Here is a 144,179-nt window from a genome sequence, read left to right on the forward strand (position 1 = left end):
CCTTATTATTTCAGTCTTTCAGTTGTCTCTCACTCTTTGTGACCCCATTTGGAGTTTTCTTGGCAAAGATATTACAGTAGTTTGCCAATTCCTTCTCCAGATGAGAATACTGAGGCCAACAAGAGTTTAAGTGACTTTCCTAGGGTCCCACAGATTTGAACTCACTCAGAAAGATCAGTCTTCCTGACTCTACCCATCTAGCTGCAGTCTGGTCATTTATCCTATCACACTACTGAAATTTTAGGTTACCAACAATTTCTTACCTATTTTTTTTTGCTTTTCCAACGAAATGGGATTAAGTGACTTACTTGCCCAAGGCCACACAGCTAGGTAATTTAAGTGTCTGAGGTCAGATTTGAACTCCCCTCCTCCTCACTCTAGGGTCAGTGTTCTATCCACTTCACCACTTAGCTACCCCTTACCCGCTTAACTGAATGACCTTTTCTTTAACCTTTCCTTTACCTCTGTACAGCTTTTGGTGCTATCATTGCTTCTTTTATTGTCTTAACACTATAGTAAAGGTGTTTCAAATGCCACCCAAAATAAAAATACAACATAACAGATAATGTTATTTGTGGTTTTCTAATATAAAATCAGCAAAGATCCATTTTATATGTGAATTTGACACCACTGTTTACAACCTCCTTTACTGGATCATTCCCCCTCTGTCATCCCATAAGTTTGGGTTTTATAAAGCTGTATCCTGAACCTCTTTTCTATTTTCTCTTGGTTATCTCTTTAACAATCATGTCTTTAAGTAGTATCTTTTCATAGATGATTCCTAAGGCTTTTTTTTAATATATCCAGCACTATTCATTATTCTGAACTCCAGTCATGCCCGGTCAAATGGTTGATGAAGGTTTCCTCCTGGATGTTCCATTAGTATCTTAAATCCCTTTTCCTTAATACCAGCCGCTTCCTGTTGTTAGTTCTTTTTCCAACTTCTTTAGGGCAAGGAATGATTCATTTCCCTGGCTTCTAGCATAGTGCCTTGACAATAATTTGTTCTTAGTGAATGTTTGCTGAATTAGCACTAACAAGAGAAAAAATCTTTCAAATAGTGAGAAGATACTACCTATCAAAAAAAAGTCTCATGAGACTTTTCTATAAGACTCATAATTGGAAAATTGGAATATGTTAAATTTCGAAGCGTGGCCCTAAAATTCAGAATTAGCTTTCTAACAACTCTAATTATTCTTTGTCAAAATTGAGACTTATTAGTTGGTCTCTTAAATAATACATGGATAAACATAATATCCGAGATAAGAATCTTTGGCAATGAGATGAAAAAATAACTAAAGATCTGATGATTCTAAATAATAGCTGTATTTTAAATGTCAAATGAATAGCAACTTATTAATGATAAAAAATGGGCTTGGGAAAAATAAAGTAAAATATAATAAAGTATTATATGTTACATGCTCATTTTTCAAAGCAGCTAGGCAGCATAGTAGTTATAATACTAGATTTGGAGTTCTGAATTCAAATATGGTCTCAGACACTTGTGTGACCCTAGGCAAGTCACTTAATCCTGTTTGCTTCAGTTTCCTCATCTGTAAAATGAGCTGGAAAAGGAAATGGCAAATCACTTCAATATCTTCACTAAGAAAATCCCAAAGGGGGTTGCAAATTGAACATGTCTTAAAACAACTGAACAGGAGGCAGCTAGGTGGTACAGTGGATAGAGCACCAGCCCTGGAGTCAGAAGGCCCTGGGTTCAAATCCGACCTCAGAGACTTAATAATTGCCTAGCTGTGTGACCTTGGGCATGTTACTTAACTCCATTGCCTTAAGTAAAATTTTAAAAAATTAAAAAAAACAACTGAAAACAACAAATATTCAAATTAGAATAGATTGCTAAACAAGCAAGACAAAAAAAAAAATAAAAGGTAAAGTAAGGTGCTGGTAATTCCAGAATAAACTACTTTTACTGTTAGGGAGGTTGGAGATTTTGAAGTCTTATAGATATTTATAGTGCAAATAGCATACATTTTGGAATTCTACTTTATGATCTTTTATCAATTTTGTTTAACAATAGAAATAAAATAAATGTGTTATTATTTTATGAACAATCAAGTAACAAAAATGGATTGGAACTGATAATAACTGGCATTTACCTAGTACTTTAAGGATTCATAAAGCAGAATACATATTTTATTTCAGTTAGTTCTTACAACTTTGTAAGGCAAGGGCTATCATTAACCCCACTTGATAGGTGAGTAAATTAGGGTCATAGAGTTAGTAAAAAGTCTTAGACAAGATTTGGACTCAGGTCTTCCTGACTCCAGGTTCAGTGATCTATACTATACTATTTAGCTGCCTATTACTTACTACCCCATTTAAAAAAAAAAAAGGACCATACAATGGTTTAAATATAGAATCAATATGCTGTCTATAGGAAGAGTCTGATACAAAACAAAAATATATGTAAAGATTTAAAGTGAAAAAAGTAGATAAAAATTCTTAAGTCTAAGGCTAATTGAAGATAATATCAAAAAATATAATATTCAAGTTAGAAAGTATCAATAGAAATAAAGAAATTATACCTTTGAAAAGGAAATAACTTTGATTTTGAAGTACCTAATGGCATAGAAATTACATATAAAAAAGCAAAGAACCAGTGCTGATAGAAGAAATTGATAGGAAATTATAATAGATTATTTTAAGTTCCTATCAGAATAACACATTTTGAACAAGATATATAAAAAAGAAGTTTTAGACTTGAAAAGGATGCTCAATAAATTGGATTTAATATATATATATATATATATATTGTGTGTATGGAAATAATTTAATGGAATATGTAATTAATATGCATTTGCCCCCAAGTGCACATGAAATGTTCACAAAAATTATTCATGCCCTTAGATCACTCTTAAGTACAATTAGAAGACAGAAGTTTTAAATACTACATTTATAGACCCACAGCACAGTAAAACTAGAATTGTACAACTTTAGCATCACAACGTATAAGGTTACATAGAAATCATAAAATAATTTATTAAACAATGTGTAGGTCAAAGAATGAATTTAAAAACAGTAATAAATTACCTCATTACTAATGATAATATAAATAAAATACTATATAGCAAAATATATGGGCTACAGTCAATGAATTACTGAAGCAAATTTATAGCAAGAAATGCCTATAACAAGAGAAAAGAAGAAACAATAAGCAAGCCTGCATTTAAGGAAACTGGAAAGGAATTTAAATATATTAAATGAAAACAAAAAGGAATTGATTATGATGATGCAGAAATGATAAAAAATGGAAAAATAAGGTCATTTGAAATGTAAAATTAATAATTTTCAAATTGAATTTTTAAAAGGAGAAAATTTTTAAAATAAAAATAGACACAAAATACAGAAGAAATTGGAAAATTAGATTATGAACTTAATACTAAAATATTCAAAATATTTAAAGACTTGAATATCTACAGAAACATAAAATATCCAAAATATCAAATGTGAAATGAATAACCCTAAATAGATCAATGTCAGGAGAAATTCGACTATTACTAAACTGTCTTGTTAAAAATTTTGCTTTATAAGCAAACTATTCTAATCCTTCAGAGAACATATACTACATAAGATTATTTCTAAATAGAGAGAAATATGGTATGCTACACAGTTCTTTCCATTTGGAAAATATAGTTTCATTCCTCAATCAATTAAAGGAAAACTTGAGAAAGTAGAGACTAAACATTAATGACAACTGATGCAAAAATATTTAAAATTATGCCAACAAATAAGATATAGCAATATATATATATGTATATATTCATTATGGCAATGTAGGATTTATCTCAGGAATGCAAGGATGGTTACAAATACAATAAAGCATTTCAAACAGAAAAAATTATTAAAATTTTATCAATGGATGCAGAAAAGGCCTTTGATAAGAGAATATATTTATAATAAAATGTGATAGAAGAATAAAAGGATTTTCCTTTGCATAATCATTACATTATATAATAATGTAATTCTAAAAGTATTTAAAATTAAGAGGTAAGATTAAATGCAATGGAGAAAAGACTCATTTCCACTGTATGAAACATAGAATAGTTTTTGTTCATAACCATCCCTCCTATTTGACATCTATTAAGACTATAAAATATGAAAAATGAACAGGAATGATTTTCAATTGATCAATGATGATGATGTTGATGCCAATAAAAGCTAGCATTTATATAGCACTTCAAGGTTTGCAAAGCACAATATCTCATTCGATCCTTATAACAAATGGAGATCTATCATAATTCCCATTTTACAGATGAGGAAATTGAAACAGACAGGTTAAGTCAATTGGTCAGAATCACAGTTAGTAAGAGGCTGAGAAGGGATCTGAATTCATTTCATCCTGATTCCAAGTCTACTGCTCTTATCTATAGGTGTTGCCAAGAGACTCAACAAAATGACTTTGAAGAAAAATTGACTTTAGCAAGGTAGCAGGGTATAAGATAGATCCCAAAATAATCAACATTTCTAAATATTACTAAGAAAAATTATGAAACAAATGAAAAAAATAATTAAAAAACAAAATCTAATCAGACAAAAGTAAAAACCATTTGGACATTGAAGGGCATTATATCCAAAAGGAAACAGGATAGAAAAAAGAAGTAAACATCTAATAAAAATCTGACATTCATAAAAAATGGATGTACTGTTGTAAAAGTAATATCCATTTTCTAATTGACACATGATTAAAGGACATTTGGAAACACTTGTAAAAGTATTCAAATCCTCTAAATTAGAAAAATTCACGTGAAATTGACACATTAAAATTTAATGTTGATATGTGGAAAAAAGTAATTTTTATTCTATGAAATTTAGAGCCTTTGAGTTCATTTAGTCTCCCTTAATTTTACAGATGAGGAAACTAAGACCTCAAAAGATTAAATGATTTGGCCAAGGTCACAGGGTAATGTAATTAGTAGAGTAGAATTTGCCTATTCTTTTAATAAATTTAATTAATAATCTACAAAATATAACTAATTAAGAAAGGTAAGGTGTAATAGATTCAACACCAGCCTAGGAATCAGGAAGACCTGAGTTAAAGTCATTTACTTTCTTAGGGTCAAGGGTAGCTCTCTAAAACAACGCAAAAGCAGATGCTATTTGCTCTCTACCAGCATTGGTAGAATGGATATTTTCATCAAGAATCAGTCATCCAGTCACTAGGCATTACATGGCAGGCAACTGTGCTAATTAATAGTCCCTGTCCTTAAGGAACTTGAAACCTAATGAGAGAAACTAACTCACAATAAAGAAGCTTTAGAGATGGGAGAGGAGACAGGGGCATGACTGAGAAGTCCAAAATTAGTGAAGCTGGTGGGAAATGAGATGACTGGCCTAGGCACCTCCTCCTCTTTAAATGATTGGACCTTCTGGCTCCTCTAGTCAGAGGGTCCTTCCTAAGGGCAAAGGATATTGATGTGAAAGGTTGATTGGATCTTGCAGGATGATGAACTTTCTCAGGCATGACAGCATGTGGTATGATATGAAAGTCCAAAGACATCCAAAAGCAGAATTTGTCAGGGCTTAACTAGTTTTTCTTGGCTTTGGAGGCTGGCATTCTATTCAAAATGAAATGCTACCTCTCTATTTGATAAATATATGGGCAATTACCCTTGCAGCAAATTAAATTCTCTAAAAGCCAAGAACAAGATTAATTTTATATCCTTTGTGGTCAGAATAAGTTTGGGGAAATACTGAAATTGGTAAATAGAATATTTAGAGCTAATATTTTGTGACTAAAATAGAATGGTAATGCCAAAATTAATTACATCTACATTGTGGTAAACTTACCTACTGTGTAAGTTTCCCCTCAGGACATAATTTTCTGATCTCTATGATCAGAATATGTTGGTAGTAAACAAGCATTTGTTTCAGAATAGAAGTTGTAACCTGAATTACCTACACAGGTGTCTAGTCCAAAACAGAACAAATAAAATTTGCTTTGCAACTATTGACATTTAGATAGACGAGGGCCAGCTAGGCGGCACGGTGAATAGAGCACCAGCCCTGTAGTCAGGAGGACCCAAATTCAAATCTGAACTCACTTATTACCTAGCTGGGTGACCTTGGGCAAGTCACTTAACCCCATTGTCTTGCCAAAAAAAATTAAAGTAAAAAAATAGAAATAAATGTATCATAAAAAGTAGTAACTTGCATCATGTCAAGTTGTCATCAAGCTTCTTTTATTTATTCATTCCCACTTTCCTCTTCTTTGGTTGTCATTAACTTAAGAGTATACTGGTTTTGTTCTTCAAGCTGTTTTTGTTTTCATTTTCCATTATTTCAGAAAGATCTTTAAAGATTTCTTATATTCTTTAATCTTATCTTAATTGCATTGAAGTATTTTATTAGGTTGATAACCACTATTTAATCATTTTGTAATTGGGAATTTAGATAGCCACAAGCATTGGTTCATTATTTTTTTCAGTCTGATGAATATGAGGTGGTACTATAAAACTTTTAATTTGCATCTGTTTAGTAATATTTGATTTTTCTCCCATGATTATTAACATAATAATTAACATTACTAACATTTCTTTTTTTTTTAAGGTTTTTGCAAGGCAAATGGGGTTAAGTGGCTTGCCCAAGGCCACACAGCTAGGTCATTATTAAGTCTGAGACCGGATTTGAACCCAGGTATTCCTGACTCCAGGGCCGGTGCTTTATCCACTACACCTCCTAGCCGCCCCATTAACATTTCTTTTTGAGAAATATCCTTTCTATCCTTTTAATATTTATTCGTTGGGGCTTGGGACCTTTATATATTTTAATACTACTTTATACTGTCATTATATTTTGTCCAATTTGTTACTTTCAATTAAAAATAAACTTAATGTAATCAAGTATTTCTCCTCTTAATTATTCCTTCCATTTGTTTAATAGAAAATCATCTTCATTCCATAATTAAGATATATTATTCCATTTTATGGATCATTTTGTAGTTTTAAAAAATGTTTAAACTGATCATTCAGCTTGAATCCAGGCCTTCTGATTCCAAATTCTTAACACTTTCCATTATGACACAATGTCCTTTTGGAGAATTATAAATTGGTGCCATCTATTTGGAGTTCAGTCTGATAAAATATTATAAGATTACAAAAATAATAAGTTTTACCTCATTATCCCTTTTGTAGTCCTAGAGCATAAAAATGTTATTATAAAGGCTCAATCTGTCCAAAATACTACTTTATTTCTAATAGTGAAAAATTGAAAACAATCTATGAAACAAAAGATTAGAGTAAAAAAAAACCCTGTATAATAGAACTACAAAAATATGAAATATGAAAATTTAAGGACATAATGAATAGAATGAAATTAAGATATAATGAAATTTTATGAATACACAAGGTGGACCATCTCTCCCTTATCTTTAATTTCTTTCTATATACTAGTTCTCTATGGCCTACAAATGTGGCTAGATCACCATTCTAAAATCCTCAAGATTTTCCCTCCAAATTGTCCTTAAACTCCTCTTTGTGGTTTCCACAATTAGCATCTCTAAGTGTTTGGCACATAAAGGATTTGGTTAGTTGAATTTTCCAGGTCCTGAAACTTTCTTAATCCTTTGTAATTTGGTTTCTGATGTTATCATTCAACTGAAAATGGTCTGTCCTAAGTGACCAGTGACCTCTTCTATCCATCTTCATCTCTTGGCAGCAGTTGGCACTGTTAAACCATTTTGACCCTGTTCTCTTCTGGTTTCTCTGATTGCACCTCCTTTCAGATTCTTTTTTCTGACCATTCACTGATATTCTAAGCCCAAGGCTCCAAGAGTTATAGACATTTCAAGCTGCATGCCCCAGCTAAGTAACAAGTGAACAGTATTCATATTTTTCTGACACAATTAGTGGTGAAGTTACCCACTGCTTGACCTGGTCAGGAAGACTTGGAAATTCAGCTTCAGTTGCTTACCAGATGTGTGACCCTTGGCAGGGCACTTAACTTTTGTCTGTTTGTTTTGTCGGTTTCTTCATGTGGAAAATGAGTATAATAGCATCTACTTCCCAGGCTTGTGGTAAGGATCAAATGAAAATATATTTGTAAAGTGTTATGCAAACCTTAAAGAACTATATGAATGCTAGTTATCATCATCATCATCATCATCATGGTTATTACTTTTCTATCTTGGTCTAGGGCACCATTCTACTTCCATTCACTCAGATTTATATTCTTGTAATCCTCAACTATTGTTTCACTTTCTCATCCAGTATCTTCTCAGTTGCAAAATCATATTTTTCTTCAATATATCTCTCTAGGATCTATGTCTTTTTTTCACATACCCCCACATACCCAGTTCAGGTCCTCATTTGAACCTTCAAATTTCTCCGCATTCTAATCCATTCTTCACAGATGCATAGTTGAATTTCCTAGAATGCAGGGATAATTACTGATTTTGCCTCAATTAAGCCCAATATTACCCAACAAAGCTTTGGACATCCTGCTTGTGTTCAACTTTTCCAGCCTCATTACATATTATCCTACTCTATATACACAATAGCCAGATTGTCCTACAACCCTTCTCCCACTTCTTACGCCTTAGCATTGGCTATTCCTCATGTCTATAAGAATCTCTGGCTTTTCACAAGGCTTAACACAAACATGAACTTCTGATTCCCAGCTCTTTCCCTGTATCTGGTATGGCTAGGCCCTATACATTTAAACACTTATGTACATGTATAAATACAGGCACATGTGCCATCTCTCCTTGGTAGAGTGTAATCTTAGGGCTTTTGCTTTTGTTGACTATATCCTGGTACAAAATAGGTAATTAAAACATGTTAATAGGTTGAAAATAGCCAAGAAATACTCCTAACAATATTTAAAGGTATACTTTCTTAAATAAAAATGTGAAAAGTTCATATTTTATGTGTATTTGTAATGTTTTTCATTTTGTCTACTGGACTTTGTTGTGTCTCACTAAAAAGAATGATCTACCAGCAAGTCCTAAGTGTTGCTGTGTCCTTGGCTCACCTGCCTTGGACCCCTTATCCAGGGATAGCAGCAGTCCAATGAATAACTCCTGAATTGATTGTCTCTCAAGGTTCAAATCAATTACTATGTAGGTGGGTCACCTTTACGCAACTCCCTAGGACTTCTAATGGCATCATTGCAAAATAAAAAAAAATAATAGTGGTTCTTGTCCAATTTTTATTCACCATAGGGAACAGAGGATCAACTAAAATAAATGGAGGAGCATTAACATGGCAAGGATAAAGAACATGCAGATGGAGGTGAAAAGGGAAGTGGCCAGAACCAAAAGGTCCCTTACAGAATTATTGTGGACAAACTCCAGGCAACTCTTGTGGCCAAGAGCCACAAGTGATTGTTAAGTTTCAAACTGATGCTGAAAGAGGCAGATCTAAATGAAAAAAAAGGCTGAAGTTCTCATTTCTCTAAGAACCGATGCAAGATAATTCAATCTAAACCTAGGAGGAAAGAGGGTGAACTAACAAAGGTAAAGAACTAGACATTCAGGTTAGTTGGGATCTTCTGAAAAAAAGGAAACCAACAGGGAACTTCTAGTCTAGGGGAAAGTTCACAACTTGAACCAGGCTATAAAACATTTATTTCATCTGTATATGGCCCAAGACTTCCCCCACACATTAGTTAACATCAGTCATTCTCTTTGAACTTTCTGCAGTAGACACAGAAGACAAACTCCTGAAGAAAAAAAGCAGATAAAGGCAGGGATGTTAAGGGTCACAAAATTCTGTTACTTAGATGATGGCAATAAATGACATGCTGGAGAAGACACCTGGTTAGAGGACCTGTTTGCCCTGTTTTGTTTGAAAGCTATTTCACATATCAATCCACTAATTCTGGACTTGGTCACATTCATGAAACAAAAGATGACTTGAATTCGGTTGTCAGTGTACTGTGGATGACCTTGGAAGATCATGGCATGCCATGGCAGCTATTATAGTGCCACAGACTGAGAGCTGGAATGGATCCAACTCTGTCACTCTACAGATAAAGGCCCAGTAAAGGCAGCATTAAAATGTAGGTTTTCTGATTTCAAATCCAGCTTTCTGCTGTTCCATGTTGATGTATCAATATAAAGCTGTGCCCAGAACTTGTCTTCCCTGCCCCCATTCTGTTACTTTCCATTACTGCAGGAAATGTGTCACTGTGGCCACTAGTATGCCATTGCTACCTCTGGTCTATCACTGACTTTTCTGACTCTACTCATTTATTCTTTCTCTTCATGAAAATAATCTACTTGAGAAAAAAGTCCTATTTCCCATCCCACTAATCCCAATTTTATCATTTCCAAACAATTTGACATCTTAAATATCAATCCTTAGAAAACCACCCTAGATGAAGAAATGTGAAAACAATTTTGCAAGGGAGAGTCACTTTTGGCTATAGGAGCAATAGTTTATCAAAAATTTATGAAGCTGATTAGATTAACAATTGCCTGATGTGATGGGCAGGTTTCATATGAATTAACCATGCAAGAAAATAAGGATAATTGAGCCCAAATGCTTCCAGTTCTTACTGGGATTGCTATTTGTTTTAATCTGGAGCTATGATTTCATGGTGTTATGTTATTCCCTCATACATATCAGAAACCTAAGAAGAGTTGTCTAGGGCATTGACAGGTTAAGTAATTTAGCCATAGTCACACAGTAGTATCAATGCCATCATTCCCAAAGCCAGCCTCCTCCTATCCCTTACACCATCTGCTTCTAATACATGAACAATTGGCAGTTCTGCAATTGGAGGTCCTATAGTTCTTTGACAAAACCTGTACTGGTATTCTCATTACTCAAATGTAGGAGGTGAAGAGGAGAGGATATCCATTCAACAATGCTTGTTGAATTGGATTATTCTCAAAATGGTATCTGAATTATTTGCTATCCTAAGATGGAGGAGGGAAGGGTAGGAGGTAGAAAACCTTACAAAATTAAAGTCATTTTTACCTATGAGAAAAAATAGTTAACATAAAAAATGGAATGTAGAACATGTTCATGATTTGCTCTGGTAGCTGGAAATACATTTATCTAGATTGAATATGAAATGATCAGAATTCAACCATCTTTACTCCAAATTTTTTTTCTATAAAGGCATAACTACAGACTCTTAGCACTGATAAGAGGTTCATTCCCATCTCCAGTTGTAAAGTTGCCCTCACAGTCCTCCAATATAGATTTAAGTGTTGCATATACCACAGATCTACAATGACTGTATGAAAGCATTGTCCTGGCCCACTTTTTTCTAGGGGTCAGTACTAACAATTTAGGAATAAGCATTTCATGAATTCCCTAGTGATGCTGAACTGCTATATTCAACAAAGTAGAATGCTTTAATATGTTAAATGCAGGATGAAGAGCTCAGATCAAGCACAATACAACATGGCATATCCAGACTTCACAGGCCCGGAACAACGCAAATATAGTTAATGCTGAGAATGGTTTTGAGTTGAGCTTAATATGAGACTCAAGTACCAATGATTAAGAAATGCAATCTAGATAAAACTATGAAAACCATACTAATACACTGACCTGGGCGAGGATGTTTGAAGAAACCAGAAAATGATTTTCATCAAATTTACTGTATAAAAGGGAAATGGGAAATTCAGGGCTTGCTTGCTCTTGCTGCTGGGAATGAACAAGGAAAAATCACCCACAAGCTGCCTATCCAAGGGAAATCTTTGTGCAATACCCCCCACCAAAAGTAGCCATCACCACCAGTCTGCAATTTTGTAGTGCTTCTGGACACTTCTAGGCTGGAAGACAGAGGTGGGTATTGTTGAGTACCTACTTAGGTTCTGACTTTCTACCAAGGTATGTTGCCTCCAGTTCTTTGAGGAAGCTATCTTTTAATACCTAGGCTACTAATTGTTATTAGTATTATATCCTTTCTTGGAGAGTATTAGGCCTTTCCTATTAATACATCTTTCTTCACTTTGGGGATGCAGCTGCTTCTGCATTAGTCCCTGGCTGTCTTTAGATGTCTCCTAAAGACCAATTTTTACTTCCAAATGCACCAGTTACTATTTGAGTCCACTCTCCTCCCCAACCCTGGGTTAATCTCTGAAACTGAAGCATCCTGAGAAACTGCTTCTCCATCTCCATTAGTTTCCCCATCCTGCCTAAGTTCCAAAGAAACATGATCTCAGCACTTTTCCTGTTCCATTACCATCCTCTCCATCCTCAGGCTTTTGAAAACCTGCTATCCTTTTATCTTTCTGTCAGACACTGGTTTTCATAACTTTTAAAAGCCACAATTGGCCCTTCAAAAGGTATTGATGATCTCGAATTTTAGGTGCTTCTAGCTTAGTGCCATATAGTTATGCAAAAGCCTTTTAGGAAGAAATAAGGAGACAAGACCATTTTGCAACTACGAACAAGAAATATGATTAGACATTTCTTCTCCATTTTGGCTGTTCCTTAAATTAAAGCAAAAAGGGAAAAACTTTATGAAATTGTCTTTTGCAATAGCTTCATAGATTCTTGCTTCTAAATGCCATGACTGAGAACTAAAAGGTGATACTTTATCATAAAGTGCTGTAACCAATAGGGTTCTGAGTTCAAATTGCCACTGAGACTTGCTAAGTTGTATGAATGGGGAAAATGACTTAACTTCTCTGAAACCCAGTTACTCCACCTGTAGGATGCAGAAGAATGCCTGTAGTACTTACCTACAGAATTGTAGTGGGATTCAAATGAAATCATTATAAAGCACTTTGCAAACTTAAAACTATATAAATATCAGGCTTTATTAACTGTCAAAACAGGCTTATGTCCTATTAATAGTATCCAACACACATTTGATAACTGATTCATTCCATATTAATTATAACTAGAATATTCCTATCACATACTCTAAGGAACAGTAGAGATAAGTTGTGTACCTATGGGCAAATCACTGAACCCAAACCTCATTTTCCTTATTTGTTGAAAAAAGGATAACTGTAGTAATCTTTGCTCAGAATCATTCAAACTTTTTGTAAACCTTCAAAGTATTATACAAATGATGGCCATTATATAGCTCACTATTACATAAAACTTACTATACTGCATGTCTCTTGAAAGATATTGCACAAAATTATAAGCCTTTTTGCTGAAACCTCTGAAATAGGCCTTGCCTTTGGTTTCATTTTAATTCCCCTTGTTTTAAACATTTGGGGGGTGATTTGGCTTCCTACTCCTGAGGTTGATCAATCCAAAGCCTACTGTCCACAATTGTCAGCACATCTCCACTGGTTTCTTGAAGATCTCCCTATCTGTTGGGGTTTTCTCCCTTTTCTCCACCTCTCATATAACCTTAACATATTTTTTACTCAAAAAATACTTCCCATCACATATTTGATTTTAACATTTTATATTTGAAATAATTTGTCCTTTTTTTGATTATCTTAGAGACTTATCTGTATCTTGTTGCTTTTACATCTAGTAAGAAAGTGTTTTGTCACTAAAACAGACCCTTTTCATTAATGGAGGTTTTTATTATGCTAGCAAAACATTTAAGAGTGAATTTTGCTTTGATGACTCAAAAGCAGAGAGAAGCAATCTCATTAATTCCACTTAGGGAGGGGCTTATAATATTAAAAAATATAAGCATAATAAAGCAAAATGGTCCTAATGGCAATCACATGATTTTAGAGCTGGAAGGGACATGTCATATGAGGATCAATGGAAAATAGGGGATATTTAACTTGGAGGAAGACACAAAGACTTGGGGGGGGGGGAGAGATACAAAAGCTGTTCTACCCTACCACATTTGAAAGGATTTGGACCCAAAGGGCAGAATTAGGAGCCAAGGATTATAAAGCTACAGAGAACCTCGAGTTCGGTTGAGAGCTGTCCAAAAGTGGAATGGCCTCACTCCAAAGGTGCAAGATGCCCCCTCCTTGGCAGTCTTAAAGCAGAAGCTGGATGTTGACCACTTTCCACATGTGCTATAATGATTTAATTAGTTGTCCTAGATAATTTGACTGAAGTTCCTTCCAACTCTCAAATTCTGTAACTGTAGGACCTTTAAAGTCATCTCCTTCATTCCATCATTTTATAGATGTATAAAATGAAATGGATGCTGAGTTCTTCAAACTCAAGGAAGCCCTATTTGGTTACTTTTAGAAAGGAACTATTACCTATAAATATGGAATAGTAACAGGGCTCCTTGCAAAATCTAGACAATGTTCTTTATTGAACCATGCTGTTCTAGTGATGTTACAATTACTTTTAGAACTCTAGTTAAGTCAGATCTATGTAAATGTATGCACATAGATATGTAAAAATTATTACTTACCATACTACATGAAAAACATTTTTCATGTTGAAACCACTCTGCAGAAAAACTGTTTTATACTACTCAAGTCTCAGCTCAAGATGAACAGTACTTATCTTCTTCACTGCATCCAAAGAAGAAAAAGAACATGGCATACTTCTAACCTTAGAAAATCCCTTGTTAACATTATCCCCAAGCTCTGTTTAAATTTTGGTAATAATTTTACTCTAGTTAGCAAACTTAAAACTTGCCTGAAAGAAATGACAATAGAAGAGTTAAAGCATTATGTTTGAAGGAAATTTGATTTTGGAATATGAATTGTTTGGGCAAAAAAAAATCACTGAGAGTTAGGCTTTCTACTAATTCAAACTATGCCTTTAAAAAGATTTTCAGTTTTTCAGGTTCAGATCAGCTAGCTTATAAAGAAACAACTCAGTAATGTCACCAAATAGGTGACTTTTCCATGGCATGCAACTAAGAGTAAATGAAAACAAGGACAATGAAAGAGGAAGCAGTGAGTGATTAGTAATGATGAGAGAATTTCAAAGATTCATGGAAGTCTTATTTTACTTTTCCTGTCTACATGCACCATGTTTTCCCTGTTCTCTACTATTATAATCTTCCCTAGTTACAAGTTTCTCTAGATTATCATTGATATTCTCTCCATCTTGATCCTCACAATAAAATCTAACTGGAGTTATTCAGACCTGAAAGTTTGGGAAAAATAAACTTTCTTTTAAAACAGGGATAACTTGTGCCCAGAAGGATAATGTTGAGACTGGAGTCTTTACACAGTGTTGAAATGAACATACTTGGGTCATTCAATAATACATACATCAGAAAATAAAATTAATACATATGCTTCCTGTGACAGGCACTTTGTGGCTGGCTCAAAATAAGTGAATTAATGAAATGGTGAAATTACAAACTTTAGAAAACAAAAGTAGATCATAATTACCTCATTCATACCAACAATTACATATTGGTCCAAATATAGGCCAACTTTAAAAAATGAAACCTTTTTGAAAGGGAAAAAAATAACCACTGAAAAAAATCGCACAAAATTACTATTGAAAATGACTTCTTTGGAAGAAAATAAAGTACATAAAAAGGAGTCTTCATGTAATAACAAAGCAACACATCAAATTAGAAGGAACTCAGAAGAGTGGAAAACAGAATTGCAAACACTGGCATCTTTCCATTGGTGAGAGGAAGCAACTGCTATAAATAAATCATTCTCAGCTGTCCATTCTTTCCTTTTTCTCCTCTATACAACCCTCCCCCTCCTCTCAGTGCAGTCTTAGTTTGTTTTAAATCCTACTGTTTCATATGAACTACTATTTTCCCTCCCTCTCTTGACTATTTTACTCTAAACTACTGAACTCCATAGGGCCACCTCTAAACTGCAAGCCAACAAGCAGTGAAAAAATAGAACTTCCATCACAGGACAAAATTCAAGTTTTTCTTTCTTTCTTTTTTCTTTTTTTAGCTAGAGGGACTCCTATTAGAGATATCCTCCCACCATATTCTAAACCGTCCCCTCCAGCCTTGGGGATGTAGGGAAGGGAGGAAGAATTTCTGCAGTAAAATAATTTCTTCAAATTTATACAATGGTAATTTTGTTGTAAAGAACCTGAGGTAGCCCACGTCATAATTCACAAACCTGCTCCATTTCAGGGAAAAGAAAAATTCCCTTGTTTTGGACAGAAAGACGGAACACATTTTAAATGGACTCTTTGTTTTAATTCACTCATTTAGGCACCTGCCATTACTAGCAAAAATTCCCAACATACACTATTCTTACTAACTTAGGGGAAACAACTTTCTGCTGTGCTTTATATATATATATTTTCCATTCAAATTGGTTTACAAAATATGCTGTATTTTTGTACTGTCCAATAAAAGGTACATGATTTAAAACAGATCCTATAGAAATGACATGTTATCAGTAATTTACAATTTAAAAAAATCCAGCCACAAAAAAAAACGTCAAAGCTAAAAACAAGATTTTGCTACGAATCAGTGCTTCTATCACCCTTCTGAAAGAGAAGTTATTTTTAATGTGATGTAAAGGCAACATTGAAGATTTTCTTTAAATTAACCACCTAATTTATCCCTAAAATTACAAAGAATCAAAGTCCCTTTACAGGTCATTGCAGTAAACTAGATGTTCTTTCAGCACAAAGCAGCACTAGAGGAAATAACAGCTGTGGATGGAGTGAACTAGTTTTTCAGGGGCTGCTCCAAGATGAACATACACATATCAGACGTTATCCATCCAAGAGCACAGACACAAGTACAAACTGGATGTGAAAGAAGCCACGTGTCACACTTGGAACTGATAATGTCCACTGTCTTTGCATCTTTCTGGTCTGGATGACTTTTCAAAAACAATTTTTAGTCAGGTCATGTCAGGTAGCTGCTGTTGTTGGCTGCCAATGGTGAATAGCATCACGATGAGGTATGAAAGCTCTGCACATTCCACACACCCAGCAGAGCTCCCCCAGGGATATAGGGAAGCTCATCAATGGTAACTTTTGAAAATGTTTACTTTGGGGGTGACTATGAATCCTAGAAAACAAGAAAAAAATCCAAAGCTGTGTGAAAGGGCGTGTTCAGAAAGAGAAGTGAGCAGCTTTCCTTCAGAACCCATCGGCACAGAGGGGCAACAGCAAGTCTTCTCTGATGGCGTTCCAACACTGTATATGGATGGCCAACTAGCAGTGAGAAGAAACTATATTCAATTGGCGTTGGCATTAAGCTCCTTAGTTTTTTCATCCGAAGGTCCAGTTCAAACATGCTGTGGACCAGCTGAGGTACTGTTTGTTGATACAGATGGGGATCATCATACACGAAGCAGCACCTCACCAACACAGCCAGATATACATTAGCACTAATTCAAGGATTGCAGTACTAGTAAGGGGATGGAATAAAATTATCAGTGAAATTACAAGACAATCCATGCCCCCTTTCCAATTAAAACAGTGTTATGTTGAGAAAGTGGGTTTGTTGATTTTTTTTTGAGGGGGGAGGAGGACATAAGACTTAAGCTGTGGTCAGAACTGTATTTCACAGCTGGAAGAACCATAACACTATCCAGTTTTCCTGGTTATTTCCTTATTATTATTATTATTATTATTCCTGGTGTTAACATTAAAACAGATTAAAGATGGTCTAGGCTAAAAGAGTTGAATTTACAGCATGAATGTGTTAAGATCAAGCTGCCTAAGAACAATAACAACAAAATAATCCTCAAGCAATTTTTAAAAGAATGTTTTCTGACAGCCACAGAGAGTGAGAGCACCTAGGGAGAACTTCAATACCTTTAAGGACCTTAGTCAGGACCACAAAGCCTGAAACATTTCTTCATTAATGCAGAGACACTGCTTCTAGTCACATTGTGTTCAGGTCTGGGGAGATGTCATATAGATTTTAATTCTGGGAGTTCTCATAATAGCATTAAAAGTTAGCCACTTCAAAATCCTAAAATGTTCATGACCAAAGGGGAGCAACAGCCATATATGCCCCTTTATCCCTTTTCCTCTATGGGGTCCTGCAACCCAGATTGTGATATTTAGACTTTCTAGAATAAAAATGTCAATTCTTCATCACTTTTGACAACCAAAAAGCACATTCACCAGAGACTGAAGAAAAGGGGGCGCTGATGGCTTACTTTAATATCTGAAGAGTTGTATGGATGGGGGGGGTAGTAGGGAGTTCATCAATCTTAGTGAGGATTAATGCCAATTCACCAATATAACCAAAGGGATACGGTGGAAGAGCACAAGAACAGAACTCTGAAGTACACACAATGTGTCTACATCTCCTTTGACTTGCAAGCAAGATGTGTGGAATAAAAGATAAATGTTAGTATTATCTTTTGTCAGTATAATTTTTTTTCCATTTAAAGGGGAACAAGGGGGCAATATTTTTTTTCCAACAAAGGCAGGGATCCATATTAATTAATATAAATGTTCCCACACAACTCTTGTAAAATGTAAATGCCAATATCCAAAGCCTATGTTTTCCATAACAGGGTGGGCCATTCTGGTTATCCCTTTGTTAAAAGGGCATTCCACCACAAAGAGCCAGAGGTTTTCCAGATGTGTGTAAGAGAGCAGGTGCGCAAGGCAAGCAAATGAGCGCAAACAGTAAATGGAAAACATTGAGAAATTAGCTCCATGAGGGCTGTGGGCTCCACAAGAGGACTTGATCGAGTAGCCTGATCAGACACAGGAACTTAATAAGAATTTTGCTTCAAAGTTGGAAACCTTCCATGGGAGCCTCACACTGCTGGAAAATGTACTGCTGCTGGTCAAGATCAACTGAAGGTGCAATGCTGCTGTCCTCATCCTCTGTCCCAAAGTAATGCTCAATGAGATCAAAGGCCTTCTGATAGATTTCCTGGTTTTCATGACTCTGGAGGAATTCAATTTTATCCAAACCTGCAAACATTAAGTACAACAATGGTGAATGTGACAAGTGGATTCTATGAGACTATATGCTCCCCCAAGACATATCTTTACATAATATTAATATGTAATGTTTATATAGTATTAAAAGTGCTTTTCATATATTACACCTTATCTGATCCTCAGTCTCCTCACTGTGAGAAAACAAAAGAGGAAACAATTTTTTTAAAAAATGTCTACGGTGTAACAGGCACTGTTATATCTCATTTGAGATGTATTATTATCCCCATTTTTACAGATGAAAAAACTGAAGTCCAGGAATGGTAACCCAAAGTCATACACAAGAAACACTAGGTAGAGGAACTAGTATTTCAACCCAGGTGTTTTGAATACAGCATGCTCTACCTGAGCTATCTCTATTAACTTTTATCTAGTAGTCAAATATGATTTTCACTGGTATAATAAAATACTTATGAGGCTAATAATTGAGGGGTTTTTCTTGATATTTTGTATTATCCATCTGAAAATCACAGAAGAATAAATATGCTATGATACACAGAGTTCACTTGATGTAATTCCAGACCAACCACTTGGGAATAACATAGATTTACACAAGTGTGTAACTGTATCTGTTTACTAGGTCATTAGTCAAAAAAGGAAATGTACAGTGTCCTAATTTCTAACTAAGACTTCTGCTTATCATAATACCGTGCTGTTGTAGGGAATAGGAAGCAAAACTAAAAGCAAGTTTAACATACATGGTCCGTCGCCCACTCCCCCAAACCAGGCACATATATTATTAAGTGCTACACATAAACCAATTCTATACCAATTGAAGAAAAACATCCTGAACATGTATGGAAAATTTTTAAAGATTTAAGTTTTATTAAGCCTACAAACTTTGAAAAGACACAACCAATATCTGAAAAGATTATCTGCACAATGTTTATCACAAGTGATGTGTGACATAACATTTCTGCATTTAAATAACTATCTTCACAACAGATAGTATACTTAGTACCACTTCACACCTATCATATTAGTTAAGATGACAAAAAAGGAAAATGACCAATGTTGGAGAGGTTGTGGTTAAGATTGGGATATTAATGCACTGTTAGTGGAGTTGTGAATTAATCCAACCATTCTGGAGCACAATATGGAATATGTCCATAGAGCAATAAAACTGATCATGCCCTTTAACCCAGCAATAGCAATACTAGGCCTAAAAGCAAAAGAAATCATAAAAAAATAGGAAAAATTCCACATGTTCAAATATAGCAGTTCTTTTTTGTAGCAGCAAGGAATTCATGAGGGGATGCCCGTCAATTGGGAATGGCTGAACAAGTTGTAATATATGAATGTTATCAAGTACTACTGTTCTATAAGAAACCATGAATGGTCAAACTCTAGATAAGCATGGAACAAATTACACAGACTGAGCAAAGGGAGCAGAACCTAGAGAATACATTAAAAACAACACTGTGATTTGACCAACTATGATGGATGCAGCTTCTCTCAGTAGTCCAGAGATCTAGGAAAACTCTGGGAGATCTGTTAAGGACAATGTCATCCACATCCAGAGGGGGGAAAACCCAACGAAAAAAACCTCAGAGACTGAATGCATACTCTGTTCACTTTAAAAAAAAAATTCTCAACCCCCCCCCAAAAAAACCCCGTCTTTTATGTTTTCCTTCCTATCCCATAGTTTTCTTTCTTTAACCTTGGTCTTCATTCTTCATACACAAAATTACTAATATGTAGGCATATTGAACATGGGTATACATGTACAACTTTTTATTGGACTATTCTCTGCTGAGGGGGAATGGGAGGGTGTGGGAAAAATGTGCAACTTATGAATATGCTGGTGGATGAAAATTGAAAGACTATCATGACATGACATTAGAAAAATGAAAATAAAATAAAAAAGAGCACTCTTTCCTAATTATCACTGTAGAATAACATAAGATTTAAAGAGGGAAGGGACCTCAGAGATCATCTAGTCCAAAGACTAATGTTAAGTTGAAAATGTAAGACAGACAACACTTATGATGAGGAACTCAGAAACAAAAAAATACAGAAATGAACATATACATCAATAAAGAAGAATTTTTACTACTCTTTATGTTCTAGTTCAAAGGGTTATGTCCAATATTTCACAGTAATGTAGGCCTGACAGGTAATTGGGACACTCTGCCTTCTCAGTGACCCAATTATCAGAGTTTAAGGTAGCTGTCAGACTGATAGGCAAGTGTTAGGTATCAGAGGAATCAAAATTGGTCAGGAAATAAGATGGAAAGCAAAGAGCAGGATGAGCTATCCATAAACTATATAAGTTTCCAAGGACTATGATTGAATTTATGATTTCACTGATCCTAGAAACCATTTTATAAAGTCTGAGTGAGAAATTAAAGCTAAAAACCTGAGGAAAGTGTGGCCTTGGACAAAGTGAATTAATCTCACTGCCTTGCAAACAACAACAACAACAAAAACAGAAACAAAAGTCTGAGGTGGGTTCCAACTGTCAGAACAAAGAGTTGGCAAAAGGATAGGCTTGCCTTGTTCTTCTGGAAGGCAGATACAAGCTATCCAAATATCTACACTTGTTAAGAAAGCAAAACAGAAAGCAAGATAAGAAATAAAGGTAGGTTACAGAGTTAAGAGGTTAGTCAGAGAGGAAACTATGAATGTACTGCAAAGGTTAGAGACAGCATCAAAAGCAATTTCAAAGTCATCTACTACCAAATGATATCTTACCATATGCTTCCTCGATCAATGCACAGTAAGGGTTAATGCCATTGCCATTCCTCTTGGCTTCTTGCTCCCCAAGCCTCAGGATGTTTTCTAAGCCATTCAGGGCAACTTGTACAATCTTAGAGTCCATGACTGTGAGGAGATCACAGAGTGGTTTGATACAACCAAGTTCCACTAGGTACCTAAAAAAAAAGTAAAAAATACATTATTCAAACTAAGAAAGAGCTCAAAGCTCAGTTTCTCTGGATAATGTAATGCCTACACTGAGGGAGTCTTTAGTTAGACTAACTAAAAGAGATAAATAGATTATTAGTCATTATTTATCATATGAAGGCTTTGTTTGGTTTCTTAGCAGAAAAAACAACAAATACTTTTTCTGTTTTCCTGTTAACACTCTGAACATTACCATTTCTTTACTCCAGCTGTAACTGAAATGGTCCTTCAGGAGAAGAGTTGAATAAGGAGAAGGAAAGTGTGTAGGTGATTTGGAGGTGTTTGGATTAGTAAAAAGGAAGACATAAAGAAGGAAAAAGTATTGTTTGCAAGACAAAACAAGGTAAGAAAGAAAAGCTAAGTAACACAATTAGAGGGTAAAGTAAATTCTAAGAATGAACTGGTGGGTAGAGCAGATTGAAACAAACTTGGGAAGGTTGGGAAGAGGGAGGTGAAATAGACACAGACACGCAGACACAGACACACAGACACACACACAGAGTGTATAAAAATAAAAACAAAGTAATTTGGGGAGAGAGGACTTGCAGAGTATTGAGCAAGGTTTCCTGAAAATATAGAGTATCTAGATAATTATGCCATCTGATTCCTTCAGTTCTTTAAAAATGCACAGTATTAATCTAAGGTGACTGGACACCTAGTAGCAGTATTTGATATTCACTGAACTAAAAAAAATTTTGACTATGCAGATAGTTATTTCTTACTGTACATCATACACCCTCATACTTCAAGACATTTTCAATGTTTTACATGATTGCACATATATAATCCATATCAAATTATTTACTTTCTTAGGGAAGGGGGAGGTGATGGAAAGTGAGAAAAAATTTGGAACTCAATTTTTAAAAAAACTGGTCAACTTTCTGGAGAGTAGTTTGGAATCATGTGAAAAGGGCAACAAAAATGTGCATACCCTTTGATCCAGCAATACCATTACTTGGGTCTATACCCTAAAGAGATTATGAAAAAGAATAAAAACATCACTTGCACAAAAATATTCATAGCAGCCCTGTTTGTGGTGGCAAAAAATTGGAAATTAAGTAAATGTCCTTCAATTGGGGAATGGCTTAACAAACTATAGTATATGTGTGTCATGGAACACTATTATTCTATTAGAAACCAGGAGGATTCAGGGAAGCCTGGAGGGATTTGCATGAGATGCTGAGTGAGATGAGCAGAACCAGAAAAACACTGTACACCCTAACAGCAACATGGGGATGATGATCAACCTTGATGGACTTGCTCATTCCATCAGTGCAACCATCAGGGACAATTTGAGGCTATCTGCAATGGAGAATACCATCTGTATCCAAAGAAAGAATTATGGAGTTTGAACAAAGACCAAAGACTATTACTTTTAATTTAGAAAAAAGTGTTATCTTGTGTAATTTTGCTATTTCTTATACTTTATTTTTCTTAAGGAAATGATTTCCCTCTCATCACATTCAACTTAGATCAGTGTGTGCTATAGAAACAGTGTAAAGACTAACAGACTGCCTTCTGTGGGGGGGTGGGGGAGGGAAGCAAGATTAGGGGAAAAATTTTAAAACTCAAAATAAATAAAATCTTTCTTAAAAAACTGGTTAAAAATATTAAAATGTCTTATATGTAATTGGGAAAAAATACTTCTAAGAATTCTTCACTACATTTATCCAAGATACATCCTTTTTTCCTTCCCCCTTAGTAACTAATGTACCTCAAAAATCTTTTTTGGACCTTCTGGCATTGTAATCTCCCTTTTCCCTGAACTACTCTTCTTAGGTAATGATTAAGTGTCTAAGGCCAAATTTGAACTCAGGTCCTCAGAACCAAAAGGCCAGTGTTCTATCCACTGTGCCACTTAGCTGTCCTGCATTAATTCTTTTTTTAAAATTTATTTATTGTTGTACAGATTTTTTTATACATTACTAAAATATTCTTGTTTAAGAGTAAACATAATACCCATCCCCCCCCAAAAATAGAGACCCTCATGAGCAATAAATTAAAGAGAAGAAAATTAAAATTAAAAAAATAATAATAGGGGCAACTAACTAGGTGGTGCAGTGGACAGAGAACCTGTCCTGGAGCCAGGAGCTCCTGAGCCCAAATCCAGCCCCAGACAGCCAACAATCACCCAGCTGTGTGGCCCCCAGGCAAGCCCACCCACCCTGCAAATCCTCCCAAATAACAACAACAACAACAACAATAATAATGTGCTTCAGTCTGTGTTCCAACACCACCAGCTGTCGCAGGTGGATCACATTCTTTAGGATAAGTTTAGGATAAATCCAGCACAAAAGCTACATCCATATTTTTCCATCGTTACCATTGCTGATCACAACAAAAAAGACACTGTTTTAAAAGTACAAAATAATAAATGGTACAACTGCAATTAACATCTTTGGAAATCAAATTGGACCAGAAAAACAGGAAAGCATAGTTCTATTTAAGCAAAGATGTTCCTTCCCCTTATTTGGATAGCAGAATATCTGACCAAGATACAATGTTACAATTCAAAACGGAAGATACATGTGTGCTGATCAGAATCCATGAGATGAACGACCTAAATTATAAATGTAGCATCTGACTTCAGACTACTGTTACTTCTGTTTTGGGTTTCCTAACTCCTAAACTGTGAACTTATTTTCTTTTTTTTTTTTGGTTTTTGCAAGGCAACGGGTTAAGTGACTTGCCCAAGGCCACACAGCTAGGTAATTATTAAGTGTGTGAGGTTGAAGTTGAAGTCAGGTCTGGTGCTCTATCCACTGCGCCACCTAGCTGCCTCTGAACTTATTTTCAATCACAACATTACTACTAAAACCTAAAGAACTATAAATAAAATGAGACAGGCTTTAAAAGCTTTTCAAAGGTTAAGTTTCATATATTTTCATTATATTTCCAACAGACTCAAAACTTTCTTAAGTCTCCAGAAAAAGTTGGGCAATTCCTATGGGTATATCCCTTGCAATGATTCCAAACTATACCCTAATAAAATAATCCCCCGCTCTTCTCAAATGTTTTAAGTTTGTCAGGGATTGCGCTGAGTAATGGCTTTGATCAATCCTAGAAGAAGCATTTACCTAAATTTAGCTAGGACACAGTTGAAATGTATATTTAAGTACAGAACTGAAGTGACAATTCCCCTGAAAGTTAGGGATGTTTTGTTTTTATCTTCTTTTCTCTTACCTGCTGATATATAAGCCAACTCATTCACTCCCATAGAAACAGTGAAAGAGTAATTTCTTAAAATATAAAATACATTCCTATACAAGTACTTACTTTATCTGTTCGGCTGAACCCCCAGAAGTCGCATTTGTAATAGCCCAAGCAGCTTCTTTCCTTGTTCGGAACTCAGCAGTTTGTAATATGTTAATGAGAGCTGGAAAAATGTTGGCATCTATCACAGTCTGCAAAATAAAAATTGCAAGGATAAAAGATCACTGATGTCTATAGGAAAACTCCTTAATTATAGATCTTAATAGATTTTATAGATCTTACAGATTTTTAATGCCAACTACATCAACTAATTCCTTTTAGCCAGAAAAAGTGACTTTGTCTTAACCTTCTTCAAAACAATCCATAACATAACACTCTGAAACTTGTCTTTTTTTAGTATTCCCAGGGCTTATCCAGCATCATGCCTCATGTGTAGTAGGTACTTAAATCAACCTTGATTGGATTACACTGAGTATAACATTTTTTTCTTCCATTCTCTTCCTACCTCTCTTATGCTTACTTTTCATTTATTCATTCTTTCTTCTACTTATCTCTAAAGTAGGGAAGAGAAGGGGAAAAATAGCATTTATATAATGCTTTCTCTGTACCAGACACTGCATTAACTTAAACGATTTTTACAAATATTATCTCATTTGATCCTCAGAACCAGCATGGGAGGTAGATGTTAATATTGTGTTCATTTTACAGATGAGGAAATGGAGGCAAATAGAGGTTAAGTGATTTATTTAGGATCTTATATAGCAATGAGTATCTGAGAGAGACTGGATTTGGACTCTTTTCTTGACTTCAGGCCTAGTGCTTTATCCACTATACTACTAAATGCCTACAAACATTTTCTAATTCAAATGGACTACAAGATTAAGTTCTTTGTTCTTTCCCCTTACTCTCACTCTTGTTTTTGTTCATTCATTCAGTTGTGTCTGACTCTTTGGACCTTGTGGAACACAGTATGCTATTACTATCCATGAGGTTTTTCTTGGCAGAGTCCCACTCTATTTTAACATATTTGACTATAATCACTATTCATTTTGATTTTTCCCCAAACCTATACCTATACTCCTAGCCTTTTACATTATCTGCCTAATACAATGTCAAAACTATCATCTTTTCTATCCCTAACCTTCCAAGCCAAGCTCTTACTTTGCACTCAGCTTTACTCTAATAACCTAATCTGTCTCCCTACCCCCAACTCATCCTGTATGGTATATATCCCTAAAGTACTATTCCTAAAATGATATTCTTATCATGTCACTCCTTTATTTAAGAACTTAAAATGTCCTAAATGTAACTAAGTCTTACATTTATGGTTTTTCCATCAATAGGTCTCATTTTTATCTATTCAATCCTATCAATTAAAGACCCTCTAAAATCAAAAAATCATGGATTCCAAGGGTACTATACAGACATTCCCCCACCCCAAAAGAAATTTGCAAAGGAAATCTTCAAAAGTCTTGAATTCCACAGATGACAGGATACGAAGTGAGATATAATCCCTAAAGGAAGACCAAAGTTTCAAAAAAGGGCTGGAACATTAAACATTAGGTATATGAGAATAAATAAAAGCATGTTATATTTATTGTTAGTACTCAAGGAAAAACAATCATTTAATATTTATTTATTCTCATTAATGAACCTTGGTGAAAGCTGTGAAATTTAACTTGTGATTCCTGGTATTACCTGGATCTGAGCCCTGTTTCCAGCTGTTATATTAGATATTGTCCAACAGGCTTCTTTTTTGATAGATTCCTTTGGGCTACTGAGTAAATGCAATAAACTCTGCAGAGCTGAGCAATTCAAAATTACCTAAAAAAAGTCATTTGGAAATATTTTTTATTATAACATACAAATACAAGTGATCCCTTAATTTTTAGGACTAACCTAGGTGAAATTAGACTAAGATAAGTCTACTTCTCTTCATCTAACATTTCAGATAATGCTTTTAAAACCAAATATTTACTCAAAACTATTTCAAAAAAGTATTAGTTTTGAATATTATTTCATTGTAACGCATTCTCCACTGGTAAAGTTATGCTTAAGAAAATATAGGAAAGGGGACTAACAATATAAAATATAATGTGAATCAATCTTTATCCAAAGTTCACAAACATGGATTTTATATATGTGAAATAGGAGTGCCCTTCAGCATGGTGGCAAATATTATTTATAGCTAATACATTTATTAATTAAGATCAAGTCACCTACCTGCCCCTGGCATATCAAAACAGAATATAGCTGGATATATAACTTGAGCGGTCAGAAAAGCTAAGACTTTTTTTTTTAAATAGATGGTTAGTCATCATATGATGAAGGAAAATTAACCCACAAATCAACCAATTCAATGACCACCTAGCAGGACATTATGCTAGATTAATGTTTGGAGGATATGGGGAGGCAGGGAATATAAAATATAAAGATCTATTTAAAAGATAGTCTCTTCTCTTAAAGATCTTACAAAAAGAATTTAGATGTGCCCATTTAAAGCTAAACAGCAATACAAAGTTTTTACGAAAGTTGTAAACATTTTAAGGACTGGTCAGAGAAAGCAGAAGAGGCATTATTTATAGTATCAGGGGATTTTAAGAATTGGAAAATGCCTCAGAGATTAGTTCAATTCCCTGATTTTATAATTGAAATTAAGGTGTCCAAGAGTTAAGGTAATTTGTTCAGTGTTATAAAGCACACAGTAGATTCTGGATTCAAAGCCAGTTCTAACTCCCAATCTAGTGCTCCTTCTAGATTTTTGGAGATTAACAAGATTTCATAGGTAATCTTAGGGAAGGTACTCCATAAAATTGAAAAGACCAAACAAAGGGAAATAAGGTAGAATGGCATTTTCTGAACACGCTGACAACAAAAAAAGGTTTTGTAAGGGAATCAATCCTTTTGCTCCATTATCTTCAATCTTTTACTCTCCAGTGGCAAAAGGAAATGCTGCTGCCATAACTAGTTGAAGTACATAATTGAGTGCTTTTAGCTTAAAAGAGAGGTTGGCTACCCAAAGATGAATTTATATAGGAACCAAGAAAACAGCAAAAGATGTAGCCACTAAAACAGAATTATTAACTATGATGGAAGGCTTGGAAAGCAGCTTTCTATACTAAACCTTCAATGTAGCAAACATAAAAGGAAAAAAGCTAGGCATCACTACTACAACAGCATAGGATTCATTATACATTACATTTGTGTAAATATTGTGCAAAAAAAAGGGTAATTTTTACTCCATTCCCCCCAGTAGAATGTAAGATCCTTGAGGGAAGGGACTTGAATTTTTTTGCCTTTGCTTCCCCATTGCTTAATATAATTCTTCAAATAAATAGTAGGTATATAATTATTTCTCATTAAAACTGGAAGTGTACATGGCTAAGTTTGATCATACCTGTGTCTGAACATCATCACCTGTAACAATATTTCCTACAGCCCGTAAAGCAGGGGAAACCACCTTGTAGTCATTATGCCTGCAATTATAAAAAGATTTCATTTTCACAACAATTTTTTAAATATGATCCATCCATTAATGTTTCGTATTGTGCAATCTCATCATGAAATTAAGGTGACCCTTTGCTCCTGAAACTGTCAAGATTTGTATAGGATGGATCTAGCAGCCTTTACCTATCTGAAAAGGTTTAAATCACAGGCCTAAAAGAGATTTGCCCCATTTAGCACTAAAGGACCAGAATTTAAGAATATCTTCAAGGTTTAACCAAGCTGCCTCAAATGACACTGCATTTTTAAAAATTAATAAGGCAAAAAAACCCCTAAAAACATACTGATGAAATGTTTATTTCAAAGAAAAATTCTAATATCTGCTTGTAATTGCTCTTAAAATACATTTGCAGAGATAAGAAAAATTGTAGCAAAGGGCTAGCTAAGTGGAGCAAGTTTTACCACCAGAAGACTGGTCACCAAGTGAACTTCTTTTGGTTTCAGGTCCTCATAAAAGCATTAAGAATGGAGTGATTATCTGTCTACCCCTCCTCTTTCCTATTTTTCTTAGGGCTTAATTCCCTAAAGCACTGTAGAGATTAGAGAAGAAAGGGCCCTTTAGGTCACTAGGTAATTCCTAAAGCCATGATGAATGCTTATACCATATGGGTTTCAGTTTTTCTTCATCTATAAAATAAAGGAACTAGAGCAGATAATCTCTAAGGATCAGTTCCAGCTCTACATCCTAGTCTCTTGAATATATCTGAAGAATCTATCATTTCTCTCAATAGCCTATTCCAGTGTTTTAATAACTTTAAGTGAAGGTCCTTATAATTAAAAATCTTCATGCTTTAATTTAAATCTATTTTCTCCCATTTAGTCCTTAAGGTCTGAGGAATGTTCCCCTCATAAAACTTATGTCTGATGACAGTAACTGAATCGTCTCTTAATTTTTTTTTAGAAAAGCCCGATTCTGTGAATCTTCTGTTACTTATCTTCCCATTCATTTAGTTATATTTATAACCCTTTTAGAAGCATATAGGAAAAAAACCCTCAGATTATATTGTTTTCTTAATCCTCGACTATAGAATATAAATGAAAGACTAGTTCCTATACACTGAGATTTATAACCTCACATACAGTAGCACTATACTGTTTCAAATGTAGCTTACAGTCAAATATGCCTAACAGGAGAATTTCATATAGCCTTGTAGGGTAGTTTCTTAATTGTTTAAGTCAAGAGTATTAGCAGTCTAGATCATCTACAAATTCAAAAAACACATTCTCAAATTCAAGTGATCAATAAAAACAGCAAACAGAAATGACAAATACATTTCTTATGTCTCACTAATTAATGAGTAGCACAAAACATAGATTAAGACAGAAATAAGATCTAATATTAGTTACCAGTTATAACCAACATCAAGGCACCTATGCTTTGTGTGAGATTAAAAAAAAATGAATGTTCACTTTTTAGTGGTATCATAGAGGGGTTGAGTTGTCTGGTGAGTTGTTTTTGTTCACCCTACTAGGATACACAATTACTCATATGACATTTTTATTTCTTATAGACTGAAGTCCTGGCAAAGCAAGAATATTTAACTGGGTCCAAACAACCACAAATAAGTACATGAAATTTTCCCCCTTTTGTAAAAGCAGATGTGAGGTTTGCTTTTACTAAAAATTTTCAGTACACCCACAGTTCTTCATCAATCAGAAATACATACTATGGGGATTATGAACATGTCATTGACAATAGGGGATAAGGAATGAAAAATGCTCTCTACTATATAAGTAACCTTCTCTGAAACATCTAGTCTTAAAAAGAGTTGCCTGAACACTGAGAGATTAAAGAAACTGCCCAGGTACACAGTCTATACATATACAGGACGATCAATGTAATCTTTTTGTTTTGATTTATTTTTAGCAAGGCATTGGAGTTAAGTGACTTGCCCAAGGTCACACAAGTAATTATTGAGTGTATAAGGTCATATTTGAACTCAGGTTCTCCTGACTCCAAGGTCAGTACTCTATCCATCGTACCACCTAAATGCTCCTTTCAATGTAATTTTAAATTTATAATTGGACTAATCCACTGCACCACCTAGCCACCCCAAATATCCCTTCTGAAAAACGTCAACTGAATCTAGCTGTATAACATTCTCTGGAGGCAAAGCTTTAAAAGAATCTTAAGCATAAAGAGGGCTATAAAATAGTAACCACCATGAATTTTCTGCTTTCCCTGAAAATCAAAAACTTTCAGAGTCATGTAAGAACAAAAAATATTCCCTAACAAAGCTGTAATAGTGATGTTAATTATTTCAAGGTGACAGTTGTTGGAAGAATAGGATATCCTATGATATTAGCTTAGAATTCTCTCCTACCTTCTACTGATCTTTGAAATCTTCAGGAAGGGAAACAGCATGTGAGAGCTATAAGCTGAATGGTGATGGCTAGAGAGTACACTCCTCTCTCTGTGTTCTTTTGGGGAATGGCACACCCCTGCCTCACTGCCTGGGTCTATAAAATATGGCCCTAGGGCACAAAAGCATGTAGCAGTCCTCTTTTTTGACCCTACATCCTACTAAAGACAACAAATAAGGGCTTAAAGGTTGTAACCATGAACAACCCAAGGATGGAGCACACATATAAACAGGGCAAACAAGAAACTTTCCCCCCTGAATTAATAATATACCAGTACTTGCAACCAAATAAAAACTTCTAAACATTAATTAAAAGATTAATAGATATTAAGTTCTTACATCAGTAGCTCCACTAGTCTCCTACATACTCCTGCATCAATTACTGCTTGAATTTTATCATTGGGTCCATCTGATAGATATGATAGTGCCCAGCACGCGTCGGCTAGCACATCAGTGTCATTAACAAAGAGCAACCAAGAAAGTACATTCAGACAGGGGGAAACCTGCAAAAAGAAGATGATGTGAGTTGTGAAAATTCAATTTCAAGTGTAAGTCAAGAAGAATACTCAAGAAAGTAAACTTCATGTACCTGATCAACTACAGGGCAAACTGTGCTTCTAAGTCTAAGAAGCAAAAGCTATGGCCTTTTCTCCCTTGAATGCTACACAGTATCCTGGCATTATAAAGCTTGCTTTTTGGAAGCAGAAAAACATCATGTGGTAGAAACTCACGTACCTCAACTTTAGTGACATTTCTAGAAAGCCAAGTTATTTTCAAACTTAAATTTCTGAAAAGGCTTCAATGAGGACTAGAGCCAAGAAACTTTACATTTACGTTAATGTACTTATAAAAGACAAAAATAAAAACCTCAAAAGTTTCTAAGGTTTCTAATTAAGAAACCGTAAATAGAGGTTAAATTCACTTGATAAAAACAGTAGTCTTGCAAAAGGGAAACTCTCAGTTTTCTTTACAAATAGGTAATAGTATAAAATATTTTCAAATGATTTTTAAATGTTGATCTCACACACACACACACACACACACACACACACACACACACACACACACACACAATCACTATTCCTTTCCTCTTTCACATATGAAATTGGTCTGTTTTTTCTCTATGAGCTTTTTCTGTAATTCTCAATTTTTCACAAATATGTACCTTTGCAAAATCTGGAGATGGATTTTTCCCTCTGCAGAGATTAGACAAGGCCCATACTGCATTCCGAGTCATGGTCAGACGGTTCTGCTTTGAAAGCAGCCTACAGGAACACAAAAAATTAAAATGTAATTCTTGGTCAAGGAGGGGAAAGGAAAATTTTTGCTTGTATTGAATAAATAAAGATTTGCTTCTCTACAGCAGTGAAATAAACTTCATTAATTTGGACTATATAAATTCAGAATTCAAGGTCACAGTATTATAACAGTTATAACAACTACTACTATGACAAAGCACTTTAAGGTATTAAAAAAACACTTTATATACATTCTCACATGATCTATAACCCTGAAGTAGATACCACAATTCCCGTATGTACAGATGAGGAAACTGAGGCTTAAAGAAGTAAAGTGACCTACCCCTGGTCAAAGAATTAGCACCAAAAGTCGGACATGAATCTAGGCCTCTTCTGCCTCCACAAACAGTACTCTTTCCACTATCCCATTATGCCTCAACTAGAAAGTAGGAGATCTAAAATTATTTCCAAAGCTATGGTGGATTGTGGGCACACAGAAATGTTTTCCTTCTTTCAAAACTTTGAACTCAAGCACAAATGATACTCACTGCAATAGAGGGGGGAGAATGTTGCAGTCTAACACATAGTCCCTACACATGGTGCTGTCTCCAGCGATATTACCAAGAGCCCAGACTGCCTGTGAAAGAAGGATTGGTTAGTAAAGAGTTTCACAGAAGATTAATTCCATCTTAATAAGAGGTAGATGCTACCATTACCTATTAATGTATCGCTCCTATGTTAGCCACCTATTACATTACACTAAAAATACATGATGACATTCATTTCATGACTAGCAAGTGGAGGACAGAAGGGCCTGGCGTGCTATGGTCCATGGGGTCACGAAGAGTCGGACACGACTGAACAACAACAACAACAAAGTGGATCTGATGACAAAGATTCACATTTCTAGGGGGAAAGAAGAAGGAAGGAAACAAACAAGAATAGATTGAGCACATTCCGTGTGCCAGGCATTGTTCCTAGCACTGGGGATACAGATACAAGCAAAACGACAGTTCCTGACTCAAGGAATTGTATTCTATTAGGGAAGGATAACACACAAAAGGGAAATGAAAAGTAGGAATGGGAGATGGAGGGAACAATAATAATCAACCTACAGTGTGAATTACATATTAGTACCATATAGTTATTAAAGAACACATTTCTTGCTTCTATTAATAATCAATGTTTTCAGAAAACAGATTTTTGTAATGGGATTAAGAAGTGTCTTTTAAAAAATCAAAACATAATTGTTTAAATTATTTTAAAATGTCTTTAAAAACAGGCATTAAAGAGATAGCTAAAATTAAAAGTATTCAACCATTTTTTAAAAAACTTGAATTAATTTGACCATGGTTTAAAACCTGAAGGAATCTTTTTTTTTAACAAAAAAGTACATTTTTAATGTGTTTTCTCAAATTCAAAACTTACCTAGTCTCTCTTTCTTCCCTTCTGACTCAAAAGGAAAAAAATATTCCAATATTTAGGATTATTTCCACCATTATCTTAGACTTGATTCTATCCTTTCCCCTGCCTCCCCTCAGAAACTTGATTCAGCATTCATTTCTTTCTTGGACATTTTTATTATACATCCTGTAATACCCCAATAGTCAGCTAAAAATTCTTGAGAAAAAAATAGTCTACCCTTCATATGAAATGATGAAGACTAAAGGGAAAGAATAACAGAACTAAAAGAGAAATATTGACACGAGCTAAAAAACAACTGAACTAAGTCTAGGGCAATAACTAAAATTATGGTCCTATACATGAAATCATCTCACTAAAAAGGAAATATGTTTTAAGTATAATATGTTGCAAATGCTCTGTTGGTTAGCTTTTATTTTTTTTGCTAAAAGGGAGGGAGAGCTCAAGGAAGGAGATGAACAGTAGGAAATGACTGAAATTATTTTAAAAATAAAAAGCAACAATAATACATTTTTTTCTAAAAAAATAAAATCTAAATTCCATGCCTTCACTTCTCTACCATTCAACTCTACTCATGCCTAGTTTTCTTCCATGCTCCTTTTACTGAAACTTGTTCTGAACCATCAAACTAATGACATTCAAATGGGCTCCTTCTGCCTCTCCCTGTCTCCCAACATCTTAAACTTATTTTTATTTATTTATTGTATCTTCTTATCAGATTCACCTCCAAATATATTGTTTCTCTCTGTTATGCAAAGAGTCTTTTATGGTTTAAAAAAAAAAGAAAGAGGGGGCGGCTAGGTGGCGCAGTGGATAAAGCACCAGCCCTGGAGTCAGGAGTACCTGGGTTCAAATCCGGTCTCAGACACTTAATAATTACCTAGCCATGTGGCTTTGGGCAAGCAAAAAAAAAAAAACCTAAAAAAAAGAATCAACAAAAACAGCATATCTGCTGAATCCAATGGTGACAATTTCCATTTTATGTTATATTTACCAATTTGCTACATTTCTCTTGTGATTAAGTTTTGGGAGCAATTTTTCCCATGGTGCAATGCTTTGGTCATTTTTCCCTATTTTCCAACGACATCTTTAATTACTACCTTGCAAGGAATTTAGTCTCTTCCGAATTCTTTGTTTTTTTGGCAAGGCAATAGAATTAAGTGATTTGCTAAAGGTCACACGGCTAGGCAATTGTTAAGTATCTGAGGCCAAATTTGACCTCAGGTTCTCCTGACTCCAGGATATCCCTCCAACTAATTTTCACAAGGACAAGAAACAACAGTTCAAAAAAACTAAATTTACTCCTTATGATTTTTTTTCTGAATTTCTATCAATTTACACTTTTAACAGAATAACCCAGACAACCAGGTTTAAAATCTTTGATTCATCCCTGTCCATCATCTTCCACATCTAATTAACTGTCAAGTACTGCCAAACACCATCATCTTTCTAGTATCCTTTTATTCTCTCCTCTTACTGCCACCATTCCAGTGAAGGTTTTAATTCAGTTTAATTACTTAACCTTCCTGATTCTCTCTCCTTTATAATAAAGTATATCATTTCCATATTTAGTATTCTAACACAAAGATTTGGTTATTTTTTTGTTTGCTTGTTTTTTGTTTTTTTTAGGTTCTTGCAAGGCAAATGGGGGTTAAGTGGCTTGCCCAAGGTCACACAGCTAGGTAATTATTAAGTGTCTGAGGCCGGATCTGAACTCAGATACTCCTGACTCCAGGGCTGGTGCTCTATCCACTGTGCCACCCAGCCATGCCAGATTTGGTTATTTTTGTCCTCTGTTCAAAACTCTTCAAGGTCTCCAACTAAGCAAAACCCATCTCCTCACAGTAAGAAAGACTTGAAAATACTTCACTGCCCAATTTATGGCCTTTTCTTTGCCATCTGGTTTTCTTCAAGTCTTAACTAAAGATCCTCTACAAGAAGCCTTTCCAAGTATCCTTAAATATAGTGCTTTCTCTGAGACTATCCACAATTCACCTGCATTTACCTTGCTTAATTGTTATCTGTATATTGTCTCCTCCATTAAACTGTAAGCCCTTAAGAGGAGGGGGTTGCTTTGCTTTTTTTTTTGTATCTACATTCAACCATATCAGACATTCTTAACTAGAAGGACTGGAATTTAAGATTACTTCAAAGGACCAAAATGTATCAATTAACAATGCATGTAATGCATGTTTACACACACACACACACACACACACACACACACACACACTCTAACACACAGATAAAACAGTAGTATGAAAATTTTTATTTCAAAGTAAATATTTTATATATTATTTTAAATTATATATATTTATAATATTTTTGCATCAATTAGTCATAATTGTTTTTTAAAGGTCAATTTTTTTGGAAGACCAGATAATTACATAAAGGTCCCAATATAATAGATCTATAATTCTGTATAGGTACTCTATATCTACTACATAGAATTCTTTATAGGTACTCAATTCTAAATAGTATAACTATTATACATAAAAATATGAAAATGAGAGCATTTTTGCTAAATTGGTTGAAACAATCAATTTTATGTTTCATAAAATTTTTTGCTCAAAAGAATTCAAACATTCCAGATCTGAAATAGTTTCTATTGTTTTGTTTTGTTTTTTAGGTTTTTTCCAAGGCAAATGGGGTTAAGTGGCTTGCCCAAGGCCACATGGCTAGGTAATTATTAAGTGTCTGAGACCGGATTTGAACCCAGGTAATCCTGACTCCAAGGCCAGTGCTTTATCCACTACGCCACCTAGCCGCCCCTGAAATAGTTTTTAAATTGGTAAACATATTATCATTCATTCCTATTGTGCTTTAAGTCTTAAGTTTTCATTTCAGCTAATAATGGGTTTATAAAACAGCCACCTCTAAGAAACTGAGTTGATGCGGATTTTATTTTTATAAAATTCCATTTAAATAAGGTTGAAGGGAAAATTTATTCCAGGACCAAAGCCTGATTATTTTTTTAACTAAACAATTTTAATTCTTTTATTTTATTTTTGTTTTTTCTTTACCTGCTCCTGTACATCTTCAAATTCGGAGCTGAGCAGCTCTATGAAGATTGGCACAGCTCCTGCTTGAATCACAATTCGAGTCTGAAGAGAATTCCCTGAAGCAATATTTGTCAGCACCCAAGCTGATTCAAACTATAAAAATAAAAATTTTTTTTCATTGGTACAATTCACAACTTATACAACATGTAGAACACTCAAGAGCTTCTTTACAGAGAAACAATAATAGGTAACATTATTAACAATGATTTTCAGCATGTTATGGGTATTATACAAACAAAATGATATTCTAAAACTAAGAACTCACAAACTAAAGTAACATTGTGGTCTTTCATACCATTTCAATGAATTACCAACTATAATTTTGCTGGATTCAAATCATCTGACTCTATGCCATTTGGTCCATCAGGATTTTCTACTCACCCTGATGTCGACTCCTCCAATTAGAATGTTAGTTCCGTGACAGGCAGGACAGCCTGTATTTTCATATGCCCCACACTTAGCATAGTCCTTGGCATACAATAAGTGCTTAAAAATGCTTTGTTCATTCATTCAACATATAGGATGACTTAATTTTAAGATTAAGAAGGAGTTAAAACTAATTCAAAACAAGGGCTTGGGGAGGGAATAGCAGTGTAAAAAGTTTAAAGTAATGGCAGCAAGAAAAAACATAAAATGATAATTAGGTTAAAGATAACAATAACAGAGATGAAGTGAAAGAAAAGGATGGCCTTCTAGTAACGAGAAAGTTCTGAAATATGAAATATAAGAATAAATTAAGACAAGAGTATATTGTATAAATTATTACAGGGCAAAACTCCTGGTCTAAATAGATTTGAATTCTTTCAAACTTTAAAGAACAATAACTATAGTGCATAAATTATTCTCCAAATTCTTGAATGCTCTACCAAAATCCTTTTCATGAGACAAACGTAGTCCTATTATCTAAGTGAAGTAAAGACAAAGCAATAAAAGAGAACAAAAGATCATATCATTAATGAATAGCAAATGAAAAATTTTAAATAAAGTGTTGGCAAAAAGATTAGAGTTTCTAATCCAAATGAACATCTAAAATCAAATTAGATTTATACAAGGACACAAAGATGGTTCAATATTAGGGAAACGATATAACTAATCACACTGAAAATAAAACCAACCCAAACCTCAAGATTATCTCAATATATATGTGTATATACACACACACACACACACACACACACACACACACACACACATATACATATATATATATAAAAAGGCCTATGACAAAGTATACCATATATTTATAAAGTAAGTTTTAAAAATGTTGATTACATGTATCTAACTAAAACCCAAAGTAAGCAGAGCAAAAACGTTTTCCCAATAAATACAAGAGAGAAGAAATAAAGTCCACTTTCCCAGCTATTATTTGACATAGATCTAGAAATAACAACAAAAGGCACAAAGATAGGCAAAAAGATGTCAAAACTATCTGTTAGCAGACATCAGTTTATTTAGAATACTAAGAAACTGAGACAATTAGCTTCAGTAAAGTTGTAGATTAAAATAAAGTAGTGGCGAGGCAAGGAGGGTTACAACTAAAGCAGGGTGCTATGGATACAAGGATGAATTTGGAGTCAGAGGATCTGGAATTGAATTCAGGTTCTGCCACTTAGCATCTGTGAGACACTGATAAGTCAAAAGAAGATCCACATATTCAGCATGATACAATTCCAAGAATACTGGATTTGGCATCAAAAGTATCTGGCTAAAAAAAAAGAAAAAGAAAAAGTATCTGGCTTTGCCACTACTTACTACCAATGTGACTTTGGCCAAGTCACTTAACCTTTCTGGGTTTCTTCGTCTGTAAAATTGAGGGAACTGGCCTAGACCAATTACATCAAGCTGAAATAGAATTGGATCCTTGCTGGCTGCAAAATGACTTAGAAAACCACAAATAAATATGTTGTATTATATTTTATTCATCTTACTAACTGTTTGCCAATTACATTGTTTTTAGGGTTTTTTTTGTAAGGCAAATGGGGTTAAGAGGCTTGCCCAAGGCCACACAGCTAGGTAATTATTAAGTGTCTGAGACCGGATTTGAACCCAGGTACTCCTCACTCCAGGGCCGGTGCTTTGTCCACTACGCCACCTAGCTGCCCCTGCCAATTACATTTTAATCTAGTTTGTCCAATGGGATTGTGAACAACCCTCAAACTTGAAACCTCTGGTCTAAATGACCTCTAAGGTCCCTTCTTGTTCTAAATCTATGAGCCTATTATCCTGAAATAAATTTATCTAGTAGATATAATAGAAAATAGGATAAGCAGCCTTCTCCCTGACTAGTCAATTCAATTCAATTCCTCTGCTCCCTGAAAATGGGGGGGGGGCGGGCGGGGAACATGAGTCTTAATCGATTGGTATAGCTGTCATTTCCTTTTAATAAAGGGTATGGTTCATTCCATCCATAGAGGAAATCTGTTATCACTGGGTCATCTATATATCTGTAATGGAGCATATATTTACTGAGGATGATAGGCTATTCCAGCCAGTATATAACCATTTCATTATCAAAATTGCTAATGTTTGGGGAGTACATTTATTTGTGTTCAATCACATAACATCTCCACTTTATCACTCACTGAACATGTCTAACCTTTGAACAATATGGCTTTCATTCTGATTCTTAACCCAACCTTGACTGAGTTTGTCTTCTTACTCATCTATCTTTTGACACTTCTTCAGCAGCTGGCAAAGCTAACCACCGACTCTTCTTGGATTAATGCTACTCTTACCTTGGTTTAAGGAATCACTGGACTCTCAAGTTTCTTGCTTCTTCTTAGGTGGACTCTGTTGCCCTATCCCTCTTATAGTGGCATTCCCTAAGGTCTTGAGATTTCCTTGCTCTCTCCTTTTTTTCTCCCCTCTAATCTACTGTTCTCCCCTCTTACCCATTCTTACAAATTGACTTTAATACAGATGATTCCTAATCTTTCCTCTGGTCTCTTGAATAAGACAAAAATTTACAACTATGTACTCAATCACTCTGCTTGGATGTTCTAGCAACATGCAAAATCAGTATATTTAGAACCAATTCCTCGTTTCCCCCAAACCTGCTTTTTCCTTCTAGTTATCTGTTTTTGTTAATTACGCTTTTTTAAAAAAAAATAGTCCTTTACAGTTTACAAAGACTTTCCTTAACACATTTTTTAAAAGGCAGAAATTGAAGCTCAGGAAAGTAAAATGTTCATGTTCACATAGCTAGTAGAGCAAAATCATTCTCTAAGTTTTCTTACTGCCCAGTCAATCCCAGCCATTTTAGCCTTTAATGCTATCCTTGCTTCTTCTTCCTATCTTGCATAATATTTTAGTCTCTAAGATTTTTCAATTTTTGCATATCGACAGGATGCTCATCAATTGGGAAATGGCTGAACAAGTTATGGTAAATGAACTATAGTTCTATAAGAAATTATGAGTGGTTAAATTTTAGATAAACATACAAAGAATTACATGAACTGATGCTGAGTGAAGTAAGTAGAACCAAGAGAACATAGTGCACATTAACAATAACACTATGAGATGACCAACTATAATATTTGCAGCCCCTCTCAGAAGTTCAGAGAGCAAGGACAACCCTGAAAGACCTGCTATGGACAATGCCATCCACATCCAGAGGGGGTAAAAACCACAGAATCTGAATGCATACTAGTAAAACTTTTAAAATTTTCTATTTTCCTATCTCATAGTTTTCTTTCTTTTCCCTTAATTATAATTCCTCTTATACAAAATGATAAAAGATATAAATATATTAAACATAAATGTGTACATGTACAACTTATAACAGACTGCTCACCTCTATGGGGAGGGTGGGAGGGAAGTAGAAAAATATGTACCTCATAAATTTGCAAACAGATGAATGCTGAAAAACTAGCATAATATGTAACTGGAAAAATAAAATAAAATTTCAATTTCTTCTTTGTGGTATCACAAGGAACTGTCTATTTCTGATAGTATTGTCATTACCCTAGGTTCAGGTATTCATTATCTGTTATCTAGTAGATTACTGCAATAAACTCTTGCTCTGATTCCATACCTACAATCTACAGATTAATTTTCCCCATGTCCATATCCAAACATGTTAATTTTTGCCTGAAAACTCAAAAAAGACTTAACAAAATACAAACTCTATAGCCTAGCAATCAAGGCCATTTATAATCCAAGTCCAATTTACTTTCCCAGGTTTATGTTATACCATACTGTGTTATAGCCAATACATCTCATTCTCTAAATTGACCCGAAATTTCCACCCTGATGTCTTTATTCATACCATCCCTTTAAAAAGAGAAAAGTACTCTACTCCACCAATTGAAATCTTACCCATCATTCAAAACTCAGTTCAGGGTTCTCCATCCTCCAGAACTTCTCGATTCCTGTAGCTAAAATTAATCTCTATGTCCTCTGAATTCTGTCTGTAATTCTTATACACTTTTATAGTATTTATGAACATATCCTACTAGACCATAAATTCCTTAGGCAGGGAGACAATGACTTATTTATTTTCTCTCAGTGTCTTCCACTTCATAGATAGTCAATAAATGTGTTTAAATTATTCATGTTACTAATTTTTAAATGGGAATAAAAATTAAGTAATATCTAAAAGTAATTCCAAGATTCAACTTTTTGTACAGTGACAAAGCAATTAAATCAAGTACTATTTAAGTTTAAAAGCATTTAAGCATTGAACTTCCATTTAAACAAAGAAATAGTCATCTGCAGAAAAAAGTGGCAGTCCAAGTAACTTTTTCTTATTTTCTCTTTTGATTATTTTTTTCTTTATTTCCATAGGGCCCAGTCTCAAACTTTTGCAGTGTTCTAAGTCTGGCACCATATGAAGGAGAACTAGACAAGCCATCAAGCAGTAAACATTTCCATAGGTTTCACTTGCCCTAACTCCATCTCTCATCATGATGAGGTTATTAAAACCAGATACAAGTGGAGAATTTGTGGGACAGTCTTAAGAACTGATGTTTTCTCTTTCCCCGTCTCAGTTTCTACCTTCCAGTGATGGTTTCTTTTGAGAGGGAAAATGAGAAATCCAAAGAAGATGGAGTACTTCTGACCTCCCATCAAGTTTCCCACTCCATGCTGAAGTACGCCTGGTCCCCCTTCTCCATTTGGATCAGGACTCTTGCTGGCCACCTTGCAGGTTTCACTGTTTCCTAGCAAATGCTAGGATCACTGGTCGCCCATTTTACATCAGGCTTACCTAGAGAGCAAGTGAAAAAGAGAGGCTCATATCAGAAAAGTAGACCTAGATATCAAAACCCTGCAGAGAACAAAGCCTGAGCTCTAAGCAACCTTCCAATGAAAGCAGAACAACCAACAGGATGGGTAAGAGAAGACTTACTGCAGTTTATTGCATCAAGTCAGGAAGAGGGTGAGAACAAAGGAAAAACAAATCAATTTCATTAAATTCATAATTTTAAGATACAGCACCTCTGTCCAATGTTTGGGGTTGTAAGATAATTTATTTTTGTTTTTAGATGCCTTTAAAAAGTAGGCCTAATGATATTAAAACACCTCTGTCTGGGAAGCATTTACAAAGAGAAATTATAGAGATCACAGGTCCAAACTGACAGAGCAATTAAGAGAAATGACTTCAGGAAACTTAGAATGAGACAGTTCAAATTCCATGACTATGGGCCAGGCGCACCCCCCCCAAGCAAAGAATGCTCTACATTCCTAGTACCATCTGCATTTCTTAAAAGGGGTAGATTAAATTGAAATATTCTGACTTGGCATACTCCTAGATGCTGTCCTCAGAACTATGAGCTCTTAGTGCCACTGAAATGGAAAATACTCTCCCATATATATAGACAATAATGTCATGAAACCTCTAATATGGAAGATAAGGTAAGCCATAGACTAGTTTCTCTGGGGTAACAAAAAGACTGGAAATGTCCAGAGTAATTGTGTCTGTCCCCTGAAATGCTTCCCTCTTAGATCCTATTTTCACTGACTTTTAAAGCAAGAGTGATTCCTTTTAGTGTAAGTTAAATGGGCAGGGAGAAACATTTCTTCAGTGATGTTGTGTCCCTGTTTCTTGCTCTCCAATCCCTGACTGGTTTCCTGCATACTGGGGATAGGTTTTATCAATAGTACTAAAAGTAAAAGTAGTAACCAAATTCTCTTCTGAGTTTGGTCAGAGTGCAACTTAGCTTTCTAGCCAAAAGAAAATCAAGGACTAGTTGCAGCCTAAAGCCAGGGGCATATCAACCCTATCTCCCTTTCCCCATTCCCACATCCTAAGTACTTTAGAGTTTCTCCCTCACTTGAATAAACGGCAAAGCATGATGGTTCTTAACTTCAAAGTATCCTCCCCCTCTACTGACATGTTTTTCCAATCTAATAATGGTCATGCTTGTCCACATGTTACATCATGGAGAGAAAAATTTTGTGCTCTAGACACAAAAAGGAAAAGTGGGTAAAGTTCATTTCTAGTACAACAAATAATGGTCCCCTATGATTCTTAATTAGGATTCTTTGGCAGCCAAGATGATACAATATATCTAGAGATAACAGCTGCCCGACAAGTCAAAATTCATCTAGTAAGGATTCTCTCTTGCTCTTCAAACTAATGGAGTACACTTCATGGATCAAAGATTGATGTGGGAAGTGAAAATATCAGTGTAACTCTTGCCTATGCATACTCTCCAGAATAAAAATTTTTCTGTAAGGTAGATGCCTTGGTCATTCATATAATTCTCAAATATATTTAATCTAAGGGAGGAATCTGGGTGGTTCCTTAGATGAATAGCATATATAAATAGGTTGGATCAAATTTCTGGAGGAATTTTTCTAGAAGAGCAGATGATTTTAGAATGTTATAGGATTATGTGATCTAGCTGGGAGAAATAGTTGATAATAGCATTATGCTATATACTTCTGGTATTACTAAAATCTAGTTGTGGAGTTTGAATTGTCTCACTCTGAGATTACCTGATTCATGTTTCCATTTAGGACTATAAAATCTTTATGTCACATTATGGCACTGAATGCTAAACTAGCTTATATTAGATAAGTGAATTAGGATGAATTCCACAGCTCTCCCCAGCATTCTTACCTCCTAATATGGGGTAGAGATGTTTTTTCAAATATAATTATGGACAAATAGACTCAGTTTTTCCACTTTCCCTATCTCCCTCATGCAATTAAAAATATCATACAATAGACTACAGTAAAGTTCATCTTTTGATTCCTTTGGTTTCCTTCCCAGAAGGCTGTTTGAAACTCAGACTCTGTTCTCTGCAGTATGGGTTGTCTGGATTTACTCTTCTGATAAAGCCTTTTCCTTGCTCTCTAGGTGATCCTGATACACAGATGGCTGATGACCATCCTGGTCTGCCAGGGACCAAAATATAACACAGGAATCATCTAGTGAAACAGTTCTAATCCAAATGGAGAAAGGGGATAGGATGAATCTCAAGCTGGAACAGGGAAACTTGATGGAAGGTTGAAGTACTCTACCTTCTCTTGATTTCTTGTTTTCCCTTCTTGAAGTAATTCATCACTGAAACAGAGTAGATGAGAAGACAGAAAGCAGGAATGGGAAGACATTAAAAAGAAGAGATCTTAAACATGTACAAATTTCAAAATCATAGTTCCATGAATATATACTATGGTCTGGAAAGTGAGAAATGTGGAGACCAACAGCAAGTGAAACTTACATAAATGACTACCATTTACCACTCCTTTTGTGACAACAGTCTTAGATCAATGCAGAATTCTGAGACCATGGATTGAATAGTCTAATAACAAAACTTATCAATCATTATGCTTAGTTTAAAAAATAGCCCAATATACACAACAAAGACAGTAAAATAAGGGAAAGCTATCATGAATGTCACTTTTTGCTCTTTTAGAAGCATGTTTAGTATGTTCTTAATGAAATAATCTCAATATAATTCAATATAAAAATATATGGTAATTTATTTGGCATTTCACTAATTGTTTTTAATGTAATCAGCAAAAATTCCAAAGACTGATTTGAAGACCTACACCAAATTAATTTCTGAAAATGATTAAAAGCAACTCCAAAGGCTATTAAGATTTGTGGCATTTTGATCCCATTTCTCTTTGTGTATTAACTGGCAATACATTTGATGGTGAAATATGTCACTCCAAAATAAATTCAACATTAGTTGATCATCTAGTTTGTCACATTAATAGACAGTTAATGCCCTGGATATATATATATGTGTGTGTATATTTATTATGTATGCATGCATGTATAAATGAATGGGTTGAGTTCAACTGAGAATTGGTATTCTTTCCTCCTAAGTGTGTTATTCCTTATAATTAACTTTTCTCTCTTTCTCACAGTAATTGTGACCTATTAGTTACAAGAGTCCTGTGATCTCTCATAGCCAAAATATTTCTTGTATCCATCCCATCTTTGGTCCTACTGTCATCATTCTAGTATAGTTTCTTATTACTATCTGCCTGATCTACTTTACTATCTTTTATATTTTCCTATCTTTATATTTTCTTCCTTCAAATACCTTTTCCACATCATTAACTGAATAATCTTTCTTATGCCAAGATGTATTCAACAATGAAAAATTTTCAGTGACTCCCTATTGCTTATTAAGTTCAAATTCTTCTACTTCCAAAATCTATCACTATTCTTTTTTAAAATTTTTTCTTATTTATTTAAAGCAATGAGGCTATTTGCCTAAGGTCACACAGCTAGGCAATTATTAAGTGTTTGAAGCTAGACTTGAACCCAGGTCTTCCTGACTCTGGGGCCAGTGCTCTATCAACTGTACCACCTAGCTGTCCCCACTATCCTATCTTTTGATGTTTAACTTGGGTGACTCTCTTCTACTTGGCTTCAGCTCAAATGACCTATTTTCTACTCCCTAAATTTGTGTTATACTTTTATACTTCCAGGACTTTGTACATAATAATGTCTATTCCTTAACATTCCACAACAATGCCCCTATTCATTATCTTATCATACTGTATTTCTTTCCATTTTTTAAAACTCTAATCAAATAAAACTCTTTTAGATAGTCAATAACAATCACCTTCCTCAGACCTCAAATAACACTTTTTTAAAAAACAATTCTTATTGCCATGATATTGCATATTATATATACCTGTGTTGGTGTTTTAGTTCACAAAGTTATGTGTTCCTTAGGTTTCTGAGTCACATATTATTTAAACTTTGTAACTCTTCTTAATCTCTAATACACAGTGGGTACTTAATGTTACTGCTCTTGTTTTATGCTTGGCCTGTGAAATCAAGACAAATTCTATGAATTATTCTTTCAAAGAAAAAATAATCCAATATAGAAACCACAGACTTTCTGATGTTGCTCTAACATGGTATTCAGATCAAGAAAACTAAAGTAGTCACTAGTGAACTCAGCAATAATTTTAGACTTTTTATATCTGTGACAACTTTTTGTGTCTTGTTATGTCTGTAACAACTATAAATCAAAAGCAAGGCACAATGAACATCTTCCACATGGCGATGGTCTCCTCTGCTACAAGTGCTTCCTAAGGATTTAGTCTTAAAAAGACTAAAAGCAAATACTGTACAAAATGATACATTATTATCAACATAAAAAGTTAGCTGCAATAACAAACTAGAGTGTGAATATTAGCACGCAGTTTTCAGTGTATCAAAGGTGCTCTTTCACTCCAAAGTAATATGCAAAATAGAAAAGAAAAATCTGTACCTGTAATGTACAATTCTCTTTTCGTTTGAGGAACTCCACAAACCTGGCCACCACTCCTGGTGTACTGATAACTTCATCAATTGGAGGATTAGGTTCTGTTTCCCACACACAAAAAAAAAGGGGGAGGGAGGGGAAAAGGGAAAAAAAGTTTAATCTTTAATTTTAACATGGTTCCAAATTACTCCATACTGTTTGCCCAATTCCTTTGTTTTTCCCTTTATGCCAAAGGATCACTACTAAATAAAATAGATATATTTATACCAGTAATGCATATTTTTTTTACATTTTTTTATTTAAGGCAATGGGTTAAGTGACTTGCCTAAGGTTATATGGCTAGGTAATTATTAAATGTCTGAGGCCGGGTTTGAACTCAGGTCCTCCCTACTCAAGGGCTGGTGGTCTATCCACTATGCCACCCAGCTGCCCCTCTAGTAATGAACTTCAGTATATTTTTATCTAATTTCAAAATCATAATTGTATAAGAATTATAAAATCTTAGCACTAGAAGGAAACTTAAAGGTAATCTATTCTAATCTCTTGATTTTATAAGTAATAATGTTATTATTTTTCTTAGGAATACAGATCAGATCTAGAATTAGAAGGGACCTCATAGACAATATAAACTAATCCCTTCATTTAACAAATGAAGAAATTGAAGCCCAAGGAGATTAAGAGATTTGACCCACGGTCCCAAATCAATATAAGTCTCAGACAGTTTTGAAGCCCTAGACTCTAGAAACTAGTTATTCCACTGTACCAGGTTATTTGCCAATATTAATACTTTGGTATTTTTATTTGAGGAAACTGAGGCTTGAGGAGGGTATGTGACCTGGGTTTCTCCTTCTTTCTGATTGGAGGGGGTGAGTATTGGAAGAGTTCCTCCCAGATCCTCTGCTTAATAATGGTACCCAAAACAAACTCTCACAATTTCTCACCCATGCAGCTGGACTTCATCATGGTCTCCAGAAACTCATCATACCAACCCTGCAACTCTAACTTACTTCCCTCATACTGGAGAAAGTAGAGGGCAGCTATCAGAGATTTCCTTCCAGATTTCACCTATTCTATGATTAATGATATCTTGTTATAAAAGGCATAAAAGTTCTTAGTGTAGTTCTTAGTGTCATCCACTAACGAGTATTTTCTTCTAACATTGTCTCCTTGATCCTGAACTATATGAGTTTATTCTCAATGACTTCTAAAGTTCCTTCCAACTCTCAGATTCTTTTTTAAATTTTTTTATTAAAGATAAAATTATTTTTATTTGAGTTTTACAATTCCCCCCCCATCTTACTTCCACCCCCACAGAAGGCAATCTGTCAGTCTTTACTTTGTTTCCATGTTGTACATTGATCCAAATTGAGTGTGATGAGAGAGAAATCATATCCTTAAGGAAGAGACAAGAAGTCTAAGAGGTAGCAAGATCAGACAAGAAGATATCTGTTTTTTTCCCAAAATTAAAGGGAATAGTCCTGGAACTTTGTTCAAACTCCATGGCTCTTTATCTGGATACAGATGGCACTCTCCTTTGCAGACAGCCCCAAATTGTTCCCGGTGGTTGCACTGATAGAATGAGCAAGTCCTTCAGGGTTAAACATCTCCCCCATGTTACTGTTAGGGTACACAGTGTTTTTCTGGTTCTGCTCATCTCACTCAGCATCAATTCATGCAAATCCCTCCAGGCTTCCCTGAAATCCCATCCCTCCTGGTTTCTAATAGAACAATAGTGTTCCAGGGCATACATATACCACAGCTTGCTAAGCCATTCCCCAATAGAATGACATTTAACTTGATTTCCAATTCTTTGCTACCACAAACAGGGCTGCTACAAATATTTTTGTACATGTGATGTTTTTACCCTTTTTCATCATCTCTTCAGGGTACAGACCCAGTAGTGGTATTGCTGGGTCAAAGGGTATGCACATTTTTGTTGCCCTTTGGGCATCCAATTCTCAGATTCTAAGACTTATTTGAGTCAAGTTGATTATGTGGAACTGATCAACAACCACTCAAATCATCTCAGTTCTACACTAGTTATTATAAATTGGGAACATAAAAATTGGAAATTATTTTCCTTTCATGTGAACTCATTTTTCATCAAAAAAATTAATGAAGCTAAAAGGAGAGCCAGGATCTCTCAATATGAGTTGTTAAATACTACTCCAAGTGGTCTTGTATGCAGTAGAAATGAGACAGAAACATCTTGGTTCTTTCCTAGTCAAAGTGTGAAAAGGAAAACTGCAATCATGGATTAAAATGATGTGTTTTTTCCTTTTGATAACAGGACAGCTCAAAAATACACTTTCTATAGTAAGAAATATGTACTTTGTGGAAGCCATACAATGGAAATATATCCATAAAATACATACTTGTAGATTCAAAACTTACCTTTTGAAAGCAGCTTTCTAAACTTCTGAGTTGCTGAAAGTTGCTGCTCTGGGCTATTGGAGAATATCATTTCAATCATATCAGAGGTTATGACACCACCCTGGAAAAAACAAAATCCAAATATAATCAAATAAGTTTTCAGAGGAAAACTAAAAATAAATATTAGTATAGGTTTACAAAAATAATTTTGTTTTTTGCAAGGCAATGGGATAATGACTTCCCCAAGGTCACAGAGCTAAGTAAGCATTAAATGTCTGAGTCCACATTTGAACTCAGGTCCTTCCAACTTCAGGGTCGGTGCTCTATCCACTGCACCACCTAGATGCCCCAACAAAAATGAGCATTGAGCAAATACATGAAGCTAAGTTTAATTTAAGGTATTTTAAATTAAAATATATATTTAAAAAAGATCCAAACCACAAGTCTTGCAATGAATTGGTTATCTGGACAAATCACTTAATCTTTCAATGTTCTAGGTATCTCTAAAATACTATAAATTATGGAGAAGTTGATTTCTATTGAATTTCCTTACTCAAGAGTTTTCTTTATGAATGAAATCAAGGTCTTACCCCTATCCTTATCCTTTCATTTAGAAGCTCCAGGAACCATAATGAAAAGATAAAATTGGGAAATGACATATCAAGAATACTATTGCTAAACTCTAGACATTGAAAACCAAAAGAAAGAAAAAAGATATGCCCCAGACCCATCTCTACTCACACCATAACCTACTTAGCAGATTGTAACAAATATTTGGTTCATATCTCCCCAATTAGAGTGTCAGCTCCTTGAAATCAAGGAGTACATATCCTACTCATGTTTATATCCACTAGCACTAAACTCAATACCATGAATGTAGAATATGCTTGACAACTGCTTGCTAGATGAATGGTCCCTTGATGACCTGTGTCAAAAGTTTAATTTGAGTATTTATCAGGTTGACATGGATAGTCTTTGCAAAACATATTATTAAAGATAGTTGTGAAGGTTTCAGTATTCAGAACTTCCAAATGATCTGACATATAAAGTGACTGACTATGTACAATTAAAAGCCCATCAAGAGCCTTGGAGTCAGGAGGACAGGAGTTTGAATCCAGCTTCAGACACTTTGATACTCATTTGATACATTAGTTGTGATACTCATTGGGTAAATAACTTAATCCTGATTGCCTCACATCCAGGGCCATTTCCAGTAGTCCTAATTCATATCTGGCCACTGGACCCAGATGGTTCTGGAGGAGAAAGTGAGGCTGGTCCAGACTAAGCACAGCACCTCCTCACTCAAATTCAATTCAGGTGCTTACATGGCATCACTTCACTGATATCATGGTCTTCTTTGAGAATAAAGTTCAAACAAAAACAAACATGATTTGGGTACTACACATCTCCTGTAGTTCAAGGAAATTACCTCTAGATGGTGGTCTTTTCTGTATGGTGACACAAATAAACAGGCTACTTAGAATCCATGGAAATCAATGTTGAGGAAGCCTCTTTTAGAGCGTAACAGGAGAGACACCCTGTTGTAGGACAGCTCTCAAACCTGCAATTTGTTCTATTCAATATGTATTAGTAGACAAATGTCATCCATACAACGATCTATGATATTTTGAAGGATTTAAAATGCAAAATGTATATCAAATGTATATCAAAATGTATATCAAAAAATGTATATTAACCTTTAAAATTTTATTTTTCTTGGGTTTTTTGTTTTCTTTCACAAGATGATTAATAAGGCTATATGTTTAACCTCTATCAAACTACTTGCAATAGGGGAGAAGGAGAAAGAGAGAAGGGAGAGAATCTGGATCTTGAAAAAATTTTTTAATTAATTAATTTAATTAAAAATTGCTTTTTATATGTAATTGAGGAGAGGGACAAAACAGTAAATACTTTAAAAATAAACAGTAGACAACAAAAAGTTAAGGAGTGGTCATCAACATGTTTGGATGATTTAATCCCAACACAGTAGAGGCTGAAGAGCTACTTCCATAAATACAAGATGACACAGAGTGAAAATACCTTAGAAAGTCCTAAATCACTCACAGATGCTGTAACTAGTTCTTTTATGAGATGAAAAACCTTTTTGACTGGTTGCATAGTCATAATTTGAATGCATTCTTAAAATTATCTAGAACTTTAAGTATCTTTTGACTCCTTCCTTAGTGGTACTATGGTGAAACATGCTATGAAGGGAGAGATTTTTCAGTGCTTCCTATATGAGGTCAATATACAGACCAGGAATAAGGACCTTTTACTCTTTAACACTTTCTACTTAGAAGTTAAGAGATGCCTATGATCCTTATAAGCTTCAAAATGTCAGGGGTTAAAGCCACCAAGAGGTCCAAATCTGGGTTTATCAGAAAATCATTTCATCATGGTGAGAACAAGGAATAATGCAATAATGATGAGACATGCAGGTCTCATCCAGAGGCTATGGCATCTTTAGAATTGAACCTGGTGGGGAAAATGTTATGTAGAAATTAATTTGGAAATGACTCTGCCCAGGAACCAAAGTAGAACACATAGGGGATAGTAAGGGGTGAAAATGTGTATATTCTTGATCTTGCTATCTGTAAATTAAAGGCCTCCTTGTAAAAACTAATTTATGTTAATTGATTAAATGTAAATGAAGCATTAATTGCTTAGCAGCTAACATGGAGGATATACCAAAAATGGGAACTTGAATCAAAAATATCAGAGAAACTTCTAGGGGTATCCTAAAACTAGCAGGAGATATAGTTAGCATTGCTCTGGAAGAAAGAGGTCAGAGGTTTAGTAAGTAAAAATGAGGTCATATCTGGGATGAAATTGTGTCCTCTGAATTTACTTATTTGCAAGGACCCCCTAGGGAGAAATTCTTCATCCAGGACTTAAAATTTTTGCATGCCCTGGCTTTTGAGATTCACTTGAGAAAAATCTGTCAATTCCCCTCTTCCCATTTCAGGCTATAATTATAGTGTTGGGTTTTTTGCCCCCCAAGTGTGTTTCCCTTACAAGTCAGATTCCTTTGAGACAATCTGGGTACACTCTGCATTTGTTGCTTTCTTAAATGTTTAAGTACTTCACTAGTTGTATCAATCCTATAAGCAGTATTAAAAATAGGGCCTTGGATCACTAAAATTCCGGCGCCTTGTTCCAAAATATTCATATTTTCTTTCTATTTATCCATTAGTGGGTATTTCTGATATTCTCTAGAAAAAGGACCAGGGTAAATCTGCCTAGATCTCTGGGGAGCATCTCTGGTTGTTGTTGTTTATGTTTCTCTTTCATTCTCAAAGAAGACCAGGACATCAGGGAAGTGATGCTGTGACAAATACATAAATTGGATATATAAGGGGGGGGGGGGGGCTGTGCTATGTCATCACCAGCCTCACTTTCTCTTCCAGAATTATCTTGATCCAGTGGCCAGATATTAATCAGTATGACTGGGAGATGGCCCTAAATGTGAGGCCATCAGGATTAAATGACTTGCCTTAGGTCATACAGCTAGTAAGTGTCAAGCATCTGAGGTCTAATTTGAACTCAGGTCTTCCTGACCTCAGGGCTGGTGCTCCATCCACTTCCCCAACTAGCTAAAAAAATTTTGCTGTGTTCTGCACAGAGAAGCCAAGAAATACCTACCCAGACTCCCACCGGATGGTCTTATATAATAAGAAAAATCAAGGAAGAATTTACATACAGGCAAGTTAGTTTCTTACCTTAAGAATTTGCAATCAATTATATAAATATAAAAATGTGGTCTCTTGTCAAAAATAGTTTACAAAAGACTATCTGTTCCCTTTTCATACCATAAACAAAAAATATTCTTCCTACACATGCCAATTATTTTAAGAAAGATTTTGTTAAGATAGGAAACAGAACTATGGGTCAGTAGTTACTGCTGTTCTGGCTTGCACTGTTTTGGTAATAGTATTCAAGAGAATTTCAATTGTCTGGTACTATCTCCTTCAAGGTCTCTTAAGACTCAATCCCTCCAAGTTTTTACAAGGAAAGGTCTCTTTCCCTTGTATATATGGTCCAAATACTCATCTTTCTAAGGTGCTACTTTAGATTCCTCAAATAGCAAAAGAAAGATGGAGTGGTTTCAATGTCAATGATAAGAAAAATAATTGGTTATAAAATTGGTAACTTTTTTTCCATTCGCAAATATTTCACTTTTATCTTTGAAAGGTCTCTAGGTGATCTAACTCGCCTGGATCTTTGAACAAGTTTCTTAATAAGCTTGTATTTTCCTTTACTGTTTAATTTTTATGAACTTTTTTATTATTATAGTTTCTACAGAAATTTGTTCATTTCTAAAATTTCCCTTTTTATTTATCTTTCTGTTAGGCTTATCCAAACTGAGAAAGGAGCCTGCCACTACCGCGTTAATCATCTCTATCTCCTTATAGTTCAATTCATGTTTCCCTTATGAATTTAGATGCAAAAACATTTTAAATTTAATATCAATACTGATTTGTCTATATTTCCTTTCTGTATAATATAGTTCCCTTATTTATCCCTTTTTGCTTTGAATGTTTATTGTTACTTGTCAGATTAGCATTGATGAAATTTCTGGTTTTTAGTTTCATTTGATTAATAATTTTTTTCTAGCACCTCAGTTTTATTCTGATCTTGTTTTTAAAATGTACTTCTTGTAAGCAATATATTTTTGGAGTTTTGTTTTTTTTTATTCAATCTGTCTCTCTTTCTTTTGGGCCATTTAATCATTCACATTTAAAATCATGAAAAATGGGTTTATATTTTTCACCATATAATCTAATATTGTTTCCTCCATCCAAATTAGGAAATCTTGGGTGGCTAGGTGACACAGTGGGGGTGGCTAGGTAGCGCAGTGGATAAAGCACCAGCCTTGGAGTCAGGAGTACCTGGGTTCAAATCCCGTCTCAGACACTTAATAATTACCTAGCTGTGTGGCCTTGGGCAAGCCACTTAACCCCGTTTGCCTTGCAAAAAACCTAAAACAAAACAAAAAACAAATTAGGAATCTTACTCCCTCACCTTCCTCACCCCATCTTCTGCTGGAAACACAGCAATAATCTATAATTTAAGTTTGTCCCACTGGCTCTCCTCTCTCCTTCACCTTGGAGGCCCTCCAAATCCCAGTCTCCTTTTACTTCCTTTTTTGTTTGCTTTTACTTAGCTATTTTTTCTCTTTATTTCGTATCAATTAAGTATTCAAGAACAATCCACCCTGCTTTTGTTCATTAAGTTTAAAATTTTCATTGAATACTTTTCTATAACTTTCCTTCATTCTTTTCATTATTTGTCTTCCCTGTCTATTTACACTTATTCTTTGTTTCCTAGACTTATTTGCTTCTAGATTTATTTAGTCTTCCTTTACTCTTTGTATTGGGCAGATAGTGGCACAATGGATAGAGTGACAAACTTAGAGACAAGAAGACTCCTCTTTCTAAGTTCAAATCTGGCCCCAGACACTGTGTGACCCTCGGCAAGTCACTTAACCCTGTTTGCCCCAGTGTCCTCATCTGTAAAATTGAGTGGGACAAGGAAATGGCAAACTACTGCAGTATCTCTGCCAAGAAAATCTCAAATAGAATCACCAAGAGACAGACCAGAATAAAACAAGAAAATGACAAATTCTGTTCCTCATGGAATATCATTTTTGAGCTAAGGATTTTGGATACTCTTTTCTTATCAGTTTATAATATCACCTTGTAGATCTTCCTCCTTGCCTCCCCCCCAAAAAACTTAAATGAATTCTTCCAGGTGGATACTTAAGCACCAAATCTCATTAGATCAAACCTACTATAAATTCTCAGATTTTCTTTCATAGAATATTTCCTTCATATAAGCATTTACCTGTAGAACCCTTTCTACCACTAAAAAAAATTTTCCTCCTTTGTTTCTTGCTTTTTCAATCCCTCCCTTGTTCTCTTAAACATTCCCCTATAAGCCACCTCTTTCCTGAGAGACTACAAGTTATTTTCCTTTCATTAATTCAGGCTTTGACTTGATTGGGCACATCTACTTTCTCCTTCTTTCCCCCTTTAAATCACATCAGTATAAATCACACACACACACACACACACACACACACACACACACACGGGGGGGGGGGGGCCTGATTTACTTGTTGGCAGGTTATTATGAGATTCAATTCATGATGTTTCAGATCTGCTTCCCTTCACTTTTATCTGACCTTTTCTTTAATTCTTGCCTACTTATGTATGTGTAGAAATATCTTCTTGTGTAAGTATAGAAAGAAACCTTTAATGGTCTATTTTTATTTTTTTGCTGTTGTCCTTGGTTGCTATATTTGTTTACTCTTTGGGTATTTCTGGCATCGAGGTTGCATATTTTCAGGTCTAGTTTCCTTTCTTTGAATGCTTACAATTCTCTTTCAAATAGAATGTCTATTTTTTTTTTCATTCATGGTCAGGCTCAGATTTACTAGTAAGGTCACCTTGGGTTGCATTTTGAGCATCATTGCTCAGTGAAACACATTACTTCATTTCCTTCTGCATTTTCTAGTGAAACCAAAATAATCTTGTGTTAATCATATTCCCTTTCCTTTATATTCTGGCCACTTTCAGAATTTTGTACACATAGCACTAGGTGTGCTGGAGTTTGGAGGCTAAGGATTTGATTGGGGTGTGTGTGTGTGTGTGTGTGTGTGTGTGTGTGTGTGTGTGTGTGTGAATGGGGAGAGGTGATCTATAGATTCTTTTGATTACCACTCTCATTTTCCATGTTCAGAAGTTCTGAGTAGCTTTCTTATGTTATTTCTTGCAATATATTCAGAATTTTTTTGGCTTATGTTCTTCTGAAAGACCTACACTTAAATTAAATTGTCTCTTAAGTACTACTCTGACTTCAAAGTCAATATATTTCGCATGCATGAAAATCAAGTTTTCTTTTAATAATAAAGATTTTTGCCTCCCTTCTTCCAGATTATCTCACTTTCATATTTTTGCATTCCCAATTATAGTTATCCTTCTTTATGTTTCTTTGATAATATTTTGATAATACAGTGGACCAAGTTTTTCAATTCTGTTGTGAAGGCAATAAATTCTGCTTTCACAATTCTTAATATTCTGTGGTAGCTACATAATTCTCCTCAAAATGCACAGGGGCTCCTCTGTCTGATCAAGTGTTAATTCATTTCCCTTTTTATTGTCATATTTATTCATAGTTGGCTAAATTCTTTTACTTGTTCCAGAGTTCACATTTTCTTCTGCTATTAGTACCTTCCCTGTTGATTTATCTGCCTATAATCAAGATCCTTGAATCCTCCTGAGAGCTTTGATAACTGCTCTTTTATTCCCTCCCCCATTGCTCACTTTCTTACTCTCTCCTCTTTGATGGCAGTTTCACTGTCACTTTGGATGTCAAAATCCCTATTTCTTCCCATACTGGTTCACTAGCCTTGGTCTCAGTTCTCAAATAATTTCCTGACAAAATTGGCAGCAGCTGAATATGCTGGGCTTTTTTCCTCCTATACAGTTGCTTGCACATACAATCTTCCATCTCCTTTTCCCTCCTTGTTTTTTTAGTAAAGTAATATAGAACACAGCCATGCTACTATCACAGCAGGAGTAAATTTCTGCCATTTGGAACCTGAATTTCCCTGAGTCTGGGAGAAGAGGAGATATAAGTAATGGTATAGAGATGTGTTACAAGCACACTGAGCTTATGCAAGCATGGTGCCAGAAAGGAGTGAGTGGTAGAAAAGAAGACTGACTAAGCAATATTAGGATTGAAGGGTTAATGGTCTTTTTTGCTATTCATTTGAGTTTTTATTTTGTAGGGTTCTTGATGTTCTACATCATGGAAACAGCTGGAATGGTTTTATGTATAGCCCATAATTCATATTCTGAAGAATTTTGAAAGATCACGAGGATTGGAGAAAAAGGCTAGCTCTCCATTTTGATGATCACATGACCTCTTCACTCAACTATTATTTCCTTTTCTTTTTTTAAGGTTTTTGCAAGGCAAATGGGGTTAAGCAGCTTGTCCAAGGCCACACAGCTAGGTAATTATTAAGTGTCTGAGGTTGGATGTGAACTCAGGTTATCTTGGAGGGAGATTAGCTTCCTTAGGATAAGAGGAATCAAATCAATTTAGTTACAGTTTTAAAAAAGTTTTTAAAAAGTACTACTAGTTTTTTGCTAGTTTTTCTCCTTTCTAGTGTGAGGTACTAGTATGTTTAATAATGGGGTTTTTTTCCCATGTGATTCCCTAGGAAATTTTTTTTTTAAGGAGAGAGTTAAAATGTTTTTGAAGTCACCTTCAACTAGTCCTCAGCTTACAAGCACTTAATTCTGTTTTAGATAGGCAATTAATTCCTCTGATAAAAATTTCTGATCTATACTATTTTTCTGATTGTATATGGAAAGAAAATAGTTTAGGAACATTTCTTTAAAATATAGTAACATCCTAAGATTTGCATGACTTAAAAATGATCTTTTCCACTGACTTAAAAACAGAGAAATTTGGATGCTTATGAAACAATGAAAATACTATCTATGAATAATCTATTAAAGAACAATTCATTCATAAAAATCACAACAATTCCACCTCTACATCAAAGTTTTCTGGGAAGTACTCCATGTGCCTTGCCAAAGTAATTAATGACTTTAAAGAATAAGCTGAGGTTCTAACCTTCCTGATTTAAAACCCTTTACAACTATCACTATCACCCACATATTGTACATATCTTAAATAATTCCAGCTGGGCTATAGGCAATATACTACTGTAATGCAATTATCATAGCTAAAGCTTTGATTTACAAATTCAAAGGGTCAAAAACATAGTTTTATCAATTAATCAGAGGCTTATCAAACCTGACCCTAAGGAAATTACACAAAACAGAGAGATTTTGGATCTGTGATTTAATTTGTACAGAGAATTTCCAAATGAGGAAAAACCCTTGATCAGTATAGTTGATACTTCATAATTTATTCTCTTAAGAGATATGCCTAGAGCATTGAAAGGCTGAGTAATATATGACCCTGCCCGCCCATTAATGTGTCAAAAGTGAGACCTGAACCCATGTTTTTCTGGTTCTAAGACTATCTACTAGGGGTGGCTAGGTGGCACAGTGGATAGAGCACCAGCCCTGGAGTCAGGAGTACCTGAGTTCAAATCCGGCCTCAGACACTTAATAATTAACTAGTCGTGTGGCCTTGGGCAAGCCACTTAACCCCATTTGCCTTGCAAAAACCTAAAAAAAAAAACTAAGGCTATCTACTATGCCACACTGCTTATATGAAATGGTATATGAAATATTAATTTATATGAAATGGTATAAGGATCATAGGACACAGGGGACACCAATAATTATCTTATCTCACCTTCTCAATTTAGCATCAAAGAAACCAGGACCCACAGAAAAGCAATTTGTCTACAGTTACACAACTGAACACTGAACAAAATGCAGTCTAACTTCCAGGCCAGTACTCTTTCTACTAATTTGCTATAAAATCTACCAATTTGGAAATATACCATCTTTCTTCTATTAAACTCCAGTCAGCACATGAAATAATAGATCTAAAGATTGCTTGGAAAAGAAAGATTTAGTGCAAAGTGAGCTGCCCTTATGTGATACTTTATGAAACTAGGAAATCTAATGAATTGCTCTTCTTGAGTTTGCAGGGATAGTTCAGTTATCCAGAATGATCACATACAATCAGAGTTACCTTGATCAAATCCTACTATTCTACCTCTCCTTTATCTATAAATAGAATTATCTATTATTATATCACCTTTCTTCATTTCAACACATTTTCATAATGTATTATAACCTTCTAAAATAATGATAATTTTATTATTATCATCATTCAGATGACAAAAGATGACACACAAATCCTTTCCAGTCTCAAGAGTCCAAGTAATAAGAATTTTTGTAGGTATCTGGTTATTACTAATCCAAAAAGAAAAAGCTTGAGAAATACCAAAGACCTAGAAGACTATATATATATATATATATCATACAGTATTTACAAGCAATATATCACCCTTTCCTCATCTCTTATTATTTACATATGTAGAAAAGTTTGAATAAGAATGTGGATCATATAATCATGTTCTAAATCTTTTTATGATCTCATAACAAGCTCAAAATGGATACATTTACAACATACATTAAACTTTATATTGCCAAAAACTTTTAGAATTTCAGTAAATCTTACTGAACTATTTATTCTTACTAATTTTGTATGACATATTATTCTATCTTTAAAGTTCTTCAGTATGTTTTGGAGTAATTTTTTTTGAACCATAGGTATATATTTCAATTATTCACAAAAGGAATAAGAACTGATGATTTGTTTGAAGAGAATTAGTCAATTTTTTTGGTTTGTAGTTTTCTTATGAGATTAAAAATTTCCAAAATAATTACATTATAAAAGTACATCTGTTTAATTTGTTTTATTTAATGTTGATTACTTCTGATAAATCATAATCAATAAATCAATATTAATGCCAACATTTTAAGGTTAGCAAAGCAATTTATTTTATGTTTCATGTTATCTGATTTTCACAAAACTCAAGAACTATTCTTATCTCCAGTTTAGACATGAGGAACTGAGAGATTAATCAAGTAACATGCCCAGGATCACACAGCTATGAATTATCCAAGGAAGTCTTCAAAAACTCAAATCTAAAACACTAGAGATCTGGTACTACCAAATACGCTTCCTTGGGGTGAACTGGGAAATTGGGGAAAAGGGCTATTAATATATAATCTAGATACAAAATACAATCTAAGTTATAAAATAAGTTTCCTAAAAGTTAAAAGATAGGTAACACTCATGACTTTGCCTTTCACATTGTACTTACTGATGCCATCTCCATGTTATTGATTTGGGCCTCATGAAAGCCTCCATCTGACATAACTTCCTCTTCTGCTTCTTCTTCTGCTGTGGCAACATTTCTTCGCTTGAACAACTAAAAAAGAAAAGTCTTTTAAGAATAGCATTCTATTAGCTAAGAAAAGTGTCTAAAATGTTAATTTACTTTAACCCAAACATCTCAAGGTTAAATATTTGCCCCAAAGCACTTAAATGAAATCTATTTATCAAGCAGCTATTACAGACTAGGTATATAGATTAAAGGCAGAAAGAAAGCTCTCATATACACCAAAATATCCATAGAAGTATTTTAGTAAACACTCAATGCCTAGAGAATGCTACACAAATTATGACTAATGAATATAAAAGAAGAAAACTGAAGATTTTAAAGAAAGACAATTATGGAATGGAAGAAAAGCAAAGGAGGGAAGGAAGGAAAGAAAAAAAAAAGGATGAAGGAAATTAAGAGGAAAAGGAAAACTAATAGTGACCAAACTAGACTCAGGAAGATATTTGAAAAAATTTACTTTATTCTTCTCAACACAGAGGCTACTGGCTATAATGGCTAGTATTACTATTAATCTCTGTTACTAGGAATGGTTGTCTGGGTAGGGATGGGAAAGGATATATTTAGAAACAAAGGTATTATAAAAGTAAACTATTAAAAAGTAAGATCAGACCTTTTTAATGAAATTCCTGATGAATTCTTCATTTTACACTGTGTTGTTGAGAAAAACTTTTGGCAGAAATTAGGTCTAGACCAATATCTTACTCTATACATCAATATATCCTCTAAACAATTATGTAAACATCAGATATATCATAAAAAAAATTAAGAGAGAACAAAATCAGATGTATTTTATGAGGTAGTGTGAATTCTTAGCCAAAGAAGGAATAGAGTCAATCACAAAAAATAAAGATTACAAATGAAGGAAATATTCAATCTATAGTAGAGATATAGAGATATAGAAAGTGAAGCACAATAGATTTTTGGGGAGTTCTGAATTAATTTAGCCATTCTGGAAATCAATATTAAGGCCATGCTTTAAAAAGTTTAAAAAATGACAATATTCTTTTGAACCAAGAATTCCACTCCTAAAGATATACCTCAAGGAGGAAAATGACAAAAAGGGAAGGTGGGGGTACATAAAACGAGCATCATAATTTACAATAGTAAAGTGTTGGAAAATAAAAGTTTATCCTCAGTGAATAAGGAATGATTTGACAACTGTGGTATGTGAATATAAAAGAATTTTATTACTATACTAAGAGAAATGGTGAATATAAAAAATGCAAATGCATTGGTTAATTTTGCTGAGTTGTCTAGTTCGGCAAATATGTGTAGTTAAGAAAAACACATACCTACAATGGTAATGATGAAAAAATGCATGCCTCACTCTGCATTTTGAGTATTACCTCTGCCAAGAGACAAATTAGTACACTTTATCATTAGTTCACTGGAATTGTTGTTTGTCAATACATCAATATGGCCACTCAGGTCTTGCAAAGTTATTTTCTTCATACTATTAACTGTATAAATTGCTCACCTTGTTTTGCTCACTTCATGTCATATAGGTATTCTCAAGGCTTCTCTGAAACCTTGGCTTGGTTATTTCTCATAGCATAATAATATCCCATTATGCTATTTCTCTTAATTTGTTTTTAATTTTTTTCCCTTAATTTCCCAATGGATGAGCACTCAATGAGTTCTGAGGGGGTTTTTTTTTGCCATACTTTTTGAACATGCAAGTCTTTTTTATCTTTAGCTAGTCTCTTTGAGGTATAAATAGTAGTGTCTAGGACAAAGAATGCACATAATTTATTAACATTTTGATCATAATTCCAAACTGCTTTTCAGAATGGCTGTATCAATTCAGAGTTACATCAACAGTGGATCAATTGTCTATTTTCTTATAATTACTCTAAGAGGTCAATTCCTTTTTTTGTTTCTCATCCCCCCCTTTTTAAGCTAATTTGATGAGTACAGCCTTGGTGATTCTTTATAGTTTTTCCTCTAATGTTCTTTTATTTTAAAAAACGCAACAATATAAAAATTTCTTTAAATGCAACTAATTTTTTCTTGTCCATTTTTAATTTGAGGGATAGACTTATAGAGATATGTTTGATAAAAAAAAAGTACTAAAACAAAAAACAAAAGAAATATCCCCAAAAACGAACACTTCAGAAATTAACATTTCAACATAACAAAGAACAGGCACTCCATGTGAGACTAAGGCCAATGACCTTATGGAAGAGATTCTTCAATAGTACTCCATAGGGGCGGCTAGGTGGCGCAGTGAATAGAGCACCAATCCTGGAGTCAGGAGTACCTGAGTTCAAATCCTGCCTCAGACACTTATTACCTAGCTGTGTGGCCTTGGGCAAGCCACTTAACCCCATCTGCCTTGCAAAAACCTAAAAAAGAAAAATAGTACTCAATAAAGATGATAATTTTTGGTGACTACTATTTGTTTTTACAACTTTTTGGCTTAACTTGTTACTCCATGTAATGAAAAATTAAATAGCACACATCTTCCATTATATGACTTTATAATCAGTAACAATATCAGCAGCTCACCCCTTAAAACACTGACATTTTCTTGATTGTATCAGAGAAGTAGGAATGACCTTCGTCAAATTTAATTACCACAGGTTATAATACAGCACTGATTTGGTCTTGTGACCCATTTATAAAGCAAGATGGCAATCATTTCAAACTACTAAACATGTGGATGTAATAAGACAACTTTAACATTCAAAAATGTCAACTATAAAACATTAAAAGTTCTTCCTCAAAAAGATACTTCTAGAAATGGTGCTAGAACATAGTGGACGGAGATGAAGATGAAAATTTAAGAGGAAATGAATATTCATAACTTCAGAAAGTAAAAAGAAAATGATTTTAAAATGTAGAATGTGTTATTAGTTCAATAATACATATTACATTTACTAATAAGTTTTCTTTTTTAAAGCTAGGCAATGTGTTCAATTGAAACATATTACTTAAAACTTCAAAAAAGTTTTTATGAGATGACATTCAGATCACGATCACTCTACATTCATGTCTCCTAAGAATTCTATAATTCATTTTTCAAAGATAGTATAGTATTGGTCAGTAGTAAAAAATGAAGGGTGAGCAAAGTATATTAAAGCAATGATTTTCCTTGTCTAGGAAAACAACTCTTTATGTACAAGTTATTCCCATTCCATCCCATCTTTTCAGTTTTCCTCCTATTCATCATCATTCTCACTTTCTCATTAACTTTTAATCTCTCCCTTTTTACTGGCTGCTTCCCTAATCCTATCCACAAGCATGCTTATCTACCATCTTCAAAAAATACTACTCACTTGATCCATCCATCCCTAGCTAGTTATCATCCTATCCATCCTCCCTTTCTAGGCTAAAGTGCTTAAGAAGGCCATCTTACAACTGGGGTCTCCACCTCTTTCCCCTCACTTCCAGTCCATCACTCAGCTGAACCTGATGATTTCAGTTACAAATGATTTCTTAATTATCAAATCTAATGGGTTTTTTCCCCTCAATGCTCATCATCCTCTTTAACCTCTTTGCAGCCTAAGACATTGTTGATCCCCCTTCTCTTCTAGATACTAGATTTTCAAGTCCCTGTTCTCTCTTGAACATTACTTTTGTCTCCTTTGCTCATCCTTCACCTTGGTAATGTCTACCTGGTCTACTTCTCATTCAATATCATCTCATTCGATATTCTCATCAGCTCCCAAAGTGATGTCATTATAGCTCACACGCCCAGCACCTCCCTCTTGAATTCAGGATTGTTTCATTAATTGTTTCGACATTTCAAAATGGATATCCTATAGGTATCAAACTCAACCAGTGCAAAACAGAATTCATTATTTTTCTCCCTGAAACTTTTGGATCTCTTAAGTTTCCTACTATTATCAAAAGAGTACCACTATCCTACTGGTATTATCATCCTTCCAGATATCCTAAATGTCATCCTTGCCTCCTCTTCTCACACTAATTCCCCATAACCATCTGTTGTCAAGTCTCATTATTTCTACCTTCATAATATTGCTCATATATATCTATTCTCTATTCACACGACCACCACTCTGATTATGGGTACTCATCATCTCAAACATGAAACAGATTTCTGGGGGGGGGGGGGTCTTGTCCTCTACCCAGGTGCCAAAGTAATCTTTCAAAAATAATTCTGCCCATGTTATCCCCTTTCCCATAAACCCAGAGTTTCCTATTATCTTTACATAACAACACTTATAAAGCACTTCAAAGAACACCAAAATTCAAATTCTATCTCAGCTACTTAATAGTTTTAAGACTGGGCAAGAATTTAACCTTTCTCAGACACTGATTTTTTTGTTTTCGGCATCCCCTTCACAGAATTATTGTGAAGATTAAATGAGATTTTTATCTGTGTGTTTGTGTGTGTACACATATTTTCTTTGTATAGTTCTACATAAAATTATATGTAAAGAAAAATTTGTATACATCTATATTTTTATATAGTGTTTATATATAAATAAAATCTGAATGTGTACATATACATGCATACCTAGAATTCTTATGTGATCTTCACAGGAATACTATGTAGTGAGGGCTAACAAAAATTAAGTGACTTGCTCAGTCACTTTATTTGTTTGTTTTTAGGTTTTTGCAAGGCAAATGGGGTGAAGTGGCTTGCCCAAGGCCACACAGCTAGGTAATTATTAAGTGTCTGAGGCCAGATTTGAACCCAGGTACTCCCAACTCCAGAGATGGTACTCTATCCACTGAGCCACCTAGGTGCCCCGTTGTTCAGTCACTTTGACTATTAAATGCCTGAGAAAGAAGACAGATCTAAATACACACACACACACATATACACATGCACGCATATATACATACACACATCCTCTCATACTACCATCAACGTAAGATTATATGAATATATGTGTATATGATTTTATATGTATTAAAGATTATAAATATATACATATGTATTTTGTGTGTTTGTGTAAATATACATACATAAATTTTATCTTCACAATAACCTGAAAATAGATGCTATTTGATATCTCCATTTACAAATGAAAAAGCTGTGACTTTCTAAAAAAGGTTAAGTGACTTGTCCAGAGTCGTTTATAAAACTAAGTATGTGAAGCTGGATTTGAATTTAGATCTTTCTGATTATAAATCCAATAATCCATTCATTAATACCACTTAGAAGCCTCAAGTAAGATTACTTAAGGATCTCACATTTGGAGTACCAATAGTTAAATAAATATCTGTAGCTTGTCTAAAAACTGTGTATCTTAGTATCCTCTGCCCCTGTCACTGTAGACATTCATAGGGAAAAGACACTCAGAACTGAATGCCACTTTGGGTTTTTGCTAAACCATGACAACCTAGGAAATAAAAAAAAGATCACCTAGAGGTTAACCTAGGTTGATTGGAATGAGCAGACTCGAGCTCTCATTAGGACTATCCTCAGAGCTATCTCAGCTCAGTACAACTCATTATAGTTTGTTTCATTGACAAAGTTTTCTGGAATCCATTATTAATTTTACTTCTATTCCACGATAAAGCACTTTTGTCAAAAGTTGAATTGATTTTCCTTCCTATCTCATGGTTTTCATGCTTTCCCCTTAATCCTAATTCCTCTTACACAAAATGACCAAAATGTAAATATGTTAAAACAAAAATGCACATGTATAACTTTCATCTGACTGTTGCCATAGGGAGGGAGGAGAAAATTCATAAATGGATGAATGCTGAAAAATAAAGAAAAGGAGAAAGAGAAAGAGCATGATTTAAAGGGAGGAAAAAAGTTGAACTGATCAAAATAATTGATGGGAAAGGGAAATTATAGAAATATCTATAAACATCTTACTCATTACAAGACATATATACAAAAGAGAGAATTACCATGAATTAAACAAGCCTATATATTTCTGTATTATAGTTTACTATCTACTTTTCAACAATGTTATGTTTGTCTTCAAAGACTGCTATAAGAATGATAGTTTACAAAAAAAAGACTGGTCAAAGAGCAATCAATGCTTTCAGGTCAAAAAGTATTAATACATCTTTATTATTACAAATATTACATGCTTTGGACAATCAGGAAAACAATGAACAAAAGTTAGAATCATTTACCAAAATCTTATTTTGGTCTAAGAGTCCTTGCTTTTCAGTTTCATTTTGTTAAATGGTTAATCACAGAAATCTCTGCTAACTTTGAAAAAATCATCTCTCTCACAATACCCTCAATACAAAAAAAAATAATGGTTGAATTCAAAGAAGAATGCTATTTTCAGTTAGATGATAAAGTGACAGGAAGAATCATAGAATTAAGTTCCAAACAAAACATTTATTGTGCCATGATGCTCAACACTTTGAGGCTAGAAAACAAATATATGCTACTCTATTGCAGACATATTAGAAAGCCTAGACAATTTAATTAGTTGCATCTGTAAAGATAATAAAAACAAAGTAACTAAATTTCAAACAGAATTCTAGCCTCAATAAGGAAGGTTAAACCATACTATGAGTAGGTTTAATAGTAAGTCATACCTCACAAATCAATGGTGTTAAGCTTTCAAAAAAGAATTATTTAGGCAGTTTTAGTATAAAGCATGTAATTTCATTATATATTGCAATGATTCTAACAAATGTTGACTATTCTCAAGGAATTTTAGAATTCTGTAATGCAGTGGCTAACAACACTGCATGAAACTAGCAGTGATTAAGTGAATAGTCAGGCAAATCTAAGGGTTTAACTTTCTGGGATTATCTCCTATTATTCATATAACTCTGATACACTTAAGGTTCAAATTGCTCCCAGTTTTAGGTAGAGCTGACTCTGTTAAAAACTCTAGCAATCTTGTGGATGTAGCAAAGTTATGATTCCACCACCTTCCTCATCCTAAGTAAACTTTAATAGAAAGCCTCCCCTCCCTAGTGCTTGGTCCCATCATTCCAATGGGCAACATGATGGCCATCAGAACAAGACCCTTGTCTGAAAATTCTATGTATACCTGGGCACCCAGTGTATCTGGGCCTTCAAACAAAAAGTACATATACTGCTTGTCTTATTCATTACCCAAATGCTGCTTCTAGGACAGTGGGGAGGCAACAGAAGCCACCCTACAATGCTATGTTTTGCTTTGAGGAAAAAAAAAACTATTCTAATGTTTCAGTGCTAAATTTGTATAACACCAAACAATTACATTCATGTGCAATAATCTGTAGGTGAAAAGATAAGTAATTGTCTATGAAAGTAATACCTGAGAAACATGCTCTGCTTCCATGTGATTGTAATTTTTCATCATTGTATTTTTAAAAAAATCAAATCAATGGAGAAAAGCAACTGGGCAATTAAGTATTTGATCATAGTTAGTTATTGTTTTGTCATACAGTAACACCACTATTCTTTCCGCTTACAATGTTGCAATATAATGTTGATGGATATGAACTTGAAAATAATTTCCTTCTCCACAAAGAATCTAGTTAAGTATGGTTGACACTTAAAGTTTTGTTTTTTTTTAAAAAGCTTGTCACATTGTACATGGTAACAGCAAATGTGGAACTGTGAAAGATTTCACTACTTTGACCAAGACAGTGAACCAAGACAATTTCAGGATGAAAAATTCTATCTACCTCCAGAGAGAGAATTGATAAACTCCAAAGGAAGAGTCAAATACACATTTTCAAAATTCCCCTGGACTTTCTTGGACTTTTTTGCATATGTTTTCTTTCACAACATGACTAATAGGGGAATATATTTTGCATGACTTCACATAATACTCTATATCAAACTGTTTGCCTTCTCAGGGAGGAAAAAAAGAGAATTTGGAACTCATGATTTTTAAAAATAATCGTTAAAATATTTTTACATGTAATTTGTAAATATTTAATGCAATAAAATAATTTCTTAAAGTATATTATGTCACTATAATCATAAGTAAGTCATGATTAGTCTTTACATTCCTCACATGTCACTATCCTTCCTCAAACCATTCTAGGCCTGCCAATGGAATAACATAGCATCAATCTGTTTCCTTCAGCCTTCATCCTTCTCTCTCTTGAGTAATGAAACTTGGAATTCTCTCCAAAGAGTTATTCACAATTATTCTAAAAAGAAACTTAGTAGAAAGATTTTTCTAGATGTTTAAAGATAGAAAATATCGAGAAGTATTATTCTAATAGGCACTGTGGGGTTAGCAAGAAGTCGGATGGATCTGAAATTCAGAGGTTTGGGGAGCTCACAGTGAGGAAATTACCTCCACAGATAACTGACTTTTGAGAGTACATAAAACAAGTATCTACAACCATGAACAAAGTGACAAATTGAATCTGCTTTCTTTCAGGTCTACCCTTTAACATTAAACAAACAATAACAAATTAATAAAGATAAAATACCTGCTCTTCTCTCTTCTGCTTGCGCAACTGAAGTCCTTCTTCTTCCCTCCTCCGGCGCATCTCATCAGGATTCAGAGACTTGTTCTTGTAACTCTTTAGGCGGAAGTTCTCTTTTCCTGAGGTGGTCATGATTGCTGAAATGTTATATTGAGATAATGAGTCCAACATGGAGGTTTCCCTGGGAAAGATTGCTTTGTAGTCTGTCTTCTATACTGAACTATTATTCTCTACTATACTGTAGAACAGCTGTGCCAAAAACTGGGTCTAAAATTATAGTTTATTTTTATCCATAAAAGGTGCTTCCAATAAAAGGATAGGCAAACTAAGTTTCCAAGATTTCTTGAAAACTAGTTTCAAAGGGTTCTAAGCATTCTAAATGAATATAGCTTAAAAGAAGTAAGGATCTCTTCAGATACCCCACTTTTTCTGAATTTCTCAAAGCAGTTTTCTTAAAACCTTTTCAGTAAAAAGGTAACTTCCAATTTGGGGATTTTATTCATCGTTAATTATCTGATATTAAAATATTTATTTAGTATACTTAAGCTAATATCAGCACATACTTAATCAGACAATTAATAAGTACTATCAATAAGAAAAAAATTTTTAGTTTGTTTTTAAAAAAAGGAATTTTGGGGGGGAAATGGGGCAGAAGACATTAAAAATTAGATGAATAGGACATGAAACAGAAGCAAAGGGAAGCCCAAAGTAAAGACTGCAGGAATCAATAAGAATTGTAGACCAAAAGAAATCAATACCATTCTTCAACTTAATGGATAATAGTGATGTAAAACTAGAAAAATAACTCTCTTGGAAAGGCAAGGAGAAAAAAAAAATTACCTGGACATTTGCAAGTACAGACTGACTCTCTAAGTCACTTATTCTAAATCACTAATTGTAAGTGTACACATACTTCTTTGCACCTGTATATAATATGTACCTTTATAAATCCTACACTCATGATTGATTAAAGTCTAAAATTTACTTTACTGTAGACAGGCTATGAAAAATACAGAAGATATAGGGATATCAGCCATCTGTTAATCACTATAAATTCAGTTTATAGTTTACACCATTATAACCTCAAGCATTTAAAGGGAAAAAAAAAACAACCTCAGAACTTGGGTCAATTTTCCAAAATTTATTTTCTAGCAAACTCAGTGTTTGTTCTCCAGAATTACTGTGTTCAAATAAAAATTATATTCTAATAGGTTAACCAAATTAGTGAAGCACCTATATGGAAGGATCTGGCAAGAAATAAAAAGGCAGAGCTTTCCTCATCATTTCAATAAGTAAATTTAAGATTATGAATAATTTTGATAGAAATATACCTTCAAAATAAATCAAATTAAGATGTTAAATTATTGGGATTTCCTGAGGTAGGTTGCATTTAGAGTTTGAGGCACTCCAAAGTAGCAAATCTAGATCAGTATCAAAAGAAATTCAAAAATCGGGATTCTGATTAATTATGAGAAACTAATCTCTGAAGGGGAGGAGTGAAGTAAAAAAGAATCTATGTGATAAATTTATTATATATTTAAAAGGAATAGCAAGTTGTATATAATAAATTTAAAGTTTCATCTTTTTTTATTATATTGTAATTTAATACAGAAATGTTTTGGTCCAAGAAAAAGAAAAGAAACTAATGACCAAAATGTAAATCATGAGAATCTTGAAAGGAAGTTTTAGAGCCTGTGATAAAAAAGGTGAATCTCTACAGAATGGAGCTTGGCAGAAGCTGAGTTGCAAGACATTTCCTCAGGTACCCTATTCTGGTTTTCTGAATCCCTTAAAGCCATTTTTCTTTAAAGCCTTTTCAATTAGGTAATCATGGTTACTATCAACTTTTAGATTTAATTCAGCTTTGACTATATTCTATTAAAATATCTATTTAACATACTTAAGCCAATTATCTGCATATACACTCACAATCCTAGGACTATTAACATATTATTAAGTGATTCAATGAAAAAAAAAAGGCTTTAGGTCCTGACCCAAACAAAAGTAATCGAGAACTACTCTGACAACTAATAATAGTACAGAAATGACTGACTTCTCAAAGCCTGTATATCAATAGGCTTATACTCTGATAGGTCCTATACCAACTGGAAAGGCTTCAAGGAAATTTATCATGACAAACTATATGCCCATTGTTAAGAATAAGCTTTGCCAAATCAAAGGGGATTACTTACTAGATTGGTTTTCAGGCTTATAATTTTGTTAGGCAGCACTGAGTTTCAAAGTACTAAAATAATGAGGGAGAGATTTGAGTATAATCTGACATACACCCTGGATTTGAGAAAAGAAGATTTTCAAAGCACTCAAAGAATAGATCCCCTACCATAGCCTAATATTCTTAGAGAAGTCAGCCCAAAGGGAAGAACTTAATAAGAACCAAAATGTAATGATTTAAAACTATTCCACTGATGAAAAAAATTCTAACAAAAACATGTAGAATGTATAGTGTATCTACTGACCAAAAGAAAAAGTGTCAGACTACTTTAAGAATAGCACCAGGATAAAGGGTGGAAGGATATAAAAAGACAATTTTTAAAGAAAAAAAATCTAAGCTATCAATAATCATATTTAAAAAATGCTCCTACACCCAAAGGGCAACAAAAATATGCATACCCTTTGACCTAGTAATACCACTACTGGGTTATACCCTGAAGAGATGATGAAAAAGGGTAAAAACACCACTTGTACAAAAATATTCATAGTAGCCCTGTTTGCAGTGGCAAAGAATTGGAAATTAAGTAAATGTCCTTCAATTGAGGAATGGCTTAGCAAACTGTGGTATATGTATGTCATGCAACACTATTAGAAACTAGGAGGGATTTGCATGAACTGACGCTGAGTGAGGTGAGCAGAACCAGAAAAACACTGTACACCCAACCAACATGGGGGCAATGATCAACCTTGATGGACTTCCTCATTCCAAATGTGCAACAATCAGGGACAATTTGGAGCTCTCTGCAATGGAGAATACTATCTGTATCCAGAGAAGCAACTGTAGTTTTAACAAAGACCAAAGAACCTGATATCTTATTGTCTGATCTTGCTATCTCTTATACTATGTTTCTTCCTTAAGGATATGACTTCTCTCTCATCACACTCAATTTGGATCAATGTATACCATGGAAACAATGTAAAGACTGACAAATTGCCTTCTGTGGGGGGAGGGAAGTAAGATGGGGGGGGGGAATTGTAAAACTCAAAATAAATAAAATCTTTAATAAATTAAAAAAATGTTCCAAATCACTATTAAAAAAAATTAAAGCATCTCTGAGGTTCTATCTTACATCTATCAGATAGGGCCTATATGTACAAAAATAAAGCAATTTTTTTTTGCAGTGGCAAAGAACTAGAAACTGAGGTACCCATCAACCAGGGGACAGTGAAACAAATTATGTTTTATTAATGCAATGGAAAATACAAGATAATAGAACCAACAAGATAGAGAACTAGATATTTACTCCAGACTTTATTCTGAAAAATCCCACAAAAGACAAATCATGTGTGGGAGATAGAACAATTACAGCCTTATGAACTAACAGTGGGGAACACTAATTCATTATCCTCCCCTTTCCATCCAAACTTCAGATTGAAGGCAGAACATACAACTTGATTCACAGTCTTTATGTTCTGTAAACCCTAAGAATTTTCATCTGCATGAAGTTTCTGCTGGCATACTCTATTCCCTGCCCTTCCCCTTAGCATCCAGCTTTAATAAAAGAACTCAATTCTGCCTAGTCATATGGGTATGGGGAGAAAGTCATTATTCCACCTAAGGTAGTCAGTCCTCAGTGTAGGGATCTCTAAGGTGGCAATTGGTATAATCCTCCCCTAAGTCTGACACGGAACTAGTTCATCTATAGAACTAAAATATGGAGAGAATTAGGTTGGGAGGAGGGGAAAGTAGCATGTAAGGTTGTAATGGATTTAAAGGAAAACTGGAATCTAACTGGGTCAGTCCTATCCGCTTAGAAGTTACATGAGTCAGGAACTGAAGCAATGAAAAGGAAATTACTTAACATAGAAGAAAGAGTTAAAAAAAAGTTTCGAGAGCCAGCAGTGGTGGGAGAGTATAAACACAAATATCAAAATAAGTCGTAGAAAATATAGAGGGGGGAAAATACTAAAAATACCAAAGGATCTCAGGAAAAAAAAATTCAACTGAAAATCTAAAACACAAGCAGATATATCAACAGGGAAGATATAAAAATTAGAAATATGAGAAACAAGACATTTAAAAGATTACATTTACTTTAAATAAGCACTGTAAGAAAAATAAACCTGATGAAACTCAACACTCTGAGGAATCCCAAGAGAGTGTGGAAACACAGAAAAATCTTCCAGAATGATGGAAAAAGAGAAAATCAGAACCCTAAGAGAAAAGTTAAGACAGAAATAAACGGCAGTTTATCGCCTGGATAGTAGAAATAAAAAATCCTTAAAACAATGTATTAGTACATCTTGCAAAAATACAGTAATATTAAAAAAAAAACATGAATTCTAGTCAAACACAAAGCAAAACACATTCATCTGAAAGACAGGATGCCTAGAAAGCATTTAAGAATCACAGGACAGCCCAGAAAAACATACCAAGTCGAAAAACCTGAATATCTTAAAACAAAAAATAGTAAGAAACCTTCCTGGAACACCTCTTATGAGAAATTATAGGGTGGTTGGTTTCTACAGGACCTAAGAGGAGACAGTTAATAAAATATACATTACAAAGACTGGGGGAGGGGGAGGGTCTGTCTATGGCTACTGCTTAGGAAAGACCAACCTATCTTCAGGAATGTGAGAATAAGACAAAGGGGGAAAATAAAGGAATTGATCCCACCAATCACTGAAAAATGGGAGACATCTTCCAGCCTGATCTAAAGCCTGGGATTAGACTGAGGCCTGTTCCAACTAGTCTTGAGTTGACCTGCAAGTACACTTACTTAATGAGGTCCATACATATTTCTAAATACTCCCCGTGTCCACTGAGGTTCAGCAGCATAACATACTTTGTGTGACTAGGGCAGGGAAAACATTAAAGAGTGGTATGGGGTTAAGTATAAAGGGGAGGAGAAAGGTCTTTCAAATTGTATATAAGACTGGCTGTTGTCACAATTCAGGGCTTTTCCCCCCTTGTAAGGGACCTTTCCTGCAGGAAAGTTAATAAAAGTCATTTAATCACTCCAGGCTAAGTTTTGATAATTATAAACCATTTCTAACACTGAATAAGAAAAGAAAACTCACCAGATCAAAAGAATCTACAAATCACATCCAGGAAAAAAAATACTGTTTCAAACTTCAAGACATATAAATTTAAAGATTTTAAAGACAAATAACATGCTCTTCAAGTGACAAGATAAACTTCAAATACAAAGGAATACAAAACTATTTTACTTAGACTAAAAACCATTTAAAATGTAAATCTGTGCCTTATCATCAATGAAAAGATGACATTTAAGTATTCCTTACAAAAAAAAAAAAGATTGAACTGGGGTAGAACACTCAACTGCAAATATCCTCCCCCACCCCAACCCCACCAAATTCAGGTAAATAAATACAACTACCAAAGAAAGCACAATGAAATAATCACCTTCTCTCTAGGGATTATTAAAAAAAAAAAAATCAAACAGCTAAATAAAGACCCCAATTGATTTAAATAAATCAATAAATAAGAGATTTGTTTCTGTAAGAACCACAAGGATTAGGAAAAGAGAGTAATTTGAGGTAACAGAAGTTATTTTGCATGCCTAAAACCTAGGCAACCACTGCAGGTTATGTTCAACCATGTTGCAGTATTGAGTGGAATATCCCCAATAAAACCATTTCGGGGTTAATATTCCTGGTGAAGTCCTCTCAAGGTTAAGAAATATTAAAAAAAGAACAATCTATTATTCTTAAACTATTTCTGGAAGAAAGCCCCTTGTATTCCAAACAGGTGACTACAAACATTTTCCCATAAGAAAAACTGCATTCCAAAGAAGCTCATAAGACTCCTCTTGTTTGATAAGTAGATAGTTCCTAGACCTTGCATTCTAAGACAAATTACATTACTTCAATAAGATAGTTATAATCCTGAAGGTTATTCTCACCATCTGGATGGTGAGATAATATTTCATGAAAACCTTTCATTGTTTTCTTTGTTGCTGGGGTAGATTTTCACAAGTAGAAAGTAACTCTGAAGATTAACCAATGAGTTGACAGAGAGGGATGATAGGGAAGAGATTACTTAGGCCATATAATAATCTTGCTTGACTATCAATTCAGGGCAGCTCCTTGATCTTCACTACCTCTGTGATACTTGGAGTGTGCCCTTTTCTAGAGAAAAGCCAAAATAAACTTTGGCTCAGAGAAGTCTATATGTTTTAAAGTGGACTTTTATTCCACTGTTTGGTGCATGGCCTGGGAAATTAACCCCCTCAAGACTCTCCTGGGCACAGACACAAGCAGGTGCCATGCTGGATACTGTCAGCAGCTTGTGATTTAGTGCCCAGGCAGATCCCTTGAAGAGCGAGGGAAGAATCCCCAAGAGAGACTTAGTTTGAGCAAAATTGAAAGTCAGGACCTCTGGAGGCAGCACTAAAAGGGAGATCCGCCCGCCACGGAAGAAGCCCCAGAGACCACCAAAGTCTGTAAGTTTATGTACACGAGCCCAGGGGTGTAGCCCTGGGTGACCTAACCCCCTTGTGCTCCCACACAGCTCAAACGTGCAGACTGAATTTGATAGGAGCAAAAAATTAGGGCAGGGGTGGAAATACTCCCCAACAATTAATACAATTTTCAGGGAGAGATTCCAAAGAAGTCCAAGCAGTCAGAGGCCACAGGGAAAAGACAGAATAGTCCAGAAATGTTGGCTGAGAGCTCTACAGTCTACACTTAATAACAAGGAAGAAATCCAAAGGAAAAAGGGAAGAAAATGATAAAATGCTGTGCTGTTGACTTTTTCCTCTTCCCCACTTCCTCACAGTGATTCTGTGTTGCCAGAATGCTTTTGCCTCCTCTCCCTCCTACCCCTCCCTGCTTCTTTTCTCCAGGGCACTTGCCTGGTTTGGTTTTTTTGTTTTGTTTTGTTTTGTTATCTCTGGACCTTGGGAGGGAAATGGGAACAAAAAGGGAATTTATTAAGAAAAAGGACTAAATAATGGAGAAAATTGTTTCATGAAAACTTAGTAAAGTAAGTGTTAAAAGGGACCTTATTTTGAAATTAAAGTAATAGGAAAGACTATTACCAAATAAGCTAAATAAAGAAATCATAGAAAGAAATGTTATTTTAATTTGAGAAAGTTTTGGTGAAGTAAATTCCAGAAAGACAAGAGAGTCAAGGTTAATTCTAAAGTATATAATTTGGTTACATAGAAATGCCAGAAAAGCGAAACTAAATAGTTAATCTTTTACCAGAATGATACGGTAACATAATTTCAGGAGTTTATTAGTATTGATTCTGGTAATGTTAGTTATTACAGAGAGTAATGGAACAAGTGGGATTCTGAGAACAGAAGAGCCCCCAGGAAAGATTTTGGACCTGCTTCCTTATGAGAAAAGTTATGTGGTTTATTCTATCTTAAGACAGGAGCAGGGATATTCCAATTAAGTTATGAGATTTTTTTTTAAGTACCTGTTTGCCTTCTCAAAAGTTTTACCAGTTAAAAGCAAGAAGTGTTAAATATTAAAATCTTTGACTGGAAAATTTATTGTGAAAAGTGGAATCATATATATGTGGGTTTTATAGTTGTAAAATAAAGTTTTAACAAAGCTATGGGAATCTAGTTCAGAACAGTATTAACTACAGTCAAAAAGAGTTAATGAAAAAGAATAGTGGAACAGAATATTAAGGGAAAGTGTAAGTTGTATAGTCTGAGTAAGAGGTTCCAAAAGAACTAGGAAGAAGCATAAAGACAATTTGGGTTTCTGAACCATTTGTTAAGTATGGAAAATTGGTTAAAGCATGTAGTCAGAAGGTTTGAGCAGGTTTGACATTGTATAAGTAAAAGGACTGATTTGGGGATTTTGGGAGCCTTGGGAAGTGATTTAAAAATCAATGCAAGCAAAAACAAAAAGTAGTATAGAAAGCTAAAAGTTCAAATGGAGCTATATGTTTAAATAAGGTTGGGGTAATCTGAAAATTGCATTAAATTGCCACTTTTGCAATATCTGGTTGTGAATTGACTGGAAAAGTGATTAACCCAAAAAGATGAAAAGTTTGCCATGAAAGCAATTGCTAGGTAAATGTTAATTTTTTATTATGTTATTATAGATTTTATAATTATATTTTGTTCAAAGTAATCTGAAGGGGGCAGCTAGGTGGCACAGGGGATACAGCACTGGCCCTGGAGTCAGGAGTACCTGAGTTCAAATCCAGCTTCAGACACTTAATAGTGTGGCCTTGGGCAAGCCACTTAACCCCATTTGCCTTGGAAAAAAGCCTAAAAAACCCCAAAGTAATCTTAAGACATATATATGTAAAACAATTAAGGGGTTTGTAAAGAAAAAAAAGTTTGGGTTTTTTTTTATTCTAATGTTTTATGGCTCCTCCAGAGTCATAGGTGGAAAAAGAATTAATGGAAATGTTTAATAGATATGGATAGAAAGAATGGCCTTGGTGGAGGCTAGGAGTCAGACAAAACTATTGTCAGGACTTACTGTGAGTTATCTACTGTTTATCAAGCTTTAGAATTACTAAACAAGGGGAAGGTAATATTTTACACAGATTCAAAATATGCTTAGGGTATAGGGGTTCATGTATCTAGGAAAAAAAATCTGGGGTGAGTAATGATAAACAGCAAAGGTAAAGAATTAGTACACATTAAATATCTTGATTTGAGAGGAATCTCCAATTCCCAAAACATAGAATGTTCTAATATTAAGAAATATTGGTCATTGAGGATAAAAAAACCTCTTATAAGTTAGAGCATTGAGAAGTTAGAATTGCACTGATAAAGATAAAAAGAATTTGTGAACTTTGAAGGCTTTGAAAAGAAAATGATTCAAGGTTATTTTGAATATGAGTTTTGGAATTTAAGAGAAGTATAAAGAAAACCTTGTAATTATAAAAAGGGATTTTTAGCAACAACTGGTCTTAAGAATTTTCCGTGTTGCAGATTTCTAGGGAGTAAAGGGAATATACATAAAATTGAAATATGTAGAGAATAATTAGTAAACTTTGAATAAGAACAGATCCAAACAACTTTTTTTGAGAATTTAAAATTGTCTTACAATAACAAACAGTAAATGTACTGAGAGTTAACCTATCACATTTGTAAAGATCTGTTATGGGAAAACTAGAGAATACCTTGCCAACAGGTCATATCTCTCAAAGTGTTTTTTGTCCAGAGAATTTGTGAAAGTCTTTGTTTTTTCACCTCCTGTTTATAATGTTTATAAAAGGAACTGTGTGTGTGTAAGATCAATGTAGTATATTTATTATTTGTTATTTAAGAAGAAATTATATATATAAATATATCCTTGGCATGGGTAAAAAGTGCACACTGGGCTTTTGAAATTATATGTATAAGACAAAATTCATGAAGAATCTTGTTTTCATTTTGAAATTAGAAGAATTTGGAAGAGATAAATAACCTTATGAAGCACAAATTTAGAAGAGATTTCTGTGTAAGATACCTAATGATAAGATTAATTTAAAGAGAACCTGTTTTGTTTTGCTTTAAGGGAATGAGATGTCAGCATGAAAACCTTATGTTCCATGCTGGTTAAGAATTTAATGTTTACATTTTGAAGTAAAATTTTTGAAGTAAAATTTCTTTCCCCACGTTAAATGCAGATTCAGATAAGAGATTGGGAGGTATATCTTAACTGCAAGATACCCTTTTCAATAATGTTGAATAAATGTGAGGGGCTTTGGAAAAGATTAGGAAATTAAAAATTATGTAACCCTAATTAGATAACTTATCAATGAGTAAGATGTTGAAGAGTGTTATCAAACATGTGATCTACTTTTGGAAATATAAATTATTTTATTGTAATGTTGTCAAACATGGAATTAAAGACTGCTTTGTAAGGATAATGAGGGAAATTATCAAAAGTCATGACCCTCTGGAATCCCTGAAATTTTTTAATGATGTGTCGAACCTTGTTCTATATCTGTACATTCAAGTATAAATGTAATAATGGAAAGATTGTTTTGTGAAATCTAGTTCTTAATGTGTTACAATTATTGTTATAATTAGAGACCCTTAAATTATTCTAATGGACTAAATGAATTCTGAAAATAATTTATATTTCAAGCATGGCTAATAATTAAACAAGTTTACTATAGAGAACTGTGCATAAGAACTTGATATATATATATATATATGTATGTATATATATATATATATATATAAATTTTTGTAGTTATATGTGTATATACATATTTATATTTATAATCTCAAAGTTGGGGCAGCGTAGTGGATAAAGCACTGGCCTTGGAGTCAGGAGTACCTGGGTTCAAATCTGGTCTCAGACACTTAATAAATTACCTAGCTGTGTGGCCTTGGGCAAGCCACGTAACCCCATTTGCTTTGCAAAAACCAAAAAAAAAAAAAAATTAAAAAAATATAATCTCAAAGTTGTAGTTGTTTGCTTTGAAGTAAAATCACGTGAGCAACATGGGAAAGACACCGATAATTTGTGATTTTTTTTCCTGTGACAATCTCTGGCTAATTATTATGTGAGACTTCTTAGAATAATCTCTTAGCCAAAGGAGGTGGTTTATTTATTGTAACACAGCAGGCTAGCCAAGGGGCCTCTAATATACCATCTTTATCCAGAAATAAAATAGATATGATTTCAGACAAAGGGATATGGGTCTGTGGATTAGAAGTTAATGCCATCAGGAGGACAGACCTTCTAGTTGAATTATGATATTAAACATATTTATGAAGAAGGAATATTCCAGATGCTGGGCGAACTTGATTGCTTTTTGAATGTTTAGAAAGTAATCTTATTTAATGTATTCTTTTGACAGGGACACTCAGAGTAGATGTTTAGGGAAGGAGGCTGATTGATGGTGACCCCTCCCCCCAATCCAGATTAGAATTAGCATTTAGTCCTAGTGAGAAGTGGATTCACTTAGAGATCTAATTAGATGGAATTACTATTTTAGATCACGGGACTTTTAATTGGCTTGTTCTGTGTCTGAAATTAGGTACAATCAATAAAGGAAGTGCTATTGAGTCAATACTCTCTAAAGTCTGGAAGCCTGAAGGAGGTTTGGACACTACACAGGTGACAAGTATATTGGGAGGAAAAGTTGTAGGAGCCAATTTCAGTGCAACCTGAGGTTGGATCCTTTGGACTTGACTTCCCCAAATGTGACATTTGAATAATGTCTCACTGGATAAATCTAAAATTTGATTTAAGGCATTTGACTATCCACATGACCTCTGCCTGGAAACTGACACTCAAAATTATATCTATAAAGGAATTTTCCTTTGAGGTCCTGGATCTTCATAGTAAATTGCTAAAGGTCAATCTGACATAGAAATTTTAGGCCAAGTGGAGTTAGATAAGCCAGCATGTGATTTTTAACCTCTGCTATTAGCTATATGTTTTGAGAAGAATTAAGATTCTTTGATTTGATTTGATTTTATGTTAGGAAAAAGGATATTTAGGTAAGAATAAAGAAGGTTATATACTCTCAAGATACACTTCTGTGGAGTAGCAATTTCAAGTTCTACTTTGAGAAGGGAATGTAAATCAGTTGAGTAGAAGAATCACCGATAGTTTAGTTAGAAACATTTGGGAAAGAAAGAAGAATTTATTTTAGTTAATGATGCTTGAGTTATTTTAATGAAGAGCAAGAGATTAAGGCTATTTGTTATGTCACTTGTTGGACACTTTGTACTAAGATGGTCATCTAATGTAAATGTTATAAGCTTAACTTGATAATTTTCAACACTCACTTGTGAAGTGAACAATTATGAAAGCTGTATTTTTGTTAAAGTATGTATATCAATGTGACAGTAAGGCAAAATGTGAATTTTAATAGCTTTAGAATTTTATGGTCTAATGATGAAAATATGAATCTGTCTGATAAGATGATGTGTTAAGAAGTTCCTTTACCAGAAGAAGAAATATCTCAACAAGCATCAGAAGTGGAGATTGGAATGGACTCTGCAGATACAGAAAGATATTGAATGTCTCCGGGGGAACAGAAAGAGAGAGAGACTGGATGAGTTCATCTTCCTCCATTATGTCTATATGATGCGTGTATGGATTCTTTGATCAGGGTTCCAAGAAGATGGGTCCCAAGTGTTATCAAAGATAGTGTGAGAGAACTTCAAATGCTACTACACACACACACACACACACACACACACACGGAGGAATTGAGTGGAATATTCCCAATTTCAGGATAAACAATATTCCTAGTGAAATCCTCTCAAAGTTAAGAAATATTAAAGAAAGAATAATCTATTATACTTAAACTATTTCTAGAAGAAAGCCCCTTGTATTCCAAACAGGTGACTCACTCTCCTACTTTTGATAAGACTACTTTTACTGGCTACTAGAAGGATAGCAGACATTTTCCCATAAGAAAAATCTTGCATTCCAAAGAATGCAATAAGACTCCTCTTGTTTCATGATTAAGTAGATAGTTCCTAGACCTTGCATTCTAAGACAAGTTACATTACTTCAATAAGATAGTTATAATCCTGAAGGTTATTCTCACCATCTGGATAGTGAGGCAATTTTTATAAAAACCTTTCATTGTTTTCTTTGTTGCTGGGGTAGATTTTCACAAGTAGAAAGTAACTCTGAAGACAACCAGTGAGCACAGGGATGATAGGGAGGAGGAGGGGATTACTTAGGCCATATAATAATCTTGCTTGACTATCAGTTCAGGGCAGCTCCTTGATATTCACTACCTTTGTGAGACTTGGAGTGTGCCCTTTTCTCAAGAAAAGCCAAAATAAACTTTTTTATTTTTGCTCAGGAGTCTCTGTATTTTTTAAAATGGATTTTTAATCCCACACAGCATTATAAACCAACTTAACCTTAACTAACACTTCTCAACTTTTTCATGTAACTTAATCATTGCTATCAGACATGTAACTGAAAGAAAAATGTATTCAGGTGTCTTTATTAGACTTTTCTAAGTTGTACCTGTCTGTCTAAAGAAAAAATCTTGCATTTTATAGATATGTCTTATTTATTACATTGTAGTCATAAATATTAAATTCTATCTGTAGTCTTTGACAAGTTTTTGTTGGGTAATGTAGCCCCAAAAGAGCTGTAAGCCTGCACACAGTATTTTGTGGGACTAAAAGCAGAAACAAGAATTAGAGGTCAGAGGGAACAAGTGGTCTAATCAAGTGGTCTCTTGGCAAGGAAAGAAGTAACAGAAGGAGTTGGGAGGGGGGCCAAAGGAGAAACTGAAAAGGGAGTGAGTGATCTTGACTCATTCAGTTACAGGGTTCCTAATGAAGTGCATTCTCATGGAAAGAGGTATATTTTGTAATGGGAGGGAAATGGAGAAGAGGAAACTTTAAAATGGTTTTGTTAGTGTACAAGGAAGCCCCTGGTGCTGAGAGCTGTCTCCATAGGCAACATTCTACTTGTAAGTATAACTAGGAGAACAGGGTGGAGTGAAAGAAATTAAAAAAATACCAAAAAAGTAGAAAGGCATGGACCTAGAGAGAAGATTGCAAAGCAAATGGGAGAGGATGGAGAATGGAGGAATAAACATTTATATAGCAATATTATCCCCCTTTTATAATTGAAGAAAGGCAAACAGTGACTTGCCCAAGACCACACAGCTATCAAATGTCTGAGGATGGATTTGAATTCAGGTCTTCCTCATTTCAGTATTAGCATACTTTCTACTGCACCATCAGCTGACTCTGAAAAAGGGGAAAAGAAAAAGATCATGGGAAGGGCAGAGACCACAGGATTAAGGACACTTCTATGCAACAATCCTATCTTTACTACCTCTTTCATGAATTGATACTGAGTGAGACAAAACAGAAAAAGGTGACACTAAGGGTGAGGGGAAGAAAATCTAAGAATAGAATTATCTTAAGAGTACACATCAAGTATTGTCTTAAAAGAAATGCAACAACAAAAATAATTTTTTAAAATACCAGAGAAACAAATGTAGGAAAACAAATTCAATTCCCATAACTTTAAATTTGATTGAATTAACAAGAGTGATAGTCTTGATAAGAAAACAAAATCATACAATTTATTACTCATGAGGAACACAGTTAAAAATCAAAGAAAAGGGGCAGCTAGGTGGCACAGTGGATATAGCACCAGCCCTGGAATCAGGAGTACCTGAGTTCAAATCTGGCCTCAGACACTTAATAATTACCTAGTTGTGTGGCCTTGGGCAAAGCCACTTAACCCCAACACAAACCTAAAAAAAAAATCAAAAAAAGGTATACACAGAATAAAAATGAGAAGATGGACTAAAATCTGCTAATTATCAAGTAAAATACAAAAAAGCTTAAATTGAAATCATCAAAGAAAAAACAAAAATATATACATAAACAGAGACAAACAAGGAAGTTGCAACAAATATACAAGTTCTTGAATCAACTAGATTGATATACTAAGAACAACTTATTCTCAACTTTAATTTAAATTTCCTGTTTATACATAATTTCATCCATGAAAAATGGTGAGAGACCTGCAACATTTCACAACTCATAACTCTTTTGATACCCACTTCTATGAGCATACTTAGTGTCTTTTTCAAGATAAAGTTCCACAATTAATGAGCCCACACATCCTCAAATTCTTTTCTACTACAAAGACTGCCAACCAGGAGTCTGTAGAAATCACAACCCAGAGGTCATGCAGCAGCTCAAGTTCATGGGCACCATTAATTCTTTTTATTTGTGATATTTATATATTTTCTTGTATTTATGTGTACATATAAATTTGTATATTCTAATCTTATATTTATATATTTCTTTTTATTAGGTTTCTGTCTTCTTTATTTATCATTGCTGAAGTTTTTGAGTACTGTGCCTCTAAACCCTATTATCCCAATATCTGTATTTTTTTTAATTGCAAGAAACACAAGTCAAAGGGGGGAAACCCTACATATTCATAGCAGTTTTTTGCTGGTGATCAAGAATTGGAAATTAAGGGAAAGTTCATCAATTAGGGAAAGACTGAACAAGATGTAGAATATGAATGTAATTAAATACCTTTGTACTATAAGAAATGAGGAGTAGGTAGATTTCAGAAAATCACAGAAAGACTTACATGACCTGATAAAAAAGTAAAATGAGCAAGACTATTGTACACTATAACAACATAATACAATAATCAACCATGAATGACTAAGCTTCTCAGTAATACAATGATCCAACAATTCCAAAGGATTGGAATTAAGATAAAACAATTCCAATTAAGATGAAAATACAATCCACACTTAAAAGAACTGATGTAGTCAAAATGCAGATTAAGGCTTACTAGTTTTATTTTTTTTTATCTATGTTTTATATGATGGCACACAAATAACCTCTATCAAATTTTTTACCGTCCTAGGGAGGAGGAAAGGAGAAAATTAAGAACTAAAAATTTTAGAACTAAAAACGAAAATTTAGGGGGCACGTAGTGGATAAAGCCCCGGCCTTAAAGTCAGGAGTAACTGGGTTCAAATCTGGTCTCAGACACTTATTACCTAGCTGTGTGGCCTTGGGCAAGCCACTTAACCCCATCTCCCTTGCAAAAACCTAAATAAATAAATAAAAATTTAAAATTGTCTTTACATGTAATTGGAAAAATGCACATCATATTATAGAAGTGATTATCAAAATGTTATCTTATACGTTTTTATATGTTTAATCTTATACGCTTAATATGAATACTTAACTTATATGCTCCAAGCAGTACAGCATCTAAATTCAGAAAGGAAAAATGAACTGGCATAGATACTTAACACAGTAATAAGAAAATATTAATCTTCATTTCTGAGAGATGAACAAATTTAAAATATCACAATAAGGTAAAACAAAGATTTTAAAAAACTACTGAAGAAATTAAGAGCTAAATTCTGTCATATGATCAGTTCCAGGAGTACAAACAAGATGAAGACTTTAAACAAGAGATTAAAAAAAACTCAAAGAAACAATTATGTGAAAAACAATGATGAAGATGAAATAACAAAATTTTCTGGGATAAAGCTAAAGCAGTCCTACAGGAGAAAAAAAATTATACCACCAAAAACATATTAACAAAGTAGAAAAGATGAAAGTTAGTAAGTTTCAGTTCATTAATATGAATTTGAATTTAAAAACTAGAAATCCAGCAAATGAACTCAAATGTATGCACAAATGAGGAAACTTTGAAAATTACAAAAAATACAGGTCACCCCACAAAAGCCATTGCTTTGGAGGGCTCCACGCCTTACCCACCACTGGGGGGGGGGGACTTTTTTAATGTAATATTTAATGTAATATTTTATTTTTTAATGTAATATTTTTTGTGTAGTAAAACTTTTCTTCACAACTTCATGTATAGCAATGTAAACTAACTCTGGCAGGTAATACCTAAAAATAATGCCTGAATCCCACACTGATTCCTCCACTTCATTTATGAAAAAATACACAATTCCTACAACTACCATTGATAACATCCTGGCCTTGGCAAAAATGACACAGGCCATGTACCATGCCTTCCTACCCCTACCCTCATGAATGTTCCATGTCATTGCTCCCTCCTTAGCGGAGAAAAGAATTTTTAAGAAAGGGTTGGGGGTGGAGTGGGGCTTGTAGTTTTGAATGTGTCTCAACTTAAGTGCTCTTTCTATGTGATTGTATTGCCTTGTGAAGTTGTACTTGACTGTAAATGACCTTTCTTTCTGATTGTACCCTCTCTATACCCTATACTTTAACCCTGTTCTCTGGGGAGGTGGGGCAGCTGGTTCAGACTTTTGGAGTTTGTTCTTTTGATTTATATGGGCTCCAGTTTTCTTTCCAGTGAAGGTTGTTTTAGCCACAAACCGCTTTACTCCACTGTTTTCATTTTAAAATAAAAAGAAACTTATACTGACAAAAAAGAAAGAAAATTACAAAAATAATTTGGAAACCAAAAAGCTATAACAATTACAACAAAAAAACCCTTAAAAGCTAGCTCCAAGAAAAGAAAACTAAAACATTAATAAAACTTTAACCAATATGATTCAAGAGTACAGAATATAATGGAATACTATTTACTTAAGAAATGTGGAAAGGTTTCTGAGAAAACCTAGAAAGACTTGTACGAAATGAAGAGTGAACAGAAACAACTATATTGTAAAGACCCTGAAAATCCCAAAATTCTAATCCCTGCAAAGATCAATTATAATTTCTGAGAACTAATAATGAGGTTATTACAAACTTCAAAGTTCAAAATAAGATACATTTTTGGATAACTAATAGGGAAATTTATTGTAATTGTCTATGAATATTATTTTACAGGATTTTTCTTTTCTTTTTTTAAACTACTATGGAAGTAGAGAGATAAATAGTTAGGTGGAAATAAAGTTTTTAAAATACAGAGGTTTTTTTAGGGTGGCTAGGTGGCACAGTGGATAAAGCACCAGCCTTGGGAGTCAGGAGTACCTGGGTTAAAATCCGGCCTCAGAGTGCCTGAGTTAAAATCCGGTCTCAGACACTTAATAATTACCTAGCTGTGTGGCCTTGGGCAAGCCACTTAACCCCATTTGGCTTGCAAAAAAAAAACCTAAAAGAAAAATAAGAGTTAAAAAAAAAAAGAATAGCAACAAGGGAGCTAAAATTCACCTAAAGCTGGCAATAAATATCTAATGAAAACAGCAAATTTAAAGATATGGGGCAGGGAGAACTTAGAACATAGCTTATCAACTCATTTCCACCCTCCCTTATACAAATTCTCTCATATAATCACAGAATGTATAAGATACATAACAGAAAATGTTACATTTTAAAACAATTAAAAAGAAAAGTATAAACTTCATTACCCTTTTATTAAGTGTTTAGACTATTCACTCAAGTTTAATGGAATTAGAAGGGCAACTTGCCACCGACTGCCCAAAGGTTGGCCATCTCCAATGAGTGAGGACTTTATAAGCTAGCTTGCCAGTTCTAGGACAAAAACTGGGGCAGGAAACAAGGAGTATGGAAGCTTAGAAGAAAGCCAGTTATAAAAAGGACAGATACTTCCTGAGAAAGTTGCCTTTTTCCTTTCTCCTTTTTGGGGGGAGGGGGAGAAGATAAGAGAAGAAGAAGAAATTTATTCCCCTCACCACCACAGTTAAAAATCTTCCTTAAACTGTGAACTACCTGTGAATCTGTGGATGGATACACTTTGATCAACAGAGAAAGTTAAGAATGTCAATGAAAAAGCAGTTTTGAGAAGTTTAGACCCTAGTGACAGAGATGAGAGCTATGAACTGAAGTGAATAGTCGGTGACAGTTGAATTCTAGTAATAGGCAGATCCAGAAAGATAATATGCCCAGAGGGAGCAGAATGAAGATTCAATGAGGAAGGACAAAGGGCCCAGCACAGCAGTGTTTAGAGCAAAATGTTTTTTCCACGTGCCCACTCTTCCCACTGATGCTAAGTGTATTTGTGGGACAGTGTATCCAAGGTTTAGGGAAGGTAGTCTGTATCTGTTCTTCTTACTTTGCTATCTTAGATTTTCCTTCTTTGAGCTAATTTGTGGTTAGAGCTATTAAAAGTATCTCAGGGGAGGTACTTGAACTACAGAGTTTTAAAAGTGGGGACCCAACTCATGAGAATGTGAACTAAGGAAGGTAGCTACTGGGAGGGGCACTTCAGAAGGAACAGGTTAACTGTTCAGAGTAGACAGGAATAATAACAAAAAAATGGAGAGGATTTATTTATTTATTTGTGTGTTTGGTTTGTTTGTTTATTTATTCTTGTTAGGGAAAAAAAAACACTTCTTTAGATTTCAATGGGTAGAATTAAAAATGCCTAACAGGCAGCTGAAGTCCAAGATAACTGAAGAGAGTCTTCTGATAGTTACTAGACTTAAAGATCATGAGAATACCATAGAAAATTACATGTGGATTTTGGCAAAACCTGACAAATCTGCTCATGTATCATTGTGAATAAGATATAGAACAGGAAGATCTATACACAGAAAGAGAACTGGTTCTGTGTATAAATATGGGGTACTTAAAAAAAGAATTGAACTCTTTAAAAAAAAGCTATTGGGGCAGCTAGTTGGTACAGTGGATAGAACACAGTACCTAAGTTCAAACTTGACCTCAGACACTTAATAATTACCTAGCTGTGTGGCCATGGGCAAGCCACTTAACCCCTTGCCTTGCAAAAAAAAACTAAAAAAAAAGTTATTAGTCAGTCACTAGGTTACATTAGAACAAGTACTATGTGCCAAATGGTAATGAGTCTTCGAGTTCACAATTTTCTTCCACATAGATCCTTTACAATTTTTTATTAACTACAAGTTCATATGATGAACAATAAATTTCTTAAAGGTTTCATTTTGAATTACCTTTGTGTGTCATTTGCTCTAGGCTCTCTCAAAACCCATAAGCATGTCAGGTCCCTAAAAAGTCACTGACATAGACAATGTTATAATCATTCCAAGGCTCTTTTTATAAAAGATCTCTTACATATCTGAAAATAAAAGCATTTCTATGCTAATGAGCCCATGCCCTCATCAAAGTCAGTATTCCTACTATGAATGCAGATCGCAGTCCATCTCATCTTTTGTGAATTGTTCATACCCTCACACGAATCCTCCAAAAGGTTTCTACAGACCTCCCTTTTTCTATCTTGGAATTGTAGGCATACAATGGAGCATGTGTGCTGTTCATCAAATATTCTTTCTTCTGGGACCTGAATATTATCCATTTGAACCATGTGTTCAAGATAAATGGACTAGGTCTACTAGCAGTCAATCCAACTACATATAATATTAGGGTAACTTAGTTTGTCCCACACTTTCAATCTCAAAAAAGACAGTTGAATGGCTGAAAGAAGGAAGACAAATTCAACTTCAGCCTCAGAAAAAATTTAGTAGTTATGTGAGCTTGGCCAAATCAATTTAACCTCCATTTTCTTGTTTCCTAAACCATAAAAAGTATTTAATAGTTGCACCTTCCCTCCTGGGGTTGCTGTGAAGATTAAATGAGTTTTTATAAATGCACAATGCCTGGCATTATAATGGGTGTTATATATACTGTTACAATAGAGACAATGCTGAGTTCTGATATGGATCATGATTAATTATGAGAATGCCAATAAGGTACTATGACATGCTAGGCTATGACATGCTAGGCCATCTTTTCTATTCTTTGTTAAAAAGGGGAGGAGTCATAAGCTTCTATGAGTTTAATTGTCAACTCCAAGATCTATAGATACTGTCCTTGTCTGAGCTCCAGTACAAATCGCCATCTGCCTATTGGATGTGAATATCTTGCAGAGAGCTCAGACTCAACATAATCGAAACAGAACTCAACTTTTTGTTCAAAATCCATTCTTTCAAATGGTTTTATAATTACAGCGCAATGGTACTTAAAATGTGGTCTTCGGGGACTACTGAGATTTTCAGGGAATGTAAAGCCAAAACTATTTTTAATAACAAATCTAAGCAGTTATTTGCCCTTTTTCACTCTCATTGTGTCACAAGTTAAGTATTTCTGTTTAGTCATTTTTTCAGTTGTATTCACTTCTTCATGACCTCATTGGGGTTCTCCTGGCAAAGATATTGGAGTGGTTTGTTTTTCCTTCTCCAGCTCATTCTACAAATGAGGAAAATAAGACAAACAGGATAAAGTGACTTGACCAGAGTTACATAGTTAAAAATTGTCGGAGGCCAGATTTGAACTCATGAAAATAAGTCTTTAGCCTCCAAGTCCAATACTCTATCCACTATGGTACTAGCTGCCATTAGTTTACAAGAGGTTTTATGACTTATAAAGATTTAAGTTGCAAATATGAAGGCTGAATTAATATCTCATACGTAAAACTGAACTTTTCTCTTACAAATGGACAAATCTATATGTGAATTTGCTGTTTCACTTGATTTCATCCAAGTTCTTCTTCGAATGTCATGCTTTTCCTGGAGCAACTGCTGATATTTGCAGTGATGGTACAAATGCTAAGATAGGTGAAACCATTTGCAGCTTACCATGAATCAAGACAGTTGCACTAAGCTGTACTGATAGTTACCATATTCTTTATGTCCACACAGGCACAGGAAGAAAAAAGTCAGTTGTTTCAGAATGTCCTTGATGAAACAATGAATATTATTTCATTTCATTAAGCCTCAGCCCAAACTGAATATTCTGTGTAATGAAATGGAAAGGACCTGCACAAAGGACTTCTGCTCGAGACTGACATACAACAGTTATCTTGAGGAAGAGCACTTATGCTTTTATTCCTTAAATCAAGTGCAAACTGAACTAGCTAGCTACTTTTTCATGAACATTATTTTTTATATGAAAGAATAACTAGCAAATTATGCTTAATTAAGGTATGTGGATATTTGGCAGGCATTTTCTCAAGAAATGAACAAAGTGAAGCTGTTCTTCAAATAAAATAATTGACAACATTTACTGCAACAAAAAAATTCAAGCATACAAACAAAAATGAAAATTTTGGAAAACTTGTGTCCATCATCATGAACTTGACAATTTCCCATATTTAAAAAACTTTTCCAAGAACATCAATGGTAATTTTTTTTTTAATTTAAGGCAATGGAGTTAAGTGATTTGCCCAAGGTCACACAGCTAGGTAAGTATTAAGTGTCAGGCTAGATTTGAACTCAGGTCCTTCTGACTCCAGAGCTGGTACTCCATCCACTGCACCACCTAGGTGGCCCTAAACATAACTTTCATATTGTGAAGGACAGAACTTAGAAGGTCAGAATAATGTATTTCAATGTACTAGAACAGGAAAAATTCATTGATTTGAATTTAGATTTTACACAGCAGCTAACCTTTAAAACCTACCACTTGGCAAGCTTTGAAGAAGTATCAAAGAAGAATATCCACAATTGTCTGAAAAGACTATTAAAATATTCCTCTCTCAAAAAAAATAACACCCCCCCCAAAAAAAATTCCTCTCTCAATAAAATCCAGTGGCTTCCCAAGGCCTCCAGCAACAAATACAAAATGTTCTGTTTTGGCATTCAAAGCTCTTCATAACCCAGCTTTCCCCTCCCCATACCTTATTTCCAGTCTTGTTTTACCTTGACTCTGGAGTTTTCTTTGTAAATATTCTCCTTCTTCCATTCTGGTCTCTTTTAATTACCAACTAAAATTCCACCTTCTCCATGAAGCTTTACTAGCTCCTCTTAAGTCTAGTGCTTTCCTTCTTTTAATTATTTCCTATTTACATTGCATTATATTGTTTACTTTGTATATAAGTGATTGTGTGTTACCCCACCCCCCTAGATAATTATAAATGCCCTCTTTTTGTATTTCCAGTGCTTCCCCACAGTTCCTGGCACACACAGTAGGAGTGCAATGAATATTTACTAAATTGAATTGTAATCCTTCAGTTGCCAGGATCTTCCAGGATCTTCTATGTTGTATATACTGCTATGGATGTTTTGTCTTCCTTAACAGAATTATAAAATCCATGAGATTTGAAGTGTCAGGCACATTACATTCAATAAAATAAAGGCTTATTAAATAACTGGGAGCAATTTCTCCTCTACATTTTTTTTTATTTAGCTAAACAATATTAAAAGTTAACTAGGGTGATTTAAAGAGAAAACAAATTTGATGATAAAGACTCATAATTATAAAATTATTAGATTCACTTAGGGAACTATAGAAATAAGGTTACCTATTTGTTCATATCAAGTCAAATAACAAGAATTAAGTATGTTCTATGTGCTACTGAGTAAATAAAGTAAAAAAAATCAAGTCAAAAGCTTACTCCTGGGCGGCTAGGTGGAGTAGTGGATAAAGCACCGGCCTTGGAGTCAGGAGTACCTGGGTTCAAATCCGGTCTCAGACACTTAATAATGACCTAGTTGTGTGGCCTTGGGCAAGCCACTTAACCCCATTTGCCTTGCAAAAAAAAAAAGCTTACTCCTAAAATGCTAAATATACCTTAACTGTGCTGTGTCTCATCTATTTTCACCTTAAATCAAAATAGTCATTTTAAATGCATCATTAGAAATTGAAGAGTGGAATATCATCCTTATACTAATGTTAGGGAGGGGGGGGGTCCTTATATTTCAGTTTTACTAGTATTTGACCTTAGACACAACTTTCCCTAAGTTAAATAAACAGCTAATTGCCAACATGTCTCCTATTTCTGAAATTCTGAACTTTGAAAATCCCTAAATTTGATTTAAGAGTGACTTTTCAATTCAATATAGTCTGAAAAACAAGCAGAGACAGGAAAATTTGTCTGAGGCAAATAGCATTTGATGACTGATTCTTGGCAAGTGCTTTCCATGTGACTCAAGCAACTTCCAGTCAGCTACTAAATCATAATTGTGATCTAGTGGGAAGAATTTCCCAAGCTGACAAAATCACATGCTCTCTATTCTATAAATTTATATTGTGATGTGATTCTTTTGTTCCTGAAATCTTGGTTTAAGTACACCACAAAAGTATAACAATGTCAACATAAAGTCCTTGATGTTCAGAGGCAGGACAAGTGAAATCAAGGAAAAGTTGAGGATTAAACAAGGCAGCAGGTCTTGCCCTGAGATAAAACTAACTTGGACTTGGTCAAGACTAAATTTCAATATTTGAATCCAGACTCAGGGAATACCAAAATAAGAAAGTTAGCAAGTTGAATCCAAACAAGAAAGAAAAAAATCTGTTGAGGTGGGGGAGAAAAGGAGAATGGAATAAGTATTTATTTAATGCCTACTATGTAGTAGCCACTATTTTTACAATTATCATCTCATTTGAGAAAACAATCCCTTTTTACTCTCATGCCCCATTCTCTTTACTGCAGTTTACTCTATCTGCTAACCAGTCTCTATGGGTCTCACAATGACCTCAATTTTAATTCTAAGAAATATACTTTGGCTTAGCATCCAAGCAGCTGTGTGACATTGGGCAAGTCACTTAACCCCACTGACTCACTGATTTAGAGAATATGCTTTACACATGGGGAGCAGCCAGTGCAAGGGCACTGAGATAGGAGAGACTTTGTCAGGTTATATGTAAAGAACATATAGTGATAAATGTAAGGAAGAAGTAGTAGTTCAGTGAGGTTGTAAAGGACTTTAAAAGTTATAACCACAAAACAATTTAAAATGAATATGTAAAATTCCAAAGAATAAACTTGGCTCTAAAGAAGAGATATGAGAAGACACTCCTTACACATATACTTTTGCAGAAGTGTCCCCCATAGATGAGTGTGGAATATTGCTAATAATGTCAGGCTTTTTTGATGTACTAATCAAGATTGCTGACATTTTCTTTTTTTTTTTTTAAGTTCTTTTGTCAGAGGAATGACTTTATGGGAGCAGGGAGGGGAAATGTCAGGAGGAAATCTAAGTGATATGAAAACAAAAATATCAATAAACTTTTTTAAAAAGTCAAACAAATTTTATTTGCTCTGATTGGCACTAGTAAATCACTGGAATTGACAGCAGAAGAGTGATAGGGTAAGAATTGTATTTAAAATGTTTCGGCAGCCACAGTGATATGATAAATTGGAGTAAATGGAGATTTGACAAAGGGAGAACAAGACTGTTGATAATACAGATAAGAGGTACTGAGAGACTGAACTAAAGTAATATGTTTCCCCTATCAGTTACCTGATCTAAGTCTGGCTTCAGATCCTTATTATTCTGATACTTAGTCTCTCAAGGCCTGGATTCTAAAACTTCTTTATATATTTCTTTGTACTCGATCATCCAGTTTCTTTTGAGTATAAGATGTTCTGAAAATTCAATCTTGGCCTCCAATTCATGCTGTTGAGTACTTTTGTGAGAGAATTTCACAAACTCGCTGCCCAGTTTGTTGGGCTCATAACCCAGGAGTTATCCTGAACTCCTCACTATCTCTCAACTCCCCTATTTGTTCCCAAGGCCTGTTAATTTCACCTTTGCCGCCATCTCTTGCAATGTTCTCTCCTTTTGATACTGTCACCACTCAATTACAGGCACTCACCATTATTCCACACCTGGACTAGCCTAATTAAAGATCCATCTGTCTCAAGTCTCTACCTACCCCAATCTATCATCCAGTCAGCCATCAAAGTGATGTTCCTAAAGCCCAGATCAGACCAGGTTCACAAGTTCCACCACGTCCCCTGCAAAAACACACACAATTAAGTAAATCCAGTGCTTCCCATTGTCTCCAGGAGAAAATACCTTATACTCTAGCCTTCGAAGCCCTTCATAACCTAGTCCCCCCTCTACTTTTCCCATTTTCTTACATCTTACTCCTCCACCATGTACTTGGGCTCTTGGCTATTCCACAAACAAGATTCTGTCTTAGTTCTAGACATTTTCTCTGGCTGTCTATTATATCTGGAATCCTCTCCCTGCTCCACTCTAACCTCCCTTGAGTCCCAACTAAAATATCTTCTAGAACAGGTGTGTCCATCCCACTGCCTGTGCATGAAGCCTTCAGTCTATTTATGTAGCTTGCAACAAGTAACTGGGAAATGATGAATGGTGAGAACATGTGCCAATGCTGCAACATCACAGACCAGTTTAACTTTTAACATGACTTAACTTTTTCAGGTAATTCACATTATGCAACCTGACAGTTAAAGTTTTGTTTTGTTCATAGGAATTAGGATCTTTATTTTAAAATGTTCTGTGAATCATCTGAATTGCAACAGATAACTTAATTGTATACTGCATTAATTTCCATTTTGTCACTAGACATTGAGGATAGATTTCAAAATTTTGGAAAACACCAACTGTATTTTCAGTGTATTTGTTACTCCATTCTTATACTTTCAAATAAATAAACAACTTAAAGAAAAATGTATGCAAGTATCTTTACTGGACTTTTTAAAGTTTTACCTGCCTAAAGAAAAATATCTGACATTTCATGAGCATGGCCTGTTTATGACATCTCTTTTGAGGAGCAGATGTATTTGAAAGAAACTCCTTTTCTATGTAAAAAATACAAAAAAGTAAAAATGTAACTAAAATTTCAGATAAGCATCATGAAAATATTCTTTGCATAGCTCTATCAAACCAGATAGAGATGAATTGATATTAAAAAGCAGACTCAGTGTTAGCATTAAAAATGGTATGTTCTTAAGTTTTTGTTTAAAAAAGTTTTATTATACTCATTTTATTATCATTCTTTTAATACATTATTATAATATGCATTGGTAATGAGTCATATTGCCATCATAAATAATAATCAAATTCTATATGTGGCCCTTGACAAGTTTTTGTTGGGCAAGTTGGTCCAGAAAAGATAAACGGTTAGACAGCCAAATCTATTTTTTTTTCAGCCTGTAGAAATTCTGTCATATTCTCCACCACAGAAAATAACCTCTAAATTTATCTTGGCTCCAAAAAACTTAGTCAAAAATCACTGAAAATTTGTGTAGATCAAATCTATCCAAAGATAAAACTCCTCCTTTATCTTCTGGTTTCTAATCCATTCTGTAATCTCCTTCCATGTTATGAATTGTTTTGTCACATTTACAATAATGACTGCTATGCATTTCTTTCCATTCTCTTCTGTTTATCCTATCTCTTTTACCTTTTGATCACTGCCTCCTTTAATCTATACTTCTTTATCACCTTTCCCCTTTTTCTTAATCCCTTTCCTACTTCCTTGTTGGGTAAGATGAATTTCTACTTCTTTGAACCAGTGCAGAAGGGAGGGAGAGGGAGATTCCAAGTGTTCCCCTTCCCCCTCATTTTCCCCTCCACTGCAAAAATTATTCTTATGAAATAATTTATATGAAATACTTTATATGAAACAATTTCCCCACATTCTTCATCTCTTCCATTCTTTTTTTTGATATCATCCCAACTTAGAAATGAAACAGTTTAACCTGTTAAGTCCTTTATGATGTCTTAATTCATTTTATGCTTTTCAAGAGTCTTTTATGTTACATTTTTTATTCAGATCTAGTCCTTTCATCAGAAATGTTTTAAAGTCCTCTATGGCATTAAATCTTTCTGGATGTTTGCTTTGTTTTATCCTTAACCTGGGTATTCTAGAATTTAGCTATTTATAATAGCCTGGGAATTTTCATTTTGGAATCTCTATCAGATGACCCATGGACTCTTTCAATTTCTACTTTGCCCCCTGATTTATGATATCTGGACAGTTTTCCTGTATAATTCCTTGAAATATGTTGTCTAGCTAATATGGAAATAAGTTAAACATGACTGTACATGGATAACATATATGAGATTACTTATTGTTGTGGAGAGGGAGTTAGGGAAAGCAGGTAGAAAAATGTGGAACTCAAAATCTTACAAAAAAGATGAACGTTGAAAATTATCTTTGCATGAAATTGTAAAAAATAACTTTAAAAAAGAAATGTGATGTCTAGGCTGTTTTTAAAAAAAAAATCATGGCTTTCAGGTGTTTCTTAAATAATCATTCCTTGGTCTATTTTCCTTAACAGATTTTCTGATGAAATATTTCACTTTTTCTTTTAGTCTTTTGACCCTGTATTATTGTTTCTTGATATCTTGTGTCAAGTCATTCGCTTCCACTTGACCAATTCTAATTTTTAAAAATTATTTTCTTCAATTAAGTTTTATACTTCCTTTACCAATTTATTATTTCTCTTTTCATAATTTTCTTGTATTTGTTTCATTTTTTCCTAATTTTTCCCTTTACAATTTTTCCTTGATTTATAATTTTTTTTTTGCTATTAAAAAAAATTCTTTAACTTCTAGAAATTCTTGCTGGGCTTTTCTCCAATTGGCATTTTACTCTGAGGCTTTGCTTGTAGATAGTTTCAAACTGTTGTTGTCTTCTGAGTTGATGTCTTGAACTCTCCCCCAACCCACCCCCAACGCCTGAAAACTTTTTATGGTTTGGGTTTTTGTTGATGTTTTTTTCTAGACTTATGGGTTTGTTTGGTTTTTTTTTTTTTTTGCTTTGGTCTTTGGCCAGTCTGTGGCTTCATCTGAGAGTCTGTAGGCTTTCAGTGCTTCTGAAGTGGTCTAAACTTCCAGTTCTGCACTCTATCCTAACCCAAGTAGGACCCCAGGTCCCTTGTAACTGTGACTGCTTATCTCTGTCCTGGGAATGCAAATTGGCATAGAGACTGTCATATGGACCTGGACCTTCATCCACTGCAAGCACAGTGCTTGACCTCTAGAATCTCTTTCTGATCAGGTGTTTAGTCACCTTACTATCCCTGTGTATTGGATATGTCCAGTGCTCCCCCTGCTGTTGCTGCTCCTGGGCTAGAGCAACAAATATTGGCTTTTCTGCTTCAAATTCTATAAGGTGTTTTCTGTAGTCATTTTATAGGAGATATTATGTGAAAGTTTGCACTCTTTTCCCTTTAACTCAGTTGGGTCCATACTGTTGCACATCATTTTGCTTACTCTTCCCTGAAAACCTTCTATCCTGTTGAGTAACCAACTCTTTTTCCTCAACAAAAGATTCCACATCATATAACAGTGAAAAATTAGTATCTCCATCCTGAGCTCCCTCTCTTCTAATTTCACACTTCAACTCACCACACTATCACCCCCATTCTTTCCACCTTTGTTCTATAAGTCTGAGAATTAAGTGATTCTAGTCTTTTGCCAGTTCCAACTCCTTTAACTTCTGCTCTTGATCTCCTTTTCACCTGTCTTCTCTTAATCATTTGCAACTGCTTATCCACTTACCAAGTTCCTGGCTGTCTATCCACTCCCTAATTAAAAAAAAAAAACAAAAAAACACTTCACTTGATCCTATCATGCTCCATCCACACTGTCAAGTTATTACATTATATTGCTCCTCCTAGTCACAACAAAACTTCTGGGAAAAGGTTGTCTAACTCATTCTAACGATTCTTCACTCCCAATCACTATAATTCCTCAAAGTCCAAATTCTAACCATATCATTTCACTGAAACTTCCCTTTCCTATGATCTCTTAATTGCTGAATCAATTATTACTCATCTTTTTTGACCACTGGAGCATGACACTGTTGACTATCCCCCTCAAGATATTTTGAATTTTTGGTGACATATTTTGTCATGAGTCTCTTCCAATATGACTCAGTCTGTATTTTATTTTTTTTTAATTTCTTTTTTTTGCAAGGCAATGGGGTTAAGTGGCTTGCCCAAGGCCAGCTAGGTAATTATTAAGTCTCTGAGGCCGGATCTGAACTCAAGGACTCCTGATTCCAGGGCCGGTGCTCTATCCACTGCGCCACCTAGCCGCCCATCAGTCTGCATGTTTAAATCATCTTCTATGTCCTGAGTCCTCTCCTCTTCTACCTCTATACTCTTCGATGGATGACAATCATCTTCATATAGATAGACTTATACCTCATCTTCTCCTAAGTGCCATGCCAAATTCTCCAACTGACTTCTAATCTCTTCCTAGATGTCCTATAAGCCTTTAAAATAATTTATCTTTCTTTCTTTTAATCTTTCAGGTTTCACAATATCAGAGAGTTTATCCTTACTCTTGACTCCCTTTCATTCCTAATATACAATCAGCTGTCACATCTTTCTCTATTTTCCTCATCTTCAACTCTTACCTACCCTTAATCACTGACTGAGTATTGCCTCAGTCACATTTGAAGACCCTAGCTAAAAAAGGCCAAGGTCTTTCACCGCATCCAGGGCTATCTTTGATGACTTGACCTATATCTGGTCATTGGACCCATTTGGTTGCAGAGGAGAAAATGAGACTGATGACTTTGTACAGCCCTCCTTCACTTAAATCCAATTCATTTGTATGTCATGGCATCAGATCTCTGATGTCATGATCCTCTTTAAGAATAATGTACAAAGACATTGACACATAAAAATACTTGATTGATTGATGGAGTGTTATGATGAAACTCATAACTAGGAGTAGTGTTCATTGAGTCTATAAAGATAGGTTAGAATCAAATTGTAGGGGGCGGCTAGGTGGCATAGCGGATAGAGCACCGGCCCTGAAGTCAGGAGTACCTGGGTTCAAATCCGGTCTCAGACAGTTAATAATTACCTAGCTGTGGGGCCTTGGGCAAGCCACTTAACCCCGTCTGCCTTGCAAAAAAACCTAAAAAAGAAAAAAAGAATCAAACTGTAACATACCAGAAGAGTTTGTATTTGATCACAGAAGTAAGAAGAAGCCACTAGACAGACTATATTCACGGTCCTCCATCCCTGTATCTCTTGCATTATTCTGTTTCCATCAGTCATGCTCAACCAATCCTCAGTCCTGAGTCAACCCCATCATCAATGACATTTTTGCCTTGACTACAGATTAAGTCACACAACCATGTTAATTCAGTTCCTTTGCAAATTCTTTTCTGAGTTCAACTGAACACTCACTGCTAAAGAAAAATCCTATAAATTCTTCCCTGATTTGATTTTCTATCAATACTTCCCCTACAGTTATAATCTCCAAAATTTCTCCTTCTCAAGATCCCTAAATCACCCCATATTATCTCCTATTAGATATCTCACCTCCCTTATTTTTCATCTCTATCTATGGGCTCCTTTTCTGCCTTTAAACATCCTCAATCTTTAAAAACTATCATCCAATGCTGCTTTGTCAGTTCCTAAGAAGTTTTCTGTTCCCTCTCCCCATTCCCTCAATTTATTCAACTTCCTCACCACTGACTCTTAAACCCTTAGCAATATGACTTTCCATTCTACCATTCAACTGAAACTTTTCTTTAAAAAGTTAACAAGAATCACTTAAATGCTGACTCTAATTTGGAATTCATTCTCTTTAAATTTTCTGTGCCCTGTACAACTACTGATCATTTACCTTCTCCTTGGATACTCTCTCCTCTTAAGAGGTTCTGAAACACTGCTCTCTTCAGGTTCTCCTCCCATCTTGAAATCAATGTTTCTGCTCCTTTTCCCGATTAACATCCAGTTCAAATCTCTTAAGTACAATTGTCCTTGATCCTCTTTTGCTCTCCCTATTCTCCCATTTGTTGATTTTATCAGCCAACATGAATTAGATGATCATGTCTATATAACTCATTCTTAAGTCTATATATTCATTTCTCTCCCCCATCACCATCTGCTGGGCTTCTCTAGCTGGATATATCACTGGAATCACAATTTGGCATAACTTATGATTGAATTGCTCACCTAACACTGCTTCTCCAAACTTCTCTATTTCTGTTGAAGACACCCATAATTCTTCTAAGTAATTATGTTCATAACCTTGGAACTCATTCTTGACTCTTCACTCTCCCTTACTTCTCCCCATAATTAATTATTTTCCAAGTCCTACTGCTCCTTCTGTTGAAAAAGATTTCATAATTTATCCCTTTCTCTCCATTTACAAAATCAAAATCCTAATTCAAATCATCACCACTCATGGATATTTTTGGTTTTTTGTGAGGCAGTGGGGTTAAATGACTTGCCCAAGGTCATACAGCTAGTATCAAGTATCTGAACTCAGATCTTCCTGACTACAGGGTTAGTGCTCTATCCTTCACTCTACCTTGCTGCCCCTCATGGATTATTTTAATAGTATCCTATCCATCTGTTTACCACTATTCTCTTTTCTCTACAACCCATCTCCAAAAATAACCTTACTAAAGTATATATCTGACCACATCACTCCCAAGCACTGTCTTGTCTCTAGCATGAATGCAAATTCCTCAGCCTAGTGTTTAATTTTGCTAGTCTACCACTGTACACTTATTGTTCCCATTCATGCATTCTTTATTTCACTTATCATTTTTACCTTCTTCTATGCATTTCATATACCATTCTTTGTCATTCCTAGAGTCTGCACCCTCAACTCAACTGAGAAAATTCTTAGCTTCCTTATGATTTAAGACAAGTACCACTTCCTGCCTAAAGTAAAGTCTTCTTTTAATTTCCCAAATTGTTAATGTTTTCTTTCTATTTGTCATACTGTCGGGGTGGCTAGGTGGCGTAGTGGATAAAGCACCAGACCTGGAGTCAGGAGAACCTGGGTTCAAATCCGGTCTCAGACACTTAATTACCTAGCTGTGTGGCCTTGGGCAAGCCACTTAACCCCATTTGCCTTGCAAAAAACCTAAAAAAAAATTTGTCATACTGTCCCCTCCAAAAAAGAATTTAAAGAACCTTAAGGACAGGAGCCATTTGTTCTTTTGTCTCTTAACTCTAGCATATCTTTGCACATAACAGAATATAAATGTTTGTTGAATTAGGTATATGAAACACAAAAAAGTAATAATGGTCCCTATTCTGGAAATAGCCTAATTGTAATAGAGAAGACAAAAAAAAGACAATGAAAAAGTCAATTATAAATTACTTAAACTTAATGTTCAAAATAATAAGGCAATGTCTAATTACCAAACATACAATGCAGAAACAAAGAAAAATACAACTGATCTTCATGGTGCTACATAATCATCATCTTATTCAGAAATGGTAGCATAAAAGTGTAGGAAAAAAAAGAAGTTGCTAAAATTCACAAGTTTTTAAACTATAAAGAAACACTGAGTTATCAATGCTGTTCTAATTATATTGACATCATCTAATAACCAGTCAATGTACTAGTGTAAGGACTGAATTATCTCAATATTGCTATTCTTGCCATAAACAAAACCAGAAGATATAATTAAGTTTAAATTAAAAGGTTCAACTATTGTTCTATTAGAAACCAGAAGGGATGGGAATTCAGGGAAGCCTGGGGATTTGCATGAACTGATGCTGAGCAAGATAAGCAGAACCAGAAAAACACTGTATACCCTAACAGCAACATGGGGGTGATGTTCAACCTTGATGGACTCGCTCATTCCATCAGTGCAACAATCAGGAACAATTTTGGGCCATCTTCAATGGAGAATACCACCTGTATCCAGAGAAAGAATTGTGGAGTTTGACAAAGATCAAAGACTATTACCTTTAATTTAGAAAAAAAAACCTGTTCTCTTATTATGTAATTCTGCTCTCTCTTACACTTTATTTTTCTTCCTTAAGGATTTGATTTCTCATAACATTCAACTTAGACCAATGTATATGATGGAAACAATGTAAAGACCAACAGAAAGCCTTCTGTGGGGAGAGGGGAGGGAAGGAAGACTGGGGGAAAAATTGTAAAACTTAAAATCTTAAAGAAAAAAGAAATTAAACGGTTCAATTAATTAAGTTTTATTAAATACATCATGTTTGGCACTGTGCTAGATGCTGAAGAGAAAGACAAGAGTAAAAACAGTCCCTATCTCAAGGAGCTTACTAATCCAATCAAGGGAAACAACAGGTACAGGTAAATATATGCAAAAATTCTCACCAAAAAAAAAAAACCCCACAAAACCTAAAGCCAGTCTGCACTCTGAACAGAGATATCCAAAATCAATTATTTCTACTAAAGTCCTCTGTAATTTAGAACCATGGGGAATCTTTTTTTTTTTTGCCAAGGGCCATGGATTTATAACAACTTATCAACTTAAAATTAGCCTGCTATATTTGGTCAAACATTTAATTAATTCACCCCTAAAAAGTTCCTAGATTTATTTGAATTTCAAGTCCTGCCATAACAATACCAGATCAAATGATTTCATGGTTCTTAACCCAGGCCATTCCTGCCTCTAGTTTTGAGCCTCAAGAGTCTTTGTAACTTAGAGAATTGACTGGAAGCACTGAGAGATTAAAGTGACTTGCCCATGGTCACACATCTATTAAAAGTCAGATGTTGAATTTAATTTCCTGACACCAAGGCCAGTCTTCTATCCACTAAGTCATGTTGCTTCTTGAAAATTAACACATGGTTGAAAAAAAATTACATACTTTACAACTACTAAAAGATATCTAGAAGTTATCAACCTCTGACTATCTTCTATGAGGTCTACCTTCCAATTACTGCCAAAGTTTTAAAAGAATAACTTACAAACACATCTAGAACATGCTTGATAAAAAAAAAAACTATGTAAAGAGAAAGAACAGGCAGGCTTTTGCAAATGATACTCTGAATTATTAGAATATATTATTACACAACTGACTTATTATTACACAACTGACTTAAAAGTTCAGGGAAAATAAGACTCCACTGTGCTTACTAGTCTGTTACAGACAATATTTTGAGTATTTTTAAGCAGCTACTGTATGACAGGAATTGTACTAAATGCTTTGTTTTGCTGAATGAGAATTCCTATTCTGAAGTTGATGAGCTGCACATGCACATGCATATACATGCACAGACAAACACAGAATAAATAAAAAAAATTAATAGAATGCAGCTAAGGATGGAGGCTATATGAGTTGTGATGGAGGTAAAACTGAATGACTACTTTTGAAAATAGAAATGCACTTCCATATTTGGCAAATGGCTGAAAATGTTAGATGACAGAAAGGAGGGCTAAGAAAACAATAACAAAATCATTTGATTTTGGGGAGATTAGAAACCACAGGAGTGCCTTTGACAGAAACAAGAAGTCTGAAAGAAAGGTTTGGAAGGATCCAAGTTATCCTGAGGTTTCTTTCAGATGGGTAGAGTTTTAAAATGGTACGAAGATCCGGTTTGAAATGTCCAAAAAGTGGTGACATTGAGACCAAAGCTCAAAGGAAGACTAAGGCTGGATTTATAAAATTATGAATAGTCTGTACAGAAGTGATTAAATCCACAGGAGTTTAAGAGATGACCGAGAGAGAGTATATGGAAGGCAGTGCAGGACAGGACCTTCTTGAAGCACACCCACAGAAAACAAGTTAAATGTACTAAATAGAGCAAAGGAAACTGAAGACTGGTCAAACAGGTAGGAAGATAATCAGGAAGAGTAGTATCAAGAAAACCTAGAGAGAATATGAAGGAGGAGAGAGTTATCAGTAGCCAATGAATTAAGTCAAGAAGGATAAGCCCTGAGAAAAGACCCTGAGGTTTGGCAACTGATCACTGATTACTTTGGAAAGAGGGATGAAATTAGATGCTAGACTACAAAAGGTTGAGAAGAAAATAAGAGGTTAAAAAGTGTATTTGGAATTAGAGCTCTAGGTCAATAACCTTGGGGTTAATGCCTTCAAGTGAAGGTTTCTTTAAGGCTGAAGAAAAATTGGGTCTATTTGAAGATAGTGAGAATGAGTGGAGATCACTGAAGGGGCAATTTAATGGAGTACACAGAAGTAGGTGGGACCAAAGGGGGGAGGATTGGAAACAAACCAAAAATACATGTTATGAGATGACCAAGATTTAGCTTCAGTAAAGATGACAAAGGATTTAGCCTCAGTAAAGACATTCTTTATCAAACAGGAGTAGGGGATTTTGTGAAGGTGTTTTAAGAAGAGAAGAGTGAATTCATAGTAAAATTACCTTAATTTTCTCAATAGTTAATAGACATATGTGCCAGGCACTGTGCTAAGCTCTGAAAATACAGAATAAAAAAAAAAAGATAGTCCCTGCCCTTCAAAGAGCTTGCAATCTGGGGGGGGGGGGGGGGGGGGAAGAACACACACAAAAGTAAAGTGAAAAGGGAGGAGAAGGAAGAGTGCCCTACAGGAGAGTGGGAGACATGGTGGAGGAGTCAGAGAAGTCCCAAAGTAGGGCAACCAGATGAGAAATGAATTCTAAAATGAACGTTCTCCTAGAACAGAATTTTGGAGTTCATGTTTCCACTCTCCAATCCAAGGCAAGAATGATAAGGTAGTTACCAAGGCTGATAGAAGAGGGGGAGGGAGAAGTGTGGAGACTTAAAAAACTTAATAGTTCCTTATTTTCAACTATCTTCAAATATATCTATTTGCTTGCCCCATAGTAACTTCTAATTAAACATGTTCAAAATTGAATTCTGACCTCTTAGAATGAAGTGTTAGAATGGAAATAGTAACAAATAGGAAAGACCAAATAACCTGAGTTTTACTCCTAGCACACTAGTATAAGACAGTACATTAGTGGCTCTAAATCCTAAAGAAAATACATACACTTAAAATGTTTAGCCTCTGAAATAAAATGTACATAAAATAAATATAATTAGTCAACTGCTCTCCCAAGTATAATCTAAAGGAGTCTCTGATCTGAAAAAAGAAGTCAACAAATTAATGTACACACTATCAACCAACACTGATTATATATTACCCTGAGATAAAAGTTGTGTGTCCCCATTGTCCAGTTCCTTATCTTCTTGGGAGAGGTGGCTCAGAGGATAGAGCACCAGTCCTAGAGTCAGGAGGACCTGAGTTCAAATCTAGCCTCTTGACACCAGTTTGTGGCCTTGAGCAAGTCACTTAACTTTGACTGCCTCTCATTCAGAGCTATATCTCCCAGGCATCCTAATTTCATATCTAGCCATTGGACTCAGTTGGCTCTGGAGGAGAAAAGTGAAGCTAGTGACTTAGCACTCAAATCCAATTCAGATGTAAATCACTTCCTTTATGTCATAATCTTTGAGAACAAAGAATAAATATCATCACCATCATCTTCTTGGGAAGGGGGAATTCCAGAGGGAAATTAATTAGGAAGTGAGAATTGATTAGGAAGGATTCAGATCAGCTCTCACCACTCTACAATAATTTATTGCTATGCATGTAAAAGATTTTTAGGGGGTTTTTTAGGTTGTTTTTTTATTTGCAAGGCAAATGGGTTTAAGTGGTTTGCCCAAGGCCACACAGCTAGGTAATTATTAAGTGTCTGAGACCCGATTTGAACCCAGGTACTCCTGACTCCAGGGCCGGTGCTTTATCCACTATGCCACCTAGCCGCCCCCATGTAAAAGATTTCAAACTAATTTATTATCTCTGTATTACAATCTCCTTTCCCTTAATTCAAGAAATACCAAAAAAAAGTTGACACAAACTTTTTTACTGGCAAGAGAAACACAACCATTATGCTTTTCTTCACTGTTTAGGGGGAAAAAAAAAATCAATGGACTTTCAGAATCAGAAGTAGGTTTATGGCCTCAATCTGCTACTTTAACTAGCTATATGAACTTGAGTATCAATTAAACTCAAGTCTCAGCACCCCTGACTATAAAAATAAAAATATCTACTTCAAGGAATTCTTGGGAAGATCAAATAATGTTTGTGAAAGTATTTGTAACCATAAAAAACCATATAACAAAGGTTATTACTGTTATGAGATATATGTGTGTGTGTGTGTGTGTGTGTGTGTGTGTGTATATATAGACAGTGTACACTGCAACAATGCATATGGTCCCAGTAGCCCATTACTCATGTTGTATACTACAGTTGGTAGCAGAGTAGACAGAGCACCAGGCCTTGGGATCAAGAAGACCAGAGTTCAAATTTGACCTCAGACACTTACTTGCATGACCTGGTCAAGTCACTTAACCAAATTTGCCTCAGTTTTCATTCTCTACAAAATGAGATAGAGAAGGAAAAAAACAAACCACTCCAGCACCTTTGCTAAGAACTTAAAACTCCAAAAGGGGTCATCAAAAGTTGGGCACAATTGGAAATAACTGAATAACAATAATGTAACTAAAATTTGGAAGTTCTCTAGCTTCCTTCATTTTAAAAGTCCCAAGCATTACCAAACTAGCTTCTCAAGATCACTGACTTTTGAATGACTATTTCACCATTTCTTTTCAACCCCTTCCACTATGAAAGACAATGACAAAGAAAAAATTAAAATAGAGGGAAAATTTGGGTAGCATGATAAATATTTATTTTCTTCCTTTTTTTTTCCTTCTGAAAAACAGGCACCCAAAACAATATAGAATAGGGTTATTTTCCCCCTGAACTTTTCCATTTTTTTTGACTAAGCTTTCACCCTTTACCTAAGCTCCCAATCACCAAATACTTCCAATTCCTGTCAATTCTTCTTCCTTTATATTTTGACCTGACTACTAGCCTAGTTTAGACCCTCATTTTCCCTTGCCTGGATTACCATAATAGTCTCTAAATTGTTTTCCCCCACTCCAATTCATCATCCACACATAACTGCCAAAATTATTTTTACTAAAGTCAAAGTTTGATCATATCAACCCCTTAATAAACTCCAGTGACCTCCCTTTTACCTACTGAATCACATAAACTCTTCTGTTTGACACTTAAGCCTCTTCACAACTTCCATTTATTTTACTTTTCATACTTTTATACAATACTCTCCTTCATTCACTAGTGTAGCCAAAATTTCCTTACTATACCCTCACAGAACAGAATTCTATCTCTTTTGTCTGAGAAAGGTTTTTAGTCCATGCTTAGAATGGATTCACTTTCACTGCCACTTAACAGAATCCCTTTTAACCTTCAAGATTCAGATCTAGAGTAATCTTCTATAGAAAACTTTTCTGTACCTCTCACTCACTTTAGGGCTTTGTCCCAAAATTGTCTTTAATGTATTTTGTCCATATATATATATATATACACACACACACACACATACACACACGCACATATATATACATACATACATATATGGGTGTATATCCCCACATATTTATATAGTTCAAAGACAGGTACAGCTTCATTTGTCCTTCTATGCCTAATGCTCAATAGTCCTAGGCACATAGTAAGAGCTTAATACTTGTTCCCTTCCCAGTCCAATTGCTTGATGATTAAATGTTATCTTGATCTTGTATATCTTTATTTTCTTTTTATCTTGGGTACCAATCCCTTTTCAGACATATTTGACAGATTTCCTTCCCCCAATCTTTGCTTGATGCAGTTATCTATTTTTATCTTTTGTGATCATCTTGAAATCTAGTTAAGAACATTTCCACTAATCATAACTTTAAAAGGTATTTGATGTGATTCTCTTCTAATGTTTTTATAGTGTGACCTTTTTTACATGACAATTGCATATCCATTTTGAGTTTAATGTAATATGTCACACAAGATGTTTAACTATACCTAATTTCTTGTTTTCCTAGTATTTGCTACATCAGGAATCTTATCTATGATCTTGGTAATCAATTGCTAAATATCAATTAAGAATATCATAAATAGAATGTTCATCTGGGTTCTGGGTGTGAAATGAGAAAACTGAAAATCCAATAGTATTTTAAAAAAATTATCTTCCTCCATCTCACAATTTTTCTCACTACTGACATAAGAATAATGCCATCTCTGAAGCATAATTCAACCCTCTGTAGATCACTACTGTTTCACACAATGAGGGAAAAGTGGCAGAACCCATCAAAGTAAAAGGAAGCCTGGGAGGATACTGGAGCAGTCAAATAGGTTAAAAAATCACTGAGGTAGTTTGGAGATGAAGTAGGAGAGTAAAATGAAATTATCTAAGAGTTAGTCAAGTAAAGATAAGAAATTAAGAGGTTGGCCAAAGGGTACAGAAAAAAATGCTGAGATGTAAACCAATCCAACCATCTAGAGAACAATATGGAACTATGCAAACTATGGAAAGAGTATTAAAATTGATCATACCTTTGACCCAGCAATTCTAATGCAATGCCTATATCCAGAAGAAATAAAAAAAAAAAAAAACAGGAAAAAACCCCACGTTCTTTTTGCAGTGTCAAAGAATTGGAAACTGAGGAGATGCCCATCAATTGGGGAATGGCTGAACATGTTAAAGTATAAGAATGTTATGGAAAACTATTGTTTTAAATCACGAATGGTCAGACTCTAGAGAAGCATAGAATGAATTACAGGAACTGATGTTGAGTGAAGGGAGCAGAACCAAGAGAACATTGCACACACCAACAACATTGTAGGGGCAGCTAGACAGTACAACATATAGAGCACCAGCCCTGGAGTTAGGAGGATCTGAGTTCAAATCCAACCTCAAGACACTTATTACCTACCCATATGACCTTGGGCAAGTCACTTAGCCTTGCCTTGCCAAAAAAAACCAAACCAAACCCATTGTGAGTAGATCAACCTTGATATGATGCATCTCCTCGAAGTATTTCAGAGAACTAGGACAACCCTAGGAGACAAGCTATGGTCAATGCTATTTCCACCCAGAGGAAGAAAACAAAACAAAAAGAAAAAACCCTACAGAATCTGAATGAACACTATATTCACTTTTTAAAAATGTTTTTTTTATGTATTTCTTTCCTATCTCATTTTTTTCTTTCTTTTCCCTTAATCCTAATTCCTCATACTGAAAATGACTTATCTGAAAACATGATAAACACAAATGTGTATGTACAATATTCACCTATTTGCTGCTAAGGGGAGGGGGGGTGGGAAGGGAAGGTGGAAGAAAATTATGTAACTTAAAAATATGCATATGCATGTGGATGAATGATGAAAAACTTTCATAACAAGTAATGGGAAAAATAAAATATCAATTGGAAAAAAACAGCAAAAATGCACAAGAAAGACAGCAGCTAATGAGGGGCAGAGAAAAATAATAGAGGCGATGACCAAAAGAATGCAGAGAAAAACACCAAGATAGCAGTAGGTAATGGGTAATTAATTCAATCAAGTATCAAATGAAAACATACAACAAATATTTGCATATTACCTACCATACTATGCTCTGCAACTTTAAAAATCTAATCTTAGAAAAACAAGTTTTAAATGGAGTTTAAAAAAAAAAAATCAAGCAGTTTCTTAATCCTGTTGACATGCAGCAAAGTGTTAATTAATTGTATATTATTATATTATTTTAGTTCCATCTTGGAATTTGTATAATTCTGGAACAATTCTGCTTCTTGGGGGTTATTAATAAATTTACCAAAATTCGTTATTCTTTCAATGAGGAATAAAAAAATTTTTTGATATGGAAAAAATATTCCCACCAAATATATCATGAATATTTTAACAATTTGATGAAGTTGTTATGAAATTGTTATACAGATGTATTTAGACTTTTAATAACCATTTTAGCTTAGACTTGAATTAAAAAAAGTGAATTTCATCAGTAAAAATTACCTTTTCTCAAATCTCTGGTACTTCAGTCTTAATACTGTCTTGACTATGTCAAGCATTTTTTTCCTTCACAGCTAGAACCACAAACTATAAACAGGTCTTTTCTCTGTTGTTCCAATCTCAAGAAGTCTATACCAAAAAGTGGAAACATCCATAATTTCTTTGGCTACCAAGTCCTTTTGAAGATCTTTATTTTCAGAGATTAGACCATTTTGAAGCTCAAAAAATTCTTGGCACTGATTTTTCATTTTGGACCACATGTTCCCTTTGCACTTTGATGAGACTGATTCTTATGGGTTGAACATCTCCAGGTCAAGAAGTCATTGCAATATCTCTTAATACTTATCAAAGTGTGCTCTTCAAAAGCCATAATTTTTGCATCTTTCCTTATAATAATGTTCTTCCTTAATAACAAGAGAACTAAAAACACAACAAAAAGTGAGGAATGCAACATTTTGGGAAGGCAGAAAAATATATAATGAAAATATAAAACTAAAAAAATGGAAAGTGAACTGTGACAGTTTTCTAGCACCTATCAAGTCAAACCCTCCAGTGTAACTACTACTTGTACCTGAATCCACTTGGCTCAAGTTGCAAAGAAATTCCACAAAATCTCTAACCAAATGGGCCGTCTAAAACACAAACTGCCCTAACACCAAGTCTCCTTTCCTAGTTTGGTAATTATGGATAAACAACCTCAAAGAAAACATCAAGTTCCCTTTTTCCTCTTTCTCTTATAGTCACAGGTGGATTCCTAAATGTGTTACTGTTGGAAAACAACGCCTGGTAAAAGTCAATAACTTCCTATCTGGCCACTGAACCCCCACGACTTTTAGAGGACAAAATGAGGCTAGTGACTCTGCATAGCCTTCCCTCAAATCCAATTCACTTGCATCCCAAAGCATCATCCTTGACATCATGGTCCTCTTCACAAGGGACAAACAACAATCATAACATTTCTATTAAAAGAACAGCATCATTATACTTTTTTGAAATACGGAGCTCATCACTAAGCATAAAATTCACATTCTGTATTGTTTAAAGTAGAGAAGATATTCCAACCATCTGTCATTCAGCAACTTCAGATAAAATTCTTCAGGTAACTGAACTGTTACCTTTCCTACCAATTGTATCTGTAATTAGTTTTTTCTCCTTTGGCCCAGCAGCTCCAATTCTCCTTTAGAGCCAAAGCAAAACTTCTTCATAGATCAAAAGAGAGGGCCTTGTAACCTTAAAATTAAATATAAGTGGGTGGCTAGGTGGTACAGTGGATAGAGCACCAGCCCTGGAGTCAGAAGTACCTGAGTTCAAATCCAACCTCAGATATAATTACCTAGCTGTGTGGCCTTGGGCAAGCCACTTAACCCCATTTGCCTTGCAAAAAAAAGACCTTAAAAAAACCCTAAAACTAAATATAAGTAAATTGGACCTCTCCAGCAGAACACATAAGTTTTAATTGATATTTATTTCTGCACTTTGACTTGTTTGTTTTGAGGTCTGTATGACTTGTCTTCTCTACTAGATGATAAACTCAAGGATCATTATCTTTTCCGAAGTACTCCTCAGTGTATTATTTAGTACAGGTGTTCTTCATACAACCGGTCTTCAAATATTTAACTGATAAAAATATGACATTAGATTATTACCCTTTCTCACAAACATTATTCTAAAATATTATTTCAGATTAGATATTGTCTTAGTTACTGTATTATTTAAGAGGAATAATACTGACAATAAGTATTAAATCTCCATAAAAGCATTCAAACCCATACTTCTTCAGAAACAGACAATCCAGGTGAGCTACTTACTATAAACTATATTTAGTTGAGCTACTTATGCTAAATTGGATGCCCCTCCCTCACACATTTTTTGAGGAAATGTTATTGTATTTTTTCAATTACATTCAAAGATAGTTTTGGAGGGTGGCTAGGTGGCGCAATGGACAGAGCACCAGCCCTGGAGTCAGGAGTTCAAATGTGACCTCAGACACTTATAATTACCTAGCTGTGTAGCCTTGGGCAAGCCACTTAACCCCATTGCCTAGCAAAAACTAAAAGAAAAGACAAAAAAAAAAGCAAAGATAGTTTTCAACATTCATCTTTTTGTAAACTTTTGACTTCCATATTTTCCTACCTCCCTTTCTTCCCTTCCCCCTCCCCATGACAGTTAAGTAATTTGGTTATATACATGTACAATTATCCTAAACTGGATTTTAGTTTCATACAATATGCCTTATTTTGGAGTCAAAGAAAATCACTCAAAAATCTAGATTAACTGTCCACAGAGGAAAAAAACAGGTGGAAAAGAGCCTATTATCCATATAATGATATTTAACTGGGCAGAAAACTTACTTAACTTTTTTTACTAGTATAAATCTTGTTGAATAGTTGAAAACTGAATAGGACTTAAAAATCTAGATTAACTGCCCACAGAAGGAAAAAAACAGTTGGAAAAGAGCCTATTATCCATATGATATTTAATTGAGCAGAAATTTTACTTAACTTTTTTACTAGTATAAATCTTGTTGAATAGTTGAAAACTGAACAGGAAGTTTCTGAGATTTGCCAAGTTTTTAAAAATGCCAATATTTTCAATTCTACTTTAAAATATCAATATTCTATAGTTTTATTGTACTGAGAACAAGAGATAAGGGACACTACAGTGTCCAAATAACGAAACAAACTAAATCAAAGGGTAATGAAGCAGGTAGATAGAACAAGCAGACCACGATACAAAAAAACATACAATTGCAGAGAAATAGATTTTAAAATGTTTAACTAAAGAAATGTATGGGAGAATAAGTCTGGGTAGATGAAATGAGAGAGAACTGATCCGACAGCAATGTACTCCATTGGTATTCTCATTAAAACAATGGAAAGGAATCAAAACCTGTAACATTTCTGGAGGTACAGGAGTTGCAAATACTGGGCAGGTATAGGAAATACATTCAAATCTAGGATTTTCTCATCACAGTACCCAGCCCTACCAGAAAGCTTGATTGAGTGGCCTAGCTTTGTTGAAATTGAAAGCAATGCTTCCCATCCATCTCTGGTCTTTGGACCCAACGATCATCAGTGCCTTTCCAACTGCTCTACTAGTTCTCCTAGGCTTCCACCCACTCTTATTCCATAAACACTCATCTGTGTCATGGAACCCATGTGCTTCAAAAAGGCTATTTCAATAAGCACATGAAGTAATTTATGTAGTAATTAGTACTCAAAGAATCTAGAAAACAATCTCCGGAGCATTTTCAAAATTAAAAACAGCAAAAACAAGAAATATAAAGGGGGCTGTTAATGAGAACAAAAAAAACCACATCAGATTTATCTATTTGTATGGATTAAATCAAAATTAAGATGTGACTACGGGTCCTCTGACACATCCTAGAGAGAAGACAGTATGGAAGTGAAATATTTAATGAGAACCACATCAGATTTACCCATTTGTATGGATTAAATCGCAATTAAGATGTGACTATGGGTCCTCTGACACTCCTAGAGAGAAGACAGTATGGAAGTAAAGTATTTAATGAGAACCACATCAGATTTACCCATTTGTATGGATTAAATCAAAATTAACATGTGACTAGGGGTCCTCTGACACATCCTAGAGAGAAGACAGTATGGAAGTGAAGTATTTAATGAGAACCACATCAGATTTACCCATTTGTATGGATTAAATTGCAATTAAGATGTGACTATGGGTCCTCTGAAACATCCTAGAGAGAAGACAGTATGGAAGTGAAGTATTTAATGAGAACCACATCAGATTTACCCATTTGTGTGGATTAAGTCAAAATTAAGATGTGACTAGGGGTCCTCTGAGCCATCCTAGAGAGGAGACAGTATGGATGTGAAGTATTTAATGAGAACCACATCAGATTTACCCATTTGTGTGGATTAAGTCAAAATTAGGATGTGACTAGGGGTCCTCTGAGCCATCCTAGAGAGGAGACAGTATGGATGTGAAGTATTTAATGAGAACCACATCAGATTTACCCATTTGTGTGGATTAAGTCAAAATTAAGATGTGACTAGGGGTCCTCTGAAACATCTTAGAGAGAAGACAGTATGGAAGTGAAGTATTTAACGAAAACCACATCAGATTTACCCATTTGTGTGGATTAAGTCAAAATTAAAATGTGACTAGGGGTCCTCTGAGCCATCCTAGAGAGGAGACAGTATGGACGTGAAGTATTTAACGAGAACCACATCAGATTTACCCATTTGTGTGGATTAAATCAAAATTAAGATGTGACTAGGGGTCCTCTGACACATCCTAGAGAGGAGACAGCATGGAAGAGAAATATTTAACGAGAACCACATCAGATTTACCCATTTGTGTGGATTAAATCGCAATTAAGATGTGACTAGGGGTCCTCTGACACATCCTAGAGAGGAGACAGTATGGACGTGAAGTATTTAACGAGAACCACATCACATTTACCCATTTGTGTGGATTAAGTCAAAATTAGGATGTGACTAGGGGTCCTCTGAGCCATCCTAGAGAGGAGACGGTAGGGACGTGGGGCACTTAAGGAGCACACATCAGGTTTACGCATCTGCCCGGACTACACCACCATTACGCGGTGCCTCCGCGCCCTGCGCGACATCCTGAGCGGCCAGTAGGAAGCGGAAGTGACCGCTCGCCCCGCAGGCTCCCCGCCCGGCCTCTCCCGGCCGGCCGCCGCGCGTCACGGCCCAGCTCGGGCTCCAGTCACAGGCGCTTCTGTCATGCCTATAATTACCACACCCCCGTCAGCTCCTCCGGCCCGCGTTGTTATGACATCTGCGCCGGAGCCGCGCCGCGCCCCGCCCCCGGCCCGGCCGGGTCTCCGCCGCCCCCGCGGCCCCCGGCCCGCCTCGCGGGCCCCCGCGGCTCCCCTCCCCTCCCCCCGCGCCGGGCCTCCGCGGCGCCGCCGTTAGCTGCGCGGCGGCCGGGGCCGGCGCTCGCCTCCTCCCCGCCCCCGCCCCGGGCCGCTCCCCGTTCCCCGCGGAGGACGGAGCGGACTGGGGGAGGGAGAAAGGAAAAAGAGGGAGGATCCCTGCGGGCGCCTTCCCCTCCCAACCGCCGCCGCCCGCGCGCCCACCTGGATCCGTGGCAGCCGCCCTCGAGCGCACTACGGGTGAAGCGGGCGCCCAGCGGTCACCGGTTCCCTCAACAGCACCGCCGGCCTGCGGCTTCCGCGGCGCCGACCAGGCCTCGCTCGCTCTCCGCCGCCGCCGCCGCCGCCGCCGAGCAGCCAGACCCGAGAAGCCGGCGTTCGCAGCGCGCCTGCGTGCTAGCGACCTACGGACGTCGGAGCTTGGGAGGGGGCGGCGGGGGGGGGAAGGGAAGGGGAAGCTCGGCTTCTACGCCTGCGCGTTCTCTGTCCCCGACCCAGGCCCCGGAGAGCTTGCTGGGAATTGTAGTTCTACTCCCCGTAGTCGACTTCCGACCAACAGCCCCTCCTCCACCTCCTTGTGTCGAAAAGGAAAAAAAAAGCTGGGGTCGGTCTGACTCCAAACGGGGATGAGTGGAGGATGGAAGTGTGCCCTGGCAGATCTCCGCGGGGAAGCGAAGGCCTGGCGGCCGGGAGAGGGGGAATGAGCGGGGGAAGAGCAGCGAGCGTTGCCGGGCACGGAGCGGGCCTCGCGAACGCAACGGGAGCGGCTCCGCGGCCCAGGCCCCGCGCTTCCGAGGGGCGGGGCGGGGCACGGCACGGCGCGGCGCGCCCACCCATGCCCGCCCGCCCAGCCCGCATTTTAGCTCCTCGAGCAGATGGGTCCCTACTGAGGAAAAGGTGTACATGGCATCAGGCCTGCTGGCAATTTCTCTTTAAGATCACATTTTTGGAAAAATTGGAAGTTAGTATGGAAGCAACCTGGATCAGACCACCACCTCACACCCTATATCAAGACAAGATCAAAATGGACACAGGATTTAGGCATAAAAAGCTATTATAAGCAAACTAGGAGATCAAGGACTAGTTTACCTGTCAGATCTATGGAAAGGGGAGCAGTTTATGACCAAGGAAGACATGGAGAACATCACTAAAAATAAACTAGATGATTATGATTACATTAAATTAAAAAGCTTTTGCACAAACAAAGCTACTGTAACCAAGATCAAAAGAAATGTAGTAAACTGGGAAACATTTTTTACAACTAGTATTTCTGACAAAGAACTCATTTCTAAAATATACACAGAACTGAGTCAAATTTTCAAAAAAAAAACAGCCATTCCTCAATGGACAAATGGTCAAAGGACATGCAAAGGCACTTTACAGATGAGGAAATCAGAGCAATCCATAGTCATATGAAAAATTGTTCTAAATCACTACTTATTAGAGAAATGCAAACTGAAATATCACCTCACACCTCTCAGACTGGCCAATATGACCAGAAAGGTCAATGATCAATATTGGAAGGGATATGGGAAATCTGGGACACTATTACATTGTTAGTGGATCTGTGAATTCATCCAACCTTTCCTGAGGGCAATCTGGAATTATGCCCAAAGGGCAACAAAATGTTAAACCTTTTGATCCAGCAATACCACTAGTGGCTCTATACCCTGAAGAGATGATGAAAAAGGGTAAAAACATCACTTGTACAAAAATAGTCATAGCAGCCCTGTTTGTGGTGGCAAAGAATTGGAAATCAAGTAAATATCCTTCAATTGGGGAATGACTTAGCAAACTGGTATATGCATGTCATGGAACACTATTGTTTTATTAGAAACCAGGAGGGATGGGAATTCAGGGAAGCCTGGAAGGATTTGCATGAATTGATGCTGAGTGAGATGAGCAGAACCAGAAAAACATTGTACACACTAACAGCAATGGGGGGGGGGGGGGGGGTTGATGGTCAATCTGAATGGACTTGCTCATTCCTTCAGTGCAACAACCAGGGACAATTTGGGGCTGTCTGCAATGGAGAATACCATCTGTATCCAGAGAAAGAATTGTGAAGTTTGAACAAAGACCAAAGACTATCGCCTTCAATTTAGAAGGAAAAAAAAAACATTATCTTATTATATAATTTTGCTAGCTCTTATACTTTATTTTTCTTCCTTAAGGATATGATTTCTCTCTCATCACATTCAACTGAGATCAATGTATACCATGGAAACAATATAAAGACTAACAATGCCTTCTGTAGGGGGTGGGGGGAGGGAAGCAAGAATGGGGAGGGAAATTGTAAAACTCAAAATTAATAAAATCTTTCTAAAGAAAAAAAAGCATACATGTGGGGGCAGCTAGGTGGCACAGTGAATGAAGTGCTGACCCTGGACCTGAGTTCAGCTGTGACCACAGATATTTAATAATTGTCTAGCTGTGTGACCTTGGGCAAGTCACTTAACCCCATTGCCTTTAAATGAATTAAAATTTTTTTAAGGTAAAAAAAATTTTTGCTCTGTCTACACTAATCAAGATACCTTTTTAACATTACTGCTCCCTGTGTCATCTAATAATGTCCATGAGGACAGGGATCTTTTCCCACAGCAATGTTCTACACACTGCAAGAGCTTGATAAACATTTGTAGACTTAAGGTCCTTTTTTGTTTTTTGGAGTAGACTTTGCGCCTTTGTTTCCTGCCAATTCAGATCTACAGCTTAGTTTATAGTCTTAAAAGTTTACCTAAGGCACTGAGAAGTTAAGTATTGATACAGACCTAGAATCCAGATCTTCTTGACTTGAGGCCAGCTCTATAGCTACCACAGCAGGCTGCCAGATATTTGATTTTGCAAATGTATTGTGGACTAGCCAAGATCATTCCGTTTGGCAGTTATTTTTCTGCCAGTTAGGTAAGAGAATAAATTTAGATTCTGGTTAATCAGTTAACTACTTATGTATTTTATTAGTATGAATGATCCCATCAAAATACAGCAAACCAGCAAACCTACTCTGAGCAGTAGCACTCCTGATCATTTTCTACCTGCCTGTCATATCTCTTTTTCAAAGAGTCTTTGAATCAGAATCTGATCCATTAGAAAGACCTTCAGAGGAGGAAATTCCGGTTCAAATCATATTAAGCAAGAATTCACTTCACCCTATGGATTCTCAGTTCCTCTGTACTTAGCATATGATTTTTTAAGAATTACTGTAGCTGAAAAAAAAAATAACCCATTCTCCTCCATGACATCTGAAATAAGTGGCCATCCAACTGTTTTTTTTTTTCTGAAGGAGGAAGGAGCCTACTACCTCTATTTCATTGTTTTATTCTATTCATTAGAAAGTTTTCACTGATAGTCAAGGCAAGATCTGCCTCTCCTACTGACTGCTACTTCTGCTCAGACTTGTGGGATAAAATGCACCTGTAAATTTGAACAATGATCTGAGGACCATCTAGAAAGTGAACTCCATCTTTGAAAAGAAAGGAAGATAACTTTTTAAATTTCATATAGTGTTTTCTGATTTGTAAAGCACTTTCCTCACAACTATCCTCTGATAATAAATATGATTATTTCCATTTTGCAGATGAAACTGTGATTCAAGAGAGATTAAGTAATTTGAATGTAGTCACTTTTTGGCCACAGTCACCCATCTTTAACATATCAAAGGCAGAATTCAAACCCATTGGATCCAGGCCCATCTTCTAAGGGCATCAAATTCTGCTGGCCTTGCCCTGTCACTGAGATGGCCCCTGTCTCCTGAACTACCCTCTTCTGTTGTTCAGAACACTGGATGGGGACATAGGGATGAAAGCCAAGACTGGTGGTTTTCAAATAATCTCAGGACCCTTGTCCAGAAAAGACTCCAGCCTAGAGGAAGATGTTTTCAATAACAATAATCATTTGCATTGAGGCTGCTTATTTATTCTGAACTTCTTTCTCCCACAAAATCACTCAAAAAGCAATTGAGAAGTCTGTCCTAAGGCTGGGATGATAAGAGGTTAAAAGAACTATGTTAAAAGAACCTCAAGGGGTGGCTAGGTGGCCTAGTGGATAAAGCACCGGCCTTGGAGTCAGGAGTACCTGGGTTCAAATCCGGTCTCAGACACTTAAAATTACCTAGCTATGTGGCCTTGGGCAAGCCACTTAACCCCATTTGCCTTGAAAAAAACCTAAAAAAAAAAAAAGAACCTCAGCCTATATCTTTCTCCCTTGTTCAGTCATGTAGGAAATTGATCCCCAGATTTCTAAGGGAAGAGACATATAGGAAAGAAGCTGGAACTAGAAGCTCAAATAATTTGGTTTGAATCCTTGCTGATTTAATGGAAAAAAGCCATTTAAACTTTACTTGATTATCATACAACTTGCCTAATAAGAAAAGGTTGAGATTATAAGTGAAAAGGTATATTGAAAATGTGTTCTTCTGCAAACTTCAAAGTACCATAAATTAGGGCAGCATATGTTCTCTGAGGACTAGGACTCTCTTCTATAATCACTAGTCTCTCTGAAACAAAGTGTTTTTCTTTCAGCACTGATTCCCTTGACACTGGGGACTGGGGACAGAAAAGAGCTCTCTCAAGCAGAACAACATATTTCTTCAGAAGAAATCAAAGTAAACTATAGTCAAATGAAAAATGCTCTAAATCACTATTGATTAGAGAAATTCAAATTAAAACAACTCTGAGGTACTGTTAACAACTAAAAGATTGGCTAATATGACAAAAAAGGAAAATGAGAATTGTTGAAGAGGATGTGGGAAAATTGGGACACTAATAAATTATTGGTGGAGTTGTGAACAGATCCAATCATTTTGGAGAGCAATTTCCAACTATGTCCAAAGGGCAGTCAAATTGTGTATACCCTCCTAGGTCAGTACCACTACTGGGTCTCTATCCCAGAGTGATGATTAAAAAAAAAAGACAAAGGACCTACATGTATAAAAATATTTTAAATAACTTCTTGTGGTTGCAAAGTATTAGAAACTGAGAGAATCATCACATTCAATTTGGATCAATGTATACCATGGAAACAAAGTAAAAACTAGCAAATTACCTTCTATGGGGGGTGGGGGGAGGGAAGTAAGATTAGAGGGAAATTTGTAAAACTCAAAATAAATAAAATCTTTAAAAATAAAAAAAAGAAATTGAATGTCCTTCAGTTGGTAAATGACTGAACAAATGTGGTATATCAATGTAATGGAATACTATGTATCATAAGAAATAACGGGGCAGCTAGGGGGCAGAGTAGATAGAGAACTGGCCCTGGAATTAGGAGTACCTGAGTTCAAATTTGGCCTCAGCTACTTAATAATTACCTAGCTATGTGACCTTGGGTAAGTCACTTAACCCATTGCTTTGCAAAAAAAAAAAAAAACCAAGCAGGTAGATTCTAGAAAAACTTGGAAAGACTGACAAAAAATGTGAAATGAGTAGAACCAGAAGAATAGTGCATAGTAATGGTAAAACTGTACAGCCATCAGAATTGTACAATTGATATAGCTCTTCTCAGCAATACAATGACCCAAGATAATTTCAAAAGACTCATGGTAGAAAATGCTATCCCTATCCAGAGAAAGAATTGATGGAGTATGAAAGCAAATCAAAGAATACTATTTTCATGTAGTTTACTTTTTTCATAGTTTTTGTTTGTAAATATTTTTTCAAACTTTTTTCTTTCACAACATGACTAATATGGAAATAGTTATTACATGATTGCACATATATAAAGTATATCAATTTTTTACTGTCTTAGGAGGAGGGGAGGAATGAAAATTTGTAACTCAAGATTTTATGAAAAATGAATGTTAAAAATTATCTTCACATGTAATTGGAAAAAATAAAATACATTAAAAATGTTTTACTCCACATACCAAAAAAAGACCTTCATCCAGGTTTCCATTTGGCTGATCTAAAAGAAAATGACACATTGACACAAAAAGAAAATGACCTAATATCCAACCAACTAATGTGGATAGGGTTCTAGTCACTATTTGCCATGTGGTCCTAGTCAAGATACTTAACTATTCTAGGCCTCAATTTCTTCATCTAAAAAAGTAGGAGAAATACCTGCATGCTTGGTCTATCAGTAATTTACGTGAGGCACTGTGCTAAGGATTAAAGATACTAAAAAAGAATCCCTGCTTTCAATGGAGAAAGACAATACAAAAAAGGCAAATGGAGGTTGAGAAAAAGGAGGATGGGGAGAGGATTGAGAAAGGTACCCTACCCAGGGATATGGTAGGACAAACCAAAAGTCCCAAAGTAGAGCAAACTGTTAAGAAATGAGATATTCTAGGGGCAGCTAGGTGGCATAGTGGATAAAGCACCAGCCCTGGAGTCAGGAGTACCTGGGTTCAAATCTGGTCCCATACACTTAATAATTACCTAGCTGTGTGGCCTTGGGCAAGCCACTTAACCCCATTTGCCTTGCAAAAAAAAAAAACCTAAAAAAAAAAGAAATGAAATATTCTGAACTAAGCCCCTCCTCAAATGGAGGTGGATTTCATGGCTTCACCTTGCAATCATAGGGATAAGGAATGGTAATGAGGTTTAGGGTCAAGATTGATGAGATCTTGCAGGATGATTGCACTACAACAATCAAGGCAGATAGTCAATCATATTAGCACTATTAACAGGACAGTTTGGGAGCTATAATGGAAATCAAACCTATTCTAAGGCTGTCTGAGGACAGTTGAATAAAAGCATGAAAAGCTAGACCACTGGGTTAGTGTTAAGGCTGAAACGAAGTCAGGTGAGACCTATTTGTAGTGGAGCAGGGAGGCTCTGGGGAGTTTATTTCCTGTATAATGTGTGTTATGAAGTAGTTTTATGCATTGGGTTATGCTATAAACTTCCTGAAGCTTTGGGTGATAATGACTCTTTGTCACAAGGTCAAGAACAGCTATATTCTTAACATTGTCATCCTTTCTGGGAAAGAATTGTCAAGGTGCCAGAGAAAAGGCAAACCCTCAGACAAGGAATGGAAAAAATCTCATCTTCGGAAGAGGGGAAAGGGAAGGGCCAAGACTGAAGTCACAAAAGGAAAAACGAAGTTGGACTGATATCAATGTCTGTTTAATCAAAGGGACCAAGATGAGAGGAAGTTGAGGCTAGGACATGAATACTGAATCAAGACACATAGGACATTTTGAAGGAACTGACCAATTGTCTGACTCAGTTCCCTAAAGCTTAGGACTCCGTGTGTGTTTGTGTGTGTGTGTGTGTATTTGTGTATTTGTGTTGGGGGGGATGTGTTTTGTGGCAGTTGATTACATTCCCTACTCTGTTTTGCTGAGACACCATGACCCAGGACAGGATTTGCCATGCTACACTCCTGAGTCAGTTATATGCCAGTCACACCTTGAGCTCAGATTTCACTTCTTCCTCCAGAATGACTCTCTAAATATTGATACTGTGACTTAACAGAATGATAGAAAACCACTATCAATTCGGGATTATACATTGGTTCCCATATCCTCATATACCTTCAAGGAATACTAGGTATTAGAGATGCTCTTTTACCTCTAAATCAAGGATCTCCCAAGCATTTTATTTTAATTTTTTGTAATCAACCAAAATCCACCATCTTTCCTTCATTCCACCTCTGCCTTGAATGAGAAAGAAAAACAAAATACACACACACACACACACACACACACACACACACACACACATATATATATACATATATGTATGTATATATATGTATTCAAGCAAGACTAATTTCTATATTGGCCATGTGCAAAAAAGGTACATCTCAATGGTTAGTTATTGTGATAATCAGAGTTCCTAAATCTTTTAAAGCTGTTTTCTTTTTATAATACTGTTGTCATTGTATCCATTGTTCTCCTGTTTCTGCTCACTTTACTTCCTAGGGAGGAAGTCAAGATGATGGAGTGAGAGCCATAAAGAGCACCAGACTTAATTCTCATTAGGAAAGCCAAGAAAAAGTCATAGTGAGTCATTTTTCTAGGTCAGGGCAACGTAGCATAGGACACTAGGATAGGTTAGACAGGAGTGAAGTGTAGCAGCAGCAGCAGTGAAGCAATTGGCTGAAATGGCACAGGTCTGGAGTAATTGCAGTAGTGATAAAGAGTAACCCAAAGATGGTAAAAGAACTGAACACCTGTGCAAAAGGAGATCCTGGGACAGCTAGGTGGCATAGTAGATAGAGGACCTAAATTCAAATCCAGTCTCGGATATTTAATAATTACCCATCTGTGTAAACTTAGACAAATCACTTAATTCCATTGTCTTACAAAAACAGAGAGAGAGAGAGAGAGAGAGAGAGAGAGAGAGAGAGAGAGAGATCATAGGGGACCTTTGTGCTACCACTCCTAACAAAAACAGATGCTACCTGACAACTCTATTGACCATTACTGAGTTTTGGATCACAGTTATGGGAAAAGGACAGTTCCAGAGGGGAGCAATCACTATTAGGAAAGGGGCAATGATCCTACCTGTTGTATAAGATATAAGAAACCAATTGCAGAACCATAGCCATGTGTCTCTGAGTCTAAGAACAAGAGGATTTAGTTCTAACCTTTATCCTTACACCTAAGTCTGAAGTAGAATAAAACAGAAAAAGAGACCAAAAGCAAAGGGGAACTAGTAATTCAGTCACTAACACCATGGAACCTCTAGCACACAAAAGCTGACCGAATTCAGTCGCAGTCTAAGGAAACCCAACCACACATAAACCAATAGGCCCAAACTAGGTCAGGAATTTACAGACTAGAAAGGGAATGAACAGACCTCTCCCTATGGTACAATACTCTGGAAGTACTAAAAACTAACAAGCCCCCCAGATTGATCCATGAATGCAATAAGAAATAAAAGACAAAAGGTCAGACCAGGATTATCCCAAGAAATGAAAAGAGCCTAACACTACCAAAGTCCAAAATCAAGAAGTAGTCTGAAAAAAATGAACAAAGAAAAAGCTACTGAAGTAACAAGGAAGCTCAAGAGCAACACAGAAGATAATTACTTGAAATATCTATGAGCAAAGCCTTTAATAAAAATGCAGATGGAAATGAGGCCTCCAAAATCCTAAAAGAGTGAAGAGATTATTTTTTAAAGAGCAAAAAATTATTCAAAATTCAAATAAGTATAGTAGAGAATAAATTGGTCAAAGAAATGAAAACTATTAAATAAAATGAAGAACTTAGTTAAAAAGGTACCAAAAAATTGGAAAAAAAAACCTTTAAAAGCAGAATGGGGGGTGAGGAACAGAGCCAAGATTGGAGTAAGGGCAGGAATTCCCACAAGCTCTTCCCAGACCACTACAAATACATTTAAATAATGACAATAAACAAATTCTAGAGTGGCAGACCTCACAAAAAGATTGAGTAAAACAATTTTCCAGCCCAGAAGAACTTGGAAGAACCAAGGGAAGGGTCTGTTGCATTGGGTTAGAAAAGGTCTTCAGTGCAGCTGCCAGAATGACATGCTCCAGCCATCCAGGAACAGTCCAGGGGTTGCCTGGTCCCCTGTGACACCTGGGTCTCTAGCAGCAGCAGCATAAGCAACAGTTTCCAGACCTCTCATCCCAGGGATTGTCAAGGAAAACTTGAAAGGTCAGTGGGAAAACTCTGCCACACCAGAGTGAGCACAGAGCCCAGTCCTGCTCAAGCCTCAGCACAAACCCAGCCCCGGGAACCAGGAGCAGACCTGGGGAGCCACCAGGCAGGGATCCACCTGTCTATTGCATCCAGAGCTCTCAGCCCACGAATGATAAGGGGGTAGAGGGAGACCGCAGAGGTCTATTTGCTATCACTGAGGCAGCACTATTGCTTAACACATACTGAGATCCAGGTCACAGTCTGGGGTCCCAGTCCTAGGAAAAGGAACTTTACTGCCACAGGAACAGGGACCCTCCTCACAGTTCCAGGGCAGAGAAGAGTGCTTGTGGTCATCCACAGACCAGAACACAGGCCAGAGAACAGTCAGAGACTCTCAAGAACTTGAAGGAATTGAGGTCCCTGGAGGGTGTGCCTTGAAAACAGTTGCAAAAATCTTCAAAGCTTGGGATAGTGCATCTCTCCTGGAAGCAGATCCCCACCTTAACAAAGAGCTAAAATCAAGTCTTAGGCTGGGAAAATGAGCAAGCAACAGAAGGAAAAAAAAAAGACGATCATAGACAATTACTTTGGTCCTGTGGAGGACCAAAACGCACACTCAGATACTAGCAAGCTTAAAGCTTTTGTATCCAAATTCTCCAAGAAAAATATGAATTGGCCTCAGACTAGGGAAGAGCTCAAAAATAATTTTGAAAATCAAGTAAGGGAGGTAGAGGAAAAAATGGGAAGGGAAATGGGAGTGATACAGGTTAGTGAAGGAATTATCGAAAAATACTGAAATAAAAAAGAATCTTAAAAATCAGTTTAGGTCAAATGGAAAAAGCAGTCCACAAAGCCAATGAGGAGAAGAATGCCTTTAAAAAGGCAGAATTGACCAGATAGAAAAGCAGATACAAAAACTTATTGAAGAAAATAATTTCTTCAAATGTAGAATTGAGCTAAGGGAAGCTGATGACTCTGTGAGAAATCAAGAAACAATAAAACAAAACCAAAAAAAATGAACAACTAGAAGAAAATATGAAATATCTCATTGGAAAAACACCTGACCTGGGAAAACAGATTCAGGATAGATAATTTAAAAAATTATTGGACTACCTAAAGTCATCACAAGACCCTAGAATTCATTTTTAAAGAAATTCTCCAAGAAAATTGCCCTGATATCCTAGAAACAGAGAGTAAAATAGAAATCAAAAGAATCCATTGATTACCTCCTGAAAGAGATCCCAAAATGAAAACTGCCAGGAATATTATAGCCAAATTCCAGAATTCCCAAGTCAAGGAGAAAATATTACAAACAGCCAGAAAGAAACAATTCAGATTTCGTAGAGCTACAGTCAGGATAAACAAGATTTAGCAGCGTCTACATTAAGTTTCATAGGGTTTGGAATATGATATTCTGGAAGGCAAAAGATCTTGGATTACAACCAAGAATCAATCATCCAGCAAAACTAAACATACTCTTTCAAGAAAAAAGATAAATATTCAATGAAATAGGGGACTTTCAAACTTTTCTGAAGAAATGACCAGAGATGAACAGAAAGTTTAACCTTCAAGTGCAGGACTCAGGTGAAGCATAGAGAGAGTGAATGGGAAGGGCAAATTATGAGGGACTTAATGCTGTTGAGCTGCTTGTTTTCCTATATTGGAAGGTGATACTGAAAACTCATATGAACCTTCTCATTTATTAGGGCAGATATAGACAAGGCACAGGAGGGAACTGAATTTGAAGATATGATATATTAAAAAAAATGGAGTTAATGGACAAGAAAGGAATGTACATGGGAGAAAAGGAAAGGAGACGTTAAATGGTGTAAGTTATTTCACATAAAAGAAGTAAGGAAAAGCTTTTGCAATGGAGTGGAAGAGGAGGATGGTGAAGGGAACAAGTGAGCCTTTATTCTCGTTGGAAGTGGCTCAGAGAGGAAATAACATGCTCATTCAATTAGGTATAGAAATCTATCTCACCCTAGAGGAAAATAGGAGAGGAAAAGGATGGGGAAAAGGAGACAGGTAGAGGTGAGGGGCTATAGGTAATAGAAGAGAGGGAAGATTGTGGGAGAGGATAATCAGATTCAACACACTTTTGAGGAGGGACAGGGTGAAAGAAGAGAGAATAGAGTAAATGGGGGTAGAGGGGGAATAAGATGGAGGGAAATACAGCTAGCAATACTACTGTGGGTAAAAAATATTGAAGCAATTTCTCTGATGGACGAATGCTAAAGAAAGAGTTGATGTTATCTGAATACAGACTGAAGCACACTTTTTTATTATTTTTCTTGAGATTTATTTCTTTGTGGGGAGGGAATTATGTCTACATTTACATGATTATTGTAATGTGTTTTTTTTTGCAAGGCAATAGGGTTAAATGACTTGCCCAAGGTCACTTATGTAATTATTAAGTGTCTGATCCACATTTGAACTCAGGTCCTCCTGACTCTAGGGCTGGTGCTCTATCCGCTATGCCACCTAGCTGCCCCAACATGATTATTGTAGTAAAAGAAAGAGTTTTGTTCATTGTGAATTGATCAGCCAAGATGGATGCAGCTCCTCTCAGCAGTTCAGAGATCAAGGATAATCCTGGAAGACACATTTAATAGACAATGCCATCCACATCCAGACAAAAAAAAGAAAAACCCCAAAAAACCCCACAAAATCCAAATGAACACTATGTTCACTTTTTAAAAATTTTCTACTATGTTTTTCCTTCCTATCCCATGGTTTTCTTTCTTTTCCCTTAGTCCTAATTCCTTACACACAAAATAACTAATATGTAAACATATTTAACACATGTGAACTTATACAACATTCACTAGACTAACTCTTCAAGGAGATGGGTAGGAAGGGAGGATAGAAGAAAATTGTGAAACTTATAAATATGCAAGTAGATGAATAGTGAAAAACTTTCATAACATATAGTTGAAAAAATAAAATAAAATACCAACCAAAAAAAAGAAGCAGAATTGGTTAAATGGTAAATTAGGTATAAAACCTCACTGAAGAAAGTAACTATTAAAAATTACAATTGGCCATGTGGAAGAGACATGACTTCATGGGACACCAAGAAGAAACAAAGTCAGAATACTGAAAAAATATAAGAAAATGTGAGATATAATAACTGACCTGGGAAATGGATTGAGAAAGGATAATTAAAGAATCATTGGATGACCTAAAATTCATCATATGTCAAGGAATTATAAAGGAAAACTGTCCATATATCTTAGAACTAGGGGGCAAAGTAGAAATTAAAAGAATTCACAGGTTCCTCCCTGAAAGAAATCCTAAACTGAAAATATCAAGGAATATAAAAGTCAAAGTCCAGGATCACACAAGATTTAGCAGCTGCTTTTTTCTTTTTTTTTATTTTTTTTTCAACTATATGTAAAGATAATTTTTAATTCATTTTATAAAGTTTTCTCTTTCCCACCTTCCCCTTACCCTACCCTAGTATGGCAAATAAAATCTTTAGGCAAAATGCAATTCCCATTCTTATTAAAAATACTAGAAAGTATACTAATAAATAGACCTTTTTTTTTTAAGGTTTTTTTGTAAGGCAACGATGTTAAGTGGCTTGCCCAAGGCCACATGGCTAGGTAATTAGTGTGTCTGAGGCCGGATTTGAACTCAGGTACTCCTGACTCCAGGGCTGGTGCTCTATCCACTATACAACCTAGCCACCCCATAGACCTTTTTTTTTTTTAGTTTTTTTGCAAGGCAAATGGGGTTAAATGGCTTGCCCAAGGCCACACAGCTAGGTAATTATTAAGATATAATTAAGATATAAATATATAAGATATAACTGAATCATTTATACATTCTTAGAGTTTCTTTTGTTTAGAAATTAATCCATTCTTTTTGGGGGGGACTTTTAGAAAGATTTTATTTTTTTTGAATTTTATAATTTTCCCCCTAATCTTGCTTCCCTCCCCCTACCCCCACAGAAGACAGTCTGTTAAGTCTTTTTTTCTTTTTAATTTTTTTTTGCAAGACAAATGGGGTTAAGTGGCTTGCCCAAGGCCACACAGCTAGATAATTATTAAGTGTCTGAGGCAGGATTTGAACTCAGGTACTCCTGACTCCAGGGCTGGTGCTCTAACCACTGTGTCACCTAGCTGTCCCCTAGTCTGTTAGTCTTTACATTGTTTCCATGATATACATTAATCTAAATTAATCCATTTATTAATCTACTCTCCCTCTAATTCTCCCTTTTCTCTTTTCCTCTTTCCCTCTTATTTCTCTGTTGAGTATAATAAATTTCTGTATCCATCTCTCTATATGTGTTTATGTTCTTTCTCCTCTGACAAGTTCAAATGAGAGTAAGGTTCAAATGTTGTTCTCCTCACCCTTTCCTTCTTCTTTATGTATACATTTGCTTGTATACCTCAATTATGTGAAATCATTTTCCCTAATCTTGAATGAATAGACCATTTCCTTAGCTGGTACTTGGACTCCAAGAGACTTGAGTTCAAATTCTGTTACTTCAAATCCTCAGACAATTACTAGTGCTGTGACCATGGGCAAATCACTTAACCTCTACCTGTGCTTTGGTTTCCTCAACAGTAAAATAGGGATAGTAATAGTATCTATTTCCCAGAGTGATTGGGTTTAAAATGAGATAATCTCTAAACTCTTTACAAACTTAAAGGGATTATATAAATGTTAGCTGTCAATAAAGACAATGAATTCTCAGTTTTTCAACAACTTCCTAGACCAAAAGTGCCTTCTTTCCATCAGTCATTCCATGTTGTTTAACAGTTATTATTTTTAGTTCGGTGATTTTCATCTTCACATTCTTTTGGAAATCTAATATAGATGAATGGCTAGAAGCAAAGATGTGAATGCAGTTTATACCCTAGAATAAAGGTATGCAGATAAATATTTAGCATCCAACTGTCTTGGAAAAAATATACATATGTCCAACAAAACCCAACAGTAAGAAATAGAATGAGAAATTGAATTTAAAGTATCTATAGCCAAAATAAAATACTTGGGAATCTACCTGCCAAGACAAACACAATTACAAAACACTTTTCCCACAAATAAAGTCAGATATAAATAACTGGAAAAATGTCAATTGCTCATGGTTAGGCCAAGCTAATGTAATACAAATGACAATTCTACCTAAACTAAATTATCTGTTCAGTGCCATACCAATCAAACTATCAAAAAATATTTTATAGAGATAGAAAAAATAGTAACAAAACTGGGACATCACTGTTGGTAGAATTGTGACCTAATCCAAACATTCTGGAGAGCAATTTGGAACTATGCCCAAAGGGCAATAAAACTGATTACACCCTTTGATCCTGAAATACTAGATCTATATCCCAAAGTGATCATAAAAAAGGAGAAAGGACTCACATGGACAAAAATGTTTCTAGCAATTCTTTTTTGTGGTGGCAAGGAATTGGAAATTGATGGGATGTCCATCAACTGGAGAATGATTGAACAAGCCAAATGGTATAGGAATGTTATGGAGTATTATTGTTGTGTAAGAAGTCATGAGTGATCTAATTTAAGAAAAGCCTGGTAAGACTTGTATGAACTGATACTAAGTGAAGCGACCAGAACCAGGAGGACATTGTACACATTAACAGCAATGTTGTGAGATGATTGATCAACTATGATGGACCTTTAAGCAATTCATTGATCAAGGACAATCCTGAGAGACCTATTATGGAAATGCTATCCATAATTACAGGAAAAACTATAAAGTCTGAATGCAGAGCAAATCATATAATGTTCACTTTTTAAACCTTTTTTTCCTTTCTCATGATCTTCCCCCCCAATTCCTTCTTCACAAGAGAACTGACATGGAAATACGTTAAACATAATTGTACATGTACAACATTGACCATACCTGAAAACGTTTGTCTCTTTCTGCATTTAAAGTCCATCACCTCTATAAGGAAATGAATGGAAGTGATTCTTTTGTTCTCTTAGTTTATCACTGCAGTGATCAGAATTCTGAACTTTTATATATTTTTGCTTTAATTTTTAATCATTCAATAAATTATTCTTCTAGTTCTTCTCCCTTGCACTTGAAGCAGAATAGAGTCCAGCTATGATTTAGTAGTATATAAGGATCATATATTTAGTAATGAAAGGGGACTTAGAAATGTCTAGTTCAGCATTCTCATTTTGCAGGTAAAAAAATCTCGGAGAGGTAAAAATTCTTGCCCAGGTAACAAAGATGGTCATTAGAAGAGCCAGGATTTGAACACAGAAAAGTCCTTGGGTCTATAGATTTTAAGTGACTTGTCTAGGACTCAGAGCTCACTTAGGTAAATAGATAATCACTCTGGATGATTGCTGTTGCCATGCCTGGTAGGAGTTGGAGAATGGAGAGAATTCACCTTCCTCCTCAACTATAAATATAAGGGAGAGAAGCAGAGTCATAAAGTAAATATCCCAAAGGTAGGAGTGAAGCCTTTATTTTTTCATAGTCTACAGAGGGGTAAGATTCCTGTTAACACCTCTTCCAATCTTCTTCATCAGAGGAACCAAAGGAACAAGGGGACTAATCGGGAGTTACTCAGTGGGTCATTTCCTTTTTTTTCCCCCTTTTTTTGGTTTGTGTTTTTTTTTAACTTGGAAGTACTATAAAGAATCCAAAAGCAAGGATCTCAGACCCATCAATGTAATATAATGTATTTCTTATACATTTTATTAAACTATTAAGCACTTAGAAGCAATGTGTTAGTAGTTAGAGGACTGGATTTTGAGATAAGGAACAACTGGATTCAAACTGTCTCATGCTTATCAACTGTGTGAGACCTGAAAAAGTAATATAACCTGTCAATGCCTTCAGTCAGCTAGCTTTCTAATACTATGAATGCCAGAACAGTTTTTAGTTTGCATTAGTAGAGAAAGTTCTCTATAATGATGAAAGCAGTACTCCCCAGCCCCCCAAAAAGACAGGCACCTGTGTGCCTATGCTGTGAACTTAGTAAGTAGTAAATAAACATTTATTCAGGTCTAATATAGATTCGATGTAGAACTGTCTCAAATATTTTTGAGTCTAAATAAACTATATAAACTGAATCTCTTATATCCACATCTTTATTTGCCCCATAAATTATTCAAATATAAATTCAGTTGATAAAAACCATGTTTCTAATCCTTAAATAAACTCTGTGCACCTCAGTGTGGTCAACTTTACATCTTCATTCAGATCCATTGTACAATGAATGCAGGGCAATCCTATCCAAATACATAGTTCACTAGTTCTAACCTATGCTTATTTTGTCAGACTAAACCAGATGTCTATGAATTCAAAGCAAGGGCATTTAATGAAATAGAAAACCTAGAGTCAGGAATTTGAAACTCTTGTACTACTTTCTGCCACCAGAAAACCTTCCCCCCCCCCACCCAAGGATCACTCTTCCCATTTCCCAATTAACCATTCTTTTCTCCAGAATACAAAGATTTGAGATAAATCATGCTGAGTTAGCTGGAGCTCTTGGAAATAATGGGCTTCTCTGCCTAGGAACCAGAAGATCATCCTGGGAGAACTGAGAGCTTCTCAGCCTTAGAACTAGAGATGATGCTAGAGTTCAGTATCCAGTCATCATTTTCTGTTTTCTTCACCTAATTCCTTTATTTCTTCATCCCTATATTTCATTCTTTGTAGGATTTTCTCTTCTTATGAATTGTTCATAATAACTAATCCATAGCCCTTTAGCATAGTGCCTGGCTCATAGAAAGCATTTGTTAAATATTTATTGTGGTGATGATGATGATGTACCTACAACTTTACATGCATTTACTTTTCTGAGCTATGCAAAAATGTGGTAAGATTAATACCAAAGAATTTACTACCCCTTTTAAATGACTTGCCCACAAACATGATGGTCATTAATGGTTGAGGAGGGATTTGAACCCAGGTTCTGGTCTTCAGCTTCAAGACACTTTGTGTACATGTCGCTTAATGAAAGACAACAAGAAGCCTGGCACAACTTCCATTGCACCAGCATAGGGCAACTTCCACCTCCTATTGTGCTTGCCAGTCTGATCTTTTCTTCCTGAAGTGAAAAGAATCTCTGGTGCAAAGAGGAGCAAAGTATATATATATATATATATATATATATATATATATATATATATATATATATATATATATATATATATATATATATATCCAATTCCTCAACCTACACACACCAGGAGCTACTCCTTCAAGCCTGCTTCACTATAATTTATTAATTTTCTTCCTCTCCCTCTGCCTCCCCTTATCCTACTCTTTGCTGCAATATGACCACAAATCCTTTAATACTTTAATTCTCATCCAGGCTATCTGTACTCCTCTTTTCCCCATCTTGACCCATGATGAACCAATAAAATTCTAGGGGTTATAGTAAGTGTTCAGGAAAAGTTAGAACCTCTGGTGTGAGGATTTTCTGAGCCCTTTTCAAGGCTATTATTCTAGCTTTGCTGTCTGCCTGTTACCTAACTTTCACCTGTGATTTCAAGGACCTGTTGCAGTTGCCCTGGTCACACCTGGCACCCATCAGGGCAGATGCCTTAAATCAGGTTCAGAGTAACTGATAAGCCTCAAACCCATTAGTGAGTTAGCCAGATTTCTAACTCAAGAACATGAAGACTTCTGGAAGAATTGGCAGATGAGAGCAATTAGTTTCATGCTGTGAACTCAGTAAGTAGTAATGAAGCAGATGGAAGTGTAGTGCTTAGAATTTGGTTAGCTATCAAAGATACCAAGACACTGCATCCCAGGCCATTAGTTTATTTCTTTTGGGATACAGACTTGGTAGTGGTAGCTAGATCAAAAATTATGCATAGTTCTATAGTCCTTTTGGCATTACTTGTAATTGTTCTACTAAATGGTTGAATTAGTTCCCAACTCCACCAATAGTACATTAATGTCTCATTTTCCCTTATCTTCAACATTTGTCATTTTCATTTTCTGTCCTATTAGCCAAACTAATAGGTATGAGTTAGTAACTTCAGAATTGTTTTAATTTGCATTTCTCCAGTTAATAGTGATTTAGAGCATTTTTTCATATGATTGTAGATAGCTTTGATTACTTCATCTAAAAATGATTTCTTTTGATCATTTATTAATTGGGGACTGGCTTTTATTTTTATAAATTTGATTCAGTTTTCAATATGTTTGAGAAATGAGACCTTTTTCAGAGAAAGTTGCTTCAAAATCTTTTACACTGTTACTACTGCTAATGTATTTCCCTCCATCCTATTCTGTCTCCTCATTTATTCTATTCTCCTCTCCTTTCACCCTGTCTCTTCTCAAAGATGTTTTGCTTCTGACTACTCCTACCCCAATCTACCCTCCCTTCTATCATCCACCCCCTTTCCTTATCTTCCTCCTCTCCTACTTTCTCGTAGGGTAAAATAGAGTTCTAGATCCAAATAAGAGGGTATGTTTGTACCATTGTGATGAGTATAAGGTTGACTCATTTTCTTTCATCTCCCCCTTCTTTTCCTCCACTATAAAATCTTTTTTAAAACCTCTTTTATGTGAATTTACCCCATTCTACATCTCCCTTCCCTTTCTCCAAGTACATTTCTCTCTCACTTTTAATTTAATTTTATATTTTCATATTCAACTCATACCCATACTCTATATATACTCCTTCTAACTATCCTAATAATGAGAAAGAGCCTATGTAAGTAAGAATGTAAACAGTTCAACCTTATTAAACCCCTTGTGATTCCCCTTTCCTATTTATCTTTTTATGCTTCTCTTGAATCATGATTTGAGAGTAAAATTTTCTATTCAGCTCTGGACTTTTTTTTTATCAAGAATACTTGAAAGTCCTCTATCTTATTGAACATTAATTTTCCCCCCTCAAGAATTATATTCAATTTCATTGAATAGGTAATTCTTTATCATAATCCTACAATAATTCTAATCCATTTGCCCTCCAGAATATCATATTCCAAGTCCTCTGATTCTTTCATTTAGAAACTGTTATATCTTATGTTATTTTGATCATGCCTTTATAATACTTGAATTGTTTCTTTCTAGTTTCTTGACCTGGATGCTCTGCAACTTGGCTGTAATATTCCTGGGAGTTTTCATTTTGGGATCTTTTTAAGGGGGTGATTGATGGATTGTTTCAATTTTATTTTGCTCTCTGATTCTAGAATATCAGTTCAGCATTTTTTTTATTGTTTTTTGAATTTAACAATTTTCCCCCAATCTTGTTTCCCTTCCCCAGCCTCACAGAAAGCAGTATGATAGTCTTCACATTGTTTCCATGCTATAGATTGATCAAAATTGAATGTATTGAGAGAGAAATCATATCCTTAAGGAAAAAATAAAACACAAGAGATAGCAAAATTACATGATACCTTTATAAAATTGAAAGTAATAGTCTTTAGTCTTTGTTTAAACTCCACAATTCTTTCTTTGGATTTAGATGGTATTCTCCTTCACAGATACCCTAAAATTGTCCCTGATTGTTGCACTAATGAAATGAGCAAGTCCATTAAGACTGATTATTAACACCATGTTGCTATTAGGGTATACAATGTTCTGCTTCTGCTAATCTCGCTCAGCATCAGTTCATGCAAATCCTTCTAGGTTTCTTTGAATTCCCATCCTTCCTGGTTTCTAATAGAACAATAGCATTCCATCACATACATATACCACAATTTGTTCAGTTGTTCAGTTCACTCAATTTTCAATTCTTTGCCACCACAAACAGAGCTCCTATAAATATTTTTGTACAAGTGATGTTTTTACCCTTTTTCATGATCTCTTCAGGGTATAGACCTATTAGTGGTATTTATTGCTGGATCAAAGGATACACACATTTTTATTGCACTTTGGGCATAATTCCAAATTGTTCTCCAGAAAGACTGGATGAGTTCACAGCTCCACCAACAATGCATTAGTGTCCCAGATTTCCCATGTCCTTTCCAATGTTGATCACTGTCTTTTCTGGTCATATCTGCCAGTCTGAGAGGTGTGAGGTAGTACTTCAGAGATGCTTTAATTTGCATTTCTCTAATCAGTAATGATTTAGTGCAATTTTTCATTTGACTGTGGATCTCTTTGATTTCCTCATCTGTGGCTTGTTTTTTTTTTTTTTATAAATTTGACTCAGTTCTCTATATATTTTAGAAATGAGTCCTTTGTCAGAAACGGTAGTTCTTTTGATCTCGGTTACAGTGGTTTTGTTTGTACAAAAGCTTTTTAATTTAATGCAACCAAAATTATCTAGTTTGTTTTTAATGATGTTTTCCATCTCTTCCTTGGTCATAAACTGCTTCCCTTTCCATAGATCTGACAGGTAAGCTATTCCTTAATCTCCTAGTTTGCTTATAATATTGTTTTTTATGTCTAAATCCTGTACCTGTTTTGATCTTATCTTGGTATAGGGTGTGAGATGTTGGTCTAATCCAAGTTTCTTCCATACTAACTTCCAATTTTCCCAACAGTTTTTATCAAAGAGAGAGTTTTTATCCCAATACCTGGATTCTTTGGGTTTATCAAACAGCAGATTATTATAATCATTTCCTGCTATCTCTTTTGCACCTAGTCTATTTCACTGATCTACCACTCTATTCCTTAGTGGATACCAGGCAGTTTTGATGACTGATGCTTTATAACATGATTTTAGATATGGTAGGGTTAAGCAGGGCAGTATTCTTGATAATTTCTTGAAAGATGATATATAGGCTCTTTTTCTGATAATGATTTTCAATTAGTCCATTCATTTTTTAAATTATCTCTCCTGAATCTATTTTACAGGGCAGTTGTTTTTCATTGAGATATTTTACATTGCCTTTTTTTTTCACTTTTTTGGTTTTGTTTTATTGTTTCTCTATTTTTCATAAAGTCATCAACTTTCATTTGACTCAATTCTAATTTTTTTTTTAGGTTTTTGCTAGGCAATGGGATTAAGTGACTTGACCAAGGCCACACAGCTAGATAATTATTAAGTGTCTGAGGCCAGATTTGAACTCAGGTACTCCTGACTCCAGGGCCAGTGCTCTATCCACTGTGCCACCTAGCCACCCCACTCAATTCTAACTTTTAAGGAACTATATTTTTTCAGTGAGTTTTTGTATCACTCTTTCCATTTGGTCAAATCTACTTTTTAAAGTATTCTCCTAATTGGTTTTTTGTACCCCTGTTACCATTTGGCCTAAGCTAATTTTAAAGATATTATTTTCTTCAGTATTTTTTGTCTTCTTTACCAACCTATTGACTTATTTTCCATGATTTTCTTGCATCATTCTTATTTCTCTTCCTTTACCTCTCTAGCTTGATTTCAGAATCTTTTTGAGCTATTCTATATTTTTCTTGGAGGCTTTGGATGGAGGTACTTTGATTTTGCTATTTTCTTCTGAGTGTGTGTTTTGATCTTCCTTGTCACCACAGTCACTGGTAACTTCCCATGGTCAGATTTTTTTTTTCCTATTCTTTGCTCATTTTCCTATTACTTGACTTTTAATTCTTTGTTAAAGTATGACTCTCCTGCCAGGATGGAAGGTGCACTGTCTCAAACTTAAAGGATTTTTTTGCAGTTATTCTCAGAGATGTTTCTAGGGAACTGTAAGTTTTCATTTCTCAATCATGATCTAAGGAAAGATATTTAGTATTCTCCTGTGGCCTATGACCACAAGAACTCTTTTCTGCCCTGGAACTGTGGGGAACTTCTCCATTCTGGTTGCAAGTTTTGGTGTGCTAGTGATCCTCCTCACCCTGGGACTGCCACCTGTGACCTGTCTCTGAATATGGGCAAAGCAATAGAGTTCTGCCTCAGTGCTAATAAAGAAATCTCCTGTAATCTCCTAATGATTAGTTATTTGACACCCCCATCTTCTGAGGGCTGAGAGATCTGTCTAGAAACTACCACTGTTGGACTACATTCAGATCCTAATCTCAGTCTAGGCCTCCCCAATAGAATAGCAGCCCCCCCCCCACCTCAGCCCCATGGCAGAGGGGGGCACTTCTGGTCATTCACAGACCAGGAGGGAGGACAGAGCCTCACACACTGAGACCCTTGTGGGAGTGTCCCAAAAGTTCAGGAAGCACCCCAAAACCAGGCCCAAGCTGGGAAAATGTGCAAGCAAAGAAATAAGAGGAAGACCATTGAGAAATATTTTGCAAATGAGCCCAAGAAGGATCAAAATACTCAGTCTGAAGATGAGGAAACACAAGCTCCTGCATCTAATGACTCCAAGAAAAAAAACAGAAATTGAGCTCAGGCTATGACAGAGCTCAAAAAAGACTTTGAAAATCAAATAAGGGAGTTGGAAGAAAAACTGGGAAAAGAAAGGAGAGAGATGCAGGAAAAACATGAAAACGAAGTCAGCAGCTTAGTCAAGGAAATCCAAAAAAATGCTGAAGAAAAAACCAGCTTAGGTCAAATGGATAAAACAGTTCAAAAAGTTATTGAGGAGAAGAATGCATTAAAAAGCAAAATTGGACAGATGGAAAAAACAGATAAGAAACTATCACTGTTGCCATTGATTCAGTTGCTTCAGGTATGTACCTGATTTGCTGGGGTCAAACAAATTCCTTGCTAAAATGCACACCTCTTTCACCCTGGTGCAATAGACCTTCTCTTCAAACTTACTAAGTTGTCTTTGCCTAGAAAATTGTTCTTTTTGTGGGTTCTGACACTACAATTTGTTTAGAGTCATTATTTAAAGGTATTTGGAAAGGTATGGGAAGAACTCAGGCAAATCCCTGCCTTTACTTCACTATCTTGGCTCCATCTGAATATTTTATTTTTCCAAGCATGAGAAACTTGCTAGAAATGATGTTTTTCTTTGATTTTACTATCTGATTCAGTACATGTGTTTAGATTTGCTATACTGTATTTTTCCTCCTCTTACTTAGTTATCTTTTGCTCCAAAGGGTGGTTTTCTGTGTGGGAATGGAGAGAGGGAGAAGAATATATTTGGAAATAAAGGTGATTCCAAAACAAACGTTAACAATATAAATTAAAAATAAAGTTATATTAAGCTTCATAGGCAACTTCATAGAAGAAAAGCTGGTTACAAAAAGAGTTGTTTAGTCCTCACAAGTACAACCTTCTGTAATTAAGAAACATTGCTAAAGGGAAGAATTATAGCTCTCCTCAGAAGGTAGAGAGAGGTTTATTAACTACATGACAGGAGATTCTCTTCTCCCTCCCCAGTGGATGTAGAATATAGTAACAACTGGTCCTAAAGGAGGTTATCACCTGAAGACTCTAAGTAAGTCTGGAATTAGAAGACAATCAGTTTTTCAAAAATTTTAAAGCAACTTTATCTTATCAAGATCTGCTATTCAAGTCACTTGAAATGTATACAAACATTTGTAAATGTAACCCTGATCTGCCTGGAGAGCATTGCTGTGGAGATATCAGATTTCAAAAATGGAAAATAAATTCTGCCCTCAAAGTGCAATTATTTGGTGTTGGCTTCTTGAATTCAGCTTTTGTAGATTTTTGGGAAGAGGGAGCTGGAAGACTGTCTACCCTAGGTCACACACAAAAAAAAGCGAGCAATGAATAGGACTGAGTGGTTCATCAATTGCATTAACAATTGGACACCCATTGTTCCTTTCTCCTTTTCCTCCTAGACTTTAGCAGGGAAATTGTTGGGAGAGATAAGAATGTTGACTGAAGAGACTATGCACATGCCTACTTTCCACTAGGGCAATTCTCCATTAAATCAACTTTCCATTAAATATTCTGTACAAATCCAAATTTTGTCTTTCCTCCCATCTGGGAAAGGGGAATAGTAAAACTGAGAAGTCAGTTCTGCCTTTAGATTATAAACCATTTACTTCTTCCTATACAAATGAATGATTCCAACTGGGCAAATATCAACTGCTCATGGAGAGGTAGAGCTAATATAATAAAAATGACAATTTACCAAAACTAAACTATCTGTTTAGTGCCCTACCAATCAAAATTCCAAAAAAATTACTTTAATGAGTTAGAAAAAACTGTAAGTAAATTCATATGGAGAAATAAAAAGTCAAGAATTGCCAGGAGCTTAATGAAAAAAAGTGCAAAAGAAGGTGGCTTAGCCCTACCTGATCTAAAATTGTATTATAAAGCATCAGTCATCAAAACTCTTTGGTATTGGCTAAGAAACAGAGTGGTGGACCAGTGGAATAGACTAGGTGTAAAAGCAGGAGATGATTATAATAATCTGCTATTTGATAAATCCAAAGAGTCCAGCCATTGAGATAAAAACTCCCTCTTTGATAAAAACTGCTGGGATAATTGGAAGTTAGTATGGAAGAAACTTAGATTAGACCAACATCTCACACCCTTTACCAAGATAAGATCCAAATGGTTACAGGACTTAGACATAAAAAATAGTACTATAAGCAAATTAGAAGATCAAGGACTAGTTTACCTGTCAGATCTATGGAAAGGGGAGCAGTTTATGACTAAGGAAGAGTTGGGGGAACATCACCAAAAACCAATTAGATGATTGAGATTACATTAAATTAAACAGCTTTTGCACAGATAAAACCAATGTAACCAAGATCAAAAGAAATGTAGTAAATTGGGAAACAATCTTTACAACTAATGATTCTGACAAAGGACTCATTTCCAAAATATACAGAGAACTGAGTCATATTTTTAAAACAAAAAGCCATTCCCAATTGACAAATGGTCAAAGGATATGCAAAGGCAATTTACAGATGAGGAGATCAAAGCAATCCATAGCCATATGAAAAAAATGCTCTAAATCATTAATTATTAGAGAAATGCAAATTAAAGCTTCTCTGAGGTACCACCTCACACCTCTCAGATTGGCCAATATGACCAGGAAGGATAATGATCATTGTTGGAAGGGTTGTGGGAAATCTGGGACACAATTACACTGTTGGTGGAGCTGTGAACTCATCCAACCCTTCTGGAGAGATATTTGGAACTATGCCCAAAGGGCAACAAAAATGTGCATACCCTTTGACCCAGCAATACCACTACTGGGTCTATACCCTGAAGAGATGATGAAAAAGGGTAAAAACATTACTTGTACAAAAATATTTATAGCAGCCCTTGTTTGTGGTGGCAAAGAATTGGAAATCAAGTAAATGTCCTTCAATTGGGGAATGGCTTAGCAAACTGTGGTATATGTATGTCATGGAACACTATTGTTCTATTAGAAACCAGGAGGGATGGGATTTTAGGGAAGCCTGGAGGGATTTGCATGAACTGATGCTGAGTGAGATGAGCAGAACCAGAAAAACACTGTACACCCTAACAGCAACATGGGGGTGATGATCAACCTTGATGGACTTGCTCATTCCATCAGTGAAACAATCGGGAACAATTTTGAGCTGTCTGCAAAGGAGAGTGCCATCTGTATCCAGATAAGGAGCTGTAGAGTTTGAACAAAGTGCAAGGACTATTCCCTTTAATTTAGGGAAAACACCCAGATATCTTATTGTCTGATCTTGTTACCTCTTAGACTTCTCTTCTTTAAGGATATGAATTCTCTCTCATCACACCGAATTTGGATCAAAGGTACAACATGGAAACAAAGTAAAGACTGACAGAGTGCTTTCCGTGGGGGGAGGGAAGCACGATTGGGGGGAAAATTGTAAAACTCAAATAATATCTTTAATAAAAATAAATAAAAAAAAACAAAAAACCAAATGAATGATTCCCTTCCCCCTCCTCCATGCTCTTTATACTTTCATTTTATACTTTATTCCCTTGGAATAAAAATATAATTTAATGTTTGGTAAGTCTTATCTAAGTGATTAATGCAGGCTTGGAAAGAGATAAGAGTGAAATTATCATTATTTTAAAAGTGATGATTGCTTCTGAATGTCTTTATTTTAAATCCCAGATTTACTATTAACTTGGATATTTTATTATTTTAAGATTGTCATACTCTAAAATATGCTCTTTTAATCTAGTTGTTGTTCTGAATCTAGTAAATACATACCTCAATCAAAACTAACAACTAAGTAGCATCCCAGACTAGTCAGCTTTAGATAGTTTCAGGTACTATATACCAGATAGTGAGAGGCTGATGCAGGGGAAGATGAAGACAATGTGAATGTAACAGAAAGAATTTGGGTGGAAATGTAAATTGACTCTTGAGATGTAAATTGACTTGAAGTAGAGAATTATGATTGTAACAGAAACAATTGTAATCTTGGGTGGGGGACCCTCCCCATTCTAAGTACCCCCATTCTAAAAGTACCATTGTTTAATGTAAAATTTGTATACTGATCTCCTTCCTAATTCTGGGTCTAATAAGAGAAAAGGAGTTTACCTTTTGTCCTCTGCATAAGAAGCAAGACATAAAGACCTGAGTTGGTCAGTTCAGGGCCAGCTTAGTCTTCTCTGACAATGGCCCAGTCAACACTGCTTGGCTATTCTTTTATCTTTCTCTTTCTCTCTCTAGACTTCCTATGTCTTGCAACCTTTTTAATAAATTTTTGTTTTACTTCCACCCATGCTTTCCTGAGTCTGAATAATGATTCCTCATAAGCAGAACTGAACCCAAGTAGCTAGCAGCTACACAGTGACATGTAATGGATAAAGATCTGGTCTTGTAGTAAAGAAATATAAAAACTTGGGCTAAAGGAATACTTCCCACACATAGTGATTTTGTGATCCTGGACAAGTCACTTAATTACTTAGTACCTCAGGAAAATCCCTAAATCTTTGAGTTACAGAAGAACTACAAAGATAAAGAAAATTTCATTAGTAAATCCTTATATCAGAGAAATGAAAGGTGTGGACAAAAATAGAAACTAGCCCAATAGATATTTTACTGTATATTATGAATACAACTGACAAAAATATGCTTTAAGCAACCTAGAAGTGTTTCATCAATTGTTGGAAAGGATATTTCTAAAGATACTTCCATTTCTGATTTTATATGTTCTAACATCTAAGTGCACATATGCTTAATGTAAATGTAAGTTAAGCAAATCACCAGGTATAAATTACTGGAATCACACTGGGATAAGCTAGGGAGTTTCAAGGATTTAAGTCATTTTTGCTCTTTTTCTTCTGAATTTTTAAAGAAATTTTAGAAATTATTCCTAAAGATTATCAGTGTGGAAGAGTTCTTTTATTGCCATTGATGTTTGATGGATTTGATTTAATCCCTTTTTTTCTTCGCCTTCCAACTTTATAGTGATGTTACTTCTGGCCTGAGCCATATAGGAGGGATAAGACCAGGTTAAAGGTCCTGAGTTACCCCCAAACTGGTTATGATATCCATGACATAGTGGAGAGAGCATTGGCTCAGGAGTCAAGAAGTTTTGTGTTCAGTTATGGTCTTTATTTTTTCTTTAATATTTATTCTCATTTTGTACAAATAATTTTTTTATATTAATAAAATATTCTTGTTTAAGAGTAAATGAAATAGGAGGCTCCTTCCGACGAGGCAGCGATGTCCGCGATCCCGGAGCGCACCTCAGTGACGGCTGGGCCTCCTGCAGCGCTGCAGCCTGGCCTTCGGTCTCCCGTAGAGCGGGCAGGGGGCGGCCGGAGGGTCCCTGGCTCGCGTTCCTCCTCTTCCTCCTCCTCCTTCCCCTTGGCCGTAGGGTACTGAGCTGAGGGAGGGCAGGCGAGGCGGCTGGGGCGGGGGGCTGCCACCCTGAGGATGGGAATCCTCTTCACCAGGATATGGAGACTGTTCAATCACCAGGAGCACAAAGTTATCATTGTTGGTCTGGATAATGCGGGGAAAACCACCATTCTTTACCAATTTTCTATGAATGAAGTTGTACACACATCTCCTACTATAGGAAGTAATGTAGAAGAAATAGTAGTTAACAATACACGTTTCCTAATGTGGGATATTGGTGGCCAAGAATCTCTATACGAACACTGAGTTTGTCATTGCTGTTGTGGACAGTACAGACCGAGAGAGGATTTCTGTAACTTAGAGAAGAACTCTATAAAATGTTAGCACATGAAGATCTAAGAAAAGCTGGATTGCTGATTTTTGCTAACAAACAGGATGTTAGAGAATGTATGACAGTAGCTGAAATTTCCCAGTTTTTGAAGCTAACTTCAATTAAAGATCACCAGTGGCATATCCAGGCATGCTGTGCTCTTACTGGTGAGGGATTGTGCCCAGGACTTGAATAGATGATGTCATGTCTTAAGATTAGATGATCTCTACTGACCTCTATTTGTAGACTTTACATAAATGAAGTGGTGGACTATAATTAACCCGAAAACTGCAAAAATTAATGGGTTAGATATATTTATAATAAACTGACAAACTTTTTCTATAAGAAACAAATTAAGACCACTTCTTTGAAAAGAAAGATGGAGTCCCACGTTCCAGTTTGCTTTCACATAAATTTCTTCTGAAGTTAGGTCTTAAAGCTGTGATTGACATTTCTGTCATGATGAATCCTCTCAGGATATTGTGTAGTCTGTGGTAAGTATAAAGGGAGAGGAAGACATTTTTAACTACAAGAGCTTTATTATCAGTACAACCCTCCCTAAGTTGAATGTTCTCTTTTCGTTCAAGTCAAACAAACAAACAAACAAATCAATGGCACAAGTATTCAATTTCCACTATTTTTTAAATGTAATGTTACCTATGAGAAAGATGTTTTGCATCAGTTTGTATATGTATTGTATGTATACTTCAAATTTAGATTAATGGCTTTGCTTTATATACACTAGAGAAAAGGTAAATAATATGCCTAACCTAAGTGAATAATATGCTTACTTATAACTAGAATGAAAACAGTACATAGATGTTGACATGTCACTTATATTTTTGTCCTTTATGTTCTATGTATTGTATTAACCTAACCAGAAAAATTTTGCACTGCTTTAAAAAAAATGAAAGCTGAAATTTTCCAAATTTTGGGAGTTGGGAGTGGGTTAAACTAAATCATAAAAACACACAAGAAGATATGGTACACTGGAATGGAATTCTTATGCAGTAGTTGATTTAATATTACCAACTGCCACTAATTTATTTCCAGAATGTTCTTTTTATTTTTTAAGGACTTATGTTGTCTATTTAAGTAATCTTGCATTTTAAATTGTGAGAATACAATTTAGGAAGTAAATTTTCAGAGTCAATTATGAGAAAAAACATTTTAAGAAATGTGTTTTATCAAATGGTGTGACCCTTCAAAATTTTGAAGTACTGGATTTTAGTTAGAATCATTGAACAAACATTAAATTATTGGCAACTGTTGAATGAATTTGACATCTTCAAGACTAAGGCATACTATCCTGGTCACTGAAATGTGGAGGGTCTGTCATTGGTTTGTAGTGGTCTGCTATGGAAAGCAAGAATTTTTTTTTCCACTTTTTTTTGTTTTAAAGCATTAGTATTTTGAGAGCATTTAAAATTATAGCTAAGTGACTTATTCCCACTTATATATTGCTTAATAACTAGGCAACTGAGCAAAAATATTTCTGAATGTTTATTATGATTTCAAAATGGTTTTTGCATAGTAAGTGACTTCTAAAGTAATCTATATTAAACTTTATTGTCATTTACAGTACTGTTACTCAAAGTGCTATAAATGTTGAATTGATATTTTTAAATTTGTTAAATTCAATATAAGCCTCTGACGTAGCCATGAATAGTCTTTATACTAAGTAATAATTATTACCATTAAAAAATTCCTATGTATTAAAAAAAGAGTGAATGAAATACCCCCCATAAATATAGACTTGCTTGAGTGATAAAGTAAAGAGGAGAGAAAAAATTTAAAATTTAAAAAAATAATAGTAATAATTGTAGGTATGGCCAGGTGGTGCAATGGATGGAGCACTAGCCCTGGAGCCAGGAGCACCTGAGCCCACATCAGGCCCTGTACACCCAACAATCACCCAGCTGTGTGATATGCAAGTCACTTGAACTCCACTGCCCTGCAAAAAACAAAAAAAGAAAAAAAAGACCCAAAATAAAATAAAATAACAATAATAGTAGGGGTGGCTGGGTGGCGGACAGAGCATTGGCCCTTGAGCCAGGAGCTCCTGGGTCCAAATCCGGCCTCAGACACCCAACGATCACCCTGCTATGCAGCCCCAGGCAGGCCACTCAGCCCCATTTGCCCTGTACGCCCCCCCAAATAATAATAATAAAAAATGTGCCTGAGTCTTTGTTCCAACACCAACAACTCTGTTGTGGGTGGATCACATTCTTTATGATAAGTCCATGGCAAAAGTTACTTCCATATTTTTCCATTGTTGCCATTGCTGATCACAACTCCCTCCTTTCGTACTTCTCCACTACCATGTAGTATATTTTCTCTCTCCTTTCACTCTGA

General features: G+C 35.4%; 1 protein-coding gene and 1 pseudogene across 5 annotated transcripts; one reads left to right on the forward strand and one right to left on the reverse strand.

Annotated features, from left to right (window-relative positions):
- Positions 1-16,454: 16,454 nt before the first annotated feature.
- On the reverse strand, positions 16,455-113,780 carry KPNA1 (karyopherin subunit alpha 1). Of its 5 annotated transcripts, none has more exons than XM_074214653.1 (14): positions 113,593-113,780; positions 67,719-67,852; positions 59,307-59,414; positions 48,503-48,602; positions 46,115-46,209; positions 36,390-36,521; positions 32,493-32,581; positions 31,872-31,971; positions 31,046-31,209; positions 28,237-28,315; positions 26,538-26,663; positions 24,903-25,030; positions 21,417-21,595; positions 16,455-18,695 (listed from the first exon to the last, which is right to left on the reverse strand). In XM_074214653.1, the coding sequence occupies exons 2-14, from the start codon at positions 67,845-67,847 to the stop codon at positions 18,508-18,510; spliced, it is 1,617 nt and encodes a 538-aa protein (XP_074070754.1). In that variant the 5' UTR covers positions 67,848-67,852; positions 113,593-113,780; the 3' UTR covers positions 16,455-18,507. The 5 variants fall into 5 exon arrangements, with proteins under 5 accessions (XP_074070754.1, XP_074070756.1, XP_074070753.1 ...); XM_074214655.1 differs by lacking the exon at positions 113,593-113,780 and adding an exon at positions 113,251-113,271; XM_074214652.1 differs by lacking the exon at positions 113,593-113,780 and adding an exon at positions 112,278-113,139.
- Positions 113,781-141,521: 27,741 nt separating this feature from the next.
- On the forward strand, positions 141,522-142,474 carry LOC141521522 (ADP-ribosylation factor-like protein 5A pseudogene; annotated as a pseudogene).
- The last annotated feature ends 1,705 nt before the right edge of the window (positions 142,475-144,179 follow it).

Source organism: Macrotis lagotis, chromosome 1, assembly GCF_037893015.1.
Source record: "Macrotis lagotis isolate mMagLag1 chromosome 1, bilby.v1.9.chrom.fasta, whole genome shotgun sequence".
Lineage (NCBI taxonomy): Eukaryota > Metazoa > Chordata > Mammalia > Peramelemorphia > Peramelidae > Macrotis > Macrotis lagotis.

What these genes read in the sequence shown, in the direction of transcription:
- KPNA1 (XM_074214651.1), bottom strand. Translation starts at nt 92,861, where the DNA reads ATGGCTGACTGGATGATAGATTGGG. An exon ending in ATAACATGGAGATGGCATCA is followed by an intron (nt 48,603 to 59,306) that starts GTAAGTACAATG and finishes TGTTTTTTCCAG; the next exon opens with GGTGGTGTCATAACCTCTGA. An exon ending in CATCTCCAGATTTTGCAAAG is followed by an intron (nt 31,210 to 31,871) that starts GTACATATTTGT and finishes TTCTTTTTGCAG; the next exon opens with GTTTCCCCCTGTCTGAATGT.